The 144,179-nt window shown below is 41.1% G+C and overlaps 2 protein-coding genes across 3 annotated transcripts in view; both read left to right on the top strand.

The window, feature by feature from the left end:
* Positions 1-1,775, top strand: part of LOC145356540 (uncharacterized) — a 23,428-nt gene extending 21,653 nt beyond the window's left edge. Inside the window, exon 4 of the mRNA XM_080209306.1 lies at positions 1,162-1,775. Coding sequence (XP_080065432.1) covers positions 1,162-1,215 — 54 coding nt within the window. The 3' untranslated portion in view covers positions 1,216-1,775. The remainder of the gene's footprint in view (positions 1-1,161) is intronic.
* Positions 1,776-24,288: 22,513 nt separating this feature from the next.
* On the top strand, positions 24,289-143,567 carry LOC145356532 (cullin-1). Of its 2 annotated transcripts, none has more exons than XM_080209294.1 (22): positions 24,289-24,564; positions 72,019-72,314; positions 88,972-89,146; positions 95,307-95,474; positions 101,460-101,510; positions 102,987-103,077; positions 103,230-103,393; positions 103,752-103,914; positions 106,737-106,867; positions 110,606-110,713; positions 112,224-112,330; positions 114,289-114,337; positions 120,673-120,804; positions 121,558-121,675; positions 122,112-122,188; positions 122,297-122,428; positions 126,601-126,693; positions 126,995-127,042; positions 127,126-127,208; positions 127,284-127,389; positions 132,365-132,478; positions 142,924-143,567. In XM_080209294.1, exons 2-22 carry the CDS (start codon positions 72,175-72,177, stop codon positions 143,002-143,004), a joined length of 2,331 nt encoding a protein of 776 aa, XP_080065420.1. In that variant the 5' UTR covers positions 24,289-24,564; positions 72,019-72,174; the 3' UTR covers positions 143,005-143,567. The 2 variants fall into 2 exon arrangements, with proteins under 2 accessions (XP_080065420.1, XP_080065410.1); XM_080209284.1 differs by having other exon boundaries at positions 24,289-24,598.
* Positions 143,568-144,179: the final 612 nt, after the last annotated feature.

Here is a 144,179-nt window from a genome sequence, read left to right as displayed (position 1 = left end):
TTTAGGCCCTGTAACTTTTGTCTCTTAAATCCTCCATGCCACCTCCATAATCACTCACCCAGTATTTGCCTTGGGCCTACCTCAGGAACCATATGCTGGCACATGCAACAGAATTGTGAACTTTGAAGATGACAAAGGCAGATGGAATAGGGACAAAGATGGGTAATGTTACAAAGTTAGAATTATGAAACATTTTGTAGAGAAGAGAAAATTGAGTCGGAAACAAAGAAGCAGTAAAATAGGATGCAGGTTGCAGAGAGCCTGATTTACCTGAGTCAGTGGCTTGGGGAGGGAGAGTGTAGTCAATAGCATCGTTTGAGTTTATCAATGTACATGTGAAAGCTGATCTCTCATTTGCAGATGATGTCACCGAGGGGCAGCAAATTGATGGGAAGGGGCTAAGAAAAGATTCCTTGGAGGATTCCAGAAATATCTGAGCAGAGGCAAGAAAAGAAGCCACTGCTGTTAATACTTTGGCTATGATTGAATAGCTAAGAGTGAAACCAAGGCATGCAAGTCCACGTTCCCAGAAAGCATCACAGGATCCCATTGGTTCCAGAATGTGATATGATTTTCAAGGGTGGGTGGGGTGGGGGGGGGTGCGCTGGAGACAGAGAACCCTCTTTCGTCACATTAAGCTCATTGAGGAGCTTATTAATGGCTTGAGGAGGACAGGAAGGCAATTTCAATTAGTAAATCACCAAACTTGAACAGTCTAGCACACCCTGGAGAATAGCTGTCATGTGCAATGCAAGGAACTTGTACAGAAAAATAGTTGATACCAGAGATTTCACTGCGAGCTTGGCCAATTCTCTGAACACTGAACAAAAAACAAATGGAAAACTCAGCAGGTCAGGCAGCATTTGTAGGGAGAAACAGTTAATGTTTCAGGTCACTGACTCTTCAGAACAGAAATGATGAAAGTGGAGCTGATTCTAAATTTAGTATATAACCAGGGAAAATAAATTGGCCATCTTGGGCTGCCTTCATTTACCAGTTGAGAGCTAGTTGAGAGCAGAAAGATTAATTAATCAACACCTCATTATTTTGGTTAGGAAAAGATTGATAATGCAGGAAATGATTAATATTGCCTTGTGATTTCTTGAATGCATAACTTTGGCACAGAGCATGATATTAATGTGTATCTCTGTCCTATTTCAGGGAAAGCAAGTGACAATTCAAACTGGAGGAAATAGTGTGATCATATACAAGTAGATGAAAATGGAATTAAGAGCAGTGTGTGCTACAGCTCCACAAAGAATATTGCATGTTTCTATAATGTATACCTCAGACTTCATTATAAACTCCTATACTTATACCAGCCAATGAATTAATAGCTTAAAATGAAAGACTCACTTCAATTTTATCTAAAGCATTTAATATTTTTTTATATTGAATCTCTGACCTTATTAAGATATATGGAAAATATTAGAAAATTTATAATTTGTAATAGAATATCTGAGGAAGTACTGAGCCTAGAACAATCTAGAAAATTCTAATGATGCTGCCCAAGTTTGTAAACAATGACATGTACATCAATATCACAAAGCAAGTTGTAACACAAAATCTTCAATAAAAAAAAGTTTTGCTTTTTTATTAAGAAATAATAAAAATGTCTGACTTGTCTTTAAACTATTCATAATAGCTAAAGATGACTTGGAGTGTAACTTAGTAAAAATGTCAAGATAACCTGGTTACATTAGAAAATAATACAAATGCATGACATGAAAATTCTTCGGCACTAAATGTAATAAATGTTATTGCTGTCTTTAATAGATCAATGAAACTGACGTTATTTGCCAGAACTAGTGCCAGCTAAATTTAGCAGTTAATGCACCATTTGTGTCTGTCCAAAGATTTGAAAAATCTACTGTATTTAACTTCTGTCTAAAGATTATTAATCCCACTTGTTTCAAATCTAAAAACAGAAGGCACTACTGATGCCCCACTGGGGTGGCATGGTGACACAGTGGTTGCTGCCTCACGGCTCTAGGGACCTGGTTTCTGGTCACTGTCTGTATGGAGTTTGCACATTCTCCGCATGTCTGCGTGGGTCTCCTCCAGGTGCTCTGGTTTCTTCCCACAGTTGAAACGTGTGGGTTAGAATGATTGGCCATGTTCAATTGACCCTAGTGTCAGGGGATTAGCAGGGTAAATATGTGGGGTTGCAGGAATGGGGCGTGGGTGGATTCTGGTCAGTGCAGACTCAATTGGCTGAATGGCCTCCTTCTGCACTGTAGGGATTCTATGATTCAATTGTTACAGAAATTTTCAAATAGTATAGCAATTTATTAGCATAACATCAGCATATTGCCCCTCTGCTCCCAGTTAGGATATTAAGTTAGCTTGGACCATAAATGGGAATTCAATAGAAGAATTACAATAATAGGGACTCAAAGAGACAATTAAAAAGAAGTTTTGGCACAATAATTAACAATCATAATGTTTATACTCCTATTAATTCCATCAGGAAAGATCGAATCATTGATTTATCAACTAGCTTCAGGCAGAGGTTGGGAAAATAAAATTGAAAGATCCAAGTTCATGTATCAGTGCGGTCAGTTCATAATTTAATTTTGCTTTGTAATTGAGAGATGTGCACAACAGTCTGTGCTTATCAAAGGATGCCCATTTATTAACATAAGACAGTACAGTACCACTGAGACTTAGAGAAAGTGTGTTGTTTCTGCAATGTATTTGCAACTTCCATTCAACTACACTTTTGCAAGGTAATAAATGAGTTAAATTATACTGAATGTATTTACATTTAGCTATATAACGACTCAGTTTCAGAATGTTATAAGTGGTTGATAAAAGATTTTGGGGGTTCTATGGCCAAGTCAATAAAGCTAGCCTCAGTAATGGCACAGTGTTGTAAGAGCCCATCCGGTTTACTAATATCCTTTAGGGAAGGAAATCTGCTGTCCTTGCACAGTTTGGTTTATATGTGATACCAAATGCACAGTGATGTGATTGACCCTACTGTCTTCAGAACCCTACAAAAAAAAGTTGCATACAATAAAGGTAAAAGCAGTATATGCAAAGTCTCTTTCATAACATTTGGGGCTAATGTTTCACAGACTAATTGAGCCTGACCTAGTCATACTCTCAGAATCATACTTTTCAGCTTATATCCTATATTTCTCCCTCAGTAGTCCTGGCTTTTTTCTGTTCCACCAAAGGTAACGGAACAGGTACTATAGTTGAGAGGGAGCATGACCTCGATATTAACTCTGAAGTCTCAAAGCTTCAAATCAAACATACCCAGGGAAATTTCTACTGCTTATCACCTATCGCTTTCACTCAGCATATGAATTGGTACTCCTTTATTTTTAACACCATTTGGAAAAAGTACCGAACATGTCAAGCACACAGAATGTTCTCTAGGTGGGTGCTTCAATTGTTATCTCAAAATGGCTTCTTAGTACCACTACTGAAACAGCTATCCAAGTTCTGAAGGCCATCTGCCAAACAGGCCCTAGCTGATGGTGAGAGAATCAATGCAAAGGAAAAACCTATTAGACCTGTCCTCACCAGTCTACCTATTGCAAATGCATCTGTCAATGACAGTATTGGCAGAAATGACCACGTTATGGAGACTGAATCCCATCATTATAGTGAGAATACATTCCATCATGTCATCTGGCACTGCCACTGCTAAATGGAATAGGTTCAGAACAAATCCTGCAGCTCAATAACAAGTGTAGGAGAGCAAGCCAGGAAAAGCTCCAGCCACCCTATAAGTAAGGTGCCAACTTGGTGAAGCTAAGCAGCACCCTATAGATGGAGCTAAACAGTCGCAGAACCATTGAACCTGCTGAGATTTTCAAGCTTTTTCCACAACCATTGGCATTTAGAAGAATTAGGGGTGACTTTATTGAAACAAGTAGGATCCTGAGGGGACTTGATGAACCGATACAAGGAGCATATTTTCACTTGTGGGATGGACTCAAACTAGGAAGCAAGTTTAAAAGTAATAAACATTTAAGATGGAGATGAGAAGATTTTTCTCTCAGGCGATTGTTAGAATGTAGAAATCTCTTCCCTAGAAAGAAGTGCAGTCTGGGTCATTGAATTATTCAAGGCAGGTTTGGGGTAAACAAGGAGCCAAGGCCTACAAGGGACAGATGGCAAAATGAAATTGTGACCATAACCACGTCAGCTATGATCTCTATGAATACTGAAGCAGGCTCAAAGGGCTGATGGGCCTACTCCTGCTCCTAAGTCTTATGTTCCTATGTAGCAATGGATAAATCAAAGCTCTGCAGTCCTGCCATATCCAGGTCTCAAATGGTTTGGCCATTTAAGCAACTACTGGGAGGAGAACATAAACAACCTATCTGCAATGATGATGAAGCCCAGCACGTATGTGAAAAAGAGAAGGCTAAAGAATTTAGAACCATCTTCAGTCAGAAGGTCCAACTAGATGAAGTATCTCAGCCCCTCTGAAGTCCAAACCAGCCCAATGCCTTTCTTCAGCCTATCCCATTCACTCCACAAGATATAAAGAACATCAACACAGCATTTGCCCGCGTACAGTATCAAGAAGTTAGAGCAAAACTGAAGTCAATAGGAATCAGGGAGAACTTGCCACTGGGTGGTGTCATACCTAACACAAAGCAAGATGGTTGTGGTTGTTGGTAACCAAATATTTCAGAAACTCTCAGTGATGTCCTCGTTCTAAGGACTGTGCCTATGGTTGTTGGATTCTCCATCAATGACCTTCCCTCCAATGTAGGGTCAGAGCTGGGATGTTTGCACAGTGTTAGATACATTCACAGATACTGATTCTCAGACAGTGATGCAGGCCTGGACAAAATTCAGACTTGGACTGACAGGTAGCAAGTAACGTTCGCTCCATATATATGTCAGGCAATCACCAGCTCCCAACAAGAGAGAATGTAACCATTTCCTGTTGACATTCAATCACATCAGCATTGCTGAATCCCTAACGTCACCGGGGCGGTCACCATAAACCAGAAACTAATCTCAACCAGCCATATAAAAACTGTGGAGAACATTGCATACCAGCCCACGTCTGTAACTGGAAGCCATGGAGGAACATTGGCTCATCAAGCTTATGATATTATTATATTTCTCCATATTTTGTGAATTTATGGCATGTAATTTTGGTTGCTCTACACTGCAAGTGAAACATTTGCAGCAATGTTAACATTGGTACCATTTGGGTTGTTGGCAGCATCTTTTGAAAGTTAGCAAGGAATCCTTGTGAATGTGTTAGTATTTACAGAGCATCCCTGGGAATATGTTTATATTTCAGGAATGTATCAATATTCACAGTAGTTCATAACAGAATAATATGACAAACTCTATGATGACTGCTCTAGGCAGAATCCAAAGGTAAAATATGAAAATTAAATATACAGAAGAAATCACATAACAGTTTATAACGGCAACCCTCTATGGAGAATTTATTGCCACTTACAATGCATTTTCTTAACATTTTATGAAGAGAAAAGCAATCAAGGTAAAAATTGCCTACTAAAATCTAAGTGATCTTGCCCAAAGGTACTTTTAAATCCCATATAAAAAATTGGGCTGCTCTCAGATGCTTAGAGACACTGTGACTGTATATTTATAGTGAGATTAATGTCCTAGTAGTTGTATTTCTTGTTTAAATATACATCAGTGATATTCACTTCCCCCATCCTAGGGTAATAGGTGGTATGTGTTAAGTTGCTAACAGCCATAAGAGGAGAACAGAAGTCAACCTTCATTCACTTTAGATCCATTCACAAAGTGAAAAATTGTGAGTGTATAGCTCCTATCCAAGTCATCACCCTGGTGTCAATACTTGTCTCATTTAATGTGCTCAAGTAATGAATGCCCTCCGCCTGTTGTTTTATGTAATTAACAGCTTCCTTTCTTTAAATGAAACTTAACAATTAATGCTGACAACAGAATGTAAGGGAGTTTTCAGCTGGCAGAGCAGCTGGTGCTACAATAGGCTGATATTCAGCTGATCTACAGCACAAGACTCCCTCATGCACTTGTGCATTTCTTCAGCTGCCAGGCCCACCATGGCCCGGCAGCCAAAAATGTTCCTCCATGGCTTCCAGCTGCAGATGTGGGCTGGTATGCAATGTTCTCCACTGATTATTTTGGCAACCTTCAATGCACTGATTTCTGTGTCAATACAGAGCTTGCCTATTGAAAAATCCTCTTTGTCAGTGAAGAGTGTGTTAAAACAGGTAGGTTCTGTCTTGAACTTAAAGCTGGTAATCCTGCTGAGATGAGTACTTCAAATTTGGATGATTTGATTTGATTTGATTTAGTGTTGTCACCTGTATTAGCATACAGTGGAAGTATTGTTTCTTGCGCACTACACAGATAAAGTATACCGTTCGTAGAGAAGAAAACGAGAGTGCAGAATGTAGTGTTACAGTCATAGCTAGGGTGTAGAGAGAGATCAACTTAATGCAAGGTAGGTCCATTCAAAAGTCTGATGTTAGCAGAGAAGAAGTTGTTCTTGAATCAGTTGATACGTGACCTCAGACTTCTGTATCTCTTTCCTGACGGAAGAAGGCAGAAGAGAGAATGTGGAGTGTGTGGGGTCCTTAATTATGCTGGCTGTTTTTCCAGGACAGTGGGAAATGTAGATAGAGTCAATGATGATGGGAATGCTGGAAGTGACAAGGGAGCTGGTTGGCATCTTAACAAGATGTTGGCTGACTGAGTTGGCTCAGTGACAGGATTGGGAGCTGAGGTCACTGTCAGGTACATGAAAAACTCTGAATCAGCAGCCAACACTGATTGAACCCCATTACCCGTAAAACTTTTACGGATAATTGAGAAAGTAGATCATGCAGCACAAACAATTGTAGTTCCCCAATATTGTATTTGAATATTCTTTGGCCCAGGAGTATGAAATAATTAATTTTGTGATCTTTATCTTTGCTGGAAATCACCTGAAACTGGACACTCTTAAGGTATGGATTTTAACACTTAGGCCCTGATTTGGTGTCCTGAGCCATGTCAAGAGGCAGATCTCATACCCGACTACCTTGTAGCAATTCGCTGGCTCCAGATCAACAAAATATTGGGCAATTCGGAGACCAGGTCTGTCAGCAGGCCAGTAAGGAGGTTGGCAGGAATCCAATAGCAGAGGTGACAGGGAGGGCAAACCCAGAGTGACAACGACTCATGGTATTTTTGTGGAGACCTGAGCAACATTCCTAATCCTCCTTGTCCCACAAAAATAGTCTGCACTTACCTTTCTGCTTTATCACCTGCTATAATTGAGTGCGCAATTATTCCTTTGTTTATCATAGGATTCCATTTTACATGCCACCATAAGGTTCCTACCTGAAACTGGCAAGTATCTGTGGTTGTTCTTGCAAAGGCTTTGAAAAAAATGACTGCAGTGGGATTATCCAGGAATAGGGCAGTTTTGTACAATTTTAGACGCATCACTACCTACCTGTGGCTCAAGGTAAAATTATCCCTCATACTTCTATTTAATTTATCACCGCTTTGAATATTGCTAAAACAAGTGACATACTGATTGGTTGGCAATTTGACCCTGCTTAGCTGAGGAGTTGCTGTGGAAAAAGCAAAAGGGAATGCAAAATTCTGTATCTTCACTGTCTGGATTTCTATACTTCCTTCAAAATCCATTTTTTCAGTGGTGGCCATGATGTGGCGATGCTGATGTTGGACTGGGGTGGACAGCATCTACAGTATCATCATCAAGCTTTCTGACTTCCTCTGAGACAAATGTTCCTTTCTTGATTTGCAAAGATTTAAAGCAGGCAAAAAGCTACCACAGTCAGTGTGATCACACAACACCAGGTTATGTTCAACAGGTTTATTTGAAATCACAAGCTTTTGGAGCACTGCTTCTTTGTCAGGTTAGATTTTAGACTGCACCTGATGAAGGAGCCATGCTCTGAAAGCTTGTGATTTCAAATAAAGCTGTTGGACTGTAATCTGGTGTTGTGTGACCTCTCATTTTTTTTCAGTGATCTTGATCTATATCTGCATTCCCTTAATTGACTTCACTGCCTTCTTGTCCTCCTTTAACAACAAGTGATTAAAAATTATTGACGATAAGGAAGTCCACAGGCATTTCATGCAACAATTATGAAATATTAATTGTGTGTTTTCTCACTAAGACTGAGACCATTTATCCACTTTGCTGAAGTTTGGGCCGACCTAATATTGTTAGACTCAATGCAACAAAGTGCATTGGAACATTCATTTTGTACCTTGCAGCTCCGTAAACAGATGTCAATGAGAACAATGCATCAAAATAGCAGCTACCTTCTCACTGCGAACATGGGTTATCTGTTAAATATATTTCCCTGGTCAACTGTCCAAAATGCAGCCCATATAGGAAGAGGCCAATGTGTTTAACCGATGGAAGTCTTTAAATGTACTTGGTCTTTAATTCTTTTGCATGACAATGGACAAGAGGTAATATCATGGTTCAGGATTAGGATATGATGGCTAGGAGAGAGGAGCAGAAATTTTAGATAGGTAATTGAGAGTTTGGTAACAGAAGGTAGATCTTGGATGAACTAAGACTTTCAAGTTATAGTGGTCTATTCATCAGTGAGAGCATGCTAAGTGAGTCTTTTGTGTGTCTAGCAGTCATTGCCATTGCGCCTCTTCCTGTTCAATGAGTGGTGGTTTACAGCATCTACAGTATCATCATCAAGCTTTCTGACTTCCTCTGAGACAAATGTTCCTTTCTTGATTTGCAAATATTTAAAGCAGACAAAAAACTACCACAGTCAGTGTGATGCCCCTGAGCACATTCTGCAATGTACCCCAGGACTTGTCCAGATATCACAATGGTTTGCTCAATTTCTAACTGGTCTAATTGTTGCCTGGTTGTATGCATCAATGTGTGTAGCATCGGTGGTTCTATGGAAGCATGAATCACAGGATGAGCAGGTGTCTCCTCACAGCTACCCATCCAGTCTTCACTGTTCAATTTGAGCAGAGATACAAAGAACAAAGAACAACACAGCACGGGAAACAGGCCCTTCGGCCCAACGAGCCCGCGCCGCCGTCCCACTGTCTCAGTGACCTATTCATGATTTTAGTCTACGCCTAATGTGCGAGGATCAGGGAGGTCCAATTTAGGGACAATTTAGTACCCAATCAATCAGCCTAAAAGCACATCTTTGGGGATGTGGGAGGAAACTGGAGCACCCGGAGGAAACCCACGCAACCACGGGGAGAACGTGCAAACTCCCACAGACACAGGCCCAAATCCATGTGTCCGCACAGCAACAGAGATAGTCTCTGAGCTGTCATGTTGCCCTCGAGATGGTCCAGTTTAAGCACACTAACGACATGTAGCAATAGGCGACTCCCGAAGCAACGTCCAAGAGCAGCCCACTACAACCTGTCGCATGCATGCCCCTTGCTGGACTTAAATGCCTGTGGAGACAAAAAAATTCATTATTAAACAGGCAAAGACTGTAACATCCCTGAGGCAAAAACGTAATCCCAAGCCTACAATGTTTAGTAAGGCCTACTATATCCCCCTATATGTAGCCCGCTCATGTGGCTGTCTAAGTGACTCTTAAACAACCCTAGCGTGCCTGCTTCCACCACCTTACTCGGTAGTGCATTCCACACCCCCACTACCCTTTGCGTGAAAAACTGCCCTCTAATATTTGTCTTATACCTAGCCCCCCTCACCCTAAGCCCGTGACCCCTCGTTCTATCCATTTCTAATAGCGGAAAAAGCTTACCACCATTTACTCTATCTATCCCCTTCATAATCTTATAAACCTCTATTAGATCCCCCCTCAGCCGACGTCTCTCAAGGGAAAACAGCCCAAGTTCATTCAATCTTTCCTCGTAAGACAGCCCTTCCATACCAGGCAGCATCCTGGTAAATCTCCTCTGCACTCTCTCCAGGATCTCTACATCCTTCCGGTAGTACGGCGACCAGAACTGGACGCAGTACTCCAAGTGAGGCCTAACCAACGTTCTATACAACTGCAACATCAGACTCCTACTCTTATATTCTATACCTCTTCCTATGAAGGCTAACATACCATACGCTTTCCTCATCACATTCTGCACCTGCACCGACACCTTCAGGGACTTGTGCACTTGCACCCCCAGGTCTCTCTGCATATCTATACTCCGGATAGTTCTACCTTTTATCGTATGACTCCCCTCCACATTATTCCGGCCAAAGTGCATCACCTCGCATTTCTCCGGATTAAATTCCATTTGGAATCTATCTGCCCAATCTACCAGCCTGTCTATGTCCTGTTGCATTGCCAGGCACTGCTCCTCAGTATCCGCCAATCCAACCATCTTAGTGTCATCAGCAAATTTGCTGATCACACCACCTACCCCCTCTTCCAAGTCATTAATATATACCACAAATAGAAGAGGTCCTAGTACCGAGCCCTGCGGCACACCACTGGTGACAGACCTCCAATTGGAAAAGGAGCCTTCCACTACTACTCGCTGTCTCCTCCTCCCAAGCCAGTTCTCCACCCATCTACATACCTGGCCTTGTATCCCATGAGCCTTCACCTTTTCTATCAGCCTACCATGAGGGACCTTGTCAAACGCCTTACTGAAATCCATATAGACGACATCAACGGCTTGTCCTTCGTCAACCGTTTTTGTCACCTCTTCAAAAAATTCCACTAGATTCGTAAGGCACGACCTCCCTGTAACGAAGCCATGCTGCATATCCCTGATCAGATTGCAGCGCTCCAGATGTTCATACATCCTATCCTTGAGGATCCTCTCCATTAGCTTGCCTATAACTGAAGTCAAGCTCACCGGCCTATAATTCCCTGGGTTATCCCTCTGACCCTTTTTAAACAACGGTACTACATTTGCAATCCGCCAGTCCTCTGGGACCTCACCTGTGTCCAAAGATATTGGGCTGACAATGTAGAAAAGCATCAAAACATCTCTCAGTATGTTGTGAAACTGCATGCAAATAGCTGTACTTATGACCAAAAATTAAACAGTAGATTTAAGGAATGAAAGCCTGTGCCATTTGTATCAAAAGAGAGGAGAACCAATGCATGCCACATTTATGTGTGCAATAGTATCGGTAACCTTGCGAACACAGCAAGTTGTGAAAAATTTGATGGACCGCCATTCATCTGTGTGGGGGCACGATTACATTGTGTAATATGAGCTGCTTTGGGATTAAAGAATGCAGATTTAAACAGGACAGCACTGCAAATTGGCTGTTCTGGCAAAAGTTCCCTGTGACTCCCTGAAATGGGCCTGTTGACAAAAGTTGACTCAGAAGAATAGTCTTATGTAGTAAAAGGGTGCAATGTTCCAAAATGAAATAATTGATCTTGGAGCCTGGATTTTTTTTTGTTTCATCTGAAAAATAATGCTGTTGCATTGAATATTGTAAGAAGTCTCACAACACAATGTGAATGGAGTGTTAAGCACAGGTTATAGAGATGTGTATTGTCTCCAGACAGGACAGTTAGTGAGATTTTGCAAGCCCAGGCAAGTCATGGGGGTTACAGATAGTGCGACATGAACCCAAGATCCCAGTTGAGGCTGTCCTCATGTGTGCAGAACTTGGTTATCAGCCTCTGCTCAGCGACTCTGCGTTGTCACGTGTCGTGAAGACTGTCTTGGAGAAGGCTTATCCAAAGATCAGAGGCCGAATGCCAGTGACTGCTGAAGTGTTCTCCAACAGGAAGAGACTCTTCACTGGTGATTGTCGAGTGGTGTTCATTCATCTATTGTCGTAGTGTTAAGAGCTTAATACACTCTCCACTCACATTGTCTGTACCTTTAAGACTTGATTACCTGTGAAGACTCACATTCCAACCACTATTTTGTAAATTGAGTTTGTGTCTTTATATGCCCTATTTGTGAACAGAACTCCCATTTACCTGACGAAGGAGCAGCGCTCCAAAAGCTGGTCGCTTTTGCTACCAAATAAACATGTTGGACTTTAAGCTTGTGTTGTGAGACTTGTTACTGTGTTTACCCCAGTCCAACGCCGGCATCTCCACAGCATGAAATATCTCCAGGTGTACAGAATTTTCTTAATCGTACATGGAACTTTCCATAATATCTTCAATTCCTGTGAGAATCCTATAAATCTTTCTCTATTGTGAAACTGAAATTAATTAAATAATTGTTTATCAGCACATGAAAACATGGCACAACATACAACTCGGTGTAATACTGTTTTCCTTACCACCCATGGTTTGAAAAATCCTTAATTTTATCACTGCTTTATACTGTTAGACATGTTGCTAAGCAACTGCGTGCAACTCCTGCCATGGTGCCTATGTGTTTCTTTTGTGGAGAATGTTGATTATGACACTGTTCCCTGCTATTTGAAAACAGCATCTTACATAGTCACCAAGTCTCTAAAAATAGCTACAGACTGGTAAACATCATGTCCCACTTTATGAGCCACAAAATTGTAGTTTTATTGAGAAAACTCCTTAATTTGTTAATCCCTGCAAATAAATTATGTGTATACAGTTTTTTTGATTGCTTCTCTGCAAAACAGTTTTGTCCATGTTATAGATATTATATATATTTGAGATGTTGTTGTTGACAACAATGATATCATCAACCTGCACCTGGCATCAACCAGCTCAAGCTATGCTGGGGTGAGATTGAATAAAATCATTAACCAACAGTCTTATGGTGAGGGGCAAGATAATTCTACAAAATGGTCCTCAGGCAAGTGAGAAGGTTGTCAGGCTGACATTTGGAAAGGAAAATGGGAAGTTAGATTACTAACTGTTGCACCCTCTCTCATAATTCTTATGTTCCAAAACATCTGAGTTGAGGTCTCTCAAGCACAGGACGTTGGGGAACAAGAGACCATAGCACCATAAGATATAGGAGCAGAATCAGGCCATTTAACCCATTGAGTCTGTGCCATTATTTGGTCATGGCTGATAAGTCTCTCAACCCTATTCTCCTGCCTTTTCCCCATAACCATTGATCCTTTTAATAAGACCCTAAGATATGATTAAAGTTCATTTATTTATTAGTCACAAGTTAAAAGATTAAAGGTAAATATAGGTAAAGAAGGGAGAGAGAGAAGAAATAAATCAGAGAAATCCCTTCATAAAGGAATCTGGAAATAGGTGGTCTCCCACTTAAAATGGAGATTAAGAGAAATTCCTTCTCTTGGAGTGCTGTCAGCCTTTGGAATTTTCTAACCAGAAAGTAGTGCTGGCTGCGTCAGTGAATATATTAAAGACTGAGTTAGATTTTTGATCTGCAAGGGAGTCCAGGGTTGGAGGCAGGCAGGAAAGTGGAGCTAAGGCCACTATCAGATCGGCCATGGTCTCATTGAATGGAAGTGCAAGCTCAAGGGTCCAAATTCCTGCTCCCGTTTCTTATGTTCTTATGTATAGCACCATGTTCCTTCCAGTAAAAACTGGTCAGGGGAGTACATGACTTGAGGCTGGATTTCACAGTGTTGGGTGAACTCTGGAGGCTTCAGAAATGGTGGCTGGGACTCAATTCTGGGATTCCTGTCTCCGTGTATGACACTGACATATTTTGCTAGCACTAGATATGGTTGCGGGTAGTCCCATTTCAAGGATAGGCATAACCATCACCCCCTCCCCACCCCCCCAAACATTCAATGTTCATGGAATATTCTCGAGGATATGTGGTGCACAGCCCTTCAGAGGCATTGCAAATCATTGCCTTGTTTTGGGAACCTTTTTAAATCTTTATTTGAACAATCTTACCATTGGCCACAACCATGCTGCTTCAGTGTCCTCCATGCTCCTTGTGCTCCCTCTACGACTGCCCCACACCCCCTCCCATAACCTCCATGGTGTCCACTGTGCAAAACAGAACCAATGGGCAATAAAACAATGGCAAGTTTTGAAATCGATTTTTAAAAAACACCCATTCAAAAATCTGCTTTGAAAAATTCTGCTTGCCCCATGAAAGTGCAAATCACACAAAAACATTATAGAATAAATAACAGAAGTTTTACCTAATTTTGCGCCTTTTAATCTTGTCCAAATGAACATACAGATATCGAAAGAAACAGCTGAAAGAAACTTCAATTTATTACAGCCTCATAAATGTGTCATTCATTCAAAGCAAACACTCAACTTCCTGTGAACCATTGATAAATTGTGGAGTTCAGCTGCATTTCAAGGCTTGCTATTGTTATGATATAGTTCATTGATTCTATATAGCATACTGGGTGAGTAGGCATGGAGGATGCAGGGTGGCCATGGAATGGGGGTGGAGCTGGCATGTAGATGGCATGGGAAGTGGGTAGGAGAGTGGTGGGGTGTGAATGGCAAGAACTAAAGGGCTTAACAGCCAGGAAAAAGTCCCAGAAAACTGAGACAGATGGTCTAACCAGCCCCGTTCGGCACCCACCCATCTCCATAGCTGCCCCCAAAACTGCTTCCGGAGGCAACCACCCACCCCAGTCTTCCCAGAATGAAAAAATGGCAGGCAGGGGCCCTTTTAAAGGGGGATTGGTGAGCTGAGTTGGGGAAAGTCCAAACTCCTACCTCAATGGTGAAAATCCTGTCCTTAGTTTCAATTTCATCAATGTTAGCTTTGAACTAACATTGAAATTTTATTTCAACAGACATTGAAAAAATGGTTGCTTTAGAAAACTCAAGAGATTGTCCACCATTGCAAATATTAAGGAAAGAAATTAACCTGACCTCCACCAAACATTTTTATGACAATGTATAAATTAAGTTATAAGTTGGATTCCAATAACTCTATAAACCTGGAACTGAATATAAAACTAAATTAGGGGAGATAGTGATACTGTCACTGGACTAGCAATCTAGCAATCCAGAGGTTTAGGCTAATGCTCTGGGTTGTGGGTTCAAATCCTACCATAAGCAATTAGTGGGATTTTAATTCAATTAATAAAATCTGTAATTAAATTATCATTGGCTATTATTAAAAACCCATTTTGTTCACTCATGTCCTTAAGGGAAAGAAATCTGCTGTCCTCAGCTAATGTGATTCCAGACTCACAGCAACATGATTGACTCTTAACAGACTCTGTAAGGGACTAGCAAGCCATTCAGTTCAAGTGTAATTAGGAGTGGCCGACAAATGCTGGCCTTGCCAATGGCACTCACATCTCATGAAAGGAAAACATAAACAGCTGATCTGTAAACCACGTGTTACTAGGGCAAGAATTAAATTTACTCATGACATGGTGTGAAGTATCCTTTTTTCTCTCCTTGTATTGTTGAAGATTTAAAAAGGACTGAATAATTTAAAATATTCAGGATCAGAATCATTGCCTACTCCTGCAAGGATATACTTGCATTGGAGACAATTTGTCAAAGGCTCACTAGATTAATTTTTGGGATGAATAGATTAACCTGTGATCAGTTGCTGAATAAATTGGAACAGCAGTAGGCCATTCACCTCATTGAATCTGCTTTGCCAGTCAATGCAATCAGAACTGATTATCCACGTCAATGCCTTTTTCCCATTTTATCCCCCTATCCCTTTATGTCATTGAGACTTTGAAATCTTATCAATCTTTGCTTTAAACACATTCAATAACTGAAATTCCACAGCCCTCTGGAGTAAAGAATTTTGAAGATTCACAACCTTTTAAGTGAAAAGAATTTCCTTCTGCCTAAGTGGTTTCTCCCTTATCTTGAAATGGTGTCTCCTGGGGGTTCTCAACTTCTCAAATTGGGGAAACATCTTTCTGGCATCTATTTGGTCTGTCCCTTTAAGTATCTTGTAGATTTCAAAGAGATCACCTCTCATTCTTCAAAACCATGGAGAATGCAGGCCCAGTTTCCACAATCTCTCTTCACATGACAGTCCCACCATCCTGGGAACAAATCTTGTTGCACTCCCTCCATGGTAATGATATCCCTCCTAAGGTAAGCGACCAAAAACTGCACACAGTACTTCAGGTGAGGTCTAACCAAGCTGCCTATAGCAAATGAAGTCTGAACACAAAATTGGCTGGGGTCTCCCAGTTCCTACATAAGATGACAGAGTGAACGCCCTCCCAACCATTTCTCCACCCAATTCATGCTGTACTCGAAAATTGACATGCAGTTTCAAGCCATCATTAAAATCAAGTTAACTATAAATTTAAGACTTATTTTTAATGTTAAAAGTTGTAGAAAATCAGTGGAACTAAACTAGACTGCAAATCCTGAATCGATATGGGAAATATCAGAAGAAAAGTTGCTAGTTAAATATTACTATTTTAATAATATTAAAATAGGAATCAATTCAACCTTCATCACCTGCAGGCCAAATCCAAAGTTGTCCCATCCTCTGTCATTGAACTACAGTACGCTTATATCTGTGCACACTCAGAGGCCGAGCCTCAAGTCATTATCAACACCAACACTGAGATGTACAAGAGCATGGGTCTTACTCGAAACATCGGTAAGACAAGATTCCTCTACCAACCTGCCTCTATCAGACAGCACTGATCCCCTGGTTATCAAAATCCACAAAGAGGCATTGGACAATGTGGACCACTTTCCATATCTTTGGAGCCACTACCAACAAGGACAGACATTGACTAAGATGTTCAGCACCATGATCACTGCATCAGTGTAACTTTTGGGCACTTAAGGAAGTGAGTGTTTGAAGACCAGGGCCTCAGATTCAGCACTAAGCTCATGGCCTACAAAGAAATACTGATACCCACCCTCCTGTATGACCAGAGACATGGTCTATGTACAGAAGGCACCTCAAAATCCTGGAGAAGTACCATCAGCGTTGTTTCCGCAAGAACATACAAATCCACTGCTGCACCAATGTCAGCATCCTCATTCAGGCCAACATCCCCAGCATCAAAGCACTAGCCACACTCTATCAGCTCTGCTGAGCGGGTCATATCATCCACATGCCTGATACAAGAATCCTGAAACAAGCATTCTAAACAAGCACTCTACTTGGAGCTTCAACACGGCAACCAAGTCGCCGGAGGGCAGAAGAAATACTTCAAGTGTTCTCCTGACAAAGCACAACATCCCCACCAACACCTGGAAATCCCTAGGAATCCCTCACCCAAGATCATCTTAAGTGAAAGAAAAACATCTGGGAAAGAGCTGAACATCTTGGATTTCATCACCGAGAATAAGCTGGAGCATTGAAAGGAACGTGTGACCACCCACCCACTCTTCCAACCACTGTCTGTCCCAGAAACTGTAAGTCGCACATTGGACTCCTCAGTCTCCTGAGAATTCATTTTTAGTGTGGAAGCAAGTCATCCTCGATTCTGAGGGATTGCCTAAGAAGAAGGAGGTTTACTCCAAAATATAAGCAAAGGACTGAAATAAGGTGTAGTAAAGCTAAATGACAACCAACAAATATTTACACAGTTCACAAACACCAATTTATGTTGCTCACTGTTGGACTCCCTCTTAAGATACATTTTGTTAAATAAAAATGAATAAACCATTCATTGTTACTATGTCACCTGTCACTGTGTTAGTGAGATAATAAAAATGTTGGAAATTATGTACAGGAGAACAGCTGCAATCTTGCTTTTAGTTAATAATACTTTGGGGGCACAGCCTGAATTAGCATTTGATTGACATCTTCAATGTTCAGGGGAGTATTAATGTGGCAATTGTATCAATGCATCGCTTTTGTGCTCCATTGCAAGTAAGGATGAAAGACTGTTATTTGTTCTACTGTAAAGAATATAGCCTCCACAGCAGATACCTAAAAATAATCCAGATCTCGTTAAAAAACACAATTCCACAGTTTTTGTTTTTGCTGAAAATTGGATCTTGAAATGTACACAGATTACATCCATGAGGTCAACGTGGCACAAACAACATACAATGTGCATGCCAACATCATAGATGTGATATGTGTGCACCTCTGTACCAAACTATTTGAAATGAAATAGTGAGGTTAAACCAGCTGCCCTTACTCATCAGATGGAGGAGCACTGCTCCGAAAGCTTGTGCTACCAAATAAACCTGTTGGACTTTAACCTGGTGTTGTGAGACTTCTTACTGTGCCTATCCCAGTCCACCATCGGCATCGCCACATCATGAAATGAAATAGTAAATGCTGGAAATACTCAGCAGGTCTGGCCGTAGCTCTGAAGGCAGAAACAGAGTGAAAAGGAAACATTTAGTCTTCCCTCCCCCCATGGCAAATTTGATAGTGAGCGGGCATTTAATCTGGAATGAGGATCAGTGGATGGGCAACTTGATGCCTTCCCACCTCCATCTTAATTGAGTGCATGGAAGTCTGTGGAGGCCCTGGCACCCACCATCAATTGAGGCTCTTAAGTGGACAGTTAACTGCTATTAACTAAATGGTGATGGGGAAAGCACCTTTTTTTAATATTGCTGGCGAGGCCAGTATTTTTATTGCCCATCCCTAATTGCCCTTGAAAAGGTGATGGTGAACTGCCTGCTTGGATCGCTGTGTTGTAGGAACATGCACAATGCTGTTCAGAAGGGTATTCCAGAATATTGACCCAGTGGCAGTGAAGGAATAAAAGATAATAATAGTAATATTTAACTAGCAACTTTTCTTCTGATATTTCCCATATCAATTCAGGATTTGCAGTCTAGTTTAGTTCCACTGATTTTCTACAACTTTTAACATTAAAAATAAGTCTTAAATTTATAGTGACCCAGTGGCAGTGAAGGTGATGTGTGTCTTGGAGGAAACTTGCAGGTGATGGTATTCTCATGCATCTGCTGCCCTTGTCCTTCTAGGTGCTGGATGTTGTAGGTTTGGAAGGTGCTGTTGAAGGAGCCTTGGTATGGTGCACAATAAGCAAGCCCGTATAGAATTGCTTATGGGTTCCCAAGAAGGGTCTTTTGTTCAATGTTATTCAGTGCCTCATCCTTCTCCCCATGACCCTACCCGCCCACACAAAGATATTCCTCCAATTGTCACTCACTTACCTGAGGCCTGGGATCCAATGATGATGATGTGGAGATGCTGGCATTGGACTGGGGTAAACACTGTAAGAAGTCTCACAACACCAGGTTAAAATCCAACAGGTTTACTTGGTAGCACAAGCCACTAGCTTTCGGAGCACTGCTCCTTCATCAGGTAAGTCTTTATATACCCTGTTTGTGAACAGAACTCCCAGTTACCTGATGAAGGAGCAGCACTCCGAAAGCTAGTGGCTTGTGCTACCGAATAAACTTTAACCTGGTGTTGTGAGACTTCTTACTGTATCAAATGATGTTACCAGGCCTTGGGTGGATGTCGTACTGTCAGCAGCCTCTGCCGCCATTGCTGGCACTGCTGTTCAATAGAGCTGCTGATCTCTGATTGGCTGGCAGCTCTTAGCAGTGATAATTCCAGCTCCTATGTCCTTGATCTTCAGGAAGAACATAAGAGCATAAGAAATAGGAGCAGGAGTAAGCCATCTAGCCCTTTGAGCCTGCCCCGCCATTCAGTAAGATCATGGCTGATCTGAAGTGGATCAGTTCCACTTTCCCGCTTTCTCCCCATAACCCTTAATTCCCTTGTCTATCAGAAATCTATCTACCCGTGACTTAAATATATTCAACGAGGTAGCCTCCACCACTTCAATGGGCAGAGAATTCCAGAGATTCATCACCCTTTGAGTAAAGAAATTCCTCCTCAACTCCGTTCTAAACTGCCCCCACCCCCCTTATTTTGAGGCTGTGCCCTCTAGTTCTGCTATCCTTTATAAGCGGGAAGAATCTCTCTACCTCTACCCTATCTAGCCCCTTCATTATCTTGTAAGTCTCTATAAGATCCCCCCTCAGCCTTCTAAACTCTAACGAGTACAGACCCAGTCTGTTCAATCTCTCTTCATAACTGTACAATGGCGGGCCTGGGTTTGCTTAAGTGCCAGAGATAACTATTCATCTATGGGATGTGGGCATCACTGGCTAGATCAGCATTTATTGCCCATCCCTAGTTGTCCTTCAGAAGGTGGTAGTGAGCTGCTTTTTTGAACCACTGCATTCCCTGATATGTTGGTACACCTACAGTGCTTTTAGGGAGGGAATTCCAGGATTTTGACTCAAAGATGGTGAAAGAACTGTGATATATTCCCAAGTCAGATTAGTAAGTGACTTGGAGGGGAACTTCCTGGCAGTGGTGTTTCCAAGTATCTGCCACCCACGTCCCTTCTAGTGGTCATGGGTTTGGAAGGTGCTGCCTAAGGAACTTTGATGGGTTTGTGTAATGCATCTTGTAGATGGTACATGTGGATGCCACTGTTTGTCGCTGATGGAAGGATTAAATGTTTGTGGAAAGGGTAATAAGCAGGCTGGTTTGTCCTGGATGGTGTCAGGCTTCTTCAGTGTTGCTGGAGTTGCATTCATCCAGGCAAGTGGAGCGTATGCCATTACACTCCTGACTTGTGTCCTGTGAGCGGTGAATAAGCTTTGGCGGGGATGGTCAGGAGGTGAGTTACTCGCTGCAGGATTCTTAGGCTTTGACCTGCCCTGATAGCCACAGTATTAATATTAGTCTAGTTTTTTGTCAATGGTAAACCACCCAGGATGTTGAGATCAAATTTCATCAATCTTAATTTAAGCCTTTGAATTCTCAATGATGTCATTGCAAGTTCTTTTGAATTCAGTAGTGTGACTAAAAATTAATGGTCCTTTCTCTCATGATATGAAGATGTAAAACATAGTCAATATGTCTCCAATGCATCAATGGCTCCAAGATATATGGCCTTACCCTCATCAATTCCAAGGATAACTAGTATGTCAACCATTGCATATAGGAGCGTATTGACTGGGTCTCAAGGTCTGGCTTTGCTGCAAGTCCTCATGTGGTCTGAAATTGACTCCATCTCCTGTACCACTTTAGCCATGCTTCAGCCTGATTGAGACCTGCGGCTGTCTCAAAGTCCTTTGGTAAAGGTTTAGATTTTTTTTATTACCATTGTTTTTTAACTACTACCCAGCATATATTATTGTGCTGGAGTAGTTTCAAAAACATCCAGAGACTTAACTGCAAATACTCTAATTTTATTGTAACATATTTACACTTATAAGAACACTTGTTACTTATTTTAAAGTTGCTCTCTCCTAGATTCTCTCAGATCATCAGTATATGGCACTTCCTTCCATAACATCACAGACTATTACAGTTAACTCTTCATGCTACTTAGTGCAACATATTCTATTATATTACATTTTCCAGAGATCTACTCTGTGGAATCAGTTTTTCATTACATGTAAATGACTTAGATGGTGGAAAATTGAGTTACACTGTATCTTCAGGTTTTCAGATTACACTATGTTAGGAGGCACTGTAAATGGGTAGATGGAAACTGTAATTTACAAAGGGACATAGCTTGTATAAGTGAATGGGCAAATTTTGCAGATGGCACTCAATGTGTGGATGTGTGCGGGTTTCCCTCCTGAATCAAAGACATAAAAATCAGAATATGACGTTCATGTGGAGAAACTTGACACTGGAATAACAAAGCAATGTAAGTTTAAAGTTTATTTATTAGTGTCACAAATAATACAGCAATGAAGTTACCGTGAAACCAGGTTGCCACACCCTGGCGCCATTCAGGTACAGAGGAAGAATTTGAATGCCAATGCACGTAACCAGCATGTCTTTCGGACTGTGGGAGGAAATCCCAATACCTGGAGGAAACCCACACAGACACGGGGAGCACAGACTCCTCACAGACAGTGACCCAAACTGGAATAAAACCCAGGTCCCTGGCACTGTGAGGCAGCAGCGCTAACCACTGTGCAGCTGTGCCACCCACATTTTTTTATATTCATTTACAGAATGTGGGTGTCATTGGTTTGGCCAGCATTTATTGCCCATCCCTTGAGAAGATGACAGTGAGCTTCATTCTCAAAGTGCAGCAGTCCATGTGGCGTAGGTATACCCACAATGCTGTTAGGGAAGGGATCTTGACCCAGCAACAGTGAGGGACCTACAAAATATTTCCAAATCAATAGTGAATGGCTTGGAGAGGCTCTTTCAGGTGGTGGCATTCCCATGTATCTGCTGCCCTTGTCCTTTTAGATGGTAGCATTGGGGATTTGGAAGGTGCTGTCTAAGGGGCATTGGAGCATTCCATCACGTTCCTGACTTGTCACAAGACTCCTAGCCTCTGAGCTATTCTCGTAACCACAGTATTTATATGGTTAGTCCAGTTAAATTTTGACACAGTGGTTAGCACTTCTGCCTCACAGCATCAGGGGCCTGGGTTTGATTCCAGCTTGGGTCACTGTCTGTGCAGAGTCTGCATGTTTTCCCCATGTCTACGTGGGTTTCCTCCGCATTCTCTGGTTCCCTCCCAGTTTGAAGGAGGTGGTGGTTAGGTATATTGGCCATGCTAAATTCTCAGTGTACCCAAACAGACGCTGGAGTGTGGCGACTAGGGGATTTTCACAGTAACTTCATTGCATGTTAATGTAAGCCTACTTGTGACTAATAAATAAGCTTTAAACTTTCTGGTCAATGGTAACCCCTAGGAAGTTGATAGTGGGAGATTCAGCATTTGTAATGTCATTGCAATCACTAAATGCTAGTTTTAGTAGCATACCTAGAGAGAAAATACTTATTTTGGTGGGAATCCAGAACAGGGAGCATAATCTTTATAAATTAAAGCTAAGGCAGTAAGTGAAATCAGGAAGTGCAATGGGATAATAGGAAATAGAACAAAAAACAGGACAGCACAGGAACAGGCCCTCCGGACCATCAAGTTGTGCTGATACAGAATACCTTTCTGATGCAATATTTTCTTGCCTCTACATGGTTCATATCCCTTCCCATTCATGTATCTATGACGTGGAGATGCCGGCGTTGGACTGGGGACTGCTGAACTGGTTTTACAAAATTTACAATATTTTGTAAGTTGAGTTTGTGTCTTTATATGCCCTGTTTATGAATAGAACTCCCACTCACCTGAAAAAGGAGCAGTGCTCTGAAAGCTAGTGGCTTGTCCTACCAAATAAATCTGTTGGAATTTAAATTGGAGTTGTGAGACTTCTTACTATTCATGTATCTATCCAGATGCCTCTGAAATGTTGTCACAGAATCTGCTCCTACTATCTTCTCCAGCAGCATGTTCCAGGCATTCATCATTGTGTGTGAAAAACTTGCCCCTTACATCTCTTAAACTTTCCCCCTCTCACTTTCAACCTATGCCCCCTGAGTAATTGACCCTTCAACCCTGGGAAAAAGACTCTGATGCTCCAGTGAAAAAAATCCAAGTTTGTTCAACCTTTCTTCATAGCCCATATCCTCCAAACCAAGCAACATCCTGGTAAATCTCTTCTGCACTCTTTCCAATGCATCAACATCCTTCTGGTAGTGCGGCAACCAGAATTGTACACAATACTCCATCTAGAACTCTCTTCCAAAAATTTGTGAATGATGGGTCAAATGAAGTAATTAACACTGATCATAGAATCCCTGTGGTACAGAGGCCAGTTACCCATTTAGTCTGTCCATCTCTCTGACAGTGGATTCCACTCCCCTTCCCCCCCCCCCCCCCCCGCCTTATCCCCGTAACTCCATGTAGTTACTCCACTAATGCCCCTAACCTAGACATCTTGGGATTGTGGGAGGAAACCAGAGCACCTGGAGGAAGCATGCGCAGACAAGGGGAAATGGGCAAACTCTATGTAGACAGTCACCCAATGTCAGAATTGAACTTAGGTCCTCGGTGCTGTGATGCAGCACTGCTAGCCACTGTGCTGCCCTTGTGCCACCATGTTGCTTTACAGATATGGATTTTTTTAGCCAAGGGTATCAAGCCAATCTCCCCTGAGTATATGGAGTTGAGGTATAGACCAGTTGAAATCTAAAAATGGTGGGATAGGCTTGAGGGGTTGAGTGACCTATGCCGCATCTGGAAGCTGGGGGACGGGGGGGGGGAATGGAAGGGGGTAGTGATGAGGAGATAACACTGCCTTCAGGTTTATTTTAAAGGCACGAACAATGAGTCGAAAAATTTCCGTTTACATTTGCTATAAAAATAAAACGCATTGGATATTTGAGGGGTATGATGATCGTCCCTGTGTGGCTCACGTCCATTTAAACATCCACAACTTGATTGTTCGAATCCTTTTGAGTTGGCATTGAGTCTGGTCTCACACAAAAGAGATCGAGTGGATCAAAAAACAGTTTAAAATCAGCGAGTCAAAACAAACGTCGGAAATATTTCTGTCCATTTTTGGATTCAGCTTCAACATGGTGTTGGAAATTAGGCTTCAAAATTCAACCAATTGAGCGCAATAATTATCAGATTAATGTTGTTGGGTTTAAGCCAACGATTGGCTCCTCTCAAAATAAAACAGTCGCAATCAAGATTTTCCGTCGGGAGGGGGCAGGTCGATTCTCTTCCAAAATAAACAAACAAACAATCTCTGCTACATTTTTTTTGTCGGGAGTAACGACACGTGTTTGGTTCCTCGTCATTTGATTAAAACAAACTGTTGGGGGGAATAAGCGAGTGGCGGTGTAGCTGCAGAGAGAGGGAGGCAGTGACAGGGAGAGGCTGGATCGTGGGCGAGGAGCGGAACTGTTGTTTAAGGAATTAGTTGCAGGCGGCGGGGCGGAACTTGCGAAGCGGAGGCGCCGGGGAGTCGGTTGGAAAATTAAATCGGGAGAAAAGAGGCGAAGCGGAGGCAGCGGCGGCGGGGAGGCGATGGTGAGTGAAGCGGAGGCGGCGGGAGGGGGAAGGAGAGGAGGTGAAAGGGGGGAAAGCGCGATCGGGCCCTTCCTCCTGACTCACCGTGACTCGGGCCGTTTGCTGGAGGCCGCGACCGTCGCCATGTTGTTGTCTGCAGAGCCCGAGGCCCAGCGGCAGGCCCGGCTCGGCCTGGCTGGCTCTCCCTACCCGGGGCCCGGCTTTTATCTCTCCGACTGGCGCTCGCGCTCTCTCTCTCTCCTTCTCCGGACTCTGAACTGAAACCATCCGGAATATGGGGCTGGGGTCGATGTTATGAAGCGGGAGTTTTCACCTCCTCGTCCTGTCTCCGCCTTCTCGGTTTTGCTTTCCGCCGATTAAAGACCTGAGAGTCCGGCCTGTTTACTCTGGGCTCGGGGAGTGGGAGCCGGCTCGGGCTCTGCGACTCCTCGTGTTTGTGGCGCATTAATAAGGAGCCCATCAGCCGCCGGCCCATAAACCTTCACCGGCCGCCGGCCTGTTTTTTTTAAACCGGGATCCCCTCTGGGTTTCCACGAGTCAGCCTGCGGCCTCGGATCCCATTTGACTTTGTGTGCGGGATTAGCGGCGCCGGTTCGTGATCTGGCCGAGTCCTGAGCCTCGGCTATAAATAAGCCACTGATGTTTTTAAAATTACATGGTTTCCACATGGAACCGGCCTTCTGGTACCGTGACCATTTAAAACAAAACCACACAATCACCGCTTAAATGGTCATGTTTACAGTTGTAAGACATGATGCCAATAAAACTAATTTTTATTTGTAGGACTGTGTTGCATCAAAAATCACTTTCAATAATTCAACCCAGCAGCTCTGTTTTGTCAAAGTTTGTTTTGTACAATGACGCACTGTAATATTTGCCTCTTCTGAAATGGGACAGTTGGGTGCATATGAATCAGCGATTGTTCTCTTTTATAACATGATCTTTCCTGTGTGTTGTAAAAATAGTTTTAGTAGCTAGGATGTGTGAAGTGTTATTGCTTCATAATTTTGTGGTACCTTATCAAGTACTGTAATAGTACTGTGTGTTTTATACTTTAGAAAGGACGCCAAAGCAACAAACAGCACACTCATTTTATGTAGCTATTTAGTTTAGCCACAAGAGTATTTTTCTTAATAGCAGTTGAACAAAGTCAATCTCTACCCTCCCTGAGGAAAGGATAGGAAGGCCTCGGGTCAAGTGGAAGTTAAGTTTGTTCCAGTGTGACGGATTCAGTAATCAGATACGATCTGCAGTACTCCAGGGTACTTTTGGAACATTGGCCAATGTGCAAATTTATAATACCTGGAGGTATACCTTATTGGATGTTGGAATTCCAGAAAGGCCATTCTAATTATTACAAAATAGGGTTATCAGAGCAAGTAGCGGAAAGCTATGTGGCTGTGTTTGGTGAAATCTGCACACACTTGAACTATCTTGGCTCATATTAACCTGTTCTCTGAGCAGATAAATGGGGTGTGCTGCCTATGTCAGGATTAGAAGCTTGCTATGTGTCAATTTTGCATATTTCTTTGGGTGTTAATTCAGATGAAATTTTTATTCTCTCAGATGTGGGAACCACTGGGAAGGTCAACATTTATTGCACATTTCTAATTGCCCTTAAACTGAATGGTTTGCTAGGTCACTTCAGGGGGCAGTTAATAGGCCACCACACTACTGTGCATCTTGAGTCACAAGTAGGCCAGACATAGGAACTAGAAGCAGGAGTAGGCCATTCAGCTCCTCGAGCTTGTTTCGCCATTGACAAGATCATGGTTAATCTCTTTGTATCTCAACTCTGTATTCGTACCTACTCCCAATGATTTTTCATGCTCTTGTTTATCAAGAATGTAGACAGGGTAGGAATAACAGCTTCCCTTCTCTAAACCAGATGAGTATTATGACAATATTTTCGTTGTCACGAGCTTTCAATTCCAGACTTTATCGAATTTAAGTTCCAGCTGCTATGATTTGAACCTGTATCCCAGAGCATTAGCCTAGGTATATGAAATGTTGAGAGGTATGGATTGGGTGGATTCTCAGAGGCTTTTTCCAAGGGCTGGAATGGTTGCTACGAGAGGGCACAGGTTTAAGGTGCTGAGGAGTAGGTACAGAGGAGATACCAGGGGTAAGTTTTTCACTCAGAGGGTGGTGGGTGAGTGGAATCGGCTGCCGAGGTGGTGGTGGTGGTGGTGGTGGTGGAGGCAAATTCGATAGGGTCTTTCAAGAGACTTCTGAATGAATACAAGGCACTTAATAGAATTGAGGGTTATAGGTAAACCTAGTAGGTATGGATATCATCAGTGGGCCAAAGGGCCTGTTTGTGCTGTAGTTTTTCTATGTTCTAATATATGTCCAGTGGCATTACCACTATGCCACATCTCCCCTTCAAGTAATAGCTGTTTTACAATTTGTTACGTGTGATTTAAGATGGTGTGTGACATGGAAGGGAACTTCCTGGTGGTAGAGGTTGAAGATTTGGGAATTGCTATTCCAGAAACTGAGTTGCTGTAGTGGATCTTGTTGGTAGTACACACTGCAGCATAATGCCCTGGTGATAGAGAAGTGACTGTTTAAGGTGATGAATGGAGTGCCAGTCAAGCAGGCTGCTTTGTCCTGAGGATGGTGTTGAGTGAGCTCCAGGTGTTGGAGATGTGCTCGTGCAAGCAAGGGGAGGCAGTGGTGTTGTGGTATTGTCACTGGACTAGTTATCCAGACACCCAGGGACCCAAGTTTGAATCCCACCACAGCAGATGGTGAAATTTGAATTGATTCTTGAATTAAAGGGGAAAATGAAACTATTGTTGATTTGTTGTAAAGGCCTATCTAATTTTCTAATGATCTGGCTTACATGTGACTCCAGATCTATAGCAATGTTGACTCTTAAGGGCAATTAGGGCTGGGTAATAAATGCTGGCCCAGCCAGTGTGCCAATACCCTGTGAAAGAATTAAATTCTGTCACTGATTATGACTTGCATGTAGTGGAAAGATTTTGGAGAGTTGGGAGATGAGTCACCTGCTACAGAATTCCCAACCGTAGAATTGCTGTTGCATTTATATGGCTGGTTCAGATGAAAGTGTTTCTCCTGATTCTCATTGACTTGAATTTTGCTAGGACTCCTTAATGCCATGCTTTAGTGTGAAGGGCAGGTACTATTGACTCTCCTCTATAATTAGTCTCTTTTTGTCCGTGTTTGGTCCAAGGTTGTAATGAAATTTGGAGCCAAGTGAACATGGTGAACCCCAGATTGGCCATGCTAAAATGACCCTAGTGTGCTCAACCAACCTAACCTGCACATCTTTGGATTAATGTTCAATAATTGTCCAGATGAAATTATTCTGGTTTGTGTGGCTCTGGTAGCACACAGGTTTCTTTCCTTAAAGCATATTAGTGGAATTTGGTAGTTTCATGGTCACCATTACTGATGCTAACCTTTTGTTTCCAATTTATTTAATCAATATCTGAACTCAAATTTCTCAGCTGCTAATGTGGGGTTTGAGCTTGCTTTTTCCAGATCCTTAGGCCTGTGGATGACTCGAGACTTAACCACAATGTCCTCTTTTCATCCATATGTTCCTTATGGCTGAAGTGCAGGTCTTGTAAAACCATCTGCAAGAGTTCATGATTAATGCTACTCCCTTCAGCATTGCTGCTATGTACTGCAAAACAATTTTGTTTCGCATCTATAGTCCATTGCAGCATTCTAATAATCAGTTCAAAAATTATTTGTTTGTGCATAGAAAGTTGTTACAAATAAGATTTCTGTGTGTAGGAGGCTTAAAAATATGCTCATTTGATTTCCTGGTTCATTTGTTGTGAAGTGATAGGTGAGGAGCGATTGGGGATTATCTGTTTCAACTGACCTAAACCGCAGTGGCAAAATTGTTGTTTGCAGATGATGTAATTTTATTTTAAATATTTTTTAGAAAATTGGATGATTTGTGAATTTTGCATTAATTTATGAGAGTTGGAACGATAAACTGCAAAATTTAGCTGCAGTGTTCTATTCCTTGTAAGTAGAAATGGAAAATCATGAGACACGTTTTGTCTAAAAAGATGGATTAACATCCGATGTACTTTCTAGCTGTTTGTATTTGTTTCAGATTTCTGATTTTTTTGTAGTTCTTTTTGCTTACACTAGTTTTAGAAAGGGATGAGAAGGATTGTGAAATTTGTTGGAGCTGTTTAATACATTTTTTGTTAGCCTGAATGTGTGAGGATTTGTATATTCTTCAAGTGTAAGATGGCTCCTGTATGTTTGGAGCCCTTTATATTCATTTACAGTATACAGACTTTGCTGGCCAGGCCAGCATTTATAGCCCTTGAGAAGGTGGTGATGAGCTGCTTTCTTGATTCTCTGTAGTCTGTGGTATGGGTATACCCAAAGTGCTGTTGGAGGAGGAGTTCTGGGATTTTGACCCAGCAACATTGAGGGGACAGTGATGTAGTTCCATCTTAGAATGGTGAGTGACTTGGAGGGAAATTCAGCATGGTGATGTTCTCACGTATGTGTTGCTGCTGTTCTTCTATGGTAGTGGTTGTGGGTTTAGAATCTGCTGGCCGAGGAGTCTTGGTGAGTTCCTATAGTGCATCTTGTAGATGGTACATACTGTTGCCATTGTGCAATGATTGTGTGTGTGTGTGTGTGTGTGTGTGTGTGTGTTTGGGGGGGGGGGGGGGGGGGGAGTGAATAATTGTGGAAGGGATGCCAATCAAGTGGGCTGCGGAGTGCAACAGTCCTTGAGGGTGTATTGATATTATGATGTGGAGATGCAGATGTTGGACTGGGGTAAGCACAGTAAGAAGGTTAAAGGTTCAACAAGTTTATTTGGCAGCACAAGCCACAAGCTTTCAGAGCACTGCCCCTTCAGATAAGTGGGAATTCTGTTCACAAACAGGGCATACACAAATACAAACTCAATTTACAAGATAGTGGTTTGAATGTGAGTCTTTATAGGTAATCAAGTTTTAAAGTCATAGCCAATGTGAGTGGAGAGAGGGTTAAGCACAGGTTAAAGAGATGTGTATTGTCTCCAGCCAAGTCAGCCCATTGGTCACCGCAGGGACTGGGCTGCATTATCGACCCTAATAATCACATTTTAATTTGATGTTTTCAAGTTTCCTTTGTATTTTGATTTTCTTCAGGCTGTTCCCCCTCCTTTTTGGGGAGCTGCCTCTTTTACTTTGTCCTGATTTAACTTGTTTGTTTGTTTATTTGGTTTGACCTTAAAAGAGGCCGGCCAGCTCAGTTAGTGAGATTTTGCACGCCCAGGCAAGTCGTGGAGGTTACAGATAGTGTATCACGAACCCAAGATCCTGGTTGAGGCCATCCTCATGTATGCAGAACTTGGCTATCAGTTTTTGCTCAGTGATTCTAGAACCTCTCTACTTGCATTGTCTGTACCTTTAAGACTTGATTGCCTGTAAAGACTTGCATTCCAACCATTATCTTGTAAATTGAATTTGTATCTATATATGCCCTGTTTGTGAACAGAACTCCCACTCACCAGATGAAGGGGCAGTGCTCTGAAAGCTTATGGCTTGCGCTACCAAATAAACCTGTTGGACCTGGTGTTATGTGACTTTTTACTGTGTTGATATTAGGCAGGGAAAGAGTGGACGCATCCTTCAACAGGTGGGCAAGAGACATATTTTATTTATTGAGTGTTGGAAATGCACTTATCCAGGTAAGGGGAAGTATTACATCATTATGCCTAAAAGATTATGGAAGGCTTGGAGTCAAGAGATGAGTTACTTGCTGCCGGATGTCTAGCTTTTGTAGCCACAGTATTTATGACTAGTCAAGTTCAGTTTCTGGTCAATGATAACCCCTAGGATGTTAATACTGGGGGATGGTAATGCCATTGAATGTAATGGTTAAATTCTTTATTTGTTGGAAATGGTCATTGCCATTTGTCAGCCCAAGCCTGGATGTTATTCAGGTCTTGCTGCATTTGTACGTGCACTGCCCCAGTGTCTGATGGTGCTGAACATTGTGTAATCGTCAACGAGCATCCCCACTTTTGACATTATGGAAGAAAGGTCAGTGAAGCAGCTGTACTTGGTTGTGCCTAGGACATCACCCTGAGGAACTCCTTCAGTGATGTCCTTGACCTCCAAACAGCATAGCTATCTTCCTTCGTGTCAGGTACAACTACAACCAGTGGAAGGTTTGCCCTCTGATTTCTATTGACTCCTATTTTACTAGGGTTCCTTGATGTCGCACTCTGTCAAATGCTGCCATAATGTCAAGAGCAGTCACTCTCGCCTCCCTCTGGAATTCAACTGTTTTGTCCATGTTTGAATGAAGGCTGCAATAAGATCAGGAGCTGAATGACCCTGACTGAACCCAAATGCCTAGGTGTCAGTGAGCTCATCATTTGATAGCACTGTTGATGATCTTTCCATTGTTTATGATTTGAGACTAGATTGATGGAGCAGTATTTGATTTGTCCTGCTTCATGGGTAATTTTCCACGTTGTCGAGTAGATGTTAATGTTGTAGCTCTACTCGAACAATTTGGCTGGGGATACGGTGGCTCGATCACAATAGTAAAAAGTAATATTTTACAATCTGCTTGGGTTCAGAACTTCACTTCTAAGCATAGGCTGGTATTTCTTTTAATAAATTTGACAACTTGAAGCTGTAACATACTAGAATATCAGGCTATGTTAAGAATGCAATATGGATCAGAATAGTTATTTCTTTTGCTAAATATTTTCTCATAAATGTGCTTGCAGAAGGATTCAATACATTTTAATCTTAAGTGAGGAGTGGCAACATAAACTTCAATAAATTACTATGTGAAGATGTGGGGGAGTGGGACTAATTGAAAGATTAGTCTTGTGTGCTCTATTATTGCACAGTTCTGTAATTTTTGAATAATTGGCGAGTATGCATGTCACCATGGTAAAGTTTTATATAGGTAGCCTCCATTGTGCTGAAAACAGCCTATTTTAGTTTGGATGTACTTGGATATTTCATAAGAACATAAGAACATAAGAAATAGGAGCAGGAGTAGGCCATCTAGCCCTTCGAGCCTGCCCCGCCATTCAATAAGATCATGGCTGATCTGTTGTGGCTCAGTTCCACTTTCCCGCCCTCTCCCCATAACCCTTAATCCCCTCTCTTATCAAGAACCCATCAACCCGCTTCTTAAAAATATTTAGCGAGGCAGCCTCCACCACTTCAACGGGCAGAGAATTCCAGAGATTCACCACCCTTTGAGTGAAGAAGTTCCTCCTCAACTCCGTTCTAAACCGCCTCCCCTTTATCTTGAGGCTGTGCCCCCTAGTCCTACTGTCTTTTTTGAGCGGGAAGAGTCTCTCCACCTCTATCCTATCCATCCCATTCATCATCTTATACGTCTCAATGAGATCTCCCCTCATTCTTCTAAACTCTAACGAGTACAAGCCTAGTTTATTCAGCCTCTCCTCATAGCTCAATCCCCTCAACTCCGGTAACAGCCTAGTAAACCTCCTCTGCACTCCCTCCAGGGCCAAAATATCCTTGCGCAGGTGCGGCGCCCAAAACTGCACACAGTACTCCAGCTGCGGCCTCACCAATGCCCTATACAGCTGCAGCAAGACCTCCCTACTTTTATATTCAATCCCCCTTGCTATGAAGGCCAGCATCCCATTAAGTTTCCAGGATGAATCACTTTTTTTGGATTAAGGAACAAGTGTGATGCCCTACAACAAATTAGAGCAGCTGATTAATCTCTTGACTATAAATTGTTGTACAATTTCATCAAGATTGTATTTGATAAATATAGATGTGGATGGTAGTGGAGGAAAAAAGCTTCCATTTATTCATTCTTGGTAAATAATTCTCTAGGTGCAAAACCAATTTTTTAATTGTCTTTCAGGGGATCTAGATGCTTCCTACGAAGCAAAAGAAAAAAGTCTAATAAAAGTTATAACAGTTCCTTGTTGAATATTGCAGTAACTAGTAGAGTGGGTATAAGATTTCTGGAAACTTGCTAGAATAAGGGAGATACTAGACTTGTACAATTTGCAATGCCCAAGCTGATAGAGAAAGTTTTGGAGCTATTTTATTGACTGGAAGTGGGGTATTTCTCTGAGAGGCTAGTCACGTTCTTTCAGTTTAGCTAGTGTGCCCTGTTCATGTAAAATTATTAACCTTTTAAGGAAAAGCACAATTTTAATCCCGTGGTATCATAAGGTGCTTTGAAAAGGTAATTGCTGTTTGAGCTTTGAGAAAATAGTGTCTCCTTTCTTTCTACTGCTTTACTGACAGTGATATGTTCTGGGTAACATGATACAAATGTTTCACTTACTAATACAACTAAAGGTGAGAACAAAACGTGAAATCGTGATGCTTGACAGCAATGGTGTATTTGTGATGAAAGCTTAGTTAGATATTACACTACAATGCATTTGTCTTTTCTGTGCTTAAGGTAAGGGTTTTAATGCTTCATGAAATACATTTTCAGTTTTGAGTACTTTGTGTTAATTGTATTTCATTGAATGTAGGTAGTGGGCATTAACTGGAGTTTCATTTATAGCAGGTATAGAGAGAATCAATTGAAACTCTAGTTTGCTTGAATTAGTAATGTTTAACTCTAACTATAAGACTAAGTAAAGATCAGCTTCAGTTGGCTGTTTGGAGATTGAACAATGTTACCTCAATAGGCACCATTGAGTACAATATGTTGAGATGCAGAATGAAGATTCCACATGTCTGATCCGATGGTATGAATTAACCCTAATCTTTAGAAGAATATTTGAACTGCACCAGTGGGAGGCAAACATCCAAACAAGCTTTTATTGAGACCTCAGGTTTCCATTTTTGCCTTGTGTGTGGACTGTAACCATGAACTGGATTGAAGCTGTGAATGTTGATCTCTGCTGCAATCAGGCAGAAAAGTTGCAAGATCAAGTGTCTTTTGAGACCCTTCACAGTTCCTTAAATACTTGTCTTGACTATTGAGTCAGACACTTGCTTGGTCCCATTTTTTATCTATCCAGTCATAGTCAATAAATTATCCACAATGACATCTCTTCTTGCAACTTCAGGCATTTCATGATTCTTTGGCTGCTACAAACTTTCCTTTACAAACTTTCCTTCAGTGGCATTGTCTGAAAGTGTCAGATTTGACATGCACAGTGATGATAGCCAGCATTGTCTTAGCACGCACTGCCTTAACCCTTTTTAAATTCACAGTGCTGGCCTGACATCTTAGGTCGAAGTTTGCCCCAACCATATATTGGGAAGACCAAAGCTGTTGCCTTCAGTCACAACCACAAAATGTTCACTGACTCTAAGGTAAGTGCCTGTGCCTGAGCCTGATTTCACAAACCTGGTGTCAAGTAGCTTGTCATTGATATTTCCAGCTTTAGTGATACTCAATTCTTCCTATCTCAGCTGATTTGCTGCTGATACTCCTGTTGTCCATGCCATTATTACAACTACACTAACACTCCAGACTGGTCTTCTGTTTTCTACTGTCTGTAAATTTGAGATTGAGATTGTCCAGAATTCTGCTGCGAGCTCTGCTTACCTATCACCTTTGTATTCACTGACCTAAATAGACCAATCCATTAGCTGTTGAGGACCAAAGCTCTGAAATTTTCTCCCTAAACTACCTTTAATTCTTTCTCCCTATGCATCTTGAAACTTTACTTCTTTGTGTCCAAACTTATCATCTGCCCTCTGTCTACTTTTGTCAAGTTTTTTTAGATTTGATTTATTGTTGTCACATGTATTGGTATATATGAGTGGCACACTGGTTAACACAGCTGCTCACAGCACTGGGGACCTGGATTCAATTCTGGCCTTGGGTCACCGTCTGTGTGGAGTTTGCACGTTCTCCCCATGTCTGTGTGGATTTCTGCCAGGTGCTCAGGTTTCCTCCCACAATCCAGAGATGTGTGGGTTAGGTTGATTGGCCATGCTAAATTGACTCTTAGTATCAGGGAGACTAGCAGGATAGATATGTGGGGTTATGGAGATAGGGCTTGGGTGGGAATGTTGTTGGTGCAGGCCTGATGGGCCAAATGGCCACCTTCTGCACTGTAGTACAGTATTGTTTCTTGAGAGCTGTTGTGACCTGGCCCTGGGTCACTGGAGTTTGCACGTTCTCCATGTGTCTGCGTGGCTTTCCGCCGGGTGCTCTGGTTTCCTCCCACAGTCCGAAAGATGCGTGGGTTAGGTGTTTGGTCATGCTAAATTGACCCTTGGTGTCAGGGGAACCAGGAGGATAAACATGTGGGGTTATGGGGATAGGGCCTGGGCGGGATTGTTGTTGGTGCAGGCTTGATGGACTGAATGGCCACTTCCTGCACTGTAGGGATTCTATTCAGACAAAGCATACCATCCATGGAATACATAGGGGAGAAGGAAAAGAGAAAATGCTGAATGTACTGTTACAATCTGGCTAGGGTGTTGAGAAAGATCAACTTAGGCCCGTTCAAAAGTCTGGCAGCAGGGAAGAAGCTATTCTTGAGTTGGTTGGTATGTGACCTCAGACTTTTGTATCTTTTTCCAGACGGAGGAAGGTGGAAGAGAGTATGTCTGGGGTGCATGGGGGTCCTTTTATTATGCTGATCGCTTTCCTGAGGCAGTGGGAAGTGGAGATGGAGTGTCAGTGGGTGGGAGGCTGGTATGTGTGATGGACTGGGCTGCATTTCTTGTGGTCTTTGTCCAAGTAGGAGCCATACCAACCTGTGATATATCTGCAAAGAATGCTTTCTTTGGTGCATCTATAAAAATTGGTGAGAGGCATAGCAGACATAAAAAATTTCCGTAATGTTTTGAGAAAGTAGCATTGTTAGTAAGAATCCTGTGAAGTGACTTGTGATGTTTTATGATGCTGAAGGTGCTATATGAATGCAAGTTATGTTGTCCACACCTGAATTTGAAATGCCTTGACCTGTCTCATAATCTAGTACAAGATGTCAGTTTCTTTTCTCTACTACCCTTCACACATAACAGCTTAGCTTTTTAAATTGTGACCTCAGTTAATTGAAAAACCTCGATGTTTGAGAAGAATTCTTGGTTGGATAGTCCTGTACATGAACATTGAAAGGTGTCTCAGTTTTGACTACATTAGATGGTTCACTACTATTGTATGAAGTGATTAGGTCTTAAGTGTGTAATCTTGTCAGGGCTTTGAGATGAATGAAGCACTATTTTAGCAAGAAAGGTGTTTTACATATCATGGGGAATTATTGAGTTGATAGATTTCTTGAATTTTTACCTTCTTAATCTTGTGGGGCATCCTTAATATTGAATAATCTCTCATCATAATTATCATAACTTGTTCCTGCATCTCATTATCCTGGGATGTTCAACAATCACTGAATTGTTGCAGCGCAGAACATGGCATGTCAACCAGGTTCTCCATAGGACCAATTTATCTAGTGTCATTCCACCACTATCTCTCCATAGCTCTGCAGAATGTTCCTTTTTCGGATTACCTTCTGAATGCTTCAATTGAATCTGCCTCCACAACACACTCGGTTAAGATCTGGAAGGCTCTAACTACTATGTTTGAAGATGTTATTCCTCATGTTGTCAATTATTTCTTTTTGCCAGTTGCCTTAATAGATCTATTCTGTCTCTTTCTTGATCCTTCCACCCAAAGGAATAATACTTTTTCCCTACCTGTTGTCTAGATCTCTTAATTTTTGAACACTTTATCAAATCTCCTCTCAACCTTCTCTTCTCCAAGAAAATAGTCCAAACTTTTCCAATCTATCAATGTAACCAAAATTCCTCATCCCTGGAACCATTCTTGAGTCTTTTCTGCACTCTGCCTTTACATCATTCCAAAAGTGTCACCCAGAACTGGACAGAATACTCCAGTCAAGGCTGAACCGGTGTCTATATATTATTCGACATAATTTCTTCCTTTTATACTCAGGCTTAATTAAGCACTAGGATGTTTTATACTTTTATTAACCATGTTCTCAGCTTGTTCTGCCACCTACGTTCACATATGCACCCATCTGCTCCTGCAACCCTTTTAGTATCGTACTTTTTGTTTTATGTCATCTCTCTGCATTCTTCCTAGCAAAATGAATCATTCATACAAATGCATTAATTAGGGGCAGGAGTAACCCATTCAACCCCTCAAGCCTGCTCTGCTGTCCAATAAGATTGGCTGATCTGAATGTATCTTCAGCTCCATATTCCATCTGTCCCCGATGACGTTTGACTGCCTTGTTAGTCAAGAATCTATTTACCTCTAGCTCAAAAAATTAACTAACTCTCCCTCTATCGCTCTGAGGAAGAGAGCTTCATAGTTCCACAACCTTTTGAGAAAATTATTCTAATCTCCATCTTAAACAGGAGATCACTTTTATAAACTGTATCCCTTAGTCCCCTGGGGGGGGGGGGAGGGAGAGACATTCTTCCACCATCCACACCATCAAGTCCTTTCAGGATCTTGTATATTTCAAAAAGATCACCACGCAATCTTCTAAACTTGAGTGGATGCAGACCCAACGTGTCCAGCCTTTTTTCATAAGATAACCGGATCACAGCATCCCAACAGTGCTGAAGGAGGCCATTCGGCCCATCAAGACTGCACTGACTGTATTGCACCCAGGCCCTTATTTACCCTACTAACCCCCTGGCACTGAGGGGCAAATAAATCAACCTAACCTGCACATCTTTGGAGTCTGGGAGGAAACTGGAGCACCCAGAGGTAACCCACGCAGACACAAGAGGATGTGCAAACTCCACACGGATGGTGATCCAAGACAGGATTGAACCCTGGTGCTATGAGGCAGCAGCGCTTGCCACTGTGCTGCCATCCCAGGTATTAATTGAATGAACTTTCACTGAACTACTTCTAACTCATTTATATTACTTCTTTAGTAAGGAGTCTAAACTTGGTCTCCGTAACACACTGTGCAATTGTAGCAATGACCACTTGCCTGACAAAGGAGCAGTGCTCCGAAAGCTAGTTGGTTTTGCTAAATTTGTTGGACCTTAACCTGGTGTTGTGATACTTCTTACAATCGTAGCAAAACGTATCTGATTCTATATTCCATTCCCCTTGCTATAAACAATTGCATTCAATTTTGCCTTCCTTTCTGTATCTGCATTCAACATTTTGTGATTTAGGATACGCAGATCCCTGAACCACTGAGTTCTATTTAAATGATCTGCTTTTTGTGCCAATGGACAAGTTCATGTTTTCCTACATTATACCCCATTTGCCAAATCTTTTCCCACTTGTCTAGCTTATCCATGCCCCTATGCAAACTTCTTATGTCTTCACAACTTGCTTACCTACCTATCTTTGTGCTATCAGCAAATTTAGCATCTATGCGTTTGGTCCCTTCACCCAAGTCATTGACATAAATTAAAATAGTTGCGGCCACGGCACTTGTGATAAGTCTCAGCAACCTGACAAAGATCTATTTATCCATACTTTACCTTCCTGTTAACTAACAATCCCCTCCGTGCTAATATGCAACTCCCTCCACCAGGAGCTCTCATTTTTAACAGTAAATGCCTTCTGGAATTCTAAGTGCAACAGATTCATAGGTTCCCTTTTAGTTACATTATTTTTACTGCCTCAAAGAACTCACCCAATTATCATAGAAACCCCACAGTGCAGAAAGAGGCCATTTGACCCATCGAGTCTGTACTGACGACAATCCCACCTGTTCCCTACCTCCATATCCCTACATATTTACCTGCTAATTCCTCTAACCTAAGCATCTTAGAACATTTAAGGGGCAATTTTAGCTTGGCCAATCAACCTAACCCGCCAACATGATTTTCCCCTCACAAAACCATTTTGACTCTGTTCCATGCTTTTTTGCATTAAATTTCAGCTCCCGCTTGTCAGCCTATTCCACCAATTTGTCTATAACGTTTTGAAGGTCTAGAGTATTATAATGCTTTCAAGTTTTGTATCATCCATACATTGCACACCCTGTATATGAAGGTTTCAGTCACTAATATATAGCAGGAAGGGTAAGGGTCCTAACACTGTCCCCTGGGGAACTTGCCCACAACTCTTCGTCCACTCCAAAAATCAACCGTTAACCATCACCTTGCTTTCTGTCACTTGGCCAAGTTCATATTCATGTTACTACTGCCTGTTTATTTCAATGAGCCATTTGCCCATGAGCCTATTATATGGGACTATTCAATATCTTCTGGAAGTCCATGTCAACAGCATTGTTCTCATCAATCCAGCCTGTTACCTCATCAAGAAACTCCTAAGTTAGTTAAAACGATTTGGCCCTAACAGATTCTTAACCTGCATTTGTCTAAGTGATAATTTCACTGTGAATACAGTTTCCAGAAGCTGCTTCACCACCAGAATTAAGTTGATTAGCGTTTTGTTGCTGGGCTTATCTTTACACCCTGTTTTTTTTTGAACAAAAGCATAGCATTTGCAGTTCCCCATTCCTCTGGAACCAACCTGAGCCTAAGGATGACTGGGAAATTATAATGTGGAGATGCTGGCATTGGACTGGGGTCAATACAGTAATAAGTCTCTCAACACCAGATTAAAGTCCAAGTTTATTTGATAGTAAACCCACAAGCTTTCGGAACAGTGTTCTGAAAGCTTGTGGGTTTACTATCAAATAAACTTGGACTTTAATCTGGTGTTGAGAGACTTATTACTGAGAAATTATAGTCAGTGCTTCCATAATTACCACTTTTACTTCCTGCTGTACTCTTGGATGCACCCAATCTTTTGTGATGCCTTATTAACTCTAAATTTAGGCAGCCTATCTAATACCACCGCCGTATCAATTTTAAACTTATTCAACTGTGCTGTGAAAGTCTTTTCTATCCTTTTATCTGTACATGCAAAAACTGAGCACGTTCGAAAACTGAATGCTTTTTGAAAACTCCTAACTTTTTGCTTGGGAATTCGAACTGACATGAATCTTGCTGACCAGACCTGACTTTTTGCAGGAGGTTTAGTTGTTTGCAAATGGAGAAAGAGCTTAATATTTATAGACCATGGCTAGCTTAGACTTAGGCTCATGTAATATAAGTAAACCTACCATGTATCACATCTAAGTGGCAAAATGCAATTGGCCAAGGATTTTGGAAGAAAGACACACTAACTGCATTCATTTGATATCTCAGCCGTACTCCTTTTACTTTTTATATGCCTGTGGGAGATGTTGGGAGTCCCTTTTATATTAGCTGTGTCTCTTTTCATCCTCTTTCTCTTTGCTTCTGTTGTGTTCTTTCACTTCCCCTCTGAACTTTGTTATTCACCCTAGTTCTTGGCTTCATTATCTGCCTGATACCGGTCATTAAACACATTTTTTTTTCTCTGTCTTAATCTCTATCTCATTCGTCATTTAGGAAGCTCTGAATTTGTTCGCCCTGCCTTTTTACTTATTGGGGACATACCTTGTCTGTGTCCAAACTATCTTTACAAGGGCATCCCATTGTTCAGATACAATTTTGCCTGCCGACCTTTGATCCAATTAATCTGGGACAGATCCATTCTTATCCAATTCAAGTTGGCATTGCCTGTGTTAGTTATTCTTGCTCTGGATTGTCCCTTGTCCTTTTTCCTAGCCAGCCTAAATCTTGTAACGCAATGATCATTTTCCCCAAAAGTTTCCCAACTAATTCTTAATCCACTTGGCTGACCTCATTTCCATGAACCAGGTCTAGCAGTGCCTCTTTTCTCATTGATCTGGAAATATACTGCTTTAGAAAATTTCCCTGAACACGCACTTGGAATTCTTGGCCTTCTCTGCCCTTTACTTCTATCCCTATAATCAGATAATTAAAGTCTTCTATTATGCACCTTTCTGTAATTTTCTAGCATTTGTTCCTTTACATCTTTCCCACCATTTGGTGACACCGGACAATGTAATTGCACCTTTTTCATTCCTTATCTCTAGCCAAATAAATTATGTCCTTGACTCCTCTGGGACATCCTGTCTTTCCTGCACTGCAGTGTTCTCTGTAATCAATACTGCCATCCTTATCCCTTTGCTTCCTTTCTTCAACATCTTGTATCCAGGGATCTTTACATAAGAACGTAAGAAATAGGAGCAGGAGTAGGCCAACCAGCCCTTCGAGCCTGCCCCGCCATTCAGTAAGATCATGGCTGATCTGTCGTGGCTCAGTTCCACATTCCCGTCCTCTCCCCATAACCCTTAATCCCCTCTCTTATCAAAAACCCATCAACCCACGTCTTAAAAATATTTAGCGAGGTAGCCTCCACCACTTCAACGGGCAGAGAATTCCAGAGATTCACCACCCTTTGAGTGAAGAAGTTCCTCCTCAACTCTGTTCTAAACTGCCACCCCCCCCTTTATCTTGAGGCTGTGCCCCCTAGTCCTGCTATCCTTTCTGAGCAGGAAGAGTCTGTCCACCTCTATCCTATCCATCCCATTCATCATCTTATACGTCTCAATGAGACGTATTCTTCTAAACTCATTCTAGACTCATTCTTCTAAACTCTAACGAGTACAAGCCTAGTTTATTCAGCCTCTCCTCATAGCTCAACCCCCTCAACTCTGGCATCAGCCTAGTAAACCTCCTCTGCACTCCCTCCAAGGCCAAAATATCCTTGCGTAAGTACGGCGCCCAAAACTGCACACAGTACTCCAGCTGCGGCCTCACCAATGCCCTATACAGCCGCAGCAAGACCTCCCTACTTTTATATTCAATCCCCCTCGCGATGAAGGCCAGCATCCCATTCGCCTTCCTGACCACCTGCTGCGCCTGCAAGCTGGGTTTTTGTGACTCATGCACAAGGACCCCGAGGACCCTCTGCACTGTCGCCTGCTGCAGTTTTTCTCCACGTAAGAAATAATCCTTCCTACCATTATTCTTACCAAAGTGGACCACCTCACACTTGCCAACATTAAATTCCATTTGCCATTTCCTGGCCCATTCGCCCAGCCTATCTAGATCCTTCTGTAGACTCTCCCCACCCTCCGCACAATTTGCCTTTCCACCAATTTTGGTGTCATCAGCAAATTTCGACACCCTACACTCGGTTCCCTCCTCCAGATCATCTATATAAATGGTAAAAAGCTGAGACCCCAGCACCGACCCCTGGGGCACTCCACTAGTCACCATCCGCCAATCCGAATAGCACCCATTGACCCCCACTCTCTGCCTCCTATTTGACAACCAGTCCTCTATCCACGCTAACACCCTACCCCCAACTCCATGTCCCCTGACCTTCTGCAATAACCTCTTATGAGGTACCTTGTCAAACGCCTTCTGAAAATCAAGAAAGACCACATCCACCGGCTCTCCTCTATCCACTGCCCTAGATACATCCTCATAGAACTCCAGTAAATTTGTCAGACACGACTTCCCTTTAATGAAACCGTGCTGTGTCTGCTCTATCAAGCAGTTCCCCTTAAGATGCCTCGCTATTTCCTCCTTGAAGACGGATTCTAACATTTTACCTACAACAGACGTTAAACTAACAGGCCTATAATTCCCCACCTTTTGCCTGGCACCCTTCTTAAACAACGGCGTAACATTAGCCGTTTTCCAATCTTCTGGCACTTCCCCGGAATCCAGCGACGTCTGGAAAATAACCACCAAGGCATCCACTATCACCTCCGCCATTTCTTTCAGGACCCTCGGATGCATTCCATCCGGTCCTGGGGACTTGTCCACAATCAGCCCCTCCAGTCTGTCGAGCACCACCTCTCTAGTAACAGTAATGTCATCAAGACCCTCCAGTCCTACCACCTTTCCAACTCTAACATCCGGCAAATTATTCACGTCCTCCTCCGTGAAGACCGAAACAAAAAAGTTATTCAAGACCTCAGCCATATCCCCATCCCCTACCACTAAGTCCCCCTTCTCGTCCTCTAAGGGACCAACGTTCACCCTAGCCAGCCTCTTCCTTTTTATATATTTATAAAAACTCTTGCTATCCTTTTTTTATATTACCCAGACCTTTTTTATAATACCCAGACCTGCTCGCTTTTGTTATAGCTACATTTCCACATGGAAATCTTCATCTATAACTTTCCAGTCTTATTTAGCACAGTTTGCACATTCACATATATGTACAGTAATCACAATTTGGACATTACTTCATTCAGTACTCTGAACGTACCTAATGACTTACTATTCCCACTTAGTCTGTTCATCTATTCCTAAAGATGTGAAACTGTTACCTTCTCCAACACTGTCTGGATTCTAATTTCATCTGCCTTAGTTTCTTTCCTATTTCTATATGCTGGTGCCCATCCCCTGTCAACTTAGTATAAACCTTCCCCAACCACACTAATGAGCCTTCCCACAAGTGCAACCTATCTGTTTTTGAATAGGTGCCTTCTGCCCCAGAACTATTCAATGCTTCAGTTCCCTGATATTAATTGCATATTGATAGTGGTTGCTCGTAAGATTTTGTGAATCTCCCAATTTTTAACCATTGTATTGAGGCTGTCAATAATGGAACATAGAACATTACAGTGCAGTACAGGCCCTTCGGCCCTCGATGTTGCACTGACCAGTGGAACCAATCTAATGACTCTCTGACCTAAACTATTCCAATGTTATCCATATGCCTATCCACTGACCATTTGAGCGCCCTTAAAGTTGGCGAGTCCACAATTGCTGCAGGCAGGGCATTCCACGACCTTACTACCCTCTGAGTAAAAAACCTACTTCTGACATCCGTCCTGTAATTACCAGCCCTTAATTTAAAGCTATGTCCCCTTGTGTTAGCCATCACCATCCGAGGTAAAAGGCTCTCACTGTCCACCCTATCCAATCCTTTGATCATCTTGTATGCCTCAATCAGATCACCTCGTAACCTTCTTCTCCAATGAAAGTAACCTCAAGTCCCTCAGCCTTTCATCATAAGACCTTCCCACCATACCAGGCAACATCCTGGTAAACCACCTCTGCACCCTTTCCATTGCCTCCACATCTTTCTTATAATGTGGTGACCAGAACTGTACGCAATACTCCAAGTGTGGCCTTACCAGAGTTTTGTACAGTTGCAACATGACCTCACGGCTCCGAAATTCAATCCCTCTACCAATAAAAGCTAAAAGCCGTACGCCGCCTTAACAACCTTATCAACCTGGGTGCCAACTTTCAAGGAGCTATGCACATGTACCCTGAGATCTCTCTGCTCGTCAACACTACTAAGAGTCCTTCCATTAGCCCTATATTCTGTACTACTGTTACTCTTACCAAAGTGAATCACCTCACACTTTTCCGTATTAAACTCCATCTGCCACCTCTCGGCCCAGCTGTGCAGCTTATCTATGTCCCTCTGCAAACTGTAACATCCATCCTCACTGTCTACAACTCCTCCAACTTTGTCGTCAGCAAATTTACTAATCCATCCTTCTACACCCTCATCTAGGTCATTTATAAAAATGACAAAACAGATCCTTGTAACTGAACTCCAAGTTGAATATTTCCCATCAACCACCACCCTCTGTCTTCTATCAGCTAGCCAATTCCTGATCCAAACTGCTAAATCACCCTCAATCCCATGCATCTGCATCTTCTGCAATAATGGTGCAGAGGAACCAAATGACTTGGGCTACACTTAAAATGTTTTTCTCCTCTCCTGGCACAAAACCAAGGAACTCTGATCAATTGAGGACTGTAAAACTTCTATGGATATTTACATTCACATACCTTCTGTTTCATGTGCAATCCTTTTTGGAGTGAAGCTGAACTTGTTACTTTTATTTGCTCTCAGGTAGCATATTTGCTCACTACTAAATATTTTGCTGTTTGGTGATTAGCACTTACTGGAATGTGTATACTTCAGCAACCATAGTTGCCTCTTTCAGTTGCATGAGTGGATGTTGCTCAAAGGCTGATTTTACAATTGCCAAAGAAATCAGTTTTGCACTTTCACCATCACCACCAACACAAGGTAAATTGAGAAGCTTTGTGGCATCATCATCTCTGGATTTAAGCGACTTGATTTGCTGACTCTTGATTTCCTTTATCCCTGAAATGGAAAAAACCTCTTAACTGATATCTTAAGCTGTACAGGCCATCCCTGTAGCAGCAAGATTCTGCTGAGGTGCTTTATTGAAGCATTAGGTAATCTGGATTTCCATGACTGCCAAAACATAACAATTTTGATCAATTCAGAAATCCATTTATGTTAGTCTCTTTAATCACAACTTGTACATGAAGTTAGTAGTCTAGTTGCTGCTGCCTGCAAAGCTAAGTTGCTATCTTGGGGTAAGAAACTTTTACAATAGGTGACAGGAGCTGAACAACAGCAAAATTTGGACCTGCCTCACCTTTGCAGCTCTGCCGCAAGATCTCCTGGTTTTTCCCATACTTGGTCAGTAACTAAGTTATGCTTGCTAACGTAAACATCCCTGTTCCACTTGACCTGCTGTGAAAATTATTTTCTAATGTTCAAGTTTGCTTTGTTCATCATCCATCCCTTGCTGTTTGGCTCCATTGATGTGGAGATGCCAGCACTGGACTGGGGTAAACGCAACAAGTCTCTCAACACCAGGTTAAAGTCCAACAGGTTTATTTGGTAGTGAATGCCACTAGCTTCTGACCCTTTGTCAGGTGAGTGGACAGTTCTGATCACAAACAGGGGATGTAAAGATACACATTCAGTTTACAGAATACTGATTAGAATGTGAGTTTTTACAGCTAACTGAGTCTTAAAGGTGCAGACAGTGTGAGTAGAGATAGCATTAAGCATAGATTAAAGAGACGTGTATTGTCTCCAGATCGGACTGTAAAAGAGATTTTGCAAGACCAGGCAAGTCATGGGGGTTACAAATAGTGTGACATGAACCCAAGATCCGGTTGAGGCTGTCCTCGTGTGCAGAACTTGGCTGTCAGTTTCTGCTCAGTGACTCTGCGCTGTCATGTGTCGTGAAGGCTGCCTTGGAGAACGCTTACCTGAAGATCAGAGGCTGCACGCCCATGACTAAAGTGTTTGCCAACAGGAAGAGAACAGTCTTGCCCGGTGATCATTTGTCTGTTGTCGTAGTGTCTGCATGGTCTGCTCAATGTACCATGCCTCAGGACATTCTTTTCCTGCAGCGTATCAGGTAGACAGTGTTGGCCGAGTTGCAAGAGTATTTACCGTGTATCTGGTGGATGGTGTTCTCATGTCAGATGATGGCATCCATGTCACTGATCTGACACGTCTTGCAGAGGTTGCTGTGGCAAGGATGTGGTGTTGTGCTCACTGTTCTCCTGAAGGCTGGGTAGTTTGCTGTGGACAATGGTCTGTTTGAGGTTGTGCAGCTGTTTGAAGGCAAGAAGTGGGGTTTGTGGGGATGGCCTTGGCGGGATGTTTGTTGTCATCAGTGACATGTTGAAGACTCTGGAGAAGACTCGCATTCTAATCAGCATTCTGTAAACTGAATGTGTATCTTTACATCCCCTGTTTGTGATCAGAACTGTCCACTCACCTGACTAAGAGGCAGAGGCCCAAAAGCTAGTGGCATTTGCGACCAAATAAACCTGTTGCACTTTAATCTGGTGTTGTGAGACTTCTTACTGTGTTTACCCCAGTCTAACACCGGCATCTCCACATCATGACTATCATCGACACTGCAAACTGCCGGCTCCAAGTGGAGAGGATCTCCAAGAAGATCACTCATATCGACATAGACATCAAGTTTCTACAAAGGTGCAAGAAAGCAGATAAGATACTGAAAGGACTACAGATCATGAACCCACTCAGGTGAACCTATAACATAGACTACGCTGAGAGACTTTGCTGTTGCACCTCTCTCATACTCCTCAACCACCTCACACACCAGCTGTACAGCAAACGCTGCATCCTGGAAACCAAGATAGAATTCATATTCTCAATTTGCACTCGGGACGCAGACCAGCTGCAAAGCTCTGCCAAGCAGACGAGACAAAGGAACTACACCATCTACGTGCACACCAAGAACCGAGAACGTGAGAAACTCATCACCACCAGCGGCAACCAAGCCTCCCCCCAGCACCACAGTAGGGAAAACAGTACCATTGCAGGGAAGTCCATTGTCAACTTGTCAGACTACACACTTCAACCAGATGAAATCGAAGTTCTCAGCTGAGGGCTCAATTTCTGCCCCACCACCAAAATGGATCCCATTGGTCTTGCAGCGGACGCAGGAATTCATCAGGCCAATGAGGCTGCCAGAGTTCTTCCACAAACACCAAGAGGCCAACAGAGAACACAATGAGACAGCCAATGAACTGGAATAGCTGACAGAGATCTGCAGTGCAGCAATTGAAGAGGAAAGAGTCAAATTGGACTCCAGAAGGCCACTGCCCTCCATTTGACATGAATGCCCAAGCCATCAGGAGGTGCGTCAACACCAGATTCATCAACTGCACTCACAAGACAGCCCTGAACATCACCCAAGCACAATGCAACACCATCAGTGCTCTCAAGACCAACCACAATATTGTCATTAAACCAGCAGACAAAGGAGGAGCCATCATCATACTGAACAGAACGGATTACTGCAAAGAAGTGTACTGACAACTGAACAGTGAGGAACGCTACAGACAGTTATCCGCAGATCCGACCAAAGAACACACCTGTCAACTCAACACTCTGATCAAGACCTTTGATCCGGACCTTCAGAGAACCCTCCGTATGCTCATCCCACCCATTTCTCGTGTTGGAGATCTCTACTGCCTCCCAAAGATACAATGTGTTTGCCTTGTGTATCGGGCAATGGGACCCTGTGCGGGAACCTCCTCCGGCTACGTTGAGGGCATCCTGAAACCCATTGTGCAGAGAACCCCAAGCTTTCGTTGCGACACTACAACTTCCTACAGAAACTCAGCACACATGGAGCAGTTGAACCAGGAGCACTCCTTGTCACAATGGATGTCTTGGCACTCCTACACCAGCACCCCCCATGATGATGGCATTGCTGCAACTGCCTCAGTACTCAACGCTGATAACTGCCAGTTTCCAGATGCAATTTTAAACTCACCTGGACCACAATGTCCTTGCCTTCAACAACCAGTTCTTCATCTAGACACACGGAACAGCCATGGGGACCAAATTAGCACCTCAATATGCCCTCATGCTCACGCTTGCACAGGACCTTCAGCCGATGCTATACACTAGATACGTCAATTACATTTTCTTCCTTTTTGGATTCATGGTGAACAATCACTGAAAACAACTATATGATGTCATCAAGTTCCATCCCACCATCAGACTCACCATGGACTGCTCTCTGGAATCGGTTGCATTCTTGGATGCACGCACGCATCTCCATTAAGGACAGTCACCTCAGCACCTCACTGTACCACAAGCCCACAGATAACCTCATGATGCTCCACTTCTCCAACTTCCACCCTAAACACGTTAAAGAAGCCATCCCCTATGGACAAGCCCTCCATATACACACGATCTGCTCTGATGAGGATTGCAACAGACACCTCCAGATGCTGAAACATGTCCTCATAAACACAGGATGTGGTGCTCGACTCATCAATCAACAGTTCTGATACGCCACAGCCAAAAATCCTCAGAAGACAAACATAGGACATGGTGGACAGGAATACCCTTCGTCATCCAGTACTTCCCTGGAGCGGAGAAGCTACGACATCCCCTCCCAGAGTCTTCAACATGTCATTGGAGACAAGCATCTTGCCAAGGCCATCCCCACAACCTCCACTTCTTGCCTTCAAACAGACCATTGTTCGCAGCAAACTATCCAGCCATCAGGAGAACCGTGACCACGACACCAGATAACCCTGCCACAGCAACCTCTGCATGACATGCTGGATCATCGTGGATGCCATCATCTTGCGTGAGAACACCATCCACCAGGTACACGGTACATACTCTTGCAACTCGGCCAACGTTGTCTACCTGATATGCTGCAGGAGAGGATGTCCCGAGGCATGGTACGTTGTCGTGGCTTCTGCCTGGTCTCCCCAACGGATGAATGAACACTGCTGGACAATCGCCAGGCAAGACTGTTCTCCTCTTGTTGGGGAACACTTCAGCGGTCACAGGTGTTCAGCCTCTGATCTTCAGGTAAGCGTTCTCCAAGGCGGGCTTCACAGCACACGACAGTGTAGAGTCGCTGAACAGAAACTGATAGCCAGGTTCTGCACATGCGAGGACGGCCTCATCCGGGATCTTGGTTCATTTCACAGTATTTGTAAACACCCCCCCCCCCCCCCCCCCCCCCGTGACTTTTAAAATCTCACACTGTCCTGTCTGGAGATAATACACATCTCTTTAACCTATGCTTTGTCCACTCACATTGTCTGCACCTTTTTAAGACTTGATTATCTATAAAAACTCACATTCTAATCAGTATTCCTGTAAACTGAGTGTGTGTCTTTACATCTCCTGTTTTGTGATCAGAACTCTCCACTCCTCATCTGAAGGATCAGAGGCCCAAAAGCTAGTGGCGTTTGGTACCAAATAAACATGTTGGACTTTAACCTGGTGTTGAGACTTCTTACTGTGGCTCCATCAATCCAGTGTGTCCAAGGTTTTCCTGTCAAGGTCTCGGCATTGGGTCATCTCATCTCCATTGGTGTATGGAGGAGAGGCAATCCGTGACTCCAAATGTGACTTCTCCTACCCAAGAGGGCAGTGGAGTTGAGACCTTCAATTTGGGAGCTCCCGTTTTAAAGATTTGTATACAAGAGCTGGAGTGTCCCAATGTTGAAGAATGAGAGAGGTCAGTAAGTTACTAATACAGTACAAAATGTACCATAACATGACTTCTCTCGTGAAAACATTGTGATCTTTCATAAGAATGTGACGTGGTACAAATACAAGTTAAATAAACTCACCATAGAATTTCAAGTGAAATATGCCAGTTTCTTGTTATGCTTGAAGAAAGATAATGCAAAGGTATTTAGATGATGACCCTGGTTAGCACTGGCACTTCACAGCACCAGGGACCCTGGTTCAATTCCAACCTTTAGTGTCTGAGTGGAGCTTGCATATTCTCCCCATGTGTGTTTGTTCTCAGTCCAAAGACGTGCAGGTTAATTGGATTGGCCATGCTAAATTGACCCTTAGAGTCCCAAGATGTGTCAGTTAGGGAGACTGTGGGGGGGGGGGGGGGTGGGGGGAAGAGTACATGGGGTAATGGGCCTGAGTAAGATGATCTGTTAGAAAGTCGGTGCAAACCTGATGGACTAAATGGCCTTGTTCTGTGTTACAGGGATTCTATACGATTTCAGATTGAATGAATTCCTCTCTCCCATTTCCCTTCCCACAATTAGCCTTCTAGGTTTGCCATACTAGACTTTTTTAAAGTTGTACTGTGGCAAAGAATTATGGCTAACTGCATAACTTATCAGGGTTATTTTGTAGACTTGAGCCTCCAAGAATGTCATTATAATAATTGAAGATATTATTGAGCCACCCAGCCTGAGGAGAGGAATTTAATAGACATGAAAGTGGATGTAGTAGCTGATTCATTATGCAATGATTCTGTACTGTCTGGAGATTTCACTCTGTAAAAGGAATGAAAGACTTGCATTATATAGTTCTGTTTTTGACTTTAGGAATTCCCAGAGTGCTTTTACAGTTTGGTGTACTTCTGAATTGTAGGCACTATTTTAATGTAGATAATTAGACTGCCAATTTGCACACAGCAGGGACTCATAAATAACTTTTCATAATGACTAGATAATTTAGAAGAAGTTGGTTGAAAAATAAGTATTGGCCAGGACATGGAGAATTTTGCTGATTTTCTTCAAATTAACATTATGGAATCTTTTTAAGCCACTTGAGGGATGGGAGGGTGTCTCAATTTGATGTCAGTGATACCATCTTTCAAATGAGACAATGCTCTGTTTAAGTGCTCTGCAGTATCAACCTAGATTTTTGTGCATAAGTTCCTAAATGTGATTTGAACCTACAACCTCCTGATTCAGAAATAAGTGCTATCTACTAAACTCTGACTTTTTAAAAGTACTGTTTATAAAATCAGAACGTGAAAGAAAGCCATTTGATCCATTGCACACTGGCTGTCTGAAGGTTATTAAATTTGTTGAACTCCCCCAACCCTGCAGATTATCCTGCTTCAAGTAATCACCTGATTTTGTTTTGAAAGTTATTATTGAATCTGCTTTCACACTATACTCCTTTGTCGTTTAAAAACTCATTGCATACTACCCCACCCCATTGCACCTAGCTTAAAACTTGATCTTGAGTACTATTCCACTTGATCTTTATTTCATCCGAACCATTCTTGATTTTTAGCACCTGTATTAAATTTTTCCTTCTCTGCCCTAATTCAATTTCTGCAGTTTTTTTTATTCATTTGTGGGACATGGACATCACTGGCTGTCTGGAATTTATTGCCCATTCTGAGTTGCCCAAGGGCAGTTGAGAGTAAGCCATATTGCTGTGACTCTGGAGTCACATGTATGCCAAACCAAGTAAGGATGGCAGATTTCCTTCCCTAAAAGAAATTAGTGAACCAGATGGGTTTTTCTGACAATTGACAATAGTTTCATGGTCATCAATAGATTCTTAATTCCAGATTTATTTCTGTTTGAATTCAAATTCTACCACATTCCATGGTAGAATTCAAGCCCTGGTTCCCAGAACATTAGCGAGTTTCTGGATTAACGATCTAGCAATAATACCAATAGACTATTGTCTCCCCACCCCCGCCCATCTAACTGGTGTAAGGGATGAAAAAGGTCACTCTTCAATTTCTTTGTTAGCTCATCCTTTACTGTGACATTGGCAGCATTCTCTTTACTGAAGACAGATGTCAAGTACTCATTTAAGTACTTCAGCTATGCCCTCTGCCTTTACAAAACCTCAACACTTCCACCATTTGGCTGCCCTTAACCGTTTAAGTTTATGAAAGACTAATGGGTTCCTCTTATTCATGAATAGGTTTTTGTACATTCCCGTTCCTTTTGTATTCCCTTTTTCAGCACTTGTCTACTTTTGTATTTAGCTTGCTTCCTGCTGAATTAGGATCCTAAGGTACATCTAAGCCTCCTTTTACTGTTTCATTTTGTATGTTTCTAGGTATCCAGGGATTTCCAGCCAGTAAGAACATAGAACATTATAGTGCAATACAGGCCCTTTGGCCCTCGATGTTGCGCCGACCAGTGGGACCAATGTTATCCATATGCCTATCCACTGACCATTTGAATGCCCTTAAAATTGGCGAGTCCACAATTGCTGCAGGCAGGGCATTCCACACCCTTACCACCCTCTGAGTAAAGAACCTACCTCTGATATCCGTCCTATAATTACCACCCCTTAATTTAAAGCTATGTCCCCTCATGTTAGCCATCACCATCTGAGGTAGAAGGCTCTCGCTAGCCACCCTATCTTACCCTCTGATCATCTTGTATGCCACAATTAAGTCACCCCTTAACCTCCTTCTTTCTAATGAAAACAACCTCAAGTCCCTCAGCCTTTCCTCATAAGACCTTCCACCATACCAGGCAACATCCTGGTAAACCTCCTCTGCACCCTTCCCAATGCCTCCACATCCTCCATTTATAATGCGGCGACCAGAACTCTACGCAATACTCCAAGTGCGGCTGCACCAGAGTTTTGTACGGTTGCAACATGACCTCACGGCCCTGAAATTCAATCCCTCTACCAATAAAAGCTAACACACCATACGCCGCCTTAACACCCTTATCAACCTGGGTACCAACTTTCAGGGATCTACACACATGTACACCGAGATCTCTGTGCTCGTCGACGCTACCAAGAGTCCTTCCATTAGCCCTGTGTTCTGTACTCCTGTTACTCTTACCAAAGTGAATCACCTCACACTTTTCCGCATTAAACTCCATTTGCCACCTCTCAGCCCAGCTCTGCAGCTTATCTATATCCCTCTGCAAACTGTAACATCCATCCTCACTGTCTACAGCTCCTCTGACTTTGGTGTCGTCAACAAATTTACTAACCCATCCTTCTACACCCTCATCTAGGTCATTTATAAAAATGACCAACAGCAGTGGCCCCAAAACAGATCCTTGAGGTACACCACTTGTAACTGAACTCCAGGTTGAATATTTCCCATCAACCACCACTCCCTATCTTCTATCAGCTAGCCAATGCCTGATCCAAACTGCTGAATTACCCTCAATCCCATTCATCTGCATTTTCTGCAGTAGCTTACCATGGGGAACCTTATCAAACGCTTTGCTAAAATCCATATACACCACGTCAACTGCCTTACTCTTATCCATCTCTTTGGTCACCTTTTCAAAAAAAACTAAGGTTTGTGAGGCACGACCTACCCTTCACAAAACCGTGTTGACTATCCCTAATCAATTTATTTCCCTCTAGATGATTATAAATCCTATCCCTTTATAATTCTTTCCAAAACTTTGCCCACAACAGAAGTAAGGCTCACCGGTCTACAATTCCCAGGATGGTCTCTACTCCCCTTCTTGAACAAGGGGACAACATTTGCTATCCTCCAGTCTTCCGGCACTATACCTGTAGCCAATGATGACATGAAGATCAAAGCCAAAGGCTCTGCAATCTCCCCCCCTAGCCTCCCAGAGAATCCTAGGGTAAATCCCATCTGGCCCAGGGACTTAATAATTCTTGAGAGTATGAAAATAGATAACACCTCCTCCTTATGTACCTCATTCCCGTCTAGTCTAAAAGCCTGTATCTCAGTATTTTCCTCGACTACACTGACTTTTTCCTGCGTGAATACTGATGAAAAATACTCATTCGGTGCTTCTCCTATCTCTTCAGGCTCCAATCACAACATCCCACTATTGTCTCTGACTGGCCCTAATCTTGCCCTAACCAATCTTTTATTCTTGACATACCTATAGCAAGCTTTAAGGTTCCCCGTGATCCTATCCGCCAAAGTCTTCTCATGTCCTCTTCTAGCTCTTCTTAACACTCTCTTTAGCTCCTTCCTAGCTAATTTGTAACTCTCCAGTGCCCTAACAAACCTTCATGTCTCACTTTTACATAAGCCTCTTTCTTCCTCTTCACCAGAGATTCAACTTCTTTAGTACACCACGGTTCCCTTGCTCGACCACTTCCTCCCTGTCTGGCAGGTACATATTTGTCAAGGACTCGCTGTAGCTGCTCCTTGAATAAACTCCACATTTCAGTTGCTTCCTTTTGCTGTGTGAGAATGTGCCCAGCTTGTACCCAAACTGATTCTTAGTTAAAATTATCCATAGTTCGTTTGCTGTTTTATCTACAAATTTTTGACTTCAATCCATCTAGCTAGGTTGCTTTTCAAATCACTGAAATTGATTCCCTTCCAGCTGAGCAGTTTCATAACTGATTCCTTTCCTTGTCCATTTCCATAATTACTCTCAGCTTCATGAAATTGTGGTCATGTTTTCCAAAATGCTCCCCTATTGAAACATTTCCTGCTTGCTCACTTTCCCCAGAACCAGTTCTAGAATTGATCTTTACTTCATGGGGCTGAAAGCTGGAATACATTGACTAAGAAATTTTACTTGGGCGTTTTTCATGAATTTATTCCCCCCTTCGTCCTTTATCCCACCAAGCCAGGGGATCAACCCTGGCTCAATGAAGAGCGCACGAAGGCATGCCAGGAGCAACATTAAGAATACTTAATGAGGTGTCACCTTGCTAAAGTTACAACACAGGGCTACTTGTGTGCCAAACAGCAAGTCGCAGACCTAAGCGGTCCCACAATCAATGGATCAGATCTAAGCTCTGCAGTCCTGCCACATCCAGTTGTGAATGGGGGTGGACAATTAAACAACTTGTCTGTTGTCCGTTGATTGATTTTCACAATGAAATTAGATACAGCTTTTGGGGCTAAAGGGAACAAGAAATAGGGGATCAGGTTATTGAAGTTGATGATTAGCCATGATAAAATGAATGGCAGAGCAAGCTCAAAGGGCTGACTAGCTTACTGCTACTTATAGTTTTTATATTTCTAACCTGCTGGAGGAGGAGGCTGCACAAATATTTCCATCCTCAGTGATGGAGGGGTCCACATCCATGCAAAAGATAAGACTGATGCATTCATAACAATCATCAGTCAAAAGTGTTGAGTGGATGATTCATCTTGGCCTCCTCCAGAGTTGCCAGCATCACAGGTGTCAGTTTCCAACCAATTTGATTTACTCCAAGAAACGACTGAAGGCACTGCATACTGCAAAGGCTATGGACCCTGGCAATGGTCCTGAAGACTTGTGCTCCAGAACCTTAGCAAAGCTGTTGCAATACCGCATACAACACTGGCATCTATCTGGCAATGTGAAAAATTGCTCAGGTCTGTCCTGTATGCAAGAAACAGGACAAATCAAATCTGACCAATTGCTATCCCATCAGTCTCTTGATCATCAGAAAAGTGATGGAAGGGATCATCAGTAGTACTATCAAGTGTCACTTGTTCAGCAATAACTTGCTCATGGAAGCTCAGTATGGGTTCGTCCAGGGTCACTCTGTTCCTGACCTCATTACAACTTTAGTTTAAACACGGACAAAAGAGTTGAATGCCAGACGTCACAAGCTCCTATCTTGTGTAGTAACCTTTTGTGTGGTACGTTCTTAAATGCATTTTGAAAATCCAGATATATAATCCATCTACTCTGCCTGATACCTCAAAAAATTCTAGTAAATTTGTCAGACATAATTTCCCTTCATGAAATCATGCATACTCTTTGATCAGATTAATGCACAATTATCTTCTTTAATTGATTTCTAGTATTTTTCCAATAAGTGAAGTTAGACTAACTGGCCTATAGTTTCCTGCATTTTGTCACCATTCCTTTTTGAACAAGGGCACCACACTGATGTTGCAGTCTTTTGGCACAGATCCAGAGTCCATGAATTTTTGGAAAATGATCACTGATGTATCCAGAAATCTCTGTACCAACTTCCTTTAAGATTCTGGGGCGCAAACCATCAGTCCCAAGGGATTTGACTGCGTTGAACCCCATTATATACAAAAAATAGAAAATGCTGGAAAATCTCTTCAGATCTGACAGCATCTGTGGAGAGAAAATAGAGCCACTGTTTCAAGTTAGGGTGAGCCTAACTAGCCTTTTTTTAACAACTATTTCTAGGAAGCTTGTAGCATTCTCTGCAATAAAGACTGATGCAAAATATCTATTTAACTCCCCTGTCATTTCCTTGTTCATGATGTGGAGATGCCAGCGTTGCACTGTTAGAAGTCTCACAACACCAGGTTAAAGTCCAACAGGTTTATTTGGTAGTCATGGGCATTTGGCCTCATATCTTCGAGTAAGCGTTCTCCCAAGGTGGCTTTCACAACACACGATAACGCAGAGTCACTGAGCAGAGACTGATAGCCAAGTTCTGCGTGCATGTGGACGGCCTCAAGCAGGACCTTGCGTTCATGTCACACTATCTGTAACCCTCACAACTTGCCTGGGTTTGCAAAATCTCACTAACGGTCCTGGCTGGAGACAATACACATCATCTTCACCTGTGCTTAACCCTTTCTCCACTCACCTTTGCACTTTTTAAGACTTGATTACCTGTAACGACTGGCATTCCAATCATTATTTTGTAAATTGAGTTTGTGTCTTTATATGCCCTGTTTGTGAGCGGAACTCCCACTTACCTGATGAAGGGGCAGCGTTCTGAAAGCTAGTGGCTTGTGCTACTAAATAAGCCTGTTGGACGTTAACCTGGTGTTGAGACTTCTTACTGTATTTCCTTGTTCCTCATAATTACTAACTCGGTTTTATCCTGTAAGAGGCCAGTGCTTTCTTTTGATTCTCTCTTTTTAATGTATTTAAAAAAACTCTTGTCTTTTTTGTTTCTTGCAAGTTTGTCCTCGTGGTTTAGTTTGTCCTTCCCGATTAATTTTATTAATCCATATTTGCTGCACTCAATCTATTTCACTCTTCTGCTCTACCACTAACCCTCGCCATCTTAAATGTTTCTGTTTTCAAATTACTATCCTACTTAACTTCTTTGGTTTTTCATCATAGGTTTTTGATTTGACTTATTATTGTTACAGGTATTGGTAAGACTTTTAACCAATTTAGACTGGTTTCAGATGTAAGCTTGGCTAGCTCAGCTGTAAGAGCCTTGTTAGTTCTTTCCACTATCCCTGCTGCCTGAGGGTGGTAGGCACAGTGGAACTGCTGCTGAATGTGTAATATGTCACACAGTTCCTTATTAATTTTCCTTACAAAATGGGGGGCCATTATCTGAGCACAACGAACCTCGCTATTATTTGTCAATAACAACTTCACTACTGTCGAGGCCTTATTATTTATAGTTGGGAAAGCCTCTATCCATGTACCAAACACATCAACAAGACAATATTTGTAACACTACACGTGTGGCAATTCAATAAAATCCAACTCAATACAATCAGCAAGGATGTTTACTGTGGTGAGCACTTTATGCCTTGACCAATGTTATTTTGTTGGCATGTTAAACATGATGGTATGCAAGACTGAGCAGCCTCAGCTAGTCAGGGGTGCCACCAGGTACGAAGCAATATCCCACTCATTCCCTCCTTCCCAAGGTGGGTGTCAGAGTTGTAGACAATCGAGCGGTAATGGTAGCAATGCATCTGGAATACAAACTTGGCCAGCTGGAGTGACCCAGAAGCCTTTTGATGCAAAATGTGAACATCTGTGCATCTTCCAAAGTTCGTGTTCAGGGGCATCCTCCTCTAAGTGCTGACTAATGACTATATCTGGCATGCCCTGTGTTCAAAGAAGGTGAACGATTTATCACCTGCTTATTCATGGAGGGCACTATGTTAGTTAAGAACATAAGAAATAGGAGCAGGAGTAGGCCATCTAGCCCTTCGAGCCTGCCCCGCCATTCAATAAGATCATGGCTGATCTGTCGTGGCTCAGTTCCACTTTCCCACCCTCTCCCCATAACCCTTAATCCCCTCGCTTATCAAAAACCCATCAACCCACGTCTTAAAAATATTTAGCGAGGTAGCCTCCACCACTTCAACGGGCAGAGAATTCCAGAGATTCACCACCCTTTGAGTGAAGAAGTTCCTCCTCAATTCCGTTCTAAACCGCCCCCCCTTTATCTTGAGGCTGTGCCCCCTAGTCCTACTGTCCTTTCTGAGCGGGAAGAGTCTCTCCACCTCTATCCTATCCATCCCATTCATCATCTTATACGTCTCAATGAGACCTCCCCTCATTCTTCTAAACTCTAACGAGTACAAGCCTAGTTTATTCAGCCTCTCCTCACAGCTCAACCCCTTCAACTCTGGCATCAGCCTAGTAAACCTCCTCTGCACTCCCTCCAAGGCCAAAATATCCTTGCGTAAGTACGGTGCCCAAAACTGCACACAGTACTCAGCTGCGGCCTCACCAATGCCCTATACAGCCGCAGCAAGACCTCCCTACTTCTATATTCAATCCCCCTCGCTATGAAGGCCAGCATCCCATTAGCCTTCCTGACCACCTGCTGCACCTGCAAGCTGGGTTTTTGCGACTCATGCACAAGGACCCCGAGGTCCCTCTGCACTGTCGCCTGCTGCAGTTTTTCTCCACGTAAGAAATAATCCTTCCTACCATTATTCCTACCAAAGTGGACCACCTCGCACTTGCCAACATTAAATTCCATTTGCCATTTCCTGGCCCATTCGCCCAGCCTATCTAGATCCTTCTGTAGACTCTCCCCACCCTCCGCACAATTTGCCGTTCCACCAATCTTGGCGTCATCAGCAAATTTCGACACCACGCACTCGGTTCCCTCCTCCAGATCATCTATATAAATGGTAAATAGCTGAGGCCCCAGCACCGACCATCGGCAGCATAGGTGGTACAGTTGTTTAGGGAGGAGGATGGCTTGGACAAGGTTGCGGACATAAGGGGAATTTTGGATGGGGCATCTGGAGGACGTGAGGAGCTCCCTTTGGGCCCACAGTTGGCCTAAATTATGAGAGATGCCAAAAGCATAACGGGAGTCGGTGTCGATGTTTGCAGATTTTCTGGCGGCCAGGGTACAGGCATGGGTAAGGGCAAAGAATTCAGCCTTTTGCGCAGAGACAGAGTCAAATGCAGCCGATTCCGGTGTTGAAGTCGTGTCCACAATTGCATAGTCAGAAAGGGGCTTCCCTGAGGGCGAGAGGGAGGAATGCCATCAACAAACATGCTAAGGTCAGAGGAAGGGAGGGGGGAGTTAGAAAATGATTTCTAAGTAAACAATCATGTGGATACTCCGGGAGTTCGTCTGGAGCAACGGTCAGGAATGTGGCAGGATTAATAGTGGAGCAGAAGAAAAACGTCAGTACTTTGGAACAACAATGGTATGCCAGATATGTCAAGAGGTAGCTCCAATTTTTTTTAAAAATCTTTTTCCTTTGCTCGGCTTGCCATTCTAATCCTTTTTTTCTCTTGGTCTCGCCTTTCCCTTTCCAATCTCTCTTGTTCCGCTCAATCTCTCTTGTTCCGCTCTATCTCACTTGCCCTTCTCATGCTTCTCACATTCCCTCTTCAACATTTCCCAAGTTTTGGGTTTCCCTTCATCATCACATTTACTGATCCCTCTCCTACGTGCATTATTCTCCCACCTGGCCAGCTTTGATTTGTCGGTTACTTTTTTTTCGATCGGCACAAGTAGTCACATCTCCAACTTCACCTAATTCCCACCCTTTACTTTTTTTTCTGAAAACAATTGAATAAGTACCCCACAAGGACAAACAGGCATTAACAACTCCTACTCTCAATATAAGACGACAACAACCACCTACATTCAACAAGCAACTGGACACACAAACACACTGAAATACAAATCTACTCAAATTATTAGGTCAACCTTAGATTTTCTTTAATCAATTTTCCATCTTGCCAGTTAATTTATAATATTGCCCTAGTAACTTCTCCCCTGTTACTATGTCTCAGAGGACTCGAACCTCAAATTCTACTGACCTAGAGACTCAAACCCTAGCCACCAGTGACTTGAACCTCTGGATTTAATATACCAAAACCCTGGGGACACTAACTTGCAGGTACATGTGGGGGACTTGAACCTTCCACTTTCTTACTGAATAAATCTGGAGACTCTAACCTCCAGGGCATCCGGGGGACTCTAACCACCCGGTTTAGAACTAGTCAAGTGTCCAAGGACGTAAGCTGTCTCCATGTTCTGTCAATACAGGGCCTCGGGGGATGAGCGGTCAACTTGGCATTAGTTCAGTGAGAGACCAAGGTTAATCTTCCATTGTGGGCCTGTCGGTCTCACATCACCGACACCCCAGATGATCACTTAGTTAGTCCACCTCAGAGGACATCTGTATATGTTGGAACCCTGCTCTGTAGCGCCAGTTGTTAAGTTAGTTTTTCACAAGACTCTTCCGCCCTTGATACAAAAGCAAACTCCAACTGCTGTCCGATTCAAAAGTTCTTTATTCTTCTTGCATACGGAAGCTGGCAAACCTTTGCTATGTAACTTCCACTCAGTGCTGGAAGTCAGGTAGCAAAGGCACTGAACAATGGGACAGTCGCCCTTTACATAGTTTATACAATCCTCATGGTCACATGCGGTCTGATACAATATAGCCAATCACAAGACAAACCTTTTAGTCAGGTTAACCATATTTAAGGTTGTAATATGGTTATGTTGAAGGAAGGGGAACTTTAGTGGGTAAATTCGTTAATCACAGATGTCTTAAGCTTGAAATCCAGTCACAGCAGCATGCGATATTTAACCCCATAAAATCCCAAATGGATGGGAGGCTGATGGATTGGGCTACATTCATGATCTTTTGTAGTTTCTTGCGTCTTGCTTCCCTATCTCTTTCCTGTACTCCATCACGTAATTGTTTGAGATCCAACCCACTATGGTGGCGTCATTAGCAAACTTGACACTTGAGTTGGAGGAGAATTTGGCTACACAGTCATAGGTGTACAAGGATTATAGTAGGGGGCTAAGAACACAGCCTCATGGGGCACCAGTGAGTTAAGAATTTCAGGATCCACTTGCAGAGGGAGACACTAAGCTCCAGGCAATGGAGTTTTGTAGGAATAATGATTTTGTAGGCTGAGCTGCAGTCCACATAGGAGTCTGACATTTTGGAACAAGAAATGATTTCAGATAAAACCGTTTAGTTATTATACTCAACTGTCATAATGTAAATCAGTCTATAACATTTAATAATCTCTATTGTTTATGCAGTGACTGGATTGATCCCTCACCAGGTTGTATAGTGTTAATCTCATTATTTCAAACAAATATACATCACTAAGTACCAGTACATCACTAAGTACCAGCGTGTCAAGTTATCCTTAGAGGTTTTGGGACTCTCGCAAATAACATCAGTGGGATTTGTAATAGCTGCAAGAAACCATTCTCAATGCGCCCTAAGAATTGATTTTTTTTTTGGTTGCCATTTCCAATTTGATTAGCCCAATTAAAGTCACCCAAGATTAATGCAGTACCTTATTTTTTTACATGCATTTGTTATTTCTTGATTTAAAACTCTCTCCATATGGTGTGGCTACCTTTTGGAGGCCTGTACAATAACCATATCACTCTGCTTCTTCCCTTGGTATTTGTCACTTTCACTGAAATCATCTCCATATCCCCTGACATAGATCGTCCCTCAGGAAAGAGGGGGTGGCGTAGCTCTGCTGATTAAGGATAGCATCAAGGTGGTAGCAAGGGATGATATTGGAGCCAAAGAGCAGAAAGTGGAATCGTTGTGGGTGGAGATTAGGAACAGCAAAGGGAGGAAGACGCTGGTGGGTGTCGTCTGTAGGCCCCCGAATAATGATCTGGAGGTGGGGCGGGCTGTTAACGCGCAAATAAGTGCGGCATACAGGAATGGGACGGCCGTAGTTATGGGGGATTTCAATCTGCATATTGATTGGTCGACCCATGTTGGATGCGGTGGGCTCGAGGAGGAGTTCTTGGAATGCTGCTGGGATAATTTCCTTGAACAGTGTGTGTTGGAGCCGACGAGGGAGCGAGCTATCTTGGATCTGGTGCTATGTAATGAGGCAGGTAGAATTAGGGACCTTGCGGTGAAGGATCCTCTTGGACAGAGTGATCATTGTATGGTGGAGTTTCTGGTGCAGATGGAGGAGGAGAAAGTGGGTTCCCGGACACGCATACTTTGTTTGAATAGAGGGGAGTACGGTAGGATGAGAGAAGAATTGGCGAATGTTGACTGGGGGAGTGCGTTGGAGGGAGGGTCTGCTGAGGAGCAGTGGCAGATCTTTAAGGAGATCTTTCTTGGTGCTCAGCAGAAATTTATCCTGAAGGTCAAAAAGGACCGTAGGAGGAGAGGTAATAAGCCGTGGATAACGAAGGAGGTGAAGGAAAGTGTTAAATTAAAAGCGGAGGAATTTAGAGTAGCTAAGAGTAGTGGGCGAGAAGAGGATTGGGAGAGGTTTAAATGTCAACAAAGATTGACAAAGAATTTGATAAAGAAGGGTAGGAGAAACTATGAAGCTGGGCTAGCGCTTAATATAAAAAAGGATAGCAAGAGTTTTTATAAATATATAAAAAGGAAGAGGCTGGCTAGGGTGAACGTTGGTCCTTTAGAGGATGAGAAAGGGGACCTAGTGGCAGGGGATGGGGATATGGCTAAGGTATTGAATAACTTTTTTGTTTCTGTCTTCACGGAGGAGGACGTGAATAATTTGCCAGGTGTTAGCGATGGAAAGATGGTAGGACTGGAGGGTCTTAATGACATTACAGTTACTAGAGAGGCGGTGCTCGACAGACTGAAGGGGTTGATTGTGGACAAGTCCCCAGGACTGGATGGAATGCATCCGAGGGTTCTGAAAGAAATGGCGGAGGTGATAGTGGATGCCTTGGTGGTTATTTTCCAGACGTCGCTGGATTCCGGGGAAGTGCCAGAAGATTGGAAAACGGCTAATGTTACGCCGTTGTTTAAGAAGGGTGCCAGGCAAAAGGCGGGGAATTATAGGCCGGTTAGTTTAACGTCTGTGGAAGGTAAAATGTTAGAATCCGTCATTAAGGAGGAAATTGCGAGGCATCTTGAAGGGAATTGCTTGATAGAGCAGACGCAGCACAGTTTCATTAAAGGGAAGTCGTGTCTGACAAATTTATTGGAGTTCTATGAGGATGTGTCTAGGGCAGTGGATAGAGGAGAGCCGGTGGATGTGGTCTTTCTGGATTTTCAGAAGGCGTTTGACAAAGTACCTCATAAGAGGTTATTGCAGAAGGTCGAGGGACATGGAGTTGGGGGTAGGGTGTTAGCGTGGATAGAGGATTGGTTGTCAAATAGGAGGCAGAGAGTGGGGGTCAACGGGTGCTATTCGGATTGGCGGATGGTGACTAGTGGAGTGCCCCAGGGGTCGGTGCTGGGGCCTCAGCTTTTTACCATTTATATAGATGATCTGGAGGAGGGAACCGAGTGTAGGGTGTCGAAATTCGCTGATGACACCAAGATTAGGGGAACGGCAAATTGTGCGGAGGGTGTGGAGAGTCTGCAGAAGGATCTAGATAGGCTGGGCGAATGGGCCAGGAAATGGCAAATGGAATTTAATGTTGGCAAGTGTGAGGTGGTCCACTTTGGTAGGAATAATGGTAGGAAAGACTATTACTTACGTGGCGAAAAACTGCAGCAGGCGACGGTGCAGAGGGACCTCGGGGTCCTTGTGCATGAGTTGCAAAAACCCAGCTTGCAGGTGCAGCAGGTGGTCAGGAAGGCGAATGGGATGCTGGCCTTCATCGCGAGGGGGATTGAATATAAAAGTAGGGAGGTCTTGCTGCAGCTGTATAGGGCATTGGTGAGGCCGCAGCTGGAGTACTGTGTGCAGTTTTGGGCGCCGCACCTGCGCAAAGTTATTTTGGCCTTGGAGGGAGTGCAGAGGAGGTTTCCTAGGCTGGTACCGGAGTTGAGGGGGTTGAGCTATGAGGAGAGGCTGAATAAACTAGGCTTGTACTCGTTAGAGTTTAGAAGAATGAGGGGAGATCTCATTGAGACGTATAAGATGATGAATGGGATGGATAGGATAGAGGTGGAGAGACTCTTCCCGCTCAGAAAGGACAATAGGACTAGGGGGCACAGCCTCAAGATAAAGGGGGGGCGGTTTAGAACGGAGTTGAGGGGGAACTTCTTCACTCAAAGAGTGGTGAATCTCTGGAATTCTCTGCCCATTTGAAGTGGTGGAGGCTACCTCGCTAAATATTTTTAAGACGCGGGTTGATGGGTTTTTGATAAGAGAGGGGATTAAGGGCTATGGGGAGAGGGCGGGAGAGTGGAACTGAGCCACGACAGATCAGCCATGATCTTATTGAATGGCGGGGCAGGCTCGAAGGGCTAGATGGCCTACTCCTGCTCCTATTTCTTATGTTCTTATGACTACTTATTTCCTCTCTTACTAGTAGAGCTCCCCCACTGCCTTTTCCTTTAATCTGTCGTTCCTAAAAGTCAAATAACTTTGGCTTTTTGTTTTCTAACTTTGATCAACCATGTCTCGTAATGGCTGTCAGATCCTACCCGTTTAACTCTCTTTGTGCTCTCAGTTCATTTATCTTGTTTTCATACTACGCGCATTAAGGAACAGAACTATTAGTTTTGTTTTTCTATCACTTTTCTTTACACTAAGCCCATCTCTTGAGACAATAGAGCCACTGTTTTATGCTATTTCCTCCCATCTCTTCCTCTTGTTTTCATTTTTTTTCTGCCTCTTATTTTTAACCAGTTTTCCACCTTTAACTCCCTGGTCAGGTACCCAACCCCTTTGGTTTAAAAAGCACTACAAAACACTAACAAGCATCCCTGCAAGGATATTGGTGAATTAGTTTGCGCAGGTTCTGCTTTCATCAGAACCTGTCCCACTGCCTCAGGAATATGAAAGGCATCCTCCTATACCCATCTCTGTAGCCATACATTCATCTGATCTATTCACCTATTTCTTTCTGGTCTCACTAGCATATGGCATGGGAAATAACCTTGAGATTATTACGTTAGGTTAGGTGGATTGGCAACAGTGAATTGCCCCTCAGTGAGTGTGTGTTAATCTGGACATATCCTGCCCAGTTTCAGTCGGGATAGGCTCTTACTTTCCGCGACCCTGAATTGGAGTAAGCTGTTAATTGAAAATGAAGTGTTACTACCTTTAGAGGTCCTGCTTCTTAATTTATCAGCTAACTCCCTGTATTCAGCTTTCGGGATCTCATTCCTTATGTCATTGGTACCAATGTGTGCCATGACCGTTGGTTCTTCGCCTTCACCCTCAAATGTTCTGCAACTTCTCTGACACACCCTGGACCCTAACATCAGGGAGGCAACATATCATCCTGGAATTGTGCCTGTGGCCATAGAAGTGCCTAGCTGTTCCTCTTGCAATTGATCCCCTACCCCTCTATTTCCTCAATCATTGAAGATTTTACAATGATAAATGAAAAGGGGTTTAGTCCAGATTTTACAATAATAATGGCAGCAAAGCCCAGGGTTCGCAGTCATTACACCCATGAAACTGACAGCAACCATAATGTGGAAACCAACAACTGCAAGTGATTTTCATTTTGAGGCACCACCAGACGGCAATCGATAGAAGTCAACGAATTGAGAACTTCCGCTATTCCGTGTAGAAATAAATACTTGAAAAAGTTATCTCTTGCTGAAGAGGCCTTTTAGATTTAAACTGCTATGGAAAAGGGGAAATCCATGTCACACAGATTGCTAGATCTTTCTGGACAGCTTTCTTCAAGAGCTATTAATTCTGTTCTCATTTATTACTGTAAATGATATTATTTCTGAAACTAGCTCACCAGTAGTTCCTAATGATGTTTACATTGGTATTCATAAAATCTAGAATCTCTGCAGTGCAGAAGGACGCCATTTCTGCAGTGCAGAGGAAGGCCAACCCTAATGCAATGGCCACAATTCCACCCAGGCCCTGTCCTCAAAACCCTACCCTTGCTAATCCCCCTGACACTAGGGGGTAATTTAACATGGTCAAGCCACCTAACCTGCACATCTTTGGAGGAAATTGGAGCACCGGAGGAAACCCAGGCAGACATGGGAGAAGGTGCAGACTCCACCCACAGTGACCCGAGGCTGGAATTGAACCTGAATCCCTGGTGCTGTGAGGCAGCAGTGCTAACCGTTGTGCTACTGTACTCAGCTATTGTATGTCAGTTCCTCTCTTTTCCTAATGTAAACAGTAATGCCTTTGTAACTTTGTTTATGTTTACATTTTCTAATACTCTCCTGTGACCCATTGACTCTGTAAAATACCCAGTCTTGTATACAGAATTTTTCTTTCACATAGTCATTTGCATCATAAAGGGCATCTCACTGTCATTCTTGTCACATCATGTTACATGCTCATCAACACAAGGTGTAAGTAGTCTTGGTAAATTTTGGCATGCAATCTTAGTTCATAATCTAACTCAGATTGTAACATGCCTTATTCTAATTATTATCAATGTAACAGAGGATATATGCAATTAGCCGTATGATAGATAGCACCTGACAAAACCAGCAATGAACTGAGTGGATTGATGATATCTCATCGTTGCCCCATATCTTGGGTAGGTATTTCAACATAACATTGTTCCCATTTAAGAGTTATGCATGGTCTGTTTCTCACGATACCGCTGAACCAGTGCTCTGTCTTTCTAATTATGACATCATTATGAAATGTGCTCAAAATTACCGGACACAACGATGTGCTATAAAGGACTTAGGCATGTTCAATAATTTGGATGCATTAATTTCTAAATGATGTTCATCTGATTAATTTGTAACACTATAATATGTCTAGTTTGAATTAAATTTAGTCTTCATGGTTTGTGACAAAAATAATTGCCTTTATGATGCAAGGTATAAGGTAAGTTGTTGTTATGACCAAAGTTTATTATCATGTAGAATTGTTAGGAGCAGATAAAACAAATCAAATGATTTGTGTACCTATTTCATGAGTGTTCCATTCCCAATGTGAAGCTTCATCCATCTGGAATTCACACTGGAATATTGCAGGCATGCTGCCCTTGAAGCTTGGGTCAATTTGGGAGCTGAACCTTTATTTCTTAATATATACTTGCGATGGATGAGGCTTCAAATTCAGTGCACGTTCATGAAGTTGTCCCAATAATCTACATAATGCACACCAAAATTGGTCCTAAAATTCCCTAGCTGAGATTGTTCTGGCCTGTGACACACTTCCATAACTTTCAATGTATCTGATTCTTTTGTTAATAAAAATATTTCCCTAAATGGAAAACAGAAATTTGAGTTTCTGATGGAAGTATGACTAAGAAGTGATGTAGAATTTACAGATGATGTTGGTTTTGCAATAGTTGGATCAGTGTGTGTAGTTTTGGATGGGACCAGAGGAAGAATGTTCAAATTGTGGAAAGGTTCTGTGAAGGTGTTAATGATTCTAAGAATGAGAGATTACTGTTTATGGAGAAAGGCTGGAAAATTGGGGAACTTAAGTGGAACAGAGTAGGTTTGGAGGAGAACTAATGAAAGTTTTTATATAAAACCTTTTTCTGGTTTTTATTTCGATTCGATCAAGTCCAATTTAGAGTCTCAACAAGTTGAGACATTCCGATCCAAGCTGACAAAACAGGGCTCTCACCTCCTGTCTTGGGCTTGATCTGCATGACCCAAGCTGGCTGACTGGAGTAGGCATAGCTCCTCCTCCAAGGCTTGATCTTTTTTGCATCTTAGCCAAAAGGCCGAGATGCCGCTTTTAAAAATTGCTTCTAATGAAGCTGAAATGTAAGCTAATGACTTTAACCAAGCAAAGCATTTCTCTACTACGCTTGATCTTGGCCAAAAGGCCGAGAAGCGAGAGCATAGCTGAAGTGTGTGCTGCTTTGTGTATTGATAACAACAGGCACATATTGAGGATTGCTTGAAATACATTGGTATTTCACAAATGTGCTTAACAAGTGCAAAATGTTATGACAGTTGGTATGTATAATTAGGAATATATAACATCGGGGCTGTTCTAGGACTATTGGGAATGGGATCCATAAGTACTTTGATCATCTGTTCAATATCTTTTTATGTGGCTCAGTATCAGTGTTTTTATTGGCTATGCTCTTACTAAATGCCTGTAGAGGTTTTATATGCCAGTGGTGCTAAAAAATGGCAGATTATTGTTGGTGGGCTGAATGGCCTGTTTTATGATTTATATACTATGCCATACTCCAGTATCCAGTCACCCTTCTTTTTTTAGTGTGGCAAAGATAATCTGGTTTAAAAATCCTATTTTCTACTATACTGAATTAAAACTGAGTTGGGAAGTTTTCACTATTTTTATTTGATTAAACTTATCCAGGTATTAAAACTGTTAAGGCAGTCATTGTTTAGTCCTTTTTTTAAATCTCCCAGTGCCAGTTCCATACAGCTTACAGCATCTTTCTTACTGGTTTTTGACCAATGTGTAGCAAATTAATCATTTGATTTCCAATTTTGGCTGCAAAATGCCCTTTTTTTGCAGAGTCTCTGTCTTCAGTCACTGTGGTATTAGCAAATTTGACAAACTTGCATTTTATTTCAAATTCAAGCATTCAGTGTAGATTGGAAAATGCAGGGAGTCCACTCAGCTTCTGCCCTGCTTCCTATGCTTTCACCCATTTAGAGCAGAAATAGTGCTTAATAGATTATTGTCTAGTTCACATGTCTTACTCTAAATTTCTCTAGATTTGATTTGATTTGATGTCTTAATCATATAGAGTTTTTTATCAGAAGCTTTCCAAGAGTTCCCAAGCCTTCCAAGTCCAAAGATGTGCAGGTTAGGTTGATCAGCTATACTAAATTGCCCTAGAGTGTCAGGGGGACTAGTAGGGTAAATATGTGGGGTTAAGGGGTTAGGGCATGAGTGGGATTGTTGTCGGCGTACACATGATGGGCTGATTTGATGTCCTTCTACACAAGGGATTCAATTCAAATTCAGAAATATTCTCCTGTCTATAAAACGCTCAAACTCATGAAGTATGTCAGACAGAATATTGATCATGTTGGCTGGTAAGTTAGTTGTTTCAGTCTATCTTTTAAAGTAGCTGTAATTACTTTATAGATGGACTCCTGTCATTAAAAAATATTTTTGTCTGTGAATTTCTCTTAAAGTATACCGAATCAATACTTAATTCACAATGTTTAATATAAAATTGCCTGAGCTTGTGCTGTATAGTTATTTATTTAAATGCCGCTGTTTAAAAAAGAAGGTAGACAAAAGGTGGGTAATTGTAGGCCAGTTAGCTTAACTTCTGAAATGGCTTGAATCTATCATCAAGGAAGAAATAGCGAGACATTTGGATATAAATTGTCCCATCAATATGCTGCAGCCTGGGTTCATGAAGGGAAGGTCATGTTTAGCAAATTTAGTGGAATTCTTTGAGAACGTTACATGTGCAGTGGACAATGAGGAACCCGTGGATGTGATGTATCTGGATTTCCAGAAGGCATTTGACAAGGTGTCGCCACTTAAGATAAAGGTGCACGGTGTTGCGAGTAATATATTGGCATGGATAGAGGATTGGTTAACTAACAGAAAGCAAAGAGTGGGGATAAATAGATGTTTTTCTGGATGGCAGTCAGTGACTAGTGGTGTGCCTCAGGGATCAATGTTGGGACCACAGTTGCTTACAATTTACATAGATGATTTGGAGTTGGGGACCAAGTGTAGTGTGTCAAAATTCACACACGACAGTAAGATGGGTGGCAGAGCACAGTGTGCAGATGATGCTGAATGTCTGCAAAGGGATAGAGATGATCTAAGTGAGTGGGCAAGACCTGGCAGATGGAGTACAACGTTGGTACATGCGAGGTCATCCATTTTGATAGGAATAACAGCAAAATGGACTATTATTTAAATAGTAAAAAATTGCAGCATGCTGCTATGCAGAGGAACCTGGGTGTCCTTGTGCAAGAATCTCAAGGAGTCGGTTTGCAGGTAATTAAGAAGGACAAATGGAATTTTGTCCTTCATTGCTAGAGGGATGGAGTTTAAAAACAGCGAGGTTATGTTGCAGCTATATAAGGTGCTGGTGAGGCCACACCTGGAGTACTGTGTACAGTTTTGGTCTCCTTACTTGAGAAAGGATGGCACTGGAGGGGTGCAGAGGAGATTCACAAGGTTGATTCTGGCGTTGAGCAGGTTGGCTTATGAGGAGAGACCTAGTAAGCTGGGAGTATACTCTTTGGAATTCAGAAGAATGAGGGGAGATCTTATATAAATATAGAAGATTATGAAGGGAATCGGTAAGATAGAAGCAGGGAAGTTGTTTCCACTGGCAGATTAAACTAGGGGAATGGCCTCAAAATAAGGGGAAGCAGATTTAGGACTGAGTTGAGGAAGAGCTTCACACAAAGGGTTGTGAAATCTGTGGAATTTCCTGCCCAGTGAAGCAGTTGAAGCTACCTCATTGAATGTTTTTGAGGCAAGGATAGCTAAATTTTTGAGCAGTAAAGGAATTAAGGGTTATGGTGAGCAGGCGGGTAAATAGAGCTGAGTCCATGAAAAGATCAGCCATGATCTTATTGCATGGCGGAGTAGGCTTGAGGCTTCTTATTCTTATTACATCTAAAGTGACCAATTATGGCCAATTTCAGGGTTTTGCTGTTTTCATGCCATTAGTGCCATGATGCATTTATGTATGTCGTATTTTAACTAAAGATAGTGGGAACTTCTTGATTGTGTTCCACTTTTAATGTAATATGTACACACCGTATTTTGTTTTCCCAAATCCAGTGGCAAAGGATAAAACAGCCTATTTTTACATATTTTTAAAAACACTTGTATGTAAGAGGTACAAATTGCAAACACAAATGCACCTCTTAAATGGAAACTCTATTTTCAGTCTGTTCGTATTTGCAGAAGCCCGAGTCAATCCCTAGCTAATACCCACCAACTGCATACAACTAACATCTTTATCTCCTTTAGGATTTTTAGTAAATAGTTTGTTTATTGCCACTCTGAAGGCAGACCTTGCATTCTCTGATCTGTCTGCCTATTTTCTAGTGAAATGATAGTGTGCAACGGGGATTGTAACCAAACAACCTTGCACCATATATTAGTTACTGAAGATGATGCATTCCACAATGTAAATGCTCGTCTGTTTATAAAAGGCAGATTTAAATAGCACTTTATAAGAATGAGTCACTGCTTCAAGACCATCAACTGTCTTGTATATAGAAAATGCATGAATGAAAGGGTAGTTGTATAGTTTTTGATCCTGTGAAGAAATCAATGTTGTTTTTTCCTTGAATGTAGAAAATAAGAATGCTAGTTAGTGGCTCTCAGCATGTCTAGCTAAGTTATTTAAGTGAAACTAGTTCAGATGTATTTTTTAAAATAAATTCCTTGCGGCACTTGCCAGAATATCCACCACACTAAGTCTGAGAGAGGCATTAATCCCTTGATGAGATGAGGGCCTTTACCACAAGAGCTGCTGAGATGAATACTTAGATATGATATGTTGATAGGATCTCCCATCATAATATCTGATCAGCAAAACCTCTTGTGTGACTGGAATGGAATAGCCCATAGACTACATAAGGGGCATTTGTTTCTGAATTACATGAAATGTTAGACCAAAGTTTTCTGGAGTGGCAAACCAGGAAGCATGCTTAATGAGTTTGAGTTTTCCTTTTATTCAGCTTAACTTTGGGGTGCAAATTGATGGGAAGTGCGATGGAGCCCAATAGTCATTTTAACCAAAGGAACAACAGAGAAGGAAGTAGGAGAAATTAGACAATTTAGAAACAGCAGACATTGTAAAGGGGAGAGAAACTCTGGAATAAGAGAGAGGAGACAGGGCAAATAATAAATTAGTTCCTGCAACCATAAGACTCCACAACCTAAATTGCTCTTTCTTTGCCTCTGTGATTGAATGGCATTGCAGGAACCTAAGCCTCATCTTCATAGAAATCTAGGATTGGTATTTAATAGTTAGTTTTAACAGTGTAGGTGCAGCAATTTCTTGTCATTCTTGGTCTGAAAGCGCGATCCAGTTTTTGTGAGGCCAATGGCAGAATTGGACATATTGCATGGTGGTTTGCAACTCATGACAATCTTTCTCATTTACATTTATTGCTTTCCTAGCAATTTGTGTCTATATTTAGTAATAATCATCCTTTTGAATGATTAAACACCACTTCAAATTCCCATTGTGAACACTGTCAAAATTAAATGTGCTGCAGTGTGGATCTTATGAAGTTTACTTAAAATATTCTCCCAATTGTATTGATGCCATACATTCGTTCAAAATTGTGTTTTAAGTATTTAATATGTGGCATTATTTTAGCACCACTGGGACCTAATATGATGTCATCCAATAGCATCAATGATTGATGACAGCATGGACTCAACAAGCCTTGCTGCTATAAACTGAGATCAGATTAACTTATTAGCTATGGTGCTTGTATTTTAAAACATCCAAGTTACTAGTTCCTACCTGGCATCAGTTTGGTTCACAAAATGTTACAAATTTCAGATGTTGAATGCACAATATTGCCATCGTAAGCTGGTATAAAAATTCTGTCTTATAAAAGAATAGAAATGCAGTTTGAGAAAAGTATTTTTGTAATAATCCTAAATCTGCAAACATTTAGATAATTTCCTTTACTTTTGTTACAGGTTGGATGAGGTACAGTCCGTCTGGTCAATTTTGGAGGAAGTAAAATTCGTTGGCGGTTACAGCAGAAAGTTGAAAGTCGATACTGCTGCATCTCATGGAGGCATAGCTTGATTACCTGTGAACTTTGCTGTAGAAAACTATAAGGAAACCAGAAAATGTCATCAAACAAAAGCCAAAACCCCCATGGGCTTAAGCAGATAGGCCTGGATCAGATATGGGATGACCTTCGAGCTGGCATTCAACAGGTTTACACCAGACAGAGCATGGCAAAATCAAGATACATGGAACTATACACGTATCCTGTTACATATTCAGCATTTATGATAGCTGGCATCACTTTATAACTACTGCTTGCTTATGTCCAAGAGGTCAGGTGTAAGCAGCAGAATGCCTTGAGGTAGAGTACTAAAAATATCTTGATTTGTAAGCTCAAGAATATTTGTATAATACACATATTAATGAAGCAAGAGATTTTAAACTCTAGGTCATGTTTCATCAATATCAAGAAGAACATGTGGTTTTGAGTATTGCTGAAAGAAGATGATGTTTTTGCAGCTTTTTGTCTTGCACTCATCAGGATTGTGCAAGAAAACCAAATTTCAAAAGCAGCAACAGTTTATACCATATGAGAAAAGGTTGCGTGAAGAATGCACCAGGAACTGTTATTTTCCCTCATGCTTTTGTTTAATTCAAAAAAGGGGTTATGGGCCTTCAGGACGATGTCTCAACCAATTAGTTTCTTCCTTTGAATTTTGGCCTTCTTACACCTATCATAGTGAGTGAAAGTTGAAAAGCTTCGATGTTATACCTCTTTCCCCTTAATAGAGAAAAAAAGAGCTTTTCCTCATTTTATTTTATGCAAGAAAATGGCTTTCTTTAACTCAAATGTGAAAATGTTACATTTCTCGAATCTAGGGCTGATGGGTGTGTGCACAGAGGAGGAGAAAGCATATTACAGGCTGGGAAATTTATGCTGCGAACTTGATTTCAGCAATTGAGTGAAGTTTTTAACAGTATCATTTGAAGGAGAAAGTGGGGGAGAAGAATGAGTAAACAAAATACCATCAGTCTTTAGGAGAGTTAGCAAATTCACAATCAAGGTGCGAGTAGAAAACAACATTCACAGCGGTTCTGAGATAAATCATATTAACAAAGGACCATAAGTTGAAGGGGAACAGGAAGATTAGGAGAAAGGTATAGCAATTGTCATGGATTATTTTGATCTACACATTGATTGGGTGAATCAGATAGGCAAGGAACTTAAAATCATTACAATTGCCAGGGAAAAAGCACTTGAAATTTTTTTGAATTAGCAAGATGTAATGAGCGGAGTGTCACAGGAACCACTTGGGCCATCAACTGTTTGAAATCTGCATCATGCCCTAAATGTATGGTTAGTAAATTTTGCTGATGACACAAGATAGGTGGGAAAGTAAGTTTGTGAAGAGGACACAAGAATTGTTCCATGGAATTTAGATAGGTTAAGTGAGTGAGCAAAAACTTGGCAAATGGAGTGTAATGTGTTAAATTGTGAACTTGTAGAAAAGCAACATACTTTTCTTTAGAATGGGCAGAGATTGCAGAACTCAGTTGTGCAAAAATGTGGGTGTTCTGATACATAAATAACAAACAGTTAGTATACAGGTACAGCAAGTGATTCAAAGACAATTGGAATGTTGTTAATTGCAGCAGGAATATAAAAGTTTTGCTAGGGTATTGGTGAGACCACATCTGAAGTACTTTGTGCAGTTTTGATCCTGGGGAGACTTAACAGAATGGATGTTGAGAGGATGTTTCCCCTTCTAGGAGAGACTCAAACTCGGGGGTACAGTCTAAAAATGAGACTCCCATTTCTGATGAAAGTGTGGAGATTTTCTTTCCAAAGTCTGTGAATTAGATTATTGATTGATAGGGGAATCAGAGGATTGTGGATGGAAAAGAAAGTTGAGTTAAGGGCTCAACCAGATCAGCCATGATCTTATTGAGTGATAGAGCAGGCTTGAGGAACCGAATGGTTTACTTCTGATTGAACATAAGAACATAAGAAATAGGAGCAGGAGTAGGCCATCTAGCCCTTCGAGCCTGCCCCGCCATTCAATAAGATCATGGCTGATCTGTCGCGGCTCAGTTCCACCTTCCCGCCCTCTCCCCATAACCCTTAACCCCCTCTCTTATCAAAAACCCATCAACCCGCGTCTTAAAAATATTTAGCGAGGCAGCCTCCACCACTTCAACGGGCAGAGAATTCCAGAGATTCACTACCCTTTGAGTGAAGAAGTTCCTCCTCAACTCTGTTCTAAACCGCCCCCCTTTTATCTTGAGGCTGTGCCCCCTAGTCCTACTGTCTTTTTTGAGCGGGAAGAGTCTTTCCACCTCTATCCTATCCATCCCATTCATCATCTTATACGTCTCAATGAGATCTCCCCTCATTCTTCTAAACTCTAACGAGTACAAGCCCAGTTTATTCAGCCTCTCCTCATAGCTCAACCCCCTCAACTCCGGTATCAGCCTAGTAAACCTCCTCTGCACTCCCTCCAAGGCCAAAATATCTTTGCGCAGGTGCGGCGCCCAAAACTGCACACAGTACTCCAGCTGCGGCCTCACCAATGCCCTATACAGCTGCAGCAAGACCTCCCTACTTTTATATTCAATCCCCCTCGCTATGAAGGCCAGCATCCCATTCGCCTTCCTGACCATCTGCTGCACCTGCAAGCTGGGTTTTTGCGACTCATGCACAAGGACCCCGAGGTCCCTCTGCACCGTCACCTGCTGCAGTTTTTCGCCCCGTAAGTAATAGTCCTTCCTACCATTCTTCCTACCAAAGTGGACCACCTCACACTTGCCAACATTAAATTCCATTTGCCATTTCCTGGCCCATTCGCCCAGCCTATCTAGATCCTTCTGTAGACTCTCCACACCCTCCGCACAATTTGCCATTCCCCCAATCTTGGTGTCATCAGCAAATTTCGACACCCTACACTTGGTTCCCTCCTCCAGATCATCTATATAAATGGTAAAAAGCTGAGGCCCCAGCACCGACCCCTGGGGCACTCCACTAGTCACCATCCGCCAATCCGAATAGCACCCGTCGACCCCCACTCTCTGCCTCCTATTTGACAACCAATCCTCTATCCACGCTAACACCCTACCCCCAACTCCATGTCCCTCGACCTTCTGCAATAACCTCTTATGAGGTACTTTGTCAAACGCCTTCTGAAAATCTAGAAAGACCACATCCACCGGCTCTCCTCTATCCACCTCCCTAGACACATCCTCGTAGAACTCCAATAAATTTGTCAGACATGACTTCCCTTTAATGAAACCATGCTGCGTCTGCTCTATCAAGCAATTCCCTTCAAGATGCCTCGCAATTTCCTCCTTAATGACGGATTCTAACATTTTACCTTCCACAGACGTTAAACTAACCGGCCTATAATTCCCCGCCTTTTGCCTGGCACCCTTCTTAAACAACAGCGTAACATTAGCCGTTTTCCAATCATCCGGCACTTCCCCGGAATCCAGCGACGTCTGGAAAATAACCACCAAGGCATCCACTATCACCTCCGCCATTTCTTTCAGAACCCTCGGATGCATTCCATCCGGTCCTGGGGACTTGTCCACAATCAGCCCCTCCAGTCTGTCGAGCACCGCCTCTCTAGTAACAGTAATGTCATTAAGACCCTCCAGTCCTACCACCTTTCCATCGCTAACACCCGGCAAATTATTCACGTCCTCCTCCGTGAAGACAGAAACAAAAAAGTTATTCAATGCCTTAGCCATATCCCCATCCCCTACCACTAGGTCCCCTTTCTCATCCTCTAAAGGACCAACATTCACCCTAGCCAGCCTCTTCCTTTTTATATATTTATAAAAACTCTTGCTATCCTTTTTTATATTAAGCGCTAGCCCAGCTTCATAGTTTCTCCTACCCTTCTTTATCAACTTCTTTGTCAATCTTTGTTGACATTTAAACCTCTCCCAATCCTCTTCTCGCCCACTACTCTTAGCTACTCTAAATTCCTCCGCTTTTAGTTTAACACTTTCCTTCACCTCCTTCGTTATCCACGGCTTATTACCTCTCCTCCTACTATCCTTTTTGACCATCGGAATAAATTTCTGCTGAGCACCAAGAAAGATCTCCTTAAAGATCCTCCACTGCTCCTCAACAGACCCTCCCTCCAACGCGCTCCCCCAGTCCACATTCGCCAATTCTTCTCTCGTCCTACCGTACTCCCCTCTATTCAAACAAAGTACGCGTGTCCGGGAACCCACTTTCTCCTCCTCCATCTGCCCCAGAAACTATACCATACAATGATCACTCTCCCCAAGAGGATCCTTCACCGCAAGGTCCCTAATTCTACCCGCCTCATTACATAGCACCAGACCCAAGATAGCTCGCTCCCTCGTCGGCTCCAACAATTGATTGATGTGAGCATGCGAGAGTTTCAGGGGCACGTTGCTAGATTTAAGAAAATAAAATTGAAGAAAACTTAGTACTTACATAAGCAAGGTTGATATTTTTCTTTAATTGTAGCAACAGTAACTGCCTACTGTAATGTGATGAAGGATGAAGTCATCAAAATTTGACAATGACTTTTCAGGAAAAGCCACCATCCAAAAATTCTGTTTTTTTTTTCAGATGCTGATGGGCTAGCTGCATATTTTCAGAAGTTTTTGTTTTTATTTGAAACAAATGGCGTTTCTTTTGGCAGTCCCTCTTGTCGAAAGTGATTTTTCTTGCAGATGGCTTGGTGGAAGGGTGATGTAATTGTTGACAGGTATTCTCACAATAAGGGCATTGATTGTTGGCATGGGTAATTGACCTTTTCTTGTCACATTCTGTGTTCTCAGTGGCTGTTTTTGTTGATTGGTATCATCTGCTTTCTATCTGTTGATGTGAAGGAAGAAGTCCTTCATTTAAAGTTTCCAGATAGTCATTGTCATTGAAATGTTTCCTTTGGTCTCTTGGTGAAGCACTCAATACAGCACTTGTTTAGGTAGTCATGAGTCTGTTAACTTTGCTTGCCCATCAACATGTGAGATTATCAGGGTTTGACATATCTATGTCTTACACATTCAACTTTGTTCTTTGTCCTCCTATTTATTCTCAAGATCCTTCTAAGATCTTATTGATATTGTTCTAAGCCCTTGCTATCACATCTATAAGCTTTCCAAGTTTCTGCACCAGAGTATGTGGACTATGAATATTGTGTTGAGTCTAATATCTCAATTCGTGAATTTAAGTAATCACTTACTGTAGTTTGACTTGGCATATTTTGGTTCAGTGGTGTAAACTTCCTCATTGTTAGCTTTTTGGGATAAATAGCTTCCAGTATATTGGAAGTGAAGGACATTTCCCAATACTTAAAAATGATTCTCAATTTGAAGGCATTGTTGTTTGTTTAATTTGGTGTGGATTCGTAGAGAACTTTGGTTTTACTGAGGCTCAGGGCAAATCCCATGTTTTCATAGGCTTACATCAGCTGGGATCTTCTGATTAAATTAATGGTGAACTTTCAGATATTTATTATTTTTGAGCATCAGGACACAGGGAAAGTTCTAATTAATCTGGAAATTTCAAACTTCTAAAGTTCTACAATAGGCTGTCTGAAAACCAGCATGGATGCATCCATTGTTGACTTGGGCCAAGTGCCCAGGATACTCGTGCTTTTAATCATGGGCATTGGACCTGGGTGAAAGCTGTTAACAGCAGAAGCTGTTTTAGGAAGACCTCAAAATTTATTTAAATGTTGTTGAACAAACAGCCTACCAATACCACGCTGCCCATCTGTATTAAACACCCTACAACCCCATTGTAAACGGCCTCTGTCCACTAATGGTCCATCCTTTCTGTATAAAGAATAGCAATGCACAAATCCTAATGCAGTTGTGAATTGCATTGACCACTTTTAATCTATAGGGTATACAAACTTAAATCTATGCACTTGGAGACCTACAAGTGCTTCTGGAAGCAGCAGAGACCAATTATATTCCATAGGCTAAACAAACAAAATAGTTTTAAAAATCAGTGCACTCAACGACCTAATGTGTTTGCTCATTTTTTTCATCAAAAGAACTTTTGTAACTCAATTCAAAACCTTTCCAAGTCTGCTTACATTAATTTAGAAGTTATATGACCTTGGCATTACTTGGTTGGAAGATCTAGGCTATCAACAATTGTTGCAGGTGCTTTTCAGAGTGAGCAGCAACATCTGCATTGTCAGCATACTGGAGTTCGATTACAGAAATAGTTGTCATTGTGTGGTCTTATTTGTGCAGTAATTTTGTACCAAATCTTGGGGGAGCCTTTCAGTAGCAAGTTGCAGCACTGCTGCAAGAAAAGTTAAGAATCTTGTTGGTGCAATGACACATACCTGTTTGTGCTTGTTTTGATAGGGAAGGGGCCTATGTTGGAGTCATTGATAAGTACAGTTCATTGCATATTATCTAGGAGATGGCTAATATTGTAAAACTTAGCTGGACATCCATATTGCTGTAGTACCTTCCAAAGTGCAGATCAGTTCGTTGATTTGAAGGCTTTTGTGAAATTGAAGTTGGCCAGACTGCTGGTGATCGTTTGTCTCGGCACTCCCCTTAGTCTCAATTAAATAAAGAGGTAACTTGTTTGAGGAAAAGAGAGAATGTTCTGCTCTCTGCGCTTTTCTTGAAGGTGGCATGCTATGAAGGTTGTTCCCCTGGTAGGTTGGAAGTCCCATTTAGACTCTGGAAGGATTGCCTTTGCAACTAGAGAGGCAATTATGAAGTAACCTAGCTAAGACTTTGCTGACAGCTGACAGTAATTGCTATATTTCGCTTTGTCTTTCTTGATTGTTATCATCACGGCATTGCCTAAAGTGACTTGGAATTTCTTCATTCTGCCAGAGATTCACAATAAGGCATAAATGTGAAAGATTAGTCAGCAGTCATGATCTCCAGCATTAGATCATCATAAACCTTGCTCATTGCACACTACTTTCAACAGCTGCATGCCACCATTGATGACTACTTTTACCAATGCCATTGTGGACATTGGTTCTTTTAATTTCTTTGAGAAGAGTGCCATTTGCCATTTTTGATACAATTACTAGTTTTATAAGAATATGTTTTGGAGCTATCTCTTTAAGATAAAATGAAGAATGTCATGTAACCTGTCCTGAAATCTGCCAGACAACGAGCCTGGATGGTTTGATTATTAAAGGAGGCCCAGATTTTTTGAGGAAGGTGCAAGGGGCTGATGCATAGAGACAATGGCTTGTGCACGAATAGTGAATGGACTGTGTCTAAGTCCGGAAAAGTGTTTGGAAAGTTGTTTAAACAGTTATTTGCAGAGTGTTTCCTTCCATGATTAAAGCAATTTGGAGCCTAAAGGATAATCAGCATTTCCATCTGAATACAAGGCATTTGGTTTCTGTTGCCATGGAGTTGAGCTTTGAGATGAGAAGAGTTTGTAAAATACCCCTGAAAACACTTAATAGGTTAGTTTGTTCTGGTCTGAGAGAGGGAGAGAACAACTGGAGGCTAAAAGCCAATATGGTTCACCATGCATGAATGTGAATGGGAGTTGGCACTCTGGACAGACAAAAATTGTGAGGAATTAAAATGAGACTGGAAGATTTGCCTAGCTTTAGCTGAACTTTCCAAGGAAACTTGCATTGTGAAAGAGTTTGGGAGTTGAAAGTAAAAGATCAGCCACAGCAACGTGGTTGACTGTTAAATGCCCTTGGGGATGGGCAATAAATGCTGGCCCAGCCAGTGACACTCTCATCCATGAACAAATTGAAAAAAAAAGTAAACATCTGGGAGCCAAGAAACATTTTGGCCTGATTCTTGGGAGAATTGAATGCCTGTTTAAAAGGCAGTGTAAAGTATACCTGTGAAGTGTACTTTTTCAGTTGTGCCAAAAGTAAAAAGCTCTGATCTGTGCTTTAAAGTATTTTTTGTAGGCAGCTTATAATGTTTAGTCGATAGTGTTTTTAATCTGGTGTTACAGTAAGTTTTGGAAAAGCAATATCATGTGTTATACTTCTAGCCATCAAATGGACGTTCAAATTTTAAAAAAAATCAGTGTCTACGTGTATTGTAACCCAACATTGGATCTTACTTTTAATTGGTTTGTGTTGAGGTTTATAGATCTCTATCTTGCATATGTCATACACGTCAGCATGAAGTGCATTTTCCTCCGCCTTCTCTGACTATTGTTTGTTCTTCATAATGTAAGTTCTTCTTAGCACTTCAGTTTGGATGTTTGTGATTGAGTTTACATACCCCTCAATATATAATTATTTGTACAGCACAAGAACAACTGTTCAATGCTAGTGTTTTGACCGCTTATTCAGTGTTTTTAATGGTTTGTTGTGAAATTGTATCATTTGAGGTAAGATAAATATCGCCTATTAGTGGAACTTTTAAACGTTGACTTCAGGCTGTATTAAGTGTTGCAGAGTTTAAACATCAATTGATTGGTCATCCAGTTTTCATGTGTTTTTCTAATCGAGTTTTGTCATGTTATGTCACTGTTTTTGAGAGATTTGACAGACCATATATCCTCTTGTGCTAATTACTAATGGAAGCATAAACCAAGTCCAAGGAATATAAGCCCTCCTTGAGTTTGTTACAAATTTGCGTCTGCTATAGGTATTAATTCTGACTTATTGATAGTTTATTGCTTTATTAAACTAGCTAGTCTATTTTCTTATGGAATATGACACACTTGCATCCACTAGAACAATAGCAGTATCCAGGATATATAGAGAAATAAGTGGAGGAAAGGTTTAAAATCAAGGTAAAAATGTGAAAAGTTCAAAAAGTAGAAAATTGGGTTTAGGTGGAATTGTAGTTATTCTGGCTAATTACAAACCAGCTAATTTAATATCCGTGGTGAGTCTTAACTAAGTAAGTATAAAAGATATTTATATCTAAATATCTTTGTTTGGATATCAAGTATTGAAGTAGGATTCTATAATATATTATGGACACAGTGTAGCTGCTGGCTGGACCAATGTTTATTGCCTATCCCTAATTAACCTTGAACTGAGTGGCTTACTCAACTATTTAAGTCAATCACTGCTATGTGATGTGGAGTCACATGCAGGCCATACCAAGTGAGGATGGGTGGTATCCTTCCCTAAAGCACATTAGCAAACCTGATGGGGCTTTTTTCAAATGGTTATGAATGGTTTCATGGTCATTGTGAGACTTTTAATTCCAAATTTTTATTGAATTCAAATTTCACCATGTGCCATGGTGAGATTTGAACCCAGGTCCCCAGAACATTGCCCTGAGTGTCTGGATTTCTAGTCCAGTGACAATGTGACTATGCTACCACTACCTCCCCGTTCTGTATATCTGAGTAGTAGTTGAGGGGGTTGAGCTATGAGGAGAGGCTGAATAAATTAGGCTTGTACTCATTAAGAGTTTAGAAGAATGAGGGGAGATCTCATTGAGACATATAAGATGATGAATGGGATGGATAGGATAGAGGTGGAGAGACTCTTCCCGCTCAGAAAGGACAGTAGGACTAGGGGGCACAGCCTCAAGATAAAGGGGGGGCGGTTTAGAACGGAGTGAATCTCTGGGTTTCTCTGCCCGTTGAAGTGGTGGAGGCTACCTCGCTAAATATTTTTAAGACGCGGGTTGATGGGTTTTTGATAAGTGAGGGGATTAAGGATTATGGGGAGAGGGCGGGAATGTGAAACTGAGCCACAACAGATCAGCCATGATCTTATTGAATGGTGGGGCAGGCTCGAAGGGCTAGATGGCCTACTCCTGCTCCTATTTCTTATATTCTTATGTTCTTATTATGGTGCCTCAGGAGACTCAGGCTCTCATGACCGATTTGTTCTAATTTTCAGCCTGTGAGCACAAATCCTCTCTCCCAGTGACATAGGTCAGCACAGACTGGCTATGGCTGTAAATGTGCCTGTCATTGGCATGCTCTGCCACTCTGTCCCTTGGCAAGCTGTGTTGCTTCTTTTTCTTACAGGAGTAGAGGAGTGAATGGTTGTAATGGTTTGTTTGGAGAAGAGGGAAGAAAATGAGTTCTGGAGATAACAGTGAGGCATGGGTGCAAGAAGATAATTCGCTGAGGGTACTGGTTGACTGTTGAAATGAAGATGTGACATGTTTAGAGAGAGGAGAGTGAATGGGGTGATGAGATATATTCACCTGTGGATTGCTGTGCAGGAGAACGGTGGACAAATCAGTGTTGGGCTTTGCACCTGAAAGTACTTTGTGTTAGCAACTTGTTAATCACTCCTGAGGTCTGATATCACCTTGATGCACTATTTCCAAGTTGGAGGGGCTGCTCACTTATTTGGTCATTTCCATCAACACGCTTGTCCTCCTCCTTCCATGCTTGGGTAAGTTTTCTTCATTGAAGCCTCTTGAAACCTGCAGTGGGAACTTCAGATGAGTGAGATCTCCTGGGTGTGGGAAATCTTCCCAAGCCATCTTTTCAGCCCTGTGGTTGCTGCAGCATCAAAGTCCAAGTGCTGGTGGGTGTTTCTTACCAGAGCTATGGTCCATTTCAGTTGGAAATCTTTTTGACTAAATGTGTCATTATAGTACTCCCCAACTTGGTTTGAAAGCCCAGAGCTGGGATAATTGTTTTGTGCTAGTAAAGGGCAGTTACTGGGTATGCTGTTTGCAGTGTGGCTTGAGATCTCAAAAATGGTTCTGCTGCTCTAGCATGGACTAAAATTGTAAGACTCCACTTAATGTCAGCATGGATTAATATAAGCGGTGAGATGCTTTATAAGTATCAAATGAATGAGTTAGTTATTTCTTGAATGGTCAGATATTGCTCATTAATTGAACATTGTGTGGGATCTATTATGGGCTGGGGCGGGGGTTACAAGAAGATGCCCATTCTTAATTTCAATCACTTCGTGTCTACGTCCTGTATCTCTAATTCTGTGTGGCTAGAGTAATTACTATTTTTATGTGAGACTCTCAAAACAAATCTGGTGTGGGCCCTCTACTTCGAATCTTAGAATAGTTACAGCACAGAAGCAGGTCATTTTGGTTCATGCTGGCTCTCCGCAAGAGCAATTTAATTATTTCCCTCTGTGGCCCTCACCTTTTAGTTACTTAATTTCTTTCTGAAAACCACTGTCCCTTCAGGAAATGCATTCCAGATCATCATAGCTCAGTCAAGTTTTTCCTCATGCCTCCTTTGGTTCATCTGCTAGTTACTTTTAAATCTGTGTCCTTTTTGCTGGTGGAGGTTTTTCTGTCTACTTTGTCCACACTAGTCAGGATTTTGAATATATTAATTAAATCTTCCTCTTTTTAATCCCAGCCTCTCCAGTCAATCCTTATAACTCAAGTCCCTTATACCCAGAACTATTCTTGTAAATCTTTTCTGCACTTATCCAAAGCCTTCTTGTCCTTCTGAAAGTATGCCCTGTATTAGACAGAACGCTCCAGTTGCGGCTGAACCAGTGTTTTATAAAGGTGATTTTTAACTTCCAGGTTTTGAACTCTAATCTTTGTTCACAAAACTCAGAATCCCCTTTTAATTACTTTCTCAACCTACCCTGCCACGTTTAACAATCTGTGCACATTTGTCCCACAGGTCATTCGTTTCCTGCACTTGCTTTATAAACTTTTTAGTTTATATTGCCTTTCGTTATTCTCTTACCAAACTGTTTCACTTCTTAGTTTCCTGCATTATTTTTCATCTGCAATGTGTCTCCATTCCACCAGCTGTCTATGTCCTCTTGAAGTCTTGTCATAATCATTATTTCCTATATTTCCAAGTTCAATTAAAGAACTTGATATAAATTTAAAATTCAACATTTCTAAATACGTTCAGAGCTTTTGATATTTCAGTCATCAACTAATGCAGAATAAAACTTTGAACATTTGCCACACAAAGGTCAGGTAAACGTTATCATGTGACAATGTCTGTGATACCCGAAAACAAGTCTTTTGTAGTGAAAAAGAAAGCATGAACGAAAAATTAAACTCTAGTACTTCCACTTTTTAAAGCTGTTTTGAAATATGCTGATCAGGGAATCATCACTCCTAACAATCTTTCAGCTGTATTCTGGCAGCCTTCCTAGTATTTCTCATCTTTGTGAGGGAGGTAGGTTTGTCTTTATAACCACCACTTGTCTTTTGGGTGGCTTGTCTAGTTTTATGTGGGACTTATTCGGGGGTAGGGGGGCTCATGTTATTGAAATGTAACAAAGATTACAGTGATTTGGGGGAAAACTGACAGCACAGGTCAAGAACAGGCAAATGATTTGATGGTCCTGAAACATGAGAATTGAAATTTTTCACTCACCCATACTTCACTCAAACTGGCCCATAAATTTTACGTTGTTTTCATTTTAAGAACTCTCAATTTTTTTTGAATATTCTGACTCAATTAACCCTCCTGAGCTTTTGTCTAACTTCGTTAAACTAAATTTTCACTAATCTTGTCATTTCCATATGTTATCTGGGATGGCATGGTGGCACAGTGGTTAGCAGTGCTGCCTCACAGCGCCAAGAACCCCTGGTTCAATTTGGCCTTGGGTCACTGTCTGTGTGGATTTTGCACCTTCTCCCCATGTGTGCTGAACCTTCAAGAAAGTCAAACATCACAAACTTCTCGTGCACAGCAATGGTCAATCTTCCACATATATATCATAGGAACGTATGCTTCAAATTGTAACAAGTCTGGTATGTGAATCAAAGTACAGAGAATGATGTGACATGGTAAAGATCAAAACGTATAACATGTTTCAATCCTCAATACTGCAAATTTTCAATTTCAGATTTAATAGAAAAATGTATGTAATTAACCGATTTCATGACTCAGATGAGCACTTTTTTTAATGTGTGGAAACTGCACACTGCAAGGTTTTTCATGGCCATTTCAGGTTAAGCCCTTTTTCACAATAGAAATGGACTGAGCAAGTATTTTAATAAAAACAAAAGGGCAAGGTGAGAAAAAGCAATCAATAAAGTGACTCTACCATGCAATAGAGAGCAGCAAGAAAGTTCAAAATCAAATATTTAAAAAATAGTATTATGACAGTGACGAGAACAGCTAAGAGAAGTTGATAAAGAAAATGTCAATGCAGAAGGCCTGCAACAGAAAAACTGATGTAAAACAAAACAGAGGATTTCTTCACCCTAAGCTCTCTAGTGCACATCTGGAAGCCCAGTATCTCCATCTTATGACACCTGTTTTATAGGTCAGAAAACAAAAAGCCAAAGGCATGGAACTCAAAGCATACCCCTGGACGCAGAAATGGGAAAATCCAGCCAACACATTTGGCTATCCCAGAAAGAGTAAACATAAAAAGGTCAATGCCAGTGTCTGTTTTGTTAACATTTTGTCTAATTTCAGACCTGCAGATTTCCCCTTTCTGGATTTCTCTCTTTTTTTAGTACCAACATTTTCCTTTCCTTGGTTGACTGGAATGAACAATTTACCAATATTTTCTATTTTTTTCCCTGCTCATTATTTCCTGATTTTATTCATTTCATTCTATTTTGTTATTCAGTTCCAAAAGAAGATTCAAACCAAAATGTTCATTATCTCCATAAAGGTTGTCTAATCTGCTGTGAATTTCCAGCATTGCAACCTTTTGAGATTTTCTCGGCAAAGTACAACTCTATTACACTTCCTTGGTTTGTCTAAATGCAAATCTAGCTCAGATAAATAACATGGAAAAGAAAACAGATATTCACTACACGTCTGGACAGTGCAATGGACGCAATAAACATAGATCTCAGCTTTTTAAGAGGATTAGTACAGATAGTTGCATGCATGAGTAATAAGATTATAAAACAAGAGCAGCGTTAAGTCACTTGGTCCATCAAGTCTGTTCCCCCATTCAAACATGATTGATATTTTTCTCATCCCCATTCTCCTGCCTTTTTCCTTATAATCCCTGATCCCCTTAATAATCAAGAACCTATCTCTGTCTTAAAGACACTCAATGACCTGACCTCCACAGCCTTCTGTGGTAAAGAGTTCCACAGATTCACTACTCTCTGGCTGAAGAAATTCCTCCTCATCTCTGTTTTAAAGGATCATCCCTTTAGCCTGAGGTTGTGCACTCTGGTTCTAGCTTTTCCTACTAGTGGAAACATCTCTCCAATCTATCCAGGCCTGACAGTATCCTGTAAGTTTCAATAAGATCCCCCCTCTCGTCCTTCCTAAACTTAAACAAATACAGACCCAGAGTCCTCAACTGTTCCTCATACGACAAGCTCTTCATTCCAGGGATCATTCTTGTGAACCTCCTAAGGCCCCACTCCAAGGTCACCACATCCTTCCTTAGATATGGGGCCTAAAACTGCTCACAGTACTCCAAATAGAGTCTGACCAGAGCCTTATATAGCTCTTGTTTTCTAGCCCTGTCGACATGAATGCTAACACTGCACTTGCCTTCCCATCCGGACTGAACCTGCACGTTAACCGTAAGAGAATCTTGAACAATGACTCCCAAGTCCCTTTGTATTTCTGATTTCCTAAGCATTTTCCCATTTAGAAAACAGCCTGTACTTCCATTCCTCTTTCCAAAGTGCATAGCTTCACACTTTTCTACATTGTATACTATCTGCCATTTCTTTGCCCACTCTCCTAACCTGTCCAAGTCCTTCTGCAGTCCCGCTTCCTCAGTACTACCTGTCCCTCTACATATCTTTGTATGACCTGCAAACTTAGCAGATATTTCTATAAGATCCCAAAAAGCTATTCACACAACATAAGTGAACCTACCCTCTTGAAGCTATTAAAGAATGCTTCAAGGATTGTATGAATTGGGCGGCACGGTAGCACAGTGGTTAGCACTGCTGCTTCACAGCTCCACGGACCTGGGTTTGATTCCTGACTTGGGCCACTCTGTGGAGTTTGTGCATTCTTCCTGTGTCTGCATGGGTTTCCTCTGGGTGCTCTGGTTTCCTCCCACAGTCCAAAGATGTGTGGGTTAGGTTAATTGGTCATGCTAAATTGCCCCTTAGTGTCCCTGGATGCATAGGTTAGAGGGATTAGCAGGTTAAATGTAGGGGTATGGGGATAGGGCCAGGGTGGAATTGTGTTCGGTGCAGACTTGATGGGCCGAATGGCCTCTTTCTGCACTCTAGGATTTCTATGATTCTATGAATCTTTCACCTAATCCATTGGCTAATGAATGACAAGGTGCAGATTTCATACACACAATACCATTTTCTCTGAGATAATCCTCAGCCTCTTGTGAAATAAACTAAACCATTATCACCAATCTGTTCTGGTTTACCAAATCTTGCAAAGATTGTGTTAAGCTTTTCAACAGTTTGTTCAGTTGCAGTAGATCCCATGATAACCTCTGGCCACTGAGCGTGCATCAATTATGACGAAGAACAAGTCACCCTCAAATGGACCAACAAAATCTACACGCGGTTGTTGTCATGACATTTTAGGGCACTCTGAAGAATGTAAAGCAGACAATGCTTGTGCATGAATAAGAAATACACAAGATTGACACTGTCCCACTTCCTCAATCTGAGCACCCTGAGACAGCCACCAGATTTTTTAAAATGTCAATTTTTAATAAAAAAGATCTTTTGAGTAATGATCATAGAATCCCTACAGCACAGAAAGAGGCCATTTGGTCCATCGAGTCTGCACTGACCACAATCCCCCCCCCTCCCCCCAGGCCCTACCTGCATATCCCTACATATTTACCCACTAATCTCTCTAACCATTGCATCTCAGGACACTAAGGGCAATTTTAGCATGGCCAATTAACCTAACCCGCACATCTTTGGACTGTGGGAGGAAACTGGAGCACCCGGAGGAAACCCACGCAGACACGAGGAGAATGTGCAAACTCCACACAGACGGTGACCCAAGCCGGGAATCGAACCCAGGTCCCTGGAGCTGTGAAGCAGCAGTGCTAACCACTCTGCTACCATGCAACCCAAGAACGTATGATGGTAACCAATGATCGAAATTCAGCAGTTACATTCACTGGTAAATATGCTTGTGAAAGAGCGATCTTGCTGAATTTGAAGATGTGTTAGCTGGGTTAAGGAAGCAGATAACGTTGGATTTATGGTCGTCCTAAAATCACCACAAATATAAACTGCTCTATCTGCGTTCGTGATGGGTAAGATGCGGGTAGCCCAACACTGCAAGTGGTTCAAACACACATGTTTAACAAGTCACACTAATTCTTCTTCGACCCTGAGATGAATTGAATTGTACCTTTTGTGACTTAAACTCAAGTCCGCAACAGTAGTTTAGAAATTACTTTACGTGCTTAATGTACAAATACGTACAAATAATCTGGCAAAGTTAATCTGATATAAAATTTAGTATATCTATTTAAATAATGGTCAACATATATATGGTGCTGAACTTTTTGTAAGTTAATTGGTTAATTACATATAATGAATTTTATATTAAATTGAAGTTTGAAATATTACAGTGCTGATTGAAACATGAAAAGTTTGTAACACGATTAGCATTTTACCCAATCTTTGTACTTTGATTTAGTATCTTTGAAATCATCTTGTACAGTCACCTGTACTCTTTCCTGTTATATTTCTTTAGGTTTGTTGGATGCTTTAATGATGTCCTTGCATTTGATAGCGAACAATATCTTGAAGGTTTTAATAGTTTCCCAGATTTACTGTTAATATTTTGATTTGCTGGTTTAAGATCTTTGGAAATTATTTTGGCTATATTTAGCAGTTGTTTAGTGATGTAGGAATACTGTGATCTGTTATTTGATCTGAATGTAACAGATGTAAGTGAAAGGATCTAATATTTACATATTCTTGTAAGGCAAATTCCTTGAATGTATGTTTAGTATAAGATCATTAATAAAATATTGATAAAGCAGCTGTATACAGCTATGTTGTGGGGGGCAGGGTGGTTTGATGATCAATCTTGGCTGGTTGAAGTTCTATCTTTTCTTGAGATATAGCCAGTTCTCTTGTTCTACTGCCCTTAACTTTTATTGCAGTCACGTTTATAACTATTGTACCAGTGTCCACCAGTCAAATCAAGCGCGAGGAGGAGGAACAGCTGCTGCCAAAAAACAGAAGGGCCAAACCCCTGGAGGAGCCCAGTTTGTAGGGCTGGAACTCTACAAACGTCTAAAAGAGTTTCTGAAAAATTATTTGACAAATCTTCTTAAGGTAAGACTTCTATTTTCTGTGTAAATCCATTTTAAAAGAAAAGTTCATGCAGTTAATTTGTAATTATCACTATCTTTTTCTTAACACACAGGCAATATTTAAAATGTTCAAAACCATATGTTTAAATTGAAGCACAGATTTGCAGACGGTGTAGGGGGGCTCATTGATATTTTTATAATCAAGGGTCCTCCAACTTTTTGGAAGTTCTTACTGACTGTGAGGCTGTCGTTGCATGCACGTTCTTTTGTAACGATACAGCAATTAAAAAGAACATCAACAGCAGTTTGTATAACACTTTTAACATAATCAAACATCCCAAGGATGTAAAAAGCAAACCTTGACAATGAATTAAATAAGGTGATACTAGTTCACGTGGCCAAATGTTTGGTCACAGTGGTAGGTTTTAAGGAGGAGAAACCTAGAGCTTTCATTGAAGGCATGACTATAATGCTGATATGCTTAAAAACAGGGATACTCAATAGGCCAGAATGAGAAGCACAAATATCTCAGGTAATCGGACTGAAGATTACAGCAAGGCGTGCTGAGTCATGAGGAATTTGAAAACAAAAATTGGAATTTTAAAATTGGCATGTCCCAAAGTAGGTCAGTGCCTTCTGTTCTTTAAGTTCAGCTCATAACTACTGCTTCCATTTTAATCATTCAGCAGTTATTTATTCTGCTATTATCACTTCCACTTTTGCTAGATACACCTTTTTGTTTCTTGTCCAATTATTATCTCCTTTTCCCACTTAATCACTAAGGAAGGAATTTGTACAACGAAGGTGCACTAATTGATGCCTGAGATAAGGGAATTTTCCTATGACGAAACAAGCAAATTGGGCTTATATTCTCTGGATTTAAGATTGAGAGGTGATCTCTATCATTGGATAAGCTGAAATCTCTTCTCAATATTGAGAAGACTAGTGCCTACAGGGTGATGGCTACATGAGAGTTGGTGTGAGTAATTGCAGAAGCAACAAGAGTTTTAGGCAGTAGAATGTGGGGAGTCTGGCTAGAAGCACATTTAGAATAGTCGAGTCTTGAATTGACAGTGGCACAGATTAGGGTTTCAGTGGGACATGAACTGAAGCTCCTATCTTCCCAATATTGAGAAGAGATGTCAAAACTTGCCATAATGAGATTGAACTCTTACCCTCTGGGCTGGTACTCGAGTTCCTTAACCACTGTACAAAAATATCCGTGCATTTAATTTGCCGCATATTTTGCAGAATAACAAACTAGATTTTCTTGAAGGTGTTTACAGTGCATTAAATCCCTTGACAATTAAATAACTAGGTTATCCAGTTGTGGATTTAACTTTTTATTGTTGCTTGTTGTGCTTATCTTTTTCTTAGGCATGTTCAGCTTGATCTCTTCAATGTATAAAAACAACCCTTTCATCCCATGCATTTTGTAATTGAGGATAGACTCAAAAAACTTTTGAAAAAAGGAACAAGACCTCTTGGTCAATAAAAAAATGTTGTCAAAGTTTTTCATCTCCTGCTTATTGTGACAGACACAAGAATGCCAAATTTCAAAGGGAACAATAATTTATACTGCATGAGAAAGGGGTGCTGATTGGTTGGGATCTGTCAAAGGAACTTTTACAGGGAGTTATTGATCCCCTTGCTTTTTTTTGGTTCAAAGAAGATTTAGTCTTGTAAAATGAGCAAATTGCATGGGCCCTTGTGCTGAAGCTGAAATAGAGTGCATCAGAGCTGTCCTGTGGGGTGATGACTACCCCGACCAGGTCATTGCTCACTGCTGGATACGCTCCCACATGTCTAAGGTTACCACTTTTAGACTTGAAATCTGCCCAATTTACCTCAAATTACCCTGGAAGGGAAATGTATGAACAAAATCTGTGCAACATGTGAAGATAGCCATTTCACACTGTGACTATGCAGTGACAACCACTTACAGGATGGTGCTGTCAAGGCAAAAATATGTTCTGCCTACTACACAAAGTGTACAATATGGCACATGAATGTCAGTGTTGGTGCAGGCATGTTGGCTGTTTGTCCAACGACTGGTGGATTGTATCAAAGTGTGTCACTTCAGCTGACTGTATTCGACCATACTGTGCTTGCAAAACTCAAAACATAATTTGTAATGCTAGCTGTGATTCTGTGGTTGGGCAGCAGTTATTAAGTGATCCAGATTATGCTAAGAAGTGCACTGATACCAATTTAAGATCCTCAGTTGGGCTTGCTTGTAGCTCTGTTACTTGCTAGAAGCTACATATGTTCATTCATTTGCAGGAATCTGTTCTCTGCAGGCAAAAGACGTTGCACCTTTTTGAATAAACAAAAGCACAGAGGACGATAGCTTTCTGGTTTGTTTGCCATGGCAACGTCTCAACCAACAGGACTTGCCAATCAATCAGCACCCTCTTTTATCATTCAGTATAGATTGTTGTTCCCTTTGAAATGTGTTTATCCTGATGAATGTAAGACATGTTTTGACAGCATGTCCCTTTTTCTCGTTGTCTTTGTCCCAACTGATATTTTGTGCAGACGTCTTGATACTTTTATCCTGCATTCTGTGTCCTAACTTTATAATCCTATTGAATGTTTCACTTAAATATGTGTATTTACACTTTCAGGAAATTGTGTATTTGGACTTCTAGAGCTCTGTTTAACATGCACCAAGTGTATATTCCATTCCTTGTCTTTGTCTTTGATTCTGTGACTATATCTTGACAGCACAGAATCCTGCAGTGCAGAAAAGGCCCTTTGGCCCATTTGAGTCTGCACTGATGCATTAAAGGCCCTGACCTGCCCACCTAACCCCACTTGCTAGCACTTAGCCCATAGGCTTGAAAGTTATGGTATGCCAGGTACTCATCCAGGTACTTGTTAAAAGGATGTGAGGCATCCTGCCTTCACCCATCCACCCAAGCAGTGCATTCCAGACTGTCACCACTCTGAGTGAAAATGTTTTTCCTTTAATCCTCCCTAAGTCTCCCACCCCTCATATTACTCACTCTCAATCCATATTAAGTTAGATCTACAACCTGTTGGCATATTCCACTACCTGTGTATTTCCTCAGTATATCAGGAGTAAAATTGGATCCAACACTGCATATAATCAGTTGCCTTTGGCATTTTGTTTAATGAAAGGTATGTGCTTTGTGTGGGAAGGATCATGCAATGAAGAGAGCTCTGAATCTATCCCAAGCTTTCAATTAATCATTTGAGGTGAAACAGGTCTAGTTGGGCTAGTGGGTATTAAAAATTGCACCCAAAGAAAAGAAGGAAGCTCTGGTTTCCTGGTCACCGTTACTTAATCATTATACGACTAACAGACGATGGCTACAGCATTTGCCACTACAAATGATTACATATTTCAAAAGTAATTGTTTAATTATTCAAGATAATATGATGTTGAGGGCTATATAAATACAAATAATATTTAGTGCAAAGGACAGGTACAAGATTGTGAATTGCAGTAACTTGCACAGATGTTAACCTGCCAATTTTGAAATAAAAACAAAATGCTGCAAAATCTCAAGTCTCGCAGTTCTGTGGGAAGGGAAACAGAGTTAAGTACATTGAGAGTTGAAATGTTAACTCTTATTTTCACAAATGTTGCTGTTGAATTTTTCCAGTATCTGCAGTATTTTGTTTATATTGTAATAATATTGAAATATGGAAAAAACCACAGTTCAGTCTTGGAAAAAGTAGATTTTTCTTCATCTGATTTTGACAAAATTTGGTATGAAAGGAGTAAAAAGCAGTGACACCATCTCATTCGTGGTGACCGTCTCTTTGGTCAGCACCTTGATGTAAGCTTATTATGCTTTTCGTTTTCTGGAAAAGAATATTGACTCTCTCTGTTTGGCATAATGGCCATGCCATAGTATTCAGTATACCTGGAGCACTTCCAGAGGCATGATATCATCTTTGCAAGATTGACATCTTGTCATGAGTTATTGAATAGAATAAATGGCCTCACCATTATTTATATTTGCACCTTACTGCAAAGTCTGTGGGGCCCTCAGAAAAATGTACTTTGCCTCAGCCTTGATCTTTTCCATCTATGACCAAACTACGCTCTTTGGACATAAGGACTAGGAGCAGGAGTAGGCCATCTAGCCCCTCGAGCCTGCCCCGCCATCCAATAAAATCATGGCTGATGTGAAGTGGATCAGTTCCACTTGCCTGCCTGCTCCCCATAACCCTTAATTCCCTTATCGATCAGAAATCTATCTACCCGTGAGTTAAACATATTCAACAAGGTAGCCTCCACCACTTCAATGGGCAGAAAATTCCAGAGATTCACTACCCTCTGAGAGAAGGGGTTCCTCCTCAACTCTGTTCTAAACTGCCCCCCCACTTATTTTGAGGCTGTGCCCTCTAGTTCTGTTTTCCTTTCTAAGTGGAAAGAATCTCTCTACCGCTCCCTATCTAGTCCCTTCATTATCTTATATGTCTCTGTAGGATTCCCCCTCAGCCTTCTAAACCCCAATGAGTACAGGCCCAATCTACTCAATCTCTCCTCATAAGCTAACCCCCTCATCTCCAGTATCAACCTGGTGAACCTTCTCTTTACTCCCTCCAAGGCCAATATATCCTTTTGCAAATAAGGGGACCAAAATTGCACACAGTACTCCAGTTGTGGCCTCACCAGTGCCTTGTACAGTTGCAGCAAGACCTTCTTGCTTTTATATTCTATCCCCCTCGCTACAAAGGCCAACATTCCATTCGCTGCCTTGATCACCTGCAGACTGAGTTTTTGCGATTCGTGCACAAGGACCCCCAGGTCCCTCTGCACAGTAGCATGCTGTAACTTTTCACCATTTAAGTTATATTCTATCCTACTATTATTTCTTCCAAGTGGATAACCTCATATTTTGCCAACGTTATACTCCATCTGCCAGGCCCTTGCCCACTCACTCAGCCTATCCAAATCTCTCAGCAGACTTTCCTCGTCCTCCACGCAGTTTGCTTTTCCACTCATCTTTGTGTCATCAGCAAACTTTGTGACCCTACGCTCAGCCTTCTCCTCCAAATCGTCTATGTATGTGGTAAACAGTTGAGGCCCCAGCACTGATCCCTGCGACAAGCGTCTAGTCATCAACTGCCAGCCAGAAAAGCACCCATTGATTCCAACTCTCTGCTTCCTATTAGACAGCAAATCCTCAATCCACGCTAACACTTTGTCCCCAACTCCGTGTACCCTAACCTTCTGCAGCAAACTTTTGTGAGGCACCTTATCGAATGCCTTCTGGAAATCTAAAAACACCACATCTGTTGGTTCCCCTCTATCTACCACACTAGTCACATCTTCATAAAAATCCAGTAAATTCGTCAAACACGACTTTCCCTTCATGAATCCAAGCTGCGTCTGCTTGATCGAACCGTTCTTTTCCAGGTGTCCTGCTATTTCTTCTTTAATGATGGATTCTAGCATTTTCCCAACTACGGATGTTAAGCTAACTGGCCTGTAGTTACCCACCTTTTGTCTACTACCTTTTTTAAACAGCGGCACAACGGTAGCACCACTTCCTACTGGTCACAGTACCCGAGTTTTATTACACAAGTGCTTATTCTGTATATTGTTATCTAATTGCATGGATAATGATGAAAAACATTGAATTTTAATCAATATTTGCTAAAATGAAGTTGTTTTAGATTACTTTTCATTCTAAGTGTTAGGAAAAGTGCTCTAGTATTTCAGATGGAATGTGACTTTTCCCTGTTGTAATGTAGTTTATGTAAGTATTTTTAATTATCATTTGAGTAAGGTGGCAGACATAGTTTTCTGCTGGTTGCAGCAATGTAATGTAACTGGGCGGCATGGTAGCGCAGTGGTTAGCACTGCTGCTTCACAGTGCCATGGACCCGGGTTCGATTCCCAGCTTGGGTCACTGTCTGTGTGAAGTTTGCACGTTCTCCAGGTGCACCAGTTTACTCCCGCATTCTGAAAGACGTGCTGGTTAGGTGCATTGACCCAAACAGACACTGGACTGTGGTGACTAGGGGAATTTCACAGTAACTTCATTGCAGTGTTAATGTAAGCCTTACTTGTGACCAGTAAATAAACTTGACCAGCTAATTTGTAAATAAAAATCCCTTGGATCAATTTGTAAATTTTACCAGCACTCTGATCCCTGTGACAAATTGATTATAAAATAGCAAATATTTTTCTCCTATAGGATGGTGAAGATTTGATGGATGAGAGTGTATTGAAATTTTATACCCAGCAATGGGAAGATTACAGGTTTTCTAGTAAGGTATTGAATGGAATCTGCGCCTACCTCAATCGACACTGGGTCCGTCGTGAATGTGATGAAGGACGTAAAGGAATTTACGAAATATATTCGGTAAGAAACTTCTTGTTTCACTTTTGAGTGCATTTATTGTTGCTAAACAGGTTGTATTGTTTTTGTCCATTGTCATAGGTATTAAAATAAGTAGTCAGGATATATTAATGGCATTGCCTCTGTAGATAGTACTGAACGTAATATTACTTTGTTGAACATTGAGAATATACTGTAGTCTTGCACTTCCTTTTCCTCCAGAAATCTCAAAGTACAGTTTACCCCTGTTTTATGTTAAACTTTTCCTAAATTATCTTGGAAGCTCCCTAATACACATAAACTTGATTACACCAACACGAATCAAAAATCTTCAATGTCCCCGAATTTTTAGCTTTCTGCTTCTGAATTTAGTTTTCTGCTTCAAACTGTTCTGAGACCTTCACACTTTTCTAATGTGCACTGGCTTAAAAAATCATTCTACTTAGATTCTGAGATCGCAATTCAGCTGGAGCAAACTCACCCAGTGTAAAAAGAAGCCACTTAATACAAAGGTGACAACTCCTGGTTTTTATCCACAGAACTCTGCTCAGAACCAAACCCCTTCATAAGGGGTTAAGTTCATAAAGTTCATTAAGTTCATAAAGCAACCAAACAGAGGGCGGTGAACTTGAACCACCTCACAGCTAATGAGCATGGTGCAAAGGAACCCTTTTGCAACATACTGTTATTTTCTTGCCCCACTATGCACTAATATAGTTTGTCCCTTGAAATCTAAGCCCCCTCCTATTGTGAATGACCTCTGCTATTCCCCTCTCTTGTCAGGGAGCATTTTATGGTACATCATGCCACCATTTCTCCCTCCACCTGCCTGATCTAAGTAATGTATATAGAATGAGAGGTTTGCAGCATGGAACCAGGCCCTTTGGCCCAACTTGACCATGCTGCCCCCTTTTTAAAAAAATCACTAAGCTAGTCCCAATTGCCTGCATTTGGCCAAAATCCTCCATACTCATAGTCCTGTAGCTGTCTAAACACATTTTTAAAAGACAAAATTGTACCTGCCCCTACTACTACCTCTGGCAGCTTGTTCCAGACACATGTAACCCTACGTGTGAAAAAATTGCCTCTCTGCTCTCTCACCTTTAAACCTATGCCCTCTAGTTTTAGACTCCCCTATCTTTGGGAAAAGATATTGACTATCTAGCTGATCTATGCCCCTCATTATTTTCTAGACCTCTATAAGATAACCCCTAAGCCTCCTACACTCCAGAGAAAAAAAACTCCAGTCTGTACAGCCTCTCCTTACAACTCAAACCATCAAGTCCCAGTAGCATCCTAATAAATCTTTTCTGCATTGGGTCCACATCAGCAGCATGAAAAAGATGCTTTTCTTCATACGTTTTACAAGTGCTAAGTATTAAAGCAGTTATATGTTTTAATGTAACTGTCAAGTCAAGTTGACCAAAGAAGTCAGTGTTCAAATATAATGGCATAAATCTATTTCCCCTTTGCAGAAACAAGTGAGATTGATATTTAGCTATAATGGCAGGATTCCTGCTTGCTGGTGTGGAGATTTGGCGTTGGACTGGAGTGGGCACAGTAAGAAGTCTCACAACACCAGGTTAAAGTCCTAACAGGTTTATTTATCAGATGAATGGACACCTCTTGATAATCACCAGGCAGGAATGTTCCCTTCCTGTCAGAACATTTTAGCAGTTGAGGGCATTCGGCCTCCAATCTTTGAATAAGTGTTCTCCAAGGCGGCCTTCAAGACATGCGACAATGCAGAATCACCGAGCAGGAACTGATAGCCAAGTTCCGCACATGAGCGTGGCCTCAACCAGGATCTTGGGTTTATGTCACACTATCTGCAGCCCCCATGACTTGCCTGGGCTTGCAAAATCTTACTAACTGTCCTTGCTTGAGACAATTTCACACCTCTTTAACCTGTGCTTAACCCTCTCTCCACTCACATTGTCTGTACCTGTAAAGACGTGATTACTTGTTAAGACTCACTTTCCAACCATTTTCTTGCAATTGAGTCTATGGGTATATGTGCTCGGTTTGTGAACCCAACTCTTCACTCACCTGAGGAAGGAGCAGTGCTCTGAAAACTTGTGCTACCAAATAAACCTGTTGAGACTTCTTACTGGAATTTCTATGGAACCCCCAGGCATAAGCAACAAAATGGGTGGGAATCTTAACGTGACCTGATATTGCTATGGATTGTCATATTTCCTGTCATTTCCTTGAATTTCCCCACATTGATACCTGGCGATTAAGCTTTGGGGATGGGAGCCCATCTGGCTATTAATGACAACATCCAGAAAGCACTTAAGATTGTGGGAATTAAATACCTCAATAGTGGACAAGTCCGGTCCTGTCCCGTCACCCACTTATTGGGTAGTCTTCCTTGAAGATTCATGCACGTGAAACAGCACTGAATTGCAAATAGAATGGTTTCATTTTTATTGTTACAGAATATAGTGCTTTTGATTTTCTGTGCTGTTGCTCATTCTTAATGTATTGGGATGTATGCTTTACCATAAAATTCTTGTGAATTAAAGTGCATAAAATTCTTGTGAATTAAATGTGATACAGAACTTGAATGAATTGTCATTGGGTTAACCCTTGAGTTTCTTAAGTAATAGGCAATCTAAAAATTCTAGTTTCACCATCTTTTTTCATTCTGTTACTGTTTTAATCCAGAGTTGCAGTAGAGCCTTTCTTTGTTACTTTCACTGTGTCATCACAATGAAATGTGCCTGATATACATGTAAATTTTCTGCCAATTAAAACATATTGGGTCAACTGATGACCTTTTTGAAGGTAATATCGATGAGATTGTCTTATGCCACAAATAAATTTTAGATCCATCCTACGTAAGGTATATACCTACAGAACATTTAAGCAACGGGAGACTTAGATTTTTTTCCTTCTTTCGTGGAATGTGGGTGTCACTGGCTGGGCCAGCATTTATTATCAAAGAACAAAGAAAGAAGAAAGAACAACACAGCATGGGAAACAGGCCCTTCGGCCCAACAAGCTCACGCTGCCATTTTAACATTGAGTCCCCTCTCCACTCATGACACTTGTCTATGCTCATGGCATTCCACATTGAGGGAAGACTAATTGAGGGACAATTTGTTACACAAATCAGCCTAAGAGCACATCTCTGGGGTGTGGGAGGAAACTGGAACACCCGGAGAAAACCCACGCAAGCACGGGGAGAATGTGCAAATGCCCACAGACGCTGGCCCAAATCCATGTATCTGCACAGCAAACAGTGATAGTCACTGAGCTGTCGTGATGCCCAGCATCTGGTCCAGTTTAAGCGTACACTAATGACGTGAAGTACTAGGCTACTCTCAACATCCAAGAGCAGCCCTCGTACGACCCAGCGCGTGTATGCCCCTTGTTGGACAACAAGGTGGACCGAAGCACCTGTGGATTAAAAGAGTAAAACATCAATGCCATGCACATCCTTATACAAACATTCAAGGGAATCCCCAGAAGCTCAAAAGTGAAACAAGTGAGCCAGAAAATATGTTGGAAGGTCCATAGGAATCAATTGATTCCCAGGGATGTCCCAAGACTCCTGAACCTTATTTAAAACAGTCTCCTATATCCCTCCATCTCCATCTCCATCCCGCTCACGTGCCTAACTAAGTAACTCTTAAACAACTCCAACGTGCCTGCCTCCGTCACCTTGCTTGGCAGAGCATTCTGTACCCCCACTACCCTCTGTGTGAAAAACCTCCCTGTAACATCCGAATTATACCTTGCTCCCCTCACCCTCAGCCCATAGCCCCTTGTAATGTGTGTTTCCAATCTAGAAAAAAGCTTACCACTGTTTACTCTATCTATACCCTTCATAATTTTATATATCTCTATTAGATCTCCCCTCAGTCTCTGTCTTTCTAGGGAAAACAGCCCCAATTTGCCCAATCTTTCCTCATAACCCAGTCCTTCCATACCAGGCAGCATCCTGGTAAACCTCCTCTGCACTCTCTCCAGGGTCTCTGCGTCTTTCTGGTAGTAAGGCGACCAGAGCTGGACGCAGTACTCCAAATGCACCCAACCAACGTTCTATACAACTGCAACATTAGACTCCAGCTCTTGTACTCTATACCCCTTCCTGTAAAGGCTAAATACCATAAGCTTTCTTTACAACCTTCTCCACCTGTACTGCCACCTTCAAAGACTTGTGCACTTGCACCCCCAGGTCCCTCTGCGTTTCTATACTCTTTATAGGTCTACCCTTTATCATGTAACTCCCCCCTACATTATTTCTCCCAAAATGCATCACTTCACATTTATCAGGATTAATTCCATCTGCCATTTATCTGCCCAATATACCAGCCTATCTATATCCTGTTGTTTTGCCTGACACTGCTCCTCACTGTCTGCCAGTCCAGCCATCTTGGTGTCATCTGCAAACTTGCTGATCACACCAAGTACTCATTTATGTATATTACAAATAGAAGAGGTCCCAGTACTGAGCCCTGAGGCACACCACTAGTGACAGACCTCCAGCTAGAAAAGGACCCTTTCACTACTACTGTCTCCTATTACCAAGCCAGTTATCAATCCATCTAGATACCTGTCCTTGTATTCCATGAGCCTTACCCTTTTCAACCAACCTACCATGAGGGACTTTGTCAAATGCCTTACTGAAATCCATATAGACGACATCAACGGCTCGTCCTTCATCGACCGTTTTTGTCACCCCCTCAAAAAATTCTACCAGATTCGTAAGGCAAGACTTCCCCTTAACAAAGCCATGCTGCGTATCCCTAATCAGATCGCAACGCTCTAAATGTGCATACATCCTATCCCTAAGAATCCTCTCCAACAACTTCCCTACCACTGACATCAAACTCACCGGCCTGTAATTACCAGGGTTATCCCTGCTACCCTTTTTAAACAGTGGTACCACGTTCGCTATCCTCCAGTCCTCTGAGACCTCACCTGTGTCCAAAGAAGAGACAAAGATTTGCGTCAGAGGCCCAGCAATTTCATCTCTCGCCTCCCTAAGCAGCCTAGGATAAATGCCATCAGGTCCCAGAGATTTATCAGTTTTAATGCTACCTAAAAGCCCTAACACTTCCTCCCTCATAATGATAGTTCCTTCAACTGGCTCACAGCTCCCTCCAAGACAGTACCAGACATCAAGCCCCTCCTTCGTGAATTAGTTGTTTAATTGTCTACCACTGTTCATGATTGGATGTCGCAGAATGGAAGAGCTTGGATCTGCTCTGTTGAGCCATTTAGTTCTGTCTTCTGCATGCTGCTTTTGCTGTTTGGCAGGCAATTAGTTCTGTGTTGTATCACAGATTGACACCTCATTTTTAGGTATGCCTGGTTATGTCCCTCCATGTCCTCCTCCCTCTTCATTGGATCAGTCTTCGTTGCTACGTTAATTTGTCATTAGAATTTTACATCATACAGGAGACCAGCTGACTTATCGTACCTATATTTTACTTGTTTCCAGTCACCAGGGCTTTTCTCATAAACCTCTTGAGATTCAATTTTTCAGATATCTTTTAAAAGCCAGTATGCTTCTGCTACCCATTTGGTTAGACATTTCATGTCCTAACAATCCTCTCCATTTAAAAAAAACTTTTACCCTCATGTTTGTGTTAATTTTTGAACATTCTCTCATTATGATCTTGCAACCAATGAAAGTAAAGAAATTCTAAGACATGTTGAAAACTGTAAGATTTAACTTTAACTTAAACCTTTGATCTAATGGAAAACATATCAATCCTCATAACTAAAACCTTTATTCCTGGCGTTAGAGTGAATCTCTTTTTAAACCTAATTTCAATTTTCAGTATCTTAAGGCTACAGTTTGGTGTGAAAACTTTTTTTAAAAAAACATCCTTTAAAATTTCACATTGTTCAGAAAAACTCCAGTCCTCAGTAGATCATTGTTTTTTATTTTTGGATATTTTCAGGTTTTTTTTATCATTAGGTGACCATGATTAATTAAGTCATTTATTTGTAATTGACATTTACTTTAAACCTTTTCTTTATTTCTTACAGCTTGCTTTGGTGACATGGCGAGATTGCTTGTTTAGACCATTAAATAAACAGGCAAGTATTTTTCCATGATTTTATTTTCAAGTTGTGCAATTATTACATATTCGTTATTTTGTCTGAGCTTTTTATCAGGGTGTGTCTTAAATGTAAATTAGAAATGAGACTGCAGCTTTTGCTTAACACTGATTTGTCAGCACTTTACAACCATAAAAATCTTTATTCTGACACTGCTTTTGCTGCAAAATTGCTGGACCTTTGTTAACATGGTGGGTATATTGAGAACATGGAATGGGTAGGCCATTTATTCCCTGAGTCTTTCTACCATTTAATGACAACATGGCTGATCTGTGACTCAAATCCAATATTTGTCATTTTTCTAATCCCTCATACCTTAGACTCCACTTCCAAAAACACACTTTAAAAATCTTTGTTCACAATAATGCTTTCCATTAGCAGTTTGCATTCCAAATCCAGTCCATGTTTTCTAGGTGACCCTCTTAAACAGAGCTTGTGCATCACTTTGAATAGTTGGTCCAGTCCAGGATTTGTACTAGCCGCTTTAGAATTTCTTTGTCTTGACTGCTATACAAACTGTTCACAATTGCTGTAATTCTCAATTCCCAGAATGTATTCTGGCTTCACATGTTTGATTTACCTTTTTGAAGTCTGCTATCCTACTTTAAATCTGCTTATTGCAATTGCATCTATAACTCCAAGCTCTTTTAAAATGTTCTTTGACTTCTTTGAAAAATAACTTGGCCTCTGTTCTCTTAACTCCAATCATCTTAGACATTCTTTCTGTCCAAATTCCCTGGTTATCTGCACTGTAGCTCGTTTCTTAGGAAGCTTACGTTTTCCAACTCCCATGGCCTGTCTAACTTCTCCTGGCAGAATTGACACAATCACTTCCCCAATGTCTTTCTCCAACATCCAGCTAACACATTAAACTTGAATTTTTTTTCCCTTAAAAAGACCACTTGTTAAGTAAAACCCACATGCCTTTTATTTTATTCTTCTCATCATAATCCTCTCTAAGCACAATAGGAAGACAGTTGAAATTTAACCAACCCTCATGCATAAAAGCATTTTTGCCAAGCATGAATCCAGCTTCCAGGCACAGAAACTTTGAATTAAACAGTTAAAACTATATATGTTTTATCAAACAAGTATAAATCTCTTAAAATTACCTTTTTGTTATCCAAATATAAATTCAACGTGTGTGGAATATTCCTATGTACGAGACAGCTTATATTCTTTAGTTGCTGGATCTCAATTGGGGAAGTTGGCTTGAAAAGGATAGCTAAAGATACTCTGACTGAGTTTGTTTTTGTTTCAAATTTTTGTCTGCCAACTTCAGTCCTAACCACCATGCCAAGTTTCTTACTGGTGCTGGTTAGATGCATTCTTACTGTCTGCATGTGTATGGATGAAGTTAATTCTAAGCAATTACAGCTTATAAGAGAGCAATAAATATTTAATGTATGTATTATTGGTATTGGGTAACCAAAATACCTTTTTTCCTCCTGTCAGGTTACAAATGCAGTTTTGAAGCTAATTGAAAAGGAGAGAAATGGTGAAACAATCAACACCAGATTGATTAGCGGTGTGGTTCAGTCATATGGTAATTTTGAAGTTCTTATGCTTCCATAAATGTAATGCTTCCTTCAATGTAATGCTCTGATATTTGTGGTAAGTTGTGTCAGCAGAACCTTCTACTACATGAAAACTTACCACGCTGGATGTTTTTTTTCGTTGCTTTTACTTTATTCACAGTGGAACTTGGGCTGAATGAAGATGATGCTTTTGCAAAGGGACCCACATTAACAGTGTATAAAGAATCATTTGAGTCACAATTTTTGGCTGACACGGAGAGATTTTACACAAGGGAAAGCACTGAATTTCTGCAGCAAAACCCTGTAACAGAATACATGAAAAAGGTAAGCAACTGCAGTTTGCATAAGTTGAAAGTATATGGAATCTGTAGTTACTGATTTGATCTGTTTTTGGAAGCCCTTCTACTTTGTTATTTTCCTAGCCTCGCATTTTTATTTACATAAATTTGGGTATGGGGGAGAGACAGTTATGCTGTGTTGCACATCATCCTCCCTCTCTCTCTCTCATCCTTCTCGCTTTCCTTTATCTGCACGCTTTTCCTCCATTATACTGTCACCCCCAGAATATTGCTCTTGCCACTCCCCATATTCCTCTATGTACGACCAGAGGTATTTTTGTCAGCTGACTGAGCCTTTTGAATTAAAAGCATTTTTGAGGATGATAGTAAATTTTGTTTTGCAGGCGGAAGCTCGGCTGCTGGAAGAACAACGCCGCGTACAGGTTTATCTTCATGAAAGTACACAAGATGAGCTGGCTCGTAAATGTGAACAAGTACTTATTGAAAAACATCTAGAAATTTTTCATACGGAGTTTCAGAACTTATTAGATGCTGATAAAAATGAAGGTGAGGCTCTTGCTTATTTGTATAACTGAATGGAACACTGCTTGTCTTTGCCCAGTATCTAAAGTTTATTTATTAGTCACAAGTCAGTTTAAGTTAACACTGCAATGAAGTTAATGTGAAAATCTCCTCGTCCACAATCCGGCACCTGTTCAGGTGCACTTGAGGGAGAATTTAGCATCTCCAATGCAAGAAACCAGCACGTCTTTCGGACTGTGGGAAGAAGTTGGTGCACCTGGAGGAAATCTTGTAACACAGTATTACGGAGCCCATTTCTGTGGCACGTGGTAATCACTGACAGCAGTGGCTGAGTCACGTCTTGGAATTTTTGCTAGTATAAATGCAAAATGCTTTTGCTAACACATGGTATAGGTAGCATGGAGCCTGGTTCTACAAAATGTTGTACTTAAGGAATTTGATGAAAAAACAAGGAGGGAATGGAAGATGATGGGAGTCCAGAATCTGTGTTGTCTGGTATCAGGATTAAAGACATATCCTCGGATTGAAGAGGAACTTGCTAATTAATGTTGGGAGAAGAAGGGCCACATTCAAATCCATTCAGAAGCCTAATGACAGCAGGAAAGAGGCTGTTCCTGAGTCGGTTGATACATGACCTCAGACTTTTGTATCTTTTTCCCAACGGAAGATGATGGAAGAGAGAATGTCTGGGGTGCATGGGGTCCTTAATTATGCTGGCTGCTTTGCTGAGGCAACAAAGTGTGGACAGTCAGTAGATAGGAGACTGGTTTGCGTGATGGATTGGGCTACATTCATGACCTTTTGTAGTTGTGTCTTGGTCACAGCAAGAGACATACCAAGCTGTGATACAACCAGAAAGAATGCTTTTTATAGTGCATCTGTAAAAGTTGGACAAGGGAAGTGAATGGATTATTACTAAGTTTGCAGATGACACAATAATAGATAGCAAACTAAGTGGTGAGGATGATGGAGTCTATATCGGGGTTGAAAGTGGAGAAAGACAGCAGAAAGTTGCAGAGGGATATTTGAGTCAACATGAATAAATGACAGAACATAGAACATTACAGTGCAGTACAGGCCCTTCGGCCCTCGATGTTATGCCGACCAGTGGAACCAATCTAATGACCCTCTAACCTAAACTATTCCAATGTTATCCATATGCCTATCCACTGACCATTTGAACGCCCTTAAGGTTGGCTGCAGGCAGGGCATTCCACGACCTTACTACCCTCTGAGTAAAGAACCTACCTCTGACATCCGTCCTATAATTACCACCCCTTAATTTAAAGCTAATAAGGTAGCATGCGAATTCAAAAGGTAATACGAAAGGCAAATGGGATGTTGGCCATTATTTCAAAGGGAATGGAGTATAAAAATAGGGAAGCCTTGCTAAAACTATGCACTAGTTAGACCACACCTGAGAACAGTTTTGGTTCCTTTATCGAAAGAAAGATATACTTCCATTAGAGGTACTTCAGAGAAGATTCACTAGATTGATCCTTGGTATGGTGGGGATTTTCTTCTGAGGAAAGGTTCAGTAGTTTGGGCCTATGCTCATGGGGGTTTAAAAGAATGAGAGGCAACCTTATTGTGACGTTGGAATCTCAGCAAGTTTGCAAGGCAAAGGCAAGAGGTTTTCTTCCTTGTGGGAGAGTTGAGGACCAGAGTGCATAATTTCAGAATAAGAGAGCACCCATTTAAGGAAGAAGTGAGAAGGAATATCTTCTGAGGGGCGTGAATCTGTGGTCTCCTTTTATCACAGACTGTAGACTGAATTGTTAAGTATGTTCAAGATTTTTAATCAGTAAGGGAATTGAGGGTAATAGAATAAGATGGGAAAGTGGAGTTGAGGATTATCACGATCTCATTGAATGACTGAGCAAACTTGCTGGGCCAGATGGCCTACTTCTGCTCCAACGCTTTATAGCTCCTGTAGAAGGCAACTGTAAAATGACTGACCTTTCACCTAAGGGAACAATCTCCCCTCAACCTGCTTTCACAGGTTAGGGAACTGAGAGACAGTGATCGTTGCTTGCCAGTTGCTTAACTCCAATAGATGCTCTTAATTTTGTTCAACAGCATGCATCTAATCTGTTCATTGCCTTCCTAACAGTCTGTTTTGGCTTCAGAATGGTCTAGTTCTGCTCCTATATCTTATGAGGCTATTTCGCCACCCCCTCAGGTGGACATTGAAAATTCAATTGCATTATTTTGAAGTACAGCCTGTAATTATCCCTAGTATCCTCATTGATATTTATCCCATAATGAACATCACAAAAATCAATCATTTGGTCATTATCACCTTACTGTTGGAAATTTGCTGTGTACAATTTGGCTGTCACCTTTCCTACATGCAATGATGACTGCATTCCTTCAAAAATACTTCATTGAATGTAAAGCACTTACACAGTCTAATGTTGTGAAAGGCAGAAGTTTTACTTTTTAACTTTCAGGTGTTGTGTTCAAATTTACCACTGTTTTAAATCAATATATGTTAAATGATTCAGTGATAGAGAAACCAGCGTTGTAGAAAAATGATTTTTCTCTACAACCAGGTACTGTGAAACATTGTTACAGATCTGAAGTAAGGACTACTATAAAAAAAATTAAAGTTTTTTTTCTGTATGTCCTCTTTATTCTTTCTCAATTGCAACTGAGTCTGATGCATTTTTTTTGAGGATAGCTAAAGGCCAGTGTATAATTACAGATTCTGGTGTGTATTTTCCATTTTTAAAGTTTTGTTTATTATTCGAGTCAAATAACATGTCCCAGATTTTGAATAAGCAGAATGTTCAACTCTAATTATTATTTTGACATTGATCAGATTTGTCTTTTTGGTTTGGCAGATCTGGGTAGGATGTATAACCTAGTTTCTCGAATCCAAGATGGACTTGGGGAGCTGAAGAAGCTTCTAGAAACACACATTCATAACCAGGGTTTGGCTGCCATTGAGAAGTGTGGAGAAGCAGCTTTAAATGTGAGTTATAGAACATTAATCTGCAGAAAGTTAATCTCTGATCCCCTGGTTACTTTGTCTTCTAATTTGCTGTCTTTTTACAAATGTTGCTGACGTCTGATTAGCTATGCTTTTCATGCTTTTTAAAAACTTGCATTACTTTCTTAGTTCTTCTTGTTTTCCTTCTGGCCTCCCCCTTACACCACCATATCATCCTTTCTGGAGGCAGAGAGGATTTTGCTTCCTTGGGCAATCTTTAAAAATATGTGTGGAAGAAAAGTACCAATAAGTATGATTTAAAATGCTGGCAATGCCTATAATTTTGGTTGAGTCTGGCTTATCTGCTTTGAGTAAAACTTAAACTAGGCATGTCATCTTGCTGAAAATTGAGTTCCTTTTCTTGTGATTGTAAGTTTTTTCCTTTTGCTTGATGTAGCTGTACACTTTTTTTTGAGCAACTGAACTAAATTGCTGTCATGAATCTACACTGTTTTTCTCATCAGAATTCTTCTGGTGAGAGACAGAAGGCTGTCAAAATCTAGGCTGTAGCACTGGAGACTTGTATTGCAAACTAGCTGCACCGTTAGCCATGCCATTCCAGTACAGTTGCAACCACCCAATAATATGGGAAATTGGGTGTTTCCAGCAGACAAAAAGCAGGACAAATCAAATCAATCCAATTACAATCCCATCAATCTCAATCATCAGCAAAGTGCTGACTGATCTTGACATTGCTATCAAATAGAATTTTCTTAGCAGTAACCAACTCATTGATGCTCATTTGAGGTTCTGCCGGGGCCATCAGCTCTATACCTCAATTTAGCCTTTGTCTAAACATGGACAAAAGCTGCACTGAGAAATTACCCTTGACATCGAAGCAACATTCAACTGAGTGAGGCTCAAGGGGTCCTGTCCTAGTAAAACTGAATGGAAATCAAGGCAAATACACTCCACTGTTTGGAGTCATGCTCAGCACAAAGGATGATGGTGATGGTTATTGAAGGTCAATCATTTCAGCCTAGGGTATCGTTGCAGGAGTTCCTCATGGTAGTGTCCTAGGCTCAACCATCTTCAGCTGCTTTATCAATCACCTTCTCTTCATAAAGTCAGAATTGTGGATGTTTGCAGATGATTGCGCTGTTTAGTACCACTCCTTGGATACTGAAGCAGGTGTGCCCATATATATGCAGCAAGATTGGACAACATTCAGGCTTGGGCTCGTAAGTGGCAAGTAACATTCATGGCATGCAAGTGTCAAATAATGACCATCTCCAACAAGAAAGAATCTAACCATCTCCCCGTGACATTCAAGGGCATCATAATTGCTGAATTGATGAACATCTTGGAGTTACAATTGACCAAAAAATTTACAGATCCAGCCATACAAGTACTGTGGCAACAGGAACGGGTCAAAGGCTGAGAATTCTGCAGCAAATAATTCACCACCTGATTTTCCCCAAAGCTGGTCCAATATCTAAGGCACCAGTTCAGTCGCTCATGAGGGAAACTCATCACCCTCTTGGGGCAATTAGAAACGAACAACAAATGCTGGCCATACCAACATTATTCGTCTCAGGAAATTTTAAAATTGGATGTGTAGTGAAGGACACACAACTTGCCTAGATGAGTGCCAGTCAAGAAGCTTGACATCAACCAGAATGAAAAGCAGCTGCTTGATTGGCACCCCATCCACCACTTCTTTGCTGCCTCTCTGTGCTGGTGGTTGTGTATACTCTATACAAGATGAATGCACTGCAACAAATAGTGAAGCCTCGACGGTGCAGAGGGACCTCGGGGTCCTTGTGCATGAGTCGCAAAAACCCAGCCTGCAGGTGCAGCAGGTGGTCAGGAAGTCGAATGGGATGCTGGCCTTCATAGCGAGGGGGATTGAATATAAAAGTAGGGAGGTCTTGCTGCAGCTGTATAGGGCATTGGTGAGGCCGCAGCTGGAGTACTGTGTGCAGTTTTGGGCGCCGCACCTGCGCAAGGATATTTTGGCCTTGGAGGGAGTGCAGAGGAGGTTTACTAGGCTGATACCGGAGTTGAGGGGGTTGAGCTATGAGGAGAGGCTGAATAAACTAGGCTTGTACTCGTTAGAGTTTAGAAGAATGAGGGGAGATCTCATTGAGACGTATAAGATGATGAATGGGATGGATAGGATAGAGGTGGAAAGACTCTTCCCGCTCAAAAAAGACAGTAGGACTAGGGGGCACAGCCTCAAGATAAAGGGGGGGCAGTTCAGAACGGAGTTGAGGAGGAACTTCTTCACTCAAAGGGTGGTGAATCTCTGGAATTCTCTGCCCGTTGAAGTGGTGGAGGCTGCCTCGCTAAATATTTTTAAGAAGCGGGTTGATGGGTTTTTGATAAGAGAGGGGATTAAGGGTTATGGGGAGAGGGCGGGAAAGTGGAACTGAGCCACGACAGATCAGCCATGATCTTATTGAATGGCGGGGCAGGCTCGAAGGGCCAGATGGCCTACTCCTGCTCCTATTTCTTATGTTCTTATGTTCTTATTTGCCTGAACTTTCCAAATCCAAGGCTTTGATCATCTGTAAGAACAAGGGCAGCTGAAATATTGAAACACCGCCGCTTATAAGTTCCTATCCCAAGTTTCACACCACCTTGGCATGGAACTATACCACTGTTCCTTTACTTGTCGCTGGATCAAAAGCCTGGAAGTCACACATCAACTGTATTTTGAATGTACCTTGACAAAATAGATCGCAGTGGTTCAACACCTCAAGGGCAATTATGATTGAGTAACAAATGCTGACCTCGTCATCTGTGCTCACCATCCAAGAACAAATAAAAAAGAATTATAACAAACTAAACAGAATTTCAGTAATTTCATTTTTGAATCGCAGCAGAAAGTCTGCCTGTAAAATAACTAAATTTAGGTTTGCTTGGCATAAACAATGAATGATGTGAATGTCGAAGACTTTGGCTGGTTAATTACGGAGCCTGGGTCTTGTTATCACAGTTCAGCAACATGTTCACTCGCGCAGCATGACCATTATGTTCATACTTTTAAATTGATGTTTAGGGAGCCATTGCAGTTTAATACTTGTGATGTTGAAACATGCGATTAACTTTGCAGGACTTGGGTTTGCAAGATTCTTATTCAATGAAGTAAACTGAACAATTTGGATTCTTGGTCATTGCCCTATATAATTTCAGTCCAGTTTTAAGTTTCAGCATGAGTCACAAAACAATGGAAACTTTGATTAAACAGTCTAAACAATAAACTGCAAGTGTAGTTGGCATGTATCACTATGTTGATGCTGTCAAACTGCTTTAGCAGCCAGGTTTAGCGAAGTGCTGATTCGATGGTGGAAATGTATATTACAAGTGCTAACGTTTTTGCACACATTTGCATTAATCTGCTCATACGTGTTAATTGTGTTTGTGCGCAGTGGCGACAGCGCATGGAACTATCAACGTATATTAAAATCAAATTTCCCATTCTTTGGGGCGACTGGAAAGTGGGACTGGGCCAGGAGCAGGTGAGTGTGCTCCCCCAGAGTGAGCTACAATACCACTCACTGAAATGACTTCTGTATAGGGCGATGCGCTACCAACCACTCCACTTTCAATCTCCAAGCAGTGACCTAGGCTTCTAGACTTGTACACGAGCATGTCTCGAGTGCATCCAAATAAACTTGTTGAGTTGTGTTTTAAAGCTGTTATTCATTATTTTCAGTCTTCACACTGTGATTAGTATATGCATATCTATTTTTCATTTTTTTTTGTTTGACCCAGGATCCCAAAATGTATGTACAGACAATTCTGGATGTTCATAAGAAGTATAATGCATTAGTGATGTCAGCATTTAACAATGATGCTGGTTTTGTGGCTGCTTTGGATAAGGTAAGATGTTACTTCTAGCAATTGATGTAACTAATTCAATAGTTTCTATTCACATTTACAATGTAGCAAGGAAATAAATGCAAAGTTGGTGGGGGTAGGATCAAGAGAAAAAGCACCGATCAGCAAAAAAAGTGAAGCTCAAAATTGCAAGGTCAATTGCTGGATGGCATGTTTTGTTCCACCTCGTGGACCCATGGTAAGTTGAAGAGAGCCCTCATAATGCTCACTGGGTTATAACTGATGTAACGAAGCAATTTTTTGACCCAACTAGGTTCACTTGGATTTTTTTCTTTCTCTCCACCTTATAAATTGAGCAAAGGGATGGCTCCAGTCTATGGTAAAATTGTAATGGGGAAACGAGTTTGGAGAGTTTTAACAGCTTACCATTGTACTCTGTCAAAAGTCTCCAGTGGCAAAGATCAAAACTTCTATCCTTCTGGATAATTGATAATCCATTATTCGTTTTATTTGGGGTATGGGTGTACAATTTATGTCATCAAGTTGATGAGACCTGATCGTTTTCAGTGTACAGTTCTCTGCAGTTTAGTCACTGATGGAAGTAGTGCTGTGCAACCAGTCTCATACTTCCTTAGAAAAAGGCTAAGACACTGTTGCCCCTTGCAAACATAGCAGTTGTCAAGTGTTTGAAGCAGCTGTGCAATGCAAAATGTCTGTGTGGTGGATTGTAAGGATGCAGAGGCATGAAAGCTTCCTGCCATGGTAACCTTCACTTAAGAAGAATCATTCCTTTCCAGATATTGTTTGCAGGTTGTGCTTTAGCAGATGATTACAACTCTGACAGCCTTCCTTGGGAAATAGTGGCAGCCAAGGCAGGTCTCTAGTGACATGTCCAGGTAGGTTTGGTGGGGGTTTTAAGCTAGGCCCTGGTGTAGGATTAATCGACCAAGTGCTGCATTATACTTGTATTAGTCCATTTGTCTTTCCCATGACACAACACTTTTTCATGCAAAAGGTAGTGAAAATCTGAAACTTGCATGCTCAAAAGACCATGGATGTTGTGACAACAGAAATTTTCAAGACTGAGCGATAGAATTTTGTTAGGTAAGATTGTTGAAGTACATGGAGCCAATGTAGTTAAATGCAGTTGAGACACAGATTCAGACATGACGTGGCTGAATGGTGGAACAGACTTGAGGGGTTGAAAGGCTTGTCGTTCCTGTGTAACCTGAAGAGTAAAGTCTGTTAAGTCACATAAAAGACTATTAAAATAGTCTGTTAATAAGTAGTTGACTTTTCTTGTTAATGAATTAAAATAGGATTACATTTGTAATTTTAGCACACAATAAAAATATGAAAATCATGAATGGTTTTCAGAGCAATCATTAAATTTGTGGAAAGATTGTACAAGCATTTGATTAGAATTCAGATAAAAATTATGAATGTCAGGATTTGAAATTGTTGTCTGTCACTTGGTAATGCCTAGTTGAATATGTGAAGATCTAATCCATTCTTTTCATAATACTGAAAAATGTTGCTTGCTTTTATGCAGGCATGTGGCCGTTTCATAAATAATAATGCAGTGACAAAAATGGCTCAGTCGTCAAGTAAATCTCCAGAACTTTTGGCACGATACTGTGATTCGCTACTAAAGAAAAGGTAGGATCTGGGGAAAATAAAGCCAGAAGCTTTAAATAATCATTGCTCACAAGTTTAATTGTAATACACAATAATGCTAGAAACATACAGCAAGACAGGCAGCATTTATGGAGAGAGAAAAAGTTGACATTTTGGGTTGATGACTTTTCATAAGAACTGTTCGATCATGCTCCTGTGCTCTATCCCTGAAACCTTGCCAGTTTATTTCCTTCCTATTGTCTATCGAATTTTCTCTTAAATTGATTGCCTTAACTTCCACCAGCCTTGTAGGCCATGAATTCCACGCCATTCCCACTTGCCACACAAAGAGAAAGGTTCTCCCATGTGTTCCTCCATACCTCTTGTCTAACACCTTAAATCTAAGTTTTCTATTTCTTAAACCATCAGCTAATGGGAACAATGTTTCTTTGTTTATCTTTACGTAAACCTGTCTTTATCTGAGACACTCTAACAGATCTCCCTTGTCCTTCTTTGCTCCACGAAGAACAATCCCTGCTTCCCCAACCTAACCATATAACTAAATTTCTTTATTTCTGGAACCATTCTGGTAAATTGTTTTTACATCCTTCTAAAGAAACTTTACATCCTTTCCCAAAGTGTGATGTCAGAACTCAGCACACTATTCTAGTTGTCGCTTAATTAAAGCTTTAGAAAAGTTCAGAATAAGTTCCCTGCTTTTGTAGTTGATGCTTCTTATGAAATCCAAGACCCCTTGTGCTTGCTTATTCTCTCTCTCAGACGGGAATTTTTCTGTGGGTTTCCCGGCGGTGGGGAATGCAAAGAACAGAAAAACCCCATAAAATCCTCACTATGTCCAGTCAGCTTTGAAGATTTGCATTCTGGAACCTGTGAATCATTCTGTCCCTGTACATTATTTATAACTTTGCTATTAAGCTGGATTGCATCTGCCAAATGTGTTACCTTACACGTCTCTGTATAAAATTTCAGCCCCCTCTTGTCTCTTGTTCTGCTGGCCTACCAAAGTCATTGTAGTTGATTGATCATTCATGGAGGATAATACAATAGACCTGAAAGGTCTTGGACCTGTTGGATGTTACCAGCATTTCCTGCTTTTAGTTTGATTTTCAACATTTGCAGTATTTTGTTTTGGTGTCATCCTCATTTGTTAGCCATGCTTCCAAGGTTGGAGGTTTGTAAATCTTGAAATGTTATTCTGTATTCCAATGTCCAAGACAGTTATTTATATAGTTTCAGACAATACTCCCAGATCATACAACTCAGAATTTCTTAAAAACAAAGAATCCTTTGCCAATCATCTTAAATCCTTCTCCTTTTGGTTTTCTGACCCTCTTACCAGTGGAAACAGTTTATCCTTATCTGCTCTTATCATTTGAAATATTAAATCTCTACTTAACCTCCTAAGCTCTGATGATGAGAATTTCAGCTTCGCCAATCTTTCCACATAACTAAAATCCTTTAGTTCCAACATAATTCAGCTAAATCTTCTCTGCATCCACATCAAGGCTTTGACATCTTCCCCAAAGTGTGTTGCCAAAAATGCAACAGAACAGGACAGTTTATGTATAACTTGTGATTTATAAAGCCTAAGAAGTATATCTTCCTTGGTTTTGTACTCCCTGCCCCTGCTTTGAATAGTGCTCAATTCAACTAGGATTGTGTGCTAAATTGTTGCTTAACAAGGCACATTGAGTTCAGTAGGTCTGGTTTCCAGCCTGTGAATTGAAAATGCATGGAATAACTTGCACAGGGTAAAATTCCGATATTACAAGATACTTTATTAACAATTGATAGACATCCTGTTCCTTGGGAATGCAAGAATACAGTGTAACATTGGATAATACTAACTTCTGTTTGCTTAAACATACTTTAATGCTGCCCCAATTTCTCACACAATGGATAAATACTATTGAAAAACTATGGTGTTATCTTCTAAAAGTGTGTATGGTTTAATAAACATTTTAATTTATGCTGTACAGCTCCAAGAATCCTGAAGAGGCTGAGCTTGAGGATACACTTAACCAAGTGGTGAGTACTGCTGAACAGTTAATACTTTAGACTTGTTTGCACAGGATAGTTTTGCCATGTGTTTTGACTTTTTTGGAGATTGCTTTATTTTCGGAAGCAATGCAGCAGTTTTAATCTATTCATGTAACTGGTATGGAAAGTTAGTGTTAAAAAAATCTTAATTAGCCCCTCTTACACAATCTCCTGATAAATCAGCATTGATTGAGAATAGCTAATCTGTAAGAGCAGGATCGAGATGACCTCCTGCTTGGACAGATAGGTGGCAAATAACAATTGCACCATAAAAATGCGAGGCAGTGACCATATCTAACAAGAGAGCCTCTAACCACCCTCCGTGGTCTTCAATGGCCTACAATCATGATCCTCGACATAAGCAGTCTGGATGTCACCATTGAACAGAAACTCAACTAAACCAGACGCATAAATCCCAAATCTGCCACTACAGGTCAGAGACTGAATATTCTGCAGTAAATGGCTCACATCTGACTCTTCAAACCTCCCCACTATCTAAAAACCACAAGTTAGGAGTGAGATGGTATGCTTTCCATTTACCTGGATAAGTAGCGGCTGTAGTGGCATTCGAAGCTCAGCACCATTGAGGGCAACATAGTCTTGATTTGCACCCTAACTATCAACTTGAATGTCTACTTCCCTCCTTGTAGATTGATTGAAATGTGTCCTTTTCTACAAGAATCTCCTACATAAGTTTCCTGGAATAAAGCTATCTGATCCACTTATCTTGGTATCATCCTTGAAAAGTTCAGTTTCTGATACAAACCATGGGTAGAATTTTCCAGCTGCGTTTGCCCCAAGACTTGAAAATTCCACCTGAGATCATCGGACCTTTGCATGGTGTCCACTGCCCCTGCCCGTTGTGGGCAGGACAGGAAAATTCAGCCCCATATCTACATTGGACTCTAGTCATAACTTTAGGTTTTTTTTGGGGGGTAGATAAATTAGGATTTGGACCCAATGTGGCTGCCATTTTTGAAGGAACACTAATTTTTCAAGGGGTTGCATTTTTCTCCCTCTGCCTCTATGCTGTGCACCAGACTTTCTGGTCTCTTCGGTCCCAGATGCACCTAAGCGCCTCAAAGATATGGGGCAACCTGCATACTTTGATAGAAGTTAGGGTGTGCATTTCAAAGTTGGGTTAAGGTTAAGGTAGCCATATCCCTAATGAATTGTCTTCGAGAACTTCGTTGAAGCTCTTTACCCTTCAGTGATGCACACTGTCTTGGCATCCAGAAAAGCACAGACAAATGGTCAGCAGGGATTTGTTACATAGGACAAAGTCATTCAATTTCAAACAAGGTTGTATCAGTTGGAGTGTCTCAAACTTGTTCACTTAACTGTGTGTCTGTGGAAAATCCATTGAAAGTATGCTCTGAAAAAGAGGCTCAGGAGTAGTGGCCTCTAGCACCAAGAACCATATTAGTAACATTCAACAGTTGTCCTCTTGATCTTGTAAACCAGTGTGTGTCCCATTTTGTTTTGTTGTCTTGAATGTAGCATACATGTTTATCCTTTTTGCCATGCGTTGAAACTCCACTTAAAGGCATTTCCTTTATCCAAAAGAAGAAGAAAGTTACTCTGGAAATGCTTGCCAGTGTTCACCTGTAAATAGAGAAATATTGCATAGCAATACGTAGGATGTGTAGTGCAGAAATAGGCTGTTTAGCCCAAACTCTCCATGTTGGCCTTTATGCTTCATTCAAGCGCCTTCCCATTTTCCTCTTAATCTTTCATTGTAACTCTCTTTTCTCGTCTTCGTATGTGTGCTTATCTAGCTTCCCATCAAATGCATCCAAAATATTTGATTAAATCAGTCCCTGTGGTAGTGATTTCCATATTCTCTCAATTCTTTGGGTAAAGAAATATCTTCTAAATTCCCTATTGGATTTATTGCTGACTAGCTTATATTGATGGCTTCTACTCACAAGAGGAAAGATTCTGTCTGTATGAACTCGTATCAGACCTTTCATAATTTTAAAGATCTCTAAGTCACTCTGTCAGCTGCCCTCTTTCAAGAGACCAAAGCCCCGACCTGTTGATCCTTTCCTGATATGCGTAACCATACATTTCTGGTATAATCCTTATAAACTTCTATGGACCACCACAGTTTACATGATGACCAAAGTTTCACACAGTACTCAAACATGATCATGGTTAAAGGTTTAGCACGACTTCCCCATTTTTCGATTCTAACACTCTAGAAATAAAGCTAGATACTTGGTTTGCTTTTACTAATGGTATTGCTAACCTGTAGGGCATCCTTTTATGCTTGATGTGCACTCTCAAATCCCTTGGTCTCCCTATTACCAAAATTTGCACTTCAAGTAATACGTGACCTCCCTATTTTTCCTACTGAAATATACTACCTCACATTTATCTGTATTGAACTTTGTTTGTCAATCCTTTGCCCATTCTACAAGCTTATTAATGTCCCCATATGTTGCAGTTGCCCTCTGTATTTCTGCCACCATTTTCTCCCACCAAAATTTTTCATTACAAAGTCCATAAATTGTGTACAGCAGTGGTTCCAGTATGATCCTTGTGGAATGTCAATTCTCACCGTCTGCCACTTTGAGTAAGTATCCACACTTGATGTCTATCTTGAAGCCAGCAAGCAACCCATTCTGCCAGTTGACCCCAATTTCATGTTCTTTGACCTATTCATTAGTCTGTTATGGGCATCTTATTGAAGGTCTTTTGAAAATCCAGATAGTAGCTGGATTTCATATGAATTGGTCACAATAGATCAAAGATAATGTCAGAGACCAATATGGATAGTTTGGCGAGGACAAGATTTGAGCCTTTGATAGGAACAGAAATGACTCTATTTGGGGAACTGGGTTGATTCTGATATTAACATAATTGGATCACAGTAAGGGGGAAAAGCATAATGGATCACAGTAAGGGAAGGTGGTGGCATATTGGCATTGACAGTAGACTATTAATCCAGAGACCCAGAGTAGTGCTCTGGGGACTCGGGTTCCAATCCCACCACCACAGATGGTGGCATTTGAATTGAATAAAAGTCTTGAATTTAAAAGTGTAATGATGACCACAAAATCGTTGCCAGTTGTCATGTGGTTCACTTCTTTTAGGGAAGGAAATATTTCGTCCTTACCTGGTTTGGCCTGCATGTGACTCCATAGCAAGATGGTCGGTCACAAGATGACTCTTAAATGCCCTGTTCAGGGGACATTTAGGGATGGGCAATAAATAATGGCCCAGCCAGTAACACCCACATCCTGTAAATGAGGTTTTAAAATGTGCACTTGGTTTTTCCTGGTTCATTCACTCCTTTTTCTCTCTCTCATTTCTTTTGTATCCTATTTCTCATTTCCCTTTTTCTGTCATCATGGGTCTCACTCTTTGCTCTCATGCATTCATCCAGTGCTGTAGGCAGGTTTCAAATCATATCTGTTTTACTTCAGAAACAGTTATGTTTTTTAAAGATTTTACGTAGTGGAAAAGGGCTCCATATTATTCCTGAATAGTGCAGTATGTTGAAATTTAGTTTAATATGGTGCAGATGTGCAACCTGTAGGGGTTTCAGACCTGCCAATCATTTTGAGATTGAGCATGGTGTGTGTTGTGAAGTGAACCACGCTGTTAGATAAAGATTCAGGAATCTAATTTATTTGACAGATTTTGTTAAGACAGTATACGAGTAATACAAGCACGCTATGCTTCTATACATTCACTTCCAGGAGATCCATCAGGGCTAGGAACATTACCTAGGAGCATTACCAATCAAGGCTATTCCAAATGCTCAGTTCTAACAGGGTTTTCGTCTTCATTTATACCTTTCCTTCCTAGGTATGTCTTGTTTCTTTATCTGCAACTGTTGATCTATAATGACTCAACAGATGTTGCATGATTGGCTTAAATGCGAAACTGTCATCTAGGTACCTGAATTCTTTTCTGTCCCAGTCTTCATATCTTCTGTAGACTGTATTTTTCTTACCTTGTATACAGAACACATTTCTGTATTTTCTACGTAATGTTGTATTTACTTGACTAACACTGGTACTGTTTATTAATATTATTCATTTTCTGGTTATTTATCTAATTCAAAGATTAATTAACACTCATGTTGAGCCCAATGCTTTATGCTTAGGTATACTTATGATGTGGAGATGCCGGTGTTGGACTGGGGTGGGCACAGTAAGAAGGCTCTCAACACCAAGTTAAAGTCCAGTAGGTTTATTTGGTATCCCAAGCTTTCGGAGTGCTGCTCCTTCATCAGATGTGTGAAGGAGCAGCACTCCGAAAGCTCGGGATACAAAATCAACCTGTTAGGCTTTAACCTGGTGTTGTGAACTTCTTAATAGGTACAGTTAAGCAATTAGTTATCCTGTGCACAGATATCCTTGTTTGTTTTATCTCTGCCTCTTTATCAGTTAAGTTCAGCTAATTGTTTCTGCTGCATTTACACATTTAGTTCTATACTATCATTCTTTATGTCTATTTGAAGCCAGGATATGCTGTTTGATTGTTACTTTGCGTGGAAAATTCCACATCTCTCCTTCAATCCCCTGACAACTAATTGCCTTTGCTGTATGGGTTTGGATTACAAATCTGTTTCCTACCTCAAGCATTGGTGTATCTCAACTCTGTGTTCTTCCTGCAAGTCGACCATATTTCTCATCGTGTTTAGATAATATCTTTAAATTAAATAAGCAGGAGCATTATAAAACAATCATATTAAGCTTTGCAATGTGATCTTTCATTTAAATGATGAAAATGTTGTTACAGAAAATGGTTTAAAGCACCATCTTAAAGGAGTTGAAGAGATTTCGGCAAATTTTATCCTTAACTAGTGCATGGGGCCTTGATGGCAATGGAGCAATTAAAATCAGAAATGCTGAAGAATTAAGAAGGATATCTCAGAGGATTGTGGGTTGGAGCAGAAAATGGAGGATCAAGGCCATTGATGAATTTTGAAAATATGGATGGGTTTTTGAAATTGGGCTTTTACTTTACTGGGAGCAAAATGTAGGTCAACAAGTGCACTGATGGTGGGCGCATGGAACTTACTACAAATCAGGACACGGGCAGTAGAGTTGACCTCAAATTTATGGAGGATAAATCTGAAAACCTGGTCTGAAGAACGTTGGAATATTCACTGTGGATGTTACAAAGGCAAGGATGTGGGTTTCAGCAACAGATGAACTGTGGCAGGGCCTGATATGCATAGAGAGTTGGGATTTTGAATGTGAATGTTGGGGAGAGTGGGCAGGGGGGTTGGTGGTTCTTTGCTGATGTGCGAAGTAGCTGAGAAGGATATATAGGATGGAGACTGATGCAAGGAAATAAATTAAAATGATTGTATTTGTGTTTGATTTTAATGGAAGTAGTGAGGCTGTGTGAAATGGCAAAGTTAAGGAGATGGTTGTGAATATTGATTGAAATTTATATGGAGGGCGAGATTAAGGGAATACAGGAGAGCAGCGATCTCAAAAGCATGATGAAATAAGATGGAGATTGAAATCACCAAGAATTAAGTGTCGGTGTGATGTGTGAGGAAGCTGTGGAGAATAATGAATGATGGTGAAACATGTTTTGTGGTACCTTGGTGGCAATAGGAGACATGGATTTGCGAAAAGGAGTAGAAAAGGGGTAATGCTCAAAGCTGGAGAAAGTGCCAGAGGAAAAGGGAGACATGCACATGGGTGAATAGCCATGTCACCACCATGGTGATCTCAGTAGGGATAGTGGTAGAAGATGTGACTTGGTGGGGAAGCATCATTTAGAAGCTGTCATTTACCCACAGACAGGTTTCCATCAAGACTACAATGTTGCTGCAATCATCCACAGGAAGTTCATGGATGGAAATGGCCTTGTTCATAAGTGATCAGATATTCTAGAGGGACTGAAAACCTGGCAGAATTCACAGGGTCAGCAGTGAAAGGTTGGAGCTGTTCATAAAGGTTGGCAAGATCAGATCCTAATAGGTGCACTGGGTGGAAGTTTGGCAAGAAAATAAGGTGGGCCCTTAATGAGGCAGTGCCAGTTGCCTCAGTGGTCTCTTCTGAGAATGCCAAGAAAAACAGAGGGAGGCCATAGGCTGATCTAAGAGAGTTCGACTTGGCTCTACCATTATGTAATGTGGATATTTTGGCCTGGAATGTTTTTTTTAGAAGGGAGGTAATTAGCTGTGTTTAATGTCACGACCTTTCGGCAACATCATCAGAAAACTGGTCTCCATCTATACAGTTTGGAGATTTTTATGCTATTCATTATCTTTTGTATCTGCCGCAATAAATTTTAAATCCTTTTGTAATTTATAAACTACCTATTGATTTGAATTGTTTGATTTTCAGATGGTGGTGTTTAAGTATATCGAAGACAAAGATGTATTCCAGAAGTTCTATGCCAAGATGTTAGCAAAGAGACTGGTTCATCAGAACAGTGCGAGTGATGATGCAGAAGCTAGTATGATTTCCAAACTGAAGGTCAGTTGGAGTTTATTTAAACTTGGTTTGTAGTTTTGTTTTACATTCATGGTTCCTGCCACTCTGGTCTTTGTTGAGCTGACCAATCTAAGTCAGAGGACGACTTGGATTTTCTTTGTTTGCTTGGCTCACTTTCCCAGGAGGCACTTGATTTATGAATTGAGACATTACAAATGTCTAGACTTAATGCTCTTTTTTTAAAAAGAAGTAATTTAATAATGATGTAGCTAGTGAGACCTTGTTGAGCTGAGTATGGATGTGTGAAGTTCTTATTTTGCCCCCAGCCTCATGAGGAGGCAAGTAGGTAATGACTGGTTTCTTTTTTGCATTGTTCTGAAAATTAAATCAGTGCTAACAGTTTTTGTGCTCTACAAAAGTGACATTGAAATAAAATAAAACCATGCCGTTATATAGCACATTATTTCGTGAAAACCCAAACAATTTTCAGAATGTGAATTACTTTGAAATATTAAGGCAAACTTTGCAATTTTTCATAAATATGAATCGCAGTCAGATGAAGTTTTTACTTTTCTGCTGTGTTGCCTTTGGGCTGAGGCATTTCTCAATGCCACTATTTAGCACATTTCCACTCCTTTCTTTCCACCTTTGTTCTCCAGGTTGTGTACTTAATTGGGATAAATTAGAATTTAATTGAGTTTAATGTAGCATTGCTCAGAAAACATTCTTAATCAACATTAATCAAACTGTTAGGCTGAATTGCAATTACCTGATGAGTTTTTCTTCTTATTTCAGCAAGCTTGTGGCTTTGAGTATACCTCTAAACTCCAGCGTATGTTTCAAGATATTGGTGTGAGCAAAGACTTGAATGAACAATTCAAAAAGCATTTGTCTAATTCTGAGCCACTTGACTGTAAGTATAAATTGTGAATGGTCTATCAAGTTGAAGGGATGTATGTAGCATTTTTCCTGGTAATGAAAGGTTATTTAGATATAATCACTGTCAACTATTTATCATAGACTATCAAAAATTCTGACTATTTCATTAATCCTTTAAAAAACCTAATGTGACTTCTGGATGTGTCTGAAATCCTCACAGTCTTGGCTGTAATGGAGGGGTTAACTCATTTGTTTTGAGTGAACTATAATGGGGAGAGGAATTTCAGTTCAGTGTTCATACATTAACGTCCCACCAGCAAATTTTCATGGCCTATGTACTTCTGTTTTTTCTTTGTAATTTGGCTTGTCCATTTCAATCTTAATGTGGTCTGATGGTTTGTTTCAACAAGTGTATCATAAAAATATGGTTACATTTTGAAAAAGACTTTTGTTTTCTCTCCTTCCCCCAGTGGATTTTAGTATTCAGGTTTTGAGTTCCGGTTCTTGGCCCTTTCAGCAATCCTGTACATTTGCACTCCCATCTGAGGTAAATCTGATATATGTTTGCTATTTATTTTACATGCTATTACAAATGGTTCATATGTAATAAGTTAATAAAATTCATTGAATAAACATCAGCTTTGTGTTACTGTAGTTGGAACGCAGTTACCAGAGATTCACAGCATTCTACGCCAGTCGACACAGTGGTCGGAAATTGACGTGGCTCTATCAGTTGTCCAAAGGAGAACTAGTTACAAACTGCTTCAAGAACCGATATACTTTACAGGTGAGATGTGAGATGATCATTTAAAAACAAAACCCGTGGTCAAAGCCTGTCACAAGTGCTTGTTGTTAATAGCAACATTTATTTATATATCTAATGCATAAAAAATTCAGATTAATACATTTCCAAGTTTTCAAAATTTGAATAAAATCTCTCATTTGTTTTGTTTTAAATCAACAAAAGAAAACTAACATATTCAACTTGGGTGCACAAAGCACATTACCATTAAGTCCTGAAAGTTCTTGGGTTTTGAATTGAGACAAGTGGTTGACCAAAAAATATCCTTTTTGTGTCATCAAATTAACTTGATAACTGATGTCAATGCAATGAATTTTAAATTGTGACAGTTAACTGTCATATTTCTAGGATAGAGATGATTTGTACATACGAACAAAAGATTGGATAGTAAATGCATGTATGATTTCTCATGGAAACTTACTTATGTGCAACACCAAACATGCAACTTTACTTTTGTTGCGCAGGAATATACACAAGATGTACCAATAGTTCTATTTTTAAAAAGGGCAATGCACAATTTTGCCACCAGGAACTTTTCAAACATGGTTCTCCTTTGTATAAATGTTAGATACTTGGGCTTTTTAAACTTAATTTGCTCTTGTGGATTTCCCGAGCTAAGTATAAGGTATATTGCTCCAATCAGCATTGCCTTCATCAGCGGAATGTTAAGTGTTGTTTGGATTAAGGTGCCTACTTAATTACTTTGGATAATGGTACATTTTTATACCTTTTTACTTAAATCTGCACGCCCATATAAAAGAAATTGTGATTTGCTGCGTTATTGTCTAGCATTGTAAACAATATCATTATTAATTGGCATCGGCAGAGTTAACTTGAGCGTTCTTAAAAAGATTCTGGCAAGTTTCTTCCCCCAAACAATGTGTAATTGAATGTCGTTGTTCCTTGTGTCATGTGGCTATGAAGTTATAGTTTGAAGTTAAATTTCTGGAAGTAAACAATCTTATTACAATGACTTGAGAATTGAAATCTTCCTCACAAGAAAAGGTAGTTTCTCTCTTAGTTAAGCTGATGGTTTGTTGATGATTCATTTGCATCTTCCACAAGAAAATTTAGTAAAATGCTTTTTGTGTTGAAATTGGTAGTTAAGGATGGAACAATGTGAGATTCTTTTCTCCAATAACTTTTATGGATGATCCTATCCTTTGGCAACATTTGTTGAGGCACTGTAAGGAAAAACAATTAAAGCCAAAGTTTTGTTTTTGCCCCCAGCTATCTATTGTTAATTTGCTCTTGCCTTTGTTAACAAAGGTAACACTATAAATTTTCTTTTCTCCAACTATTTTCAACTTCCTTTTCTAAGATGGATCAAAGCACTTGTACTATTTGGAATTAATGTACTCTTAAGAAAACAGCATTGTGAAAGTATACAGTTGGTGTGGCACATAGCATTTAGATCGCATTGTGAGAATATATATCCACATATAACCTCCTAGTGCAAATTATTACATGCCATTCAAGCAGGCATATAGTGTCTCAGCATTTTCTGCGTAAAATCCCTGTATCACCTGGCAGATAATCAAAATTAACAAATATCAAGGTCTCTGGATGGCTTTACACTCAAACCTGAATCCTGATTTGTGAACAGCTATCTGTGAAAAGGCATAGAAGTGTAAAACAGGCAAGGCATCTGTAGAGAGTGGATTTTCATGTGCTATGGTATTTTTAGAGCCATTAGTTTGTGCAATCCATCCCTAATGTTTACTTTTGCCTTTGTCCCCAGCAAAGCCATTAATACTAACGTGGGTTCAGTTGGGACAAATGTCTTTTATTTTGTTGTAATGAAAAAATTGAGGAGTTCATAGATTTCTTTGTCACTAACATTGAGATCCTCTATTCAGCTGTCTATGCTACTGCTCCTCACCTAACCCCATGCACCTGCCTGCCCAGATTAGCTAGGGAGTGAATAGGACACCAAAAATGCAATCAGGAAATGACAGCATGTTGGTGGAAGGGTAGGTCATCATTGGAGCAATGCCCAACAAACTACAATAAGGAAATGAAATGTGCACAATAAATAAGCGTGTTGTGGAGACAACCATGACAGAGTTTTCATTAAGAGAACCTACTGATAGGTCGTGTGTGCTTTTTATAGCATTGGTAGGTTATGGGAGCAACATTCTAAAGTTTAGGTGTTGCTGATATCAAAGAAACTTAAATGAATGTTATCTCCGTTTTTCTCCTGTGACAAATTCTGTTCACTCCTGTAATACATGGAAGGTTTTCTATGAAAATGGCCCATCAATTCTTGGCATCCTTACCTTCAAACGTACCAATCTGTACCCTTTGAAAGATTTAAAGGAGTTGTAAATACTAATGCTGGTTTGTTCCCTGAGAGGTGGTTCTCTAAATTAAAAGTGTTGAGCCCAGTTTGAGTGATGGGCCCAATTCAGAACTCTGGTACTCGGTGTGGGCTACATTCAGCAGAAGTTATTTGAGTGGACGTGAATCTGTTTTTGGTGGTAAAGTGGATACAGTGCATGTCAGTTTCTGGGCACAAGTGCCTGCATCAAATCTATGCAGCAGCAAATTAAAACCAAAACTTTGGTCGTTGCTGTTTTTGGCATATTTTTAACTATCTAAATTCAGTGTTGGAGCTCTTCAGTGAAATGTGTGAAAAATTAGGAGTGTTGCTGAGAAAAAAGAAACGTGCTATTGAATCTTCAGCAAGACAGACAAAAGCATGCCAGATTTGAAAGGGAATCACAGTTTGTACTGCAGAAAAAAAGGATGCTAATTTTTTGGCAGGTCTACTCTGGTTGTGGCATTGTATAGAGAATGCACCATGGAGTCCTACAGCCATTGTGTCATGGGGCCCTGGCATCTCACCAGCAGTGAAATTCAAATTCATTCATACAACTCATTACTCATATTACTCACTTCTTGGTTGGCAGAATGTCTTTTTTGGCTTGTTGGTGGAAAATACCACTTGTATTTCAGTGACGTTGTAGCAACATTGAAGCCAGTGGTTTTACCTGTTGCTCAAATGTTTGAGATACTTTAGTGAGCTCCATCCTCCTTTCTGATTCACCTAACGATCTCCCTTTCCATAACAAGCTTATTCAGAACACTTCTAATGTGTTTTCTAAAGTGCATACTGCAACCCACTTTCACTGGTTGTTATGCACATTGGGATTTCTACAGTTCCACATGTTATAAGATTGGCCTTATCGACAATCCCATAAATAGAACCCAAGTTATTTGCTCGCCACACAAGCTAGAACAAAAATGCGGTGTTTCAAAGCTTTTCTGAAGGATAATGGCTACCCCCCCCCCCCCCCCCCCCCCCCGTCAGTTCTTTGCTCATTGTATATCACACAGTCATGAATGGCCTGGGGCTGCCATTTTCGGACCAAAAATGCCCAGTATACTTTAAAAGGTGAAGTTTCTCAAAATTTGAGCAATGGGCGAAGCTAGCAGTTTCATGCTGCTACTATACACAGTGTGAGCATAAGTGGTACTTTCCATTAACTGGATTCTGCTATCAAGCCAAAAAAGATGTTCTGCCTACTGATGTGGAGTAACATTAATGAATCCTAGTGCTGTTGCAATGCCAGCTATGTAGGCCTTATGTCCCGACAACTGCTGATCATATCAAACATCATGTCCCTTCAGCTGTTCACAATCTTATTTCTAATGTTTACCCCTACAAGTATAAATCTCTTAAAACTTACTAACGTATCTAATGTATCTATTGTTGATTGTTGTGTATCCTGAAATTATTTTTAGGAGTTAATATTCCATATATCTCACTACACTATTTTCAGCACACTTTTGATAAGAGTTGTGGCAACCAGACTTTGAGTTTATGTATTAGTACGTTGTCTGCCAAACTTTTGAGTTTATGTATTACAGGCTTGTTGTTTTTATTCACTCAACAGAATACTGATGTTTTACACCTATTGGGTGCCATTGCATTCTTTGCTTTGTTGCAGCTACTCTTTTTAAAAAAAAATTCTTGCTGTTGGTCATGAAGTTGTCCAAATTGAACAGAAGGCAGTGAAAATAGTACAATATATGTCACATTTTTTCCCCTCCTCCTCCATCATTATGTAATATGCATGGCAGTGGTAGTAGTTTGTTAGAACCCTCCTCAAAATAAATGCTCAGGATGTAATTGTCTACTTTCCTTCTCTAAGGCATCCACTTTCCAGATGGCGATATTACTTCAGTATAACACAGAGGATGCCTATACCGTTCAGCAGTTAACAGACAGTACTCAAATCAAAATGGTAAGAGCAGGGGAGGGGGTGACAAAAATAATTATTCTTGGTGTATGATCCAACAAGAACAGGGAGTTTCAGTGGCATTGAACTTTGAAAATTGGTGACAATTTTGGGATGATGTTAGAAAAAAAGGCCTATTGTATCATAGTAAAGCAGATTGTTTCTTGAAGGTTCTCAGCAACAGGTGATAATTAATTAAATTTTGTGATCTCTCAGCAACTGCATTTTATGTGCATCCTTTTGTTCTAATTGGGGCAAGGTGTTTGGCATCAAACTTGAAATTGAAGTAACTTTTTATTAATTACAGGACATATTGGTACAAGTTTTACAGATATTATTGAAGTCCAAACTGCTGGTAAGTGCTAATTTATTGTTCAAAGGAAACAGTCATCAAATAATCAAATACATTACTTGATCAGTTTCTTTTTTTAAAATTAGGTTTTGGAAGATGAAAGTGCAAATGTGGATGAAGTAGAGATGAAGCCTGACACATTAATCAAACTGTACCTGGGGTACAAAAAGTAAGTAATGAACAAGTAATAGCTATTAAGCATATGTTTGGATCAGGAGTGCTAAACTGATCTGCTTTCTTTTAGTAAAAAGCTGAGGGTGAACATTAATGTACCGATGAAGACAGAACAGAAACAAGAGCAAGAGACCACACACAAAAACATAGAAGAAGATAGGAAGTTGTTGATTCAGGTAGGCCCTTTTTTTGAGATAAATATATTGATTCATGACTTTTTCTTCTTGATCATTACCTGATGACCTGTAACCAACATTGCCAAGGGCAATTTAAATTATATTTTTAAACAAGATTTGCAATGAACAATTTAATCAAAGGACTGCTTTGGTGGTTAGTTTCTATCACATTGTAGCAGTACAAAGAAAAGCTATTTAAACAAAAACATAGCATTAATCTTTCAATTTCCTGTTCTTTGTGTACTTCTGTGACGGTTACAAACTTTATCAGCTTACAATGTTTTCTTTCTTGCTGCTGCCGCTTGTACAATATTAATACATGGGTTGAAGACTTCATTTGAAATTTCCATCCAAGTATGTTTTACATATTCTTTGAAACAAAACCCAGTTTAGCGATACAGGTACAGGCTATCGTGGTTGTATGGAGGTTTTGAAGAAGGCTTTAAACATTTTACAAATCATCCTATATCACAATTAAGGTTTCTCAACAAAAAAAAATCTCTTTGGATACCCAATTAAACGTGGAGACTGTATCCAGGAAGTACTGGGATATTATTAAACTAGAAAAAGTGCACAAAAGATTTATGATGATGCTACTGGGACTTGATGGTTTGAGTTATGAGGAGAGGCTGAATATACTGGGACTTTTTTCCCTGGAGTATAGGAGACTTAGGGGCGACCTTAAAGGTCAATAAAATAATGAGGGCATAGATAAGGTAGGTAATCAACATTTTTTTCCCAAAGATAGGGGAGTCAAAAACCTAGAGGACATAGGTTTTCGGTGAGAGGGGAGCAATGCAAAAGGCTTCAGAGGGACAATTTTTTCAGAGGGTGGTGAGTGTCTGGAATGAGCTGTCAGAGGCAGTAGTAGAGGTGGGTACAACTTTGTCTTTTAAAAAGCATTTAGACAATTACATGAATAAAATGTGCATAGAGGAATATGGGCCAAATGCAGGCAATTGGGATTCACTTCATGGTTAAAAACTGTGCGGCACAGACAAGTTGGGCCGAAGGGCCTGTTTCCATGCTGTAAACCTCTGACTCTATATGCTGAGAGGAGAAGCAATTTGAAAATTATTCATTGGGATGTTATTAGACAGGATGGCAGAGTGTATTGGCTAGCGAACATGCTGGGTTAGGATGAAATTTCTAGGTGAAACAAGATTGTTCAGTAGGTGCCATATGAAACTTGTATATTAATGTTACAAAATAATGGCTGTGTATTATGATTTTCCAAAATGTATAAGCATTTTTAAAATTAAAAAAGCAATTGTGCAACTCCAAAGAATTTCTCAACTTTTCATCCAATTTTTTAAAAGCTGATTTCTGCCGCTTGAAAGCTTTTGAATTTTAGCCAATGAAAAGCCCAGACTGATCAGTGTTGTAAACATGTCAGGCCTTCTGTTATGTTATCTTGAGTTTATGCACTCAATCTTTTCCTTGGGAGGAGTTGCAATCATCACAGTTGGGAGTTTGCTTTCACTACTCTAGGCAATGAAAGTCTAACCTTTGAAGTGGGGGTGGGGTGTGCAGGGGGTGGGAGGAAGAGATAACAACATTACATAAACAAAATATAGTAATCCTTGCATATGGCCTTGAAGGTTTTGAACGATGAATTAACCAACCTTTTCGAGCAGACATGACATGTTAAGCTGTGTTGTTTTAGTGTTCGGAGTGCAGCAAATTTCATTAGTGTAAGTTAATTTCAGTTTGTTCTTGTGGTTTTTAAAAAACACCCGTTCAGTGAAGTTAAAATAAATCACTTCTTGTGCAAAAGCAGAATGTTGGATGGTGGAAATCTGAAATTAAAATAGAAAATGCTGAAAATGCATGATGAAAGATTACAGATATCAAAGATTTGCTGTTTTTTCTCTCGACCAGATCTCTCTGGTTCTACCATTTTTTATTCTCTTTGTGGCTAGAATTTTTTGTTTTATTTAATATTTCTTGGACATTCTTTCTCCAATCTCCAGCCTCATTTACTGCTGAAACTCTCAATCCCAAAAATAACAATTTTATTACCTTTAGATGTTTGCTGTCCTGTTTTCCTGGCTGGCCTCCATGTAGAGATGCCAGCGTTGGACTGGGGTAAACGCAGTAAAAAGTCTCTCAACGCCAGGTTTAAGTCCAACCAGTTTACTTGATAGTAATCCCACAAGCTTTCGGAAATGGTGTTCCTTCGTCAGGTGTGTGGAAGGTTCTGATCAGAGAAACACATATAAAGTTAGAGAGTTTACAGATTACTGATTAGAATGCAAGTCTTTACAGCTAACCTGCTATTCAAGTCTTAGAGATGCAGACAGCGTGAGTGGAGATAGCATTAGCATCGGTTAAAGAGATGTGTATTGTCTTCAGACAGGACAGTAAGTGAGATTTTACAAGCCCAGGCAAGTCATGGGGATTACAGATAGTGTGACATGAGCCCCAGATCCCGGTTGAGGCCGTTCTCATGTGCGGAAGTTGGCTATCAGTCTCTGCTCCGCTGTGTGTCGTAAAGGCTGCCTTGGAGAACGCTTACCCGATGATCAGAGACCAAATGCCCGTGACCACTGAAGTGTTTGCCAACAGGAAAGGAACAGTCTTGGCTGGTGATTGTCGAGCGATGTTCATTCATCCGTTGTTGTAGCGTCTGCATGGTCTCCCCAGTGTACCATGCTTCAGGACACCCTTTCCTGCAGCGTATTAGGTGGATAACGTTGGCCAAGTTGCAAGAGTATGTGCTCTGTACCTGGTGGATGGTGTTCTCACGTGTGATGATGTCATCCATATTGATGATCCAGCATGTCTTGCAGACGTTGCTATGGCACAGTTGTGTGGTGTTGTGGTCACTGTTCTCCTGAAGGCTGGGTAGTTTGTGTGAACAACGGTCCGTTTGAGGTTGTGCTGTTGTTTGAAGGCAAGAAGTGGGTGTGTAGGGATGGCCCTGGCGAGATGTTCGTCGTCATCAACGATGTGTTGAAAACTCCAGAGAAGATGTTGTAGCTTCTTCGCTCCGGGGAAGTACTGGACGACGAAGGGTACTCTGTCCTCCGTGTCCCGTGTTTGTCTTCTGAGGATGTCGGTATGGTTTTTCGCTGTGGCGCATCAGAACTGTTGATCAATGAGTTGAGTGCCGTATCCTGCTCTTATGAAGGCATCTTTCAGTGTCTGGAGGTGTCTGTCGTGAGCCTCCTCATCTGAGCAGATCCTGTGTATATGGAGGGCTTGTCCATAGGGGATGGCTTCTTTAATGTGTTTAAGGTGGAAGCTGGAGAAGTGGAGCATTGTGAGTTTGTCTGTGGGCTTGCGGTACAATGAAGTGCTGAGGTTACTGTCCTTGATGGAGATGCATGTGTCCAAGAATGCCACCGATTCCGGAGAATAGTCTGTGGTGATTCTGATGGTGGGATGGAACTTGTTGATGTCATCATATAGTTGTATCAGTGACTGTTCCCCATGAGACCAAAGGAAGAAAATGTCTTCGATGTATCTACTGTATAGCATCGGTTGAAGGTCCTGTGCGGTGAAGAAGTCTTGTTTCAGCCTGCATGAAGATGTTGGCATATTGAGGTGCGAATTTGATCCCCATGGCTGTTCCGTGTGTTTGGATGAAAAACTGGTTGTTGAAGGTGAGGACATTGTGGTTCAGGATGAAGTGGATGAGTTGTAAAATTGCATCTGGAAACTGGCAGTTGTCGGCATTGAATACTGAGGCAGTTGCAGCAATGCCATCGTCGTGGGGGATGTTGGTGTAGAGCGCCGAGACATCCATTGTGATGAGGAGTGCTCCTGGTTCAACTGCTCCATGTGCTGAGTTTCCGTAGGAAATCCGTAGCGTCGCAACAAAAGCTGGGGGTTCTTTGTACAATGGGTTTCAGGATACCCTTGATGTAGTCAGAGAGGTTCTCGCACAGGGTCCCATTGCCCGATACGATGGGACGGCTGGGTGTGTTTGCCTTATGTATCTTTGGGAGGCAGTAGAGATCTCCAACTGTCCTGTCTGGGGACAATACACATCTCTTTAACCTATGCTAATGCTATCTCCACTCACATTGTCTGCATCTTTAAGACTTTAGCGTATTAGCTGTAAAGACTTGCATTCTAATCATATTCTGTAAACTGTCTGTGCTGATGAGAACCTTCCACACACCTGACAAAGGAACACCATTTCTGAAAACTTGTGGGATTACTATCAAATAAACTGGTTGGACTTAAACCTGGCGTTGTGAGACTTCTTACTGTGGCCTCCATCATCCAGCCTCGATAAATTCAACCTTGTCAGAAATCCTCCTGCCTATATACTAACATGCCATAGAGGGAATGTAGCAAAGGTTCACCAGACGGATCCCTTAGATTGTGGTGACACTGAGGAGAGATGTTCCTTCCCTGTGCATAAGTTGACCCCTTTAATTTACCATGCAAAAAAAAGGCCATGCTCTTCAAATTGTCTACAACTGTACAAAAAATTAGAGGGAATATTGTCTACCACTGTTTATTATGTAAAATTATGAATGAGTTTAATGGAATAAATAAATGGGAGATGGGTCAGTGATCATAGGGCATGTTATTTACAGCAATTGGCAAAAGAAGCAGAGGTGAGTTGAATGGACGCTGTTGCCGGAATTTTACCGTCTTGTCTGCCAACGGAGAATGCCGGTCTGCGAGTCTCACTTGACTCTGGGGCGGGTGTGCCGGTAAAATTCCGGCCTGTATTTTCACAGTTACGATCTGAAATGTGCTTCCTGAAAGGGTGATGGAAGAAGCTTCAGTAATAATTTCCAAAAGGAAGTTGAATAAATACTCACAGGAAAAAAGTTAAGAGTTTTGAGCGAAAGGGAGAACACTGGGAGTTCTTCTCAAAGAACTGGTACAGCAGCGTTGGGCCAAATAACTGTTTCATGTATCATTGCATTCTATGATTTTAATCTGCTATTAAATCTTGAAACAAATGGTGTAATCTTCCATTCTCTGAAATTCTTTCTGTCTATCTCTTAAGGCTGCAATTGTACGAATAATGAAGATGAGAAAAGTTCTGAAACATCAGCAGTTACTGGCAGAGGTACTGAACCAACTCTCTTCGAGGTTCAAACCTAGGGTCCCAGTCATTAAGGTAGGTTCACCAGATATATGCATTTTCATGCATACAAAACTATTCCTTAATCAAAAATTATTAAATGTGTATTGGAGGTGGACAGATGCAACCAATTTCTCTTCTACCCAGCTCAATCTCTCCACTTTTGCTGCAGTCTTTGCAGCCCTCTTGGAAGTAAACTAAACTGTTATAGATGACTTATATGAAAAACAAAATTTAAACTACTTTTTTATGGCTCCAATTTAAGTTTTATAAACTCTTGAAAAGCTCTTAAAGATTTTGTAGATCAAATTATTTAGAGACTTCAAAAGTGGGTTATACATAGTAGTTTACAGCACTATTTAAAAGGTAAAATTATTTTTTGCAAACTTGGTTCCTTTGAGGATATAAGTTTTTTTACTTTGCGTCAAAGCTTGACTTCATAAACAACTGTTTAACAAAATTCAACAAAATTTCCAACCTGTTGGCTACGTTAGACAACTAGCTGTAACAAATGGGGCAGTGCCTGAAAATAATAATGCAGCTTTCTTAAACTAGATTTGTATTTAATAGAAAAGTGTAAGGTCATTCCTTGGCATCTGAGCTGTTGTTTGTGGTTCATCGCAATTACACCACAAGATTCAAAGCATCCGGAGTTGACCAAAGGACCTAACTCTTTGTAATGTGCTTGGAATCTATTCTATCTTTTGCAAATGTTGCTAATTCCACATTGATAAGGCTGTTCATCATCTAAAACTGTGGTTCTCAACCTTTTTTTATGTCATGACGCACCTTATACATTAAAAAAAAGTATTTTCTCCAACTGTGCTGCCCTCTAGCAAAACTTTTACTTCTCAAATTTCCTAAAACAGATGTCAAGCCACAAACTAATGCAATTTTCATTAATTGGAGTTTACGATGAAAGCCTTATCAATCTGTTAGTTGCATGTCAAATGTAATATTTTTTATTGAAAATGTATACAATTTATAAGTGTATAAAAATGTCAATTATTTTCAGTTTTTTAAATTCTGCATTTCTCAAGTTCACAAATGAAGGCAGTACTGTGAGCAGCATGTAACTGACAATGTCAGTGTGACACTGGGTCTTGCCTCTCTGAGCAGAGTGAGGAACTGATCATAGGCAACTTGCAGGTTTTGCTCCACAGAGAATGATTTCCTCCTCTTTTTTTAAACATGAACCAGTGTTGAGAATGCCAACTTGCACAGGTAGCTTGTCGGAAATTGTAAGAATGCTATAGCGCGACCTGAAATGGATGGATACTCTTGTCCTAAGGCAAACAAAATGCATCCAGAAGCAACTGTGCAAACCTTGTATGGTTGGTCCTGAGTTCTGCGAATTCCTCTTGTTCTTTTCATGACAATTCCTGTGATTCCAAAGGAAGTGAGGTAAATGGATCATGTACCCTGTCAGTGTCTTCCATTCTCATGGAGGGGAACTAGCATTCAAGCTTCCTTTGTAGTATTTTAAAATGTCTGGAGAGGAGGTTGAATATGGTTTTGAAGCAGGATTTGCTGGTGCCAGCTTGAACGTCTCAGTTGTCACGTTTGCATTTTTTTTTGTTGTCAAAGGACAGGTTTTGATCTGAAACTTTGAAGTTCTTGTTTTTCCCCTGCATTTAACATTGATGGCTGAATAGGGGAGGTTATGGCCTATTGGTATTGTCACTGGTCTAGTAATCCAAGGTAATGCTCTGGGGACCTTGGTTCAAATCCCACCACAGCCCATAAGAACATAAGAAATAGGAGCAGGAGTAGCCCTTCGAGCCTGCCCTGCCATTTAGTAAGATCATGGCTGATCTGAAGTGGATCAGTTCCACTTTCCCGCTTTCTCCCCATAACCCTTAATTCCCTTGTCTATCGGAAATCTATCTACCCATGACTTTTAAATATATTCAACGAGGTAGCCTCCACCACTTCAATGGGCAGAGAATTCCAGAGATTCACCACCCTTTTAAGTGAAGAAGTTCCTCCTCAACTCCGTTCTAAACTACCACCTCCCCCCTCTTATTTTGAGACTGTGTCCTCTAGTTCTGTTTTCCTTTCTAAGCGGAAAGAATCTCTCTACCTCTACCCTATCTAGCCCCTTCATTATCTTATACGTCTCTATAAGATCCCCCCTCAGCCTTCTAAACTCCAATGACTACAGGCCCAGTCTATTTAATCTCTCCTCATAAGCTAACCCCCTCATCTCCGGTATCAGCCTGGTGAACCTTCTCTGTACTTTTGTGTCAGTGGTAGGGAAATTATTGGGAAAGATTCTTCGGGGCAGGATTTGCTCTCATTTGGAAAATTATAGGTTTATTAGTGGCAGGCAGCATGGCTTTGTGCAGGGTAGCGTCTCTCAAACTTAATTGAGTTTTTTGAGGAAGTGATGAAGTTGATTGAGGACAAGGCAGTGGATGTTATCTGCATTGATTTTAGCAGGGCCTTTGACAAGGTCCCTGATGGCACAGATTTTGGAAGTAAGAGTAGGCCATTTGACCCTTGGAGCCTGCTCCACCATTCATTATGATCATGGCTGATCATCAAATTTAATATCCTGATCCACTCCGCTTGCTCGCCACCACCACCCCCGCAGCCAAAACGCCACCCCCCCCCCCCCTTTGATTCCTTCAGTCCCAAGAGCTATATTTTACTTCTTGAAATCAAACGGCGTTTTGTTTGTAATATATATAAATGATTTGGAGGAGAATAGGTGGTCTGATTGGTAAGTTTGCAAATGACACAGAAGTTGAGGAGACTGCACATAGTGAAGTGGATTGCCAGAGTTACGTGAGGATATGGCTAAACGGGAGACTAGAAATGGCAGATGGCATTTAATCTGGACAAATGCAAGGTGATGCATTTTAGAAAATCCAATGCAGGAGGGATGTATGCAGTAAATGGCAGAACCCTTGAAAGTATGAACATACAGAGCGATCGAGGCGTACAGGTCCACAGTTCCCTGAAAGTGGCAACCCAAGTGGATAAGCTGATCAAGTAAGCATATGGCATGCTTGCCTTCATCAGTTGTGGCATAGTGTACAAAAATTGGCAATCATGTTGCACCTGTATAGAACATTAGTTCGTCTGCATTTGGAATACTGTGTACAATTCAGGTTGCCACACTACCAGAAGGGTGTGGAGGCTTTTGAGAGGGTACAGAAAAGGTTTAGCAGGATGTCACCTGGTTTGGAGAGTATTTGCTATGAGATTGGACAAACTTGGTTTATTTTCATTTGAACGTATGTCAGAGGTAGGTTCTTTACTCAGAGGGTAGTAAGGGCGTGGAATGCCCTGCCTGCAGGAGTTGAGTACTTGCCAACTTTAAGGGCATTCAAATGATCTTTGGATAGGCATATGGATAATATTGGAATAGTTTAGGTTAGAGGGCCATTAGATTGGTTCCACTGGTCGGTGCAGTATCGAGGGCCAAAGGGCCTGTACTGCGTTGTAATGTTCTATGTTCTACGTTCTATGTACTCCCTCCAAAGACCAATGTATCATTTTGCAAATATTGGGGACCAAAACTGCGCACAGTACTCCCGTTGCGGCGTCACCAGTGCCTTGTACAGTTGCTGCAAGACCTCTTTTATATTTTATATTCAAGACCTGCTTTTATATTCTATCCCCCTCGCTATAAAGGCCAACGTTCCATTCGCCTTCTTGATCACCTGCTGCACCTGCAGACTGAGTTTTTTGTGATTTGTGCACAAGGACCCCCAGGTTCTTCTGCACAGTAGCATGCTGCAGCTTTTCACCATTTAAATAATAATCCCTCCTACTATTATTTCTACCAAAGTGGATAACCTCACATTTGCTAATGTTATACTCCATCTGCCAGGTCCTCGCCCACTCACTCAGCCTATCCAGATCTCTCTGCAGACTTTCCACGCCCTCCACTTTTCCACTCATCTTCGTGTCATCAGCAAATTTTGTTACCCTACACTCAGTCCCTTCCTCCAGATCATCTATGTAAATGGTAAACAGTTGAGGCCCCAGCACAGATCCCTGCGGCACTCAACTAGTCACCAACTGCCAACCAGAAAAGCATCTATTGATTCCATCTCTCTGCTTCCTGTTAGATAACCAATCCTCAATCCACGCTAACACTTTACCCCCAACTCCGTGTACCCTAACCTTCTGCAGCAATCTTTGTGAGGCATCTTATCAAACGCCTTCTGGAAATCTAAAAACACCACATTCACCGGTTCCCCTCTGTCTACCGCACTAGACACATCTTTATAGAAATCCAGTAAATTTGTTAAACGCGACTTCCCCTTCACGAATCCGTGCTGCATCTGCTTGATCAAAACCATTCTTTTCTTGATGTCCTGCTGTTTCTTCTTTTTATGGATTCTAGCATTTTCCCAACTGTGGACGTTAAGCTAACAGGCCTATAATTCCCTGCCTTTTGTCTGCTACCTTCTTTAAACAGCAGCGTAACATTAGCTGTTTTCCAATCCTCTGGCACTTCCCCAGAGTCCAGTGAACTTTGATAAATAATTACCAAGACACCTGGGATGCATTTCAACTGGTCCTGGGGACTTGTCTACCTTCAATCCCATTAGTCCACTAAGCACTACCTCTCTAGTAACAGTAATAATGCTGAAATTTGAATTTGATGAAAGGTCTGAAATTAAAAGTCTAATGATGCCTGTGAAATATGGTCACAAAAACCCATTTGGTTCACTAATGCCCTTCAGGGAAGCAAATCTGCCATCTTTACCTAATCTGGCCCTACACGTGACTCCAGATCTACAGCAATTGTTGACTGTTAAATGCCCTTTGGAATGGGCAATAAATGCTGGCCCAGCCATCGCGCACATCCCATGAACGAATTAAAACAAAATCTCTGGAAAATATACAAGCTTAGAATGTAAAATCTTAACAAATTAAACCTTTGTGTGTCAACTCATGCAGAGTTGAAAACTCTTTCAGCGAATTACAGAGCTCATGAATGCAAGAGAAGACCTTTCCCCTGTACAGCCATCGTACTTGTGTGTGCATGAGTAAACCCTGGTATTCCACTCCCATATCTCCACACGAAATGGTAAACAAGCACAAGTTCAAAGAATATTGCTTTTTCATACTTCAGTTTTCACTTTTTGGTCTTAACGCAACTAACTTAGATGACATTTTTTGGGAACAAAGACTTTATGGTATAGGATACAGTGGCTGACCTGGATGTCGGGATGCCTTATTCACAAATCTTTTGACTTTTCCCATCATGGAAGCTGCTCCAGATGTTATTGCACTTGGTCCAATTAAGATTGCTTCCCTCTAGATAAGTAGCTGTGACATGGAAGATTTCCTCTCCTGTCGCATGCCCAAGCAATTCTTTGCAAAAGAAGAATTTTTTTTTTTGAAGTCCCCATCAACATATCTGACTTTGGCTAAGAGATATTGTGCACTAATATCTGCAGAATTTTTAACCTTCAGGGAAAATATTCCACTCATTTCTGATTTCTGTTGGAACACCTGTTTAATATTAACTAACATTTTGTCAGTATGTTGTAGCGGAATTTTAGTTGATTTCTTTTGGCAACATCAGCTCCCAAAATTATTCTCTCAATTCTTTGCATATCAGCAGAATTAGGGTTTGGCAATGGTGTGCTGCTACTTCAGTTTTTCTAAACTCAGCTACCAGGTTACTCTCCTGCACGTTATCTGAAACTTGCACAAACTTCATTGTATGGCGATTTTACTTTGTTTTGTGTTCTCAGGTGCTTGAAGTACTCTATATCCTTACTGCAGAGTGTTTTGTATTAAAATGGCTCAATAACTTACTTGGTACCATTGCAGAGTTTTAAGAGCATCCTGCAAATTAGACATTCTGGGACAGGGCAGGAGGCATCACCAGTCCACAAAAAAACCAAAGGCCAAGTAGCTGTCACTCCTGAAGTTCTGTTCTTTCAGCCATATTTGAATCAAAGTGGGATTATTCATTTCTCCCCATGGCAAACTGTAGTCAAACATACCACACTACACAAGAAATGCCCTTGCGCATCAACTTCCAACACAATTGTAGCTCTGGCCGTGCCAAGCTGAAAACTACTACTCCAAAGATGCATTCTTGGTCTAATGCCCTGCAGCACAGAGTTACCAACCTTCAGTTACTTTCTCAGGTCTTCAGGTCTTTTGGTGTCTCCTCAACGAGGGCTCCTCCCAAATTCTCCTCACTTGAACTCTGCACCTTGTATCCCATTCTCTAATTAGAACCTGTTTCTTCTTTTAACTTTATTGGTTCCTGTTTCTTACCTCTCGTCTTCCCTTACTGGGAACTTTGTTTTTACCTAGAAGGAGGCCATTTGAACCCATTGGGTCTGCACCAACTCTTCAAAAGAGCATCTTGCCCAAGGTCCACCCTTTGTCGTCTCCCCACAATCCTTCTGCCTTTACATTGGCTAATCTGCCCAATCTACACATGTTTGGGCACTAAGGGGCAATTTAGAAAAGTAAATCTAATATGGATTGTAAAATTGGTTGTGATTCGCCATTGCCCATTTTGTTCTATTGCCCAAGAGAAGTTTCTATCCCAATGTGCTACCAGCATGGTGGCACAATGGCTAGTACTGCTGCTTCAAGCACCAGGAATCTGGATTCAATTCTAACCTTGGATAACTGTCTGTGTGAAGTTTGCATTTTCTCTCCATGTCTGTGTGGATTTCCTCCCACTGTCCAAAGATGTGCAGGTTTAGTGGATTGGCGATGCTAAATTGCCTCTTAAGGGGGATTAACAAGGTAATTATGGGGATAGGGTCTGGTTGGGATTGTTGTCAATGCAGGCTTAGTGGGTCGAATGATCTCCTTCTGCACTGTAGGGATTCGATGTTCCTATGCTAATTGAAGTAAATTTTACAATGGATGTCAATATTTTATCTCCAGTTACATCAGCACAGGAGTAAAAATGCAGTTCAACTGGAGACAAATGTTCATCTGGAGACAAATGTTCATCTTGTTAGAATCTAGAATTAATACAATTTTGAAATGCTTAAGAATAATTCACAATAACCATATTTGCTAATCAAAGTTGGTCGCTGAGCTGTAATATGTATTTCCTCTTATGTTGCTGCCAAGTTGTTTTAAATCTTCTCTCTCAGCAGTGTATGAATATTCTAGAGGTTGATTCATCACAGGGTTTATACACATTTTGTCTGTAATTTTGGTGTCTGTTGGACTTGATAAGTTGAGATTTTGGGTCCCAAATCTTTTAGCATCGGGAGCAAATCAGTTATTCAAGTGCTTAATTTAAAATGACCTATTAATGTGACGGGATTAATTAATGACCTCAAAGGGGCCCCTAAGCAACAGTGACCATAACATGATAAAATTTCATGTTCGATTCAGGGTATGAAATATGGGACTTTAAATAACAGGGTATGAAGACAGTTGGCTACAGTGAACTGAGAAAATTGGTTGAAAGTTAGGAAAGAAGAGAACCAGTGGCAGACATTTAGGAGCTATTTCACAGTAAATGTATATGTTCAACTGAGAAAGTAAGATTCGATGAGAAGAATGCGCATCATGTATCAAATTGCAAAAAAGCGTGCAATACTTTGAAGATTAGTGATCAGCCAGAAGATCAGGTAGATTTTAGAAACCAGCAAAGGATGACTTAAAAATGAGGGAAAAATTGGAGTTTGAGAGAAAGATACTAGAAATATTCTACAGATATGTAAAAAGAAAATGAGTGAGTGTTAGTCCCTTAGAGGGCAAGATTGAGGAATTAATATGGAAAAAATTATAAAAGCATTGCAGAGGTATTTGGTATCTGCCTTCACAGTAGAAGACACACAAAACGTGCTAGATATACTTATTTATCAAGACCTAAAGGGAGGGAGGAACTTAAAACAATGACAGGCATTCAGAAAACTCTGAACTGAAGGCTGACAAGTCCCCTGGACTTGATGTCCTGCATCCTACGATCTTGAAAGAAGTGGCTGCAGAACAAGTAGATGCATTGGTTATGACCTTCCAAAATTCCCTGTGTTCTGGAAAGATCCCAGTGGATTGAAAATTTGCAAATTCTTATTGCAAAGCTTATTCAAGAAACAAGGAAATCATTAAGCAGGAATTGGTTAGCATAACATCTGTCATGGGGAAAATACTAGAATCCATTATTGAGCAGGTAATAGTACGATATTACAACCTAGCAGAATCTGCATGGTTTTGCAAAAAGGAAATGTTTGTCTAATTTGGAATTAGAGGTTTGCAGCATGGAAACAGGCCTTTTGGCCCAACTTATCCATGCTATCCCTTTTTTTAAAACCATTAAGCCCATCCCAATTGCCCACGTTTGGTCCATATCCCTCAAATGCCATCTCACTCATGTAACTGTCTAAACATTTTTAAAAGATAAAATTGTACCTGACTCTACTATTACCTCTGACAGTTTTTTCCAGACACTCACGACCCTGTGTGTGAAAGAATTGCCCCTCTGGACCCTTTTTTATCTCTTCCCTCTCACCTTAAATCTTTGCCTTTGGTTTTAGACTCCCCTACCTTTGGAAAACAATATTGACTATTTAGCTGATCTATGCCCCTCATTAGTTAATAGACCTCTAAGATCACCCCTCAGCCTCCTACGATCCAGAGAAAAAAGTCCCAGTCTATCCAGCCTCCCCTTGCAACTCGAACCATTAAGTCCCAGTAGCATCCTAGCACATATTTTCTGCACTCTTTCTAGTTTAATATCCTTCCTATAATAGGGTGACCAGAACTGTCCAGTATTCCAAGTATGGCCTTACCAATGTCTTGTACAACTTCAAGATATGCCAACTCCTGTATTCAGTGTTCTTACTAATGAAACCAAGCATGTTGAATGCCTTCTTCGCCATTTTGTCCATCTGTGACTCCACTTTCAAGGAGCTATGAACCTGTGCCCCTAGATCTCTTTGTTCTATAACTCTCCCCGATGCTCTGCTATTAACTGAGCAAGACCCCTCCTGGTTTGATTGACCAAAATGCGTTACCTCACATTTATCTAAATTAAACTCCATCTGCCATTTGTCAGCCCACTGGCTCAACTGATCAAGATCCCGCTGCAATCCGAGGTAACCTTCTTCACTGTCCACTATGCTGCCAATCTTGATGTCATCTACAAACTTACTAACCATGCCTCCCAAATTCTCATCAAAATCATTAATATAAATGAGAAATAACAGTGGACCCAACACCAATTCCTGAGGCACACCACTGGTCACAGGCCTCCAGTTTGAAAAACAACCCCCTACAACCACCATCTGTCTTCAGTCATCCAGCCAATTTTGTATCCATTTGGCTACCTCACCCTGGATCCTGTGAGAGTTAACCTTATGTAACAACCTATCATGCAGTATCTTGTCAAAGGCCCTGCTAAAGTCCACGTAGACAACATCAACTGCACTGTCCTCATTAACCTTCTTGGTTACCCCTTCAAAAAACTCAAATTTGTGAGACATGATTTTCCACTCACAAAGCCATGCTGACTGTCCCTAATCAGTCCTTGCATCTCTAAATGCCTGTAGATCCTGTCTCTCAAAATACCTTCCGACAACTTGCCCACAACAGATGTGAGGTTCACCGACCTGTAGTTCCCAGGCTTTTCCCTGCAGCCCTTTTTAAACAAAGGCACAACATTGCCACCCTCCAATCTTCTGGCACCTCACCCGTGACTGTCGATGATTCAAGTACTCCTGCTAGGGGACCTGCAATTTGCTCCCTAGCCTCCCAAACGTCCTGGGGATTTATCTACCTTGATGCGCTTTAAGACTTCCAGCACCACCTTCTCTGTAATATGTACACTCCTCAAGACATCACTATTTCCCCAAGTTCCCTAACATCTATACCATTCTTAACAGTAAATACTGATGAATTTATTAGCGTTCTTTTGAGGAAGTAATAAGGTAGAAAAAGGGAAATCTGTGGATATGGTATCCTTGGATGTCCAAAAGGCATTTGATTAGGTGCACAACGAAAGTTACTATGCAAAATAAGAAACAAAAGTACTGACAATATTCTGTGGGTAAGGGTGGCATGTATGAAGAGAAAAGTCGCTTTGCAGGTCTGTGACCTTTCATCAGAACCTGAAGCGTTAATTCATTTCCCTTTGCAGATGCTGCTTGACCTGCTGAGTATTTCCAGCACTTTGTTTTTATTCCAGATTCTGCAATAATTTTGGTTTTGTAAAACTGGTTGAACTTCCTACAATTGTATGACAAAGTATTATATAAAATCTACTTGCATTTACACACCTGTATGTTCAGAGTTCCAACATTTGGTTAGTTCTGTGCCAGTTAGATGTGGACTATTGCTTTTATTTATATTATCTGCTGTTGTGAAATAATCTGGTAATAAATAGCTAAGAGTTGTAACTGTAAATTGCCATTCTTCCAATTAGAGGTTTCTGATTAAAATATTAGAGTTGGAATCTCTGTACATTAAATCTGTGTATAAAAGAAATGTATTGGCAATGTGCTGAATAATAATTTTTCCTTTTGCAGAAATGCATCGACATACTGATAGAAAAGGAGTACTTGGAGCGTGTGGATGGAGAGAAGGACACATACAGTTATTTGGCTTAATAATATAAAAGTGTCTGAATAAAACTTCATTCCTAAGACATGCTGGCTTTGAATACAGAGAATGCTATTAGTTTTGTGATAAAGATGGGAATGTAAAAGATTGCATTCTTGAACTCCATTGCAGCCCGTCTGCTCGCTGGACCTCTGGTAACTGAGAGTGGAAACCACCAGCCAGTCACATTTACTTTACAGAACTGTTCTCAGGATTGCTACATTTCAATATGTAAATATCGAAAGAAACCCCTAACCTTAATTCAGTAAAGTGATTTAAAAAAAAAAGGAATTGAACCTTCTACATAGGGGTTGCATGCTACTGCCTATCTGCATTTAAAACCTTACTTCAGCTATACATGGTCACCACTGCTCTGAATGTAAGGGGCAGCAGGAAAAAAAAACTAATTTATGAATGCAATGTTGGCAGCACTTTCCAAAAGCATACTAGTGAATTTGAACAAGCCCTTTAGAAAATGTGTAATCTGCATTATCTGCTATGAGAGAAACCATTTGTATAGTGTGGTTCATTTTTTAATGTGTGATAAATAAAATTTAATGATTTCTGTAAATGGTGTGACTTAATAGTGAGACGAGGGAGCGATCAGTCACGATCTGATTGAATGAAGTGGGGCGGCACAGTGGTCAGCACTGCTGCCTCACAATGCCAGGGACCCAGGTTCGATTCTCAGCTTGGATCACTGTCTGTGAGGAGTCAGCATGTTCTCCCTGTGTCTGCTCTGGGTGCTCCGGTTTTCTCCCACATTCTGAAAGATATGCTGGTTAGGTGCATTGGCCATGCTAAATTCTCCCATGGTGTATCTGAACAGGCGCTGGGGTGTGGCAACTAGGGGATTTTCACAGTAACTTCATTGCAATGTTAATATAAGCCAACTTGTGACACTAATAAATAAACTTAAGCTTAGCAGGCTCAAAGGGCTGAATTTGTTTACTTCTGCTGCAATTCCTATGTTTCTAATGCTTTATATTGATGGCAGATTTAAAAGATTATTAGAGTTGCAGAGGTGTCTTCACTATCCCTCAGTGCAACATTGATATATTTATGTAAAAGTTATACATTGTGCTTATGAAAGGAAACTATTCAACTTTCAATGAAACCAGTTTATAACGTACTCATCAACAATCTTTTGAAGTGTTTTATATTCTTAATTTCATGTACCAAT

Source organism: Carcharhinus amblyrhynchos, chromosome 2 (assembly GCF_965287045.1).
Source record: "Carcharhinus amblyrhynchos chromosome 2, sCarAmb.v2.hapA, whole genome shotgun sequence".
NCBI lineage: Eukaryota > Metazoa > Chordata > Chondrichthyes > Carcharhiniformes > Carcharhinidae > Carcharhinus > Carcharhinus amblyrhynchos.
Note: the sequence above shows the minus strand (reverse complement) of the source record. Positions and strands in the feature narration are given on the sequence as shown.

Bases quoted from the DNA above. Each gene is read 5' to 3' on its own strand.
- LOC145356532 (XM_080209294.1), top strand. From the start codon at position 72,175: ATGTCATCAAACAAAAGCCAAAACCCCCATGGGCTTAAGCAGATAGGC. The intron at 110,714-112,223 runs GTAAGATGTTAC...GCTTTTATGCAG, and splicing joins TTGTGGCTGCTTTGGATAAG to GCATGTGGCCGTTTCATAAA. The intron at 120,805-121,557 runs GTCAGTTGGAGT...TTCTTATTTCAG, and splicing joins GTATGATTTCCAAACTGAAG to CAAGCTTGTGGCTTTGAGTA.